The sequence below is a fragment of the Myotis daubentonii genome, chromosome 14, assembly GCF_963259705.1.
Source record: "Myotis daubentonii chromosome 14, mMyoDau2.1, whole genome shotgun sequence".
In the NCBI taxonomy this organism is placed as follows: domain Eukaryota; kingdom Metazoa; phylum Chordata; class Mammalia; order Chiroptera; family Vespertilionidae; genus Myotis; species Myotis daubentonii.
The window spans coordinates 35,237,895-35,382,073 of NC_081853.1; the positions used below are offsets into that span (position 1 = coordinate 35,237,895).

A 144,179-nucleotide genomic window follows, 5' to 3' on the forward strand; every position below is an offset into this window, starting at 1 on the left:
TACCTGGGTTGCGGGCATATCCCCAGTAGGAGATGTGCAGGAGGCAGCTGATCGATGTTTCTCTCTCATCGATGTTTCTAACTCTCTATCTCTCTCCCTTCCTCTCTGTAAAAACTCAATAAAATATATTTTTAAAAAAAGAGTTGAATGTGATTATGTTTGGAGAGCCTGAATTCAGGAGGTAAGGGACAAGAAAATTATGTTCTTTGTAGTTAGTTACCTTAGTAGAACCGATTGACTATTTAATCTAGATTAGGAGTGGTAGGATATTGACAGATGGCAATTTAAAATAGAATAGTTTCATATATACATAACACATAGACACAGACAACAGTTTGGTGATAGCCAGAGGAAAAAGAGGGGTGGCTAGGCGGAAGTGGGCAAAGGGGGAGAAAATGGGGATGGAAGACTTTGCTTGGGGCGTTGGGCACACAATGCAGTGTGCAAATGATGATTTATTGAGTTGTACACTTAAACCTGTCTGGTTTTGCAAACCAATGTCACCCCAATAAATTCAATTTTTTAAAATTAATAAACAATTTTTAAAAAATAAAATAAAATAGGTTTATCTACATTTCACTGTATTTAACAACTATTCTTTATCAATTGTGGTTTGGGATATTTTTCTTGCAGTTTTTTTTTCTGCTTTTCTTTTGTTATAGAGAAAAAAACCTAAGGTTGGTTTATCTCAATGCTGCTCATTTTAACTAGAAGTCTCCTACCATCTCCTTTTGCATAAATTATCTTATAAATTGTGATTAATTTGCAGTGAAGCATTCCTGTCTTGCTACTTTGGCTTTATTCTGTGTATATCAATGGTGGAGAAATTCTTAAAATCCAACCACTCTTTTGTTATCCTGAATCCAACTTGAATTCCAAAACCAAATTGTGACTCACATAACTCTTGCCATTCCCCTCAAGCCTTAATTTATAGCAAGTGGTTTCTGATTTTGTGTGTGTGTGTGTGTGGTTTTCCTTAGAATAGTACATCCTCGTATTATTTGGGGCAGGAATGGGGAGAGGCTGAGAAGACAGCATGCTTTGCTCCTTTCCTACAACTTGTTATATATGTAGTTACAGTTACAGGGATGCTTATATGTTATTAAAATACACAGGCACATTGCCCTGACTGGTTTGGCTCAGTGGATAGAGCATCAGCCTGCGGACTCAAGGGTCCTGGGTTCGATTCCGGTCAAGGGCATGTACCTTGGTTGCGGGCACATCCCCAGTGGGGAGTGTGCAGGAGGCGGCTGGTCGATGTTTCTCTCTCATCAATGTTTCTAACTCTCTATCCCTCTCCCTTCCTCTCTGTAAAAAATCAATAAAATATATTTTAAAAATACACAGGCATTATTTCAAAATAAAAGCTACCCTCTTATAAGTGTCAGCTGGAGAGTAGAATTCTAACAGGAAATCCAGACTGAGAAGGGGCTATCAAAGTAGCATGCGGGAGACTCTCATTTTAGGTTCTTAGAGATCAAAGGAGAGGGTTCCTAATGTTAGATTATGGATGACACCCACCAGGTGAAGGGGACCAGACAGTGAGGAAGCCCCCAGCACTCTGTGGCAAGTGTGCCAATATCACAAAACAAGAAAAGGACCCTCCTGTTCTGGTGGTTTAATGGGTGAGATGTGACCAAGGAATTGTTGGGATGATGGTTCAAGACCCCAAGAAAGAACCAGTCTGAAAAAAAAGCAAATAATCCACAAAAAGAAACCGACATAAAGTTAGAAATATGGAGCTTAGTCATGTTTGAATCTCTGGTTCCAGAAACACAACTGTACCCATTTCCTTCAAAGAGATACATGAACCCATTAATTCGTCTTATTGCTTTTACCGATTGTTTTGAGTTTTACTTCTGACAACTATATCCAAGAGTCTTGATGAGGGACCTGTCTACACTTGAACTAGAGATTTTAGAGGAGGAGCTTTGAATGCCTAGGTATCAGTTAGGGTTTTGTTTGGTGGCCGTTTCCAGAAATCCTAATAAACAATAGCTCAAACAAGGATTTTCTCTCACGTGACAAGAAGTCCAGGATAAGCAGTCTAGGGCAGGTAGGTCTAAGGTCTGTACCATCAAGAATCCAGGCATTTTCCAATTTTCCAACTTTTTCCATCCTTAGCAATGGCTTCAGCATCATGTGCACATATTCTAGGTGAAAAGAATAAGGAAGCTGAAAGGCAGCACCAACAGGCTCCCACGTCCTTCTCATTGGCCATAACTGAGTTGCATGGTCTCTCTGGCTACATAGGAGTGTGGTGAATTGAGCTGTCAGATTGTCAGATGGCATAGTAGAGTAGGGTTGACAAGGCTGAAACCTAAAGAGACAATGTGGTAGTGGTCAGTGTGCTTCCACAGCCTACTTCCTGCGGCCAGCCAGCAGGCCCCTATTGACTCTCCCACACCGCAGTGGTGGTGCAGCGACAAGGGAAGAAGAAGGGGAGGTGGGGAACCACGTGGTGACGGGGTACCCATGGCGGCATCCAGCGTTGGTTCCTTCCACGCCCAGCCTGGCAACCATTGCCTCCTCTCCCGACCCTGCCCGTGCCTTTGGGCCCCGGGCTGGACAGGGAACCAGGTGTAGGTGGCAGTGGACGCGGACCCTTTCCAGGGGGGCCGAGGGCCGGCTCCCTCCTCAGGGCCAGTGGCCAACCTCCCACACCCCATCCCTCCCCCCGGCCAGCAGGCTCTGATCGGCCCTGATTGCCAGTCAGGCCTAGGGACCCCACCCATGCACAAATTCGTGCACCGGGCCTCTAGTGTGTGTGTGTATATATATATATATATATATAATAGAATATTACTTAGCCTTAAAAAGATGAATATCCTGCCATTTTCAACAGCATTGATGAAACTAGAGGATGTGAGGACATTGCACTAGGGAGATAAGCCTTATGTGGAAAGAAAAAATACTGCATGATCTCACTTATATGTGATATCTGAAAATAACAAATACTTGAAAACATAGATTAGAACAGTGGTTACCAGGGGCAGGGAGGTGGGAGAAATGGGTAGATGTTGCTCAAAGCATACAAAGTTGCAATTATGTAGGATGAATAAATATGGAGATATATAAGGTACAGCATGATGACTATAGTTAATAATACTATACTGTATACTGAAAATTGGCTAAGAGGGTAGATTTCAGGTGCTCTCACCACACACCAAAAAATGGAAACTATGTGAGTAAATGAGAACATAGGACTTTATTTTTCATTTTTATTCACTGATATATCCCAAGCTAATAGAAGAACTCTCACCTATATATTGGCACTCAGTAAGTGTTCAGTAAATATTTTTGAATGAGTAAATATTACTTCCTCTCTCTAAGCCCCTATCTGGTTCTAAGAGTTAAAACTAAGGTATTTCTGAAAAACCAGGAGATTCAAATAAGACTAAACATTCTCACTTCACCCTTTAGTTCCCCCTTAAGAAATCTAGTCCAGGACCCAATCTGGGTTTTTTTTTTTTCCTTTTCCTAATGGAAGAAATTCTGTGCAATTACTACTTTGATGAATCATGCTTTTAAAATATGTCCGCTCATAAATGCATAATGAAGAATTTGTTGCCACCTCCAAAGAAGACTTACATACAATATGTTTTACTTTCCTGAATCAAGAGTCATATGAAGATAACAGCAGGCTCATGTCCTGGATTTGTGTTTCTAAGGAATTGCTGGATTACTATAATGCACACACACAAAAAAACTGCATAAAACGTAAACGTACACTTTAATGAATGCATATAAAGTAAATACCTGTGAAAATACAACTCTGATAGAAGAGGAAAATGTTATCAGCATCCATGTTCTGCTTCCCAGTCCCTTTACATAAGGATTACAGGCTGGGGATCCCAGAAAGCACTCTCGGAAACAGAGATTAGCATGTAGGACACTTATAAGGGAGTGCACTTAAGGTCAACATCTGTGGAAGGGGAGGGAAGGAAGTCCAATTAAGCAAAGAGAGAAGGTCCCGCGAAGGTCTCAGCTAACCACATGGGCAGCTCTGGATCGGGATCCTTTATGAGTTGTCCCAGATTGAGGGGTTGGGCCTTTATAACTCAGTATCTTCCAGTCACTGGAAACATCTGCCCATGGAAGGATGTGAATTTTTCTTCATCTCCAATGAAGGCTGACCTCTGAGGGTCATCTTCCAGCAACATCATGGCAGCTGGAGGGATAAGTTCTACATTCCGAAGGGGGAGGGGCAACTCGTCACAGTCTCCACCACATTGCCATCTTGACTTCAATGGTAACTGCATCTTTTTTTTTTCTTTCTAGTTTTACCACATAACGGATAACAATATGATTCATTTTTGCCTGTTCTTGAAACTTAGATCAATCGAATCCTATTATAGCTGTATTTCTGTCTGTCTCTTTCTCTCAAAAATATCTTTAAGATTCGGCGATATTGCTGAATCTTAATTAGCATTAGCTTCATTCACTCAGTTCCATTGTTCTACACCTTGATTTAATGTACCACAACACATTCACCCATTTCACTATTAATTCACCCACTTCACTATTAATGGGCATGTGTTGCTCATGACTTAGGGGTTTTAAAAACACTGCTGTGAGCATGGCTCATGAATGCATGTGCATCCTGGTGATCATGCACATGAGATCCCAGGGCACATGGCTAGAAGTGAAAATGCTGGTTCAGGGCATTTGTATTTTCCATTTTAATAGAAACTTCTAAGATGCTTGCTAATATTCACTCCCAGGAGCTACATTTGAGAGTCCCCATTGCTCTCTATTTGTATCACCAGGGGTAGCGGTGCAATAAAGACCCCGAAATTTCAGTGATTTGCAACGAAGGGTTATTTCTCAATCAGAACTCATGTTCATCACAGTAAGCGGCTTCCTGGTCATGGCAGGATCCGGGCTGATGGAGCAAGCTCTCTCTGAAACATTGCTGTCAGAGCTTTTTGTTTCTCCAGATGTGTATTCATGCCATCTACAAATAGGGGTTATATACATCTTCCTTTCCAATTCTTCTGCTTCTGGAGGTGTTCCCTAACCTAACTGCATTGGTGGTTTATATATTTCGAGGTTATATTATTAGATGCATACAAATATATAATTTGTCTTTTTATCATTCAGAAGCAACCCTAGGCCAGCAACTGACCAACAGATTGGCAACTGACTCTGGACACATGAGCCAGCCCAGCCACAACTTTGGTCAAATAATAATCACCTCCAAACTCAGTGTTTTAAAACAGCCATTTGTTTAGTTCATTATTCTCTGGGTCAGCAGTCTGTTTGGGGCTCAGCTGAGCGGTTCTATGGTCCTAGCTGGCTTGCTTCTTTTAGCTGCTGAAGATTAGGGTTAAGCTAAAGAAGGAACCATTTAGTTTGCATGCAGGATTTAGAGAGAATATAGGTGGGCAAGAGATGTTTCTCTCATGTCCAGTCTTCTCCACAAAAAAACAAGAGCAAAAATAAACTGAGACCCAGAAGAAATGAAGCAACTTGAGTAAGGTCACTGGGGAAGTGAAGGAAGGAACAGATGCTGAATTCAGGTGTCCAAGGCTTGGTGTTTCCTGTAACACCATACTTCCAACAGTGAGTCCCCAGCTGTATTATACAAGAGAGAAACCCTGGGAAAGTATTCAGCCAGCCTGAACTCCACTTAGGAGAACTCAGGACAAATCCTTTGATTGACTTATCTGTACACTTCGATAGTGACTAGCAACCAAATTCTGAGCCTAACAATCCTAAACCCTCCAATTTCCTAGAATCAATGAAACCCACTATCTATTTAAAAGTACAAAGCAATCAATTCACACAATAATTGAAACCCTTAAACTTTGCAGAGTGAACCAAGCAGATGCTAAATCAGTTCCAAATACATTTTAATTCTAATTTTAGGCTACCAACTGATTTGTTGCATGAGGTTTGCCAAAGGTGTTTATGTCACTTGACATTACTGTGTTTTAATTCCTTCATCAGAAAAACTAGAGCAGTGCATGGTAAAAACTAATGAGATAACAGATCTAAGGGAGGAATTAAAAACACACAAATGTTTTCCACTTGGCTGATACCCTGGTGTCTGGAACAAATGCAGAGCATCTACAAAGCAAATTTTTCTAGAGCAACAGATATAGTAGGGAAAAAATGTCAGCCATTTGGGGGGGGGGTGTGTATTAAGTCTTTGAAAACAGGTAGAGAATTTTAAAAAAATCAGAACCAAAAGGAAATGTGCCAGGCCTTATGAAGGGCATGCAATTGTAAGGTACAAAGACTCACAGTCGAAGGAGACTAAGGGGCAATTGGTGTAAACAGTATGATGGGAAAAGTGCAAAAAGTGAAGTGTGTATAAGGCAGTCAATAAGCAATAGTAATCAATTCTCTCCTGAAAGGGGACAGAGAAGTTTTCACAAAGGCAATGAGAGCTGAGTTAGATTTTGACACACACGATGGATCAGATAGATAGCAGGTGCCTATGAAATGTTTTTCAAACAAATGAATTGAAAAGGTGTTACCCACAGAAGTATCACCAAGGGCAACAGCACAAATGGATAGAATGTGGAATTTCCAGAAAACTACAAGGATGTATTTAGTATGCTCCAGTGAAAATTTGCAAGGACAGAACGACACTATTGGTACGGCTAGAGATGGATGCAAAGATCAGATGTCTGAGGCCTTGTATGCCCTACGAATGCTTTTGAGTTTGTCCTAATGGATTCAGGAAGCTATGGATGTTTGGAAACAACGCAGAAGGGCATTCGAGGTAGAGGCGCTGCAGTAGACAGGGCGGTATGCTCCTCAGATCTGTGCCCCCCTCCATGAAGGACTTATTGACCCAGCTGCCAGGAGCACTGTTGATAGACAGCCTTCAGCTGGGCCCATTCAGCTGGAGAGCTGCCTTACCCAAGAACAAGTCTTCCCAGGGCAGCCCACTTCCAACAGCCAGGAGGCAGGGGATGCAGACCCAGCCATCTTGGCCCATCCAGGGCCACTTTAACAAGCCCTTTTCTTTCCAAAGCTCCCTGTGGGGTTGGCCAAAGCTGTCTTTAGGGTTGTCCTGCAACACAATTCAACTTTTCTTTCAGGCCACTCCTGTTTCCTCCCAGACCTAAGGCCAGACCTAAGGCCTAACCACCACCCAGGAGACAGAGGGGTTAGCAGGGGGAGGGAAGCATCTGAGACAGATAGTAAGGTCAAGCTCGTTTACAATCAGACAGGAAATTCCTTTCTTCTGTCTCAGCGCATCCTCCTCCTTCTCCTCTAGTGACAGCTCATGTTTTGGAACCAACGGAGTAGAGCAAAAGGAGCCCTAGAGTTGAGATCAAAAGGAGTTCAAGTCCAGTTTCTCTAAAGCTCTGGGTCAAGCCACTTCACTTCTCTGAGAACTGGAAGAGCAATGGGAAAAACTGGGAAGAACAAGGCCATCATCCAAGATTTAGGGGGAGTAGGCAAATATATAAGATAAGGTGGGACAGTGCTTTATGAACTGTGTTACAGGAGTGGGGGTGAATGCTATCTAAGAACAACAGGTAATGGTTTCTGTCCCTTGGTCAGATTGTCTGTGTACCTGAGGATTTTTTAAGTCAACTTTCTGCCCGGGTCAGAGTTGAAAGGTTATAGTGCCACCTTGTCTTTGCCTTTGTGTTCCCAACTCCTGGGCAAGGGAAGGGCAGGGTGGGTGGGAAAAAGAAGTGGAAAATAGATCACAGCTGAAATCATATACTATCCTCAGGATAGATGAGCTTGGCCCCTATATGCCCAAGCAGCTGAGGTTATTCCTAAAAACAATATGCATACACACACCCACATGATAAGCAGCTCTGCCAATGGTGGAACATCTGCCATTTCATTCCCAGCATGAAAACACTTTAGCCAAAATTTGCTGCAATGTAGTGTGTTAAGGAAGAGAAAAAAATAATATTCCAAGCATTAGAAAAAAACCTGGATTATACCACAATAATTACCTTTGGGAGAAAAGATTATAAGTGAGCTTTAGTTCTTCCATGTGCATTTCTGCAAATTAATTTAAATTACAAACTTGCTGCCATGAATACATAGTTATTCCTATTTACTTTTAGCTAAAAGTAGCTATCATAAGATAAAATGAAAATTTTAATATTTCCTTTATTTTCTATAAATCTGCCTTCCCATTCTATCTGCAGCATCCCTGGGCTTGAGAGGAGGAATAAAAGGAATCCTAGAAATAACTTTCATTATTCAACAGAAACTTTCCAGAGAGCAAACTCTACTCTGGGTTCCTGGGGGTAACCACCAGCTGCTTGAAATCTGTTAGAGACTGAATGTTTGTGTCCCCCAAAATTCATAACTGGAAGCCCTAACCTCCAATGTAAATGAATTGGGAGATATGACCTTTAGGTTGTAATTAAGGTTAAATGAGGTCATAAGGAAGGGGCCCTAATCCTATAGGATTAGTGTCTTTATAAGAAGAGACACCAGAGAACCCTCTCTGTACTCACTCTCTCTCTCTCCCTCTCTACCTCCCTTCCTCCTGCCTCTTTCTCTCATTCTCACTCTCCCTTCCTTTCTTTTTTTCTCTCTCCACAGAGGAAAGGTTATTTGAAGACGACATAACAAGAAGACAACTGAGTGTAAGCCAGGAAGAGAGTTCTCATCAGAAAGCAAGTCAGCTGGCACCTTGATCTTGGTTTCTCAGTCTCCAGAGCTGTGAGAAATAAATATCTGTTGTTTAAGCCCCCCAGCCTGTGGCATTTTGTTATGGCAACCCAAGCAGACTAATACATGATCCTCCAGAGGCCCTGTGCCAGGCACCTCAGTACCCAGCATCTCTAGAATTCCATGCAGTGCCTAGTTCTGCCCTGAAGCTGGGCCCAAGTCAGTGGCCTGGAGAACTGAGCTATAAGCCATATTGAAAAATGTTTCATTCAGGGTGAACCTAGACCCTTCATATTTGCATTGACAATGTCAGTCTTAATTGTTAAGTTACCAAGTTTAAAAGGGCAAGAATCATTGTAATTAATAACAAAGGATCAGTCCCATGGCAAAGTCACTTCTGTTTCCTCTCCAACAAGTGCTATGTCACAAAGAAAACACATACACCAATGAAACAGAACAGAGAACCCAGAAATCGACCTAAGCCATTATGCTCAATTAATATTTGACAAAGGAGGCACAAGCATACAATGGAATCAAGACTATCTCTTCAATAAACGGTGTTGGGAAAATTGGACAGATACATGCAAAAAAATGAAACTAGACCACCAACTAATACCATACTCAAAATGGATAAAGGACTTAAACATAAGACAGGAAACCATAAAAATCTTAGAAGAATCAATAGGCAGCAAATTATCAGACACATGTCATAGCAATACCTTTACCAATACAGCTCCTAGGGTAATGGAAACCAAGGAGAAAATAAACAAATGGAACTACCTCAAAATAAAAAGCTTCTGCACAGCTAAAGAAACCATCAACAAAACAAAAAGAAAGCCCACTGCATGGGAGAACATATTTGCCAATGTTATATCCAATAAGGGCTAAATCTCCAAAACTTATAGGGAACTCATACATCTTAACAAAAGAAAGATAAACAATCCAATCAAAAAATGGGCAAAGGGCCTAAATAAACACTTTTTGAATGAGGACATACAGAAGGCCGAGAGAGATATGAAAACATGCTCAAAGTCACTAACCATCTGAGAGATGCAAATCAAAACGACAATGAGATATCATCTCACACCTGTCAGAATGGCTATCATCAACAAATTAACAAATGACAAGTGCTGGAGAGGATGCGGAGAAAAGGGAACACTCGTGCACTGCTGGTGGGACTGCAGACTGGTGCAGCCACTGTGGGAAGCAGTATGGAGTTTCCTCAAAAAATTAACAATGGAACTCCCATTTGACCCAGGGATCCCACTTTTAGAAATATATCCCAAGAAATTGGAAACACCAATCAGAAAGAACATATGCACCCCTATGTTCATAGCAGCACAATTTACCATAGCTAAGATTTGGAAACAGCCTAAGTGCTCATCAGCAGATGAGTGGATTAAAAAACAGTGGTACATCTATACGATGGAATACTATGCTCCTATAAAAAAGAGGGAACTTTTACCATTTGCAACAGCATAGATGGATCTGTAGAGCATTATGCTAAGTGAAATAGCCAGTCGGAGGAAGATAAATATCACATGATCTCACTCATTTGTGGAATATAATGAACAACATAAACTGATGAATAAAAATAGATCTAGAGACAAAGAAGCATTGAACAGACAATAAAACTTCAGAGGGAAGGCAGGGGGCTGGGGTGGGGGGCAGAGGTAAGAGATCAACCAAAGGACTTGTATGCATGCATAGAAGCATAACTAAAGGACACAGACACTAGGGGAGTGAGGGCATGTGCTGGGGGGCGGGGAAGAGGGTGCGTGGCCGGGGAGAGGTCAATGGGGAAAAAAGGAGACATATGTAATACTATATGTAATATTTTAAACAATAAAGAATTTAAAAAATAAATACAAATGAAATGTACTACAAAGCTAAAAAAAAAAAAAAAAGAATAGCACAGATTGCAGTGAGCAGGCATCACACGTTGTGTCACACCAAATGATTTCATCGAGATTGCCTTTATTTTCACACTAGTCGGGATGAAATTTCACATTAGATGTGTCTTTTTCCAAACCTCTGCTTTGACTAATACTTCCAGCTTTTCACGTAGTAAAAAAGAAATCAAGTTTCAACTCACTTCCAAATTAGTTTTTACTGACTGCATACATTGATTTCTCTTTTGCTGCATAGCCAAAAAAATTAATGTTATGCCAGGTTCAAATTTCTTTACCATTCAGTTCTACATCATTTAAATAACTTTCAGGAAAGTTTCAGCTACTTTTTGTAACTACTAGCATGCAGTCCTCCTCAAATCGCAAATCATTTTTCCCAAGTTCTCCGCCGGCAGGAAAAAGTTCAGTGGGTTAATAATCGACCTGAGATTGCAGAGAGGGCTTCATCACTTAGGAGCTGCGGCACTGTCTCAGGGAGGCAATCTCGATTTCATCCGCGATTAAAACAGAGGCCACAGTGATGAGGCTCTGCCTGAGTCTACAGCGGTGTTGGGACACACCGAACCTCACATTCTTCCTTGGTTTCAAACCGGTTGGCATTGCCCCCACAGCCGCCATACCAGAACTGCTGGCAAGCCCGCTTGTCCTTGTTATAGTACCATTTCAGGATGTAATCCTGGCACTCGCCTTCCCCTGGATCCATCAAACAGGGACCTGCCACAAAACAAATGCAGGGGGTTAAATTTCCTGTATGAGCATGACAGGAAGGGAGCGATGGTTTGGTGTCACAGGCCTGAAAATGAATTCTAGCCTCACGATCTACTGGCTGTGTATACTTGACAAGGAACAATCTTTCTGAGCCTCAATTTCCTAGACCATATAAACAATATTTTTTTAAATAAAAACTTCTTTACAAGTTTGTTGTAAGGTGTCGCATAACATATATGAAAGGTGTAATACAATTTCAGCTATTATTTTGCACAGTACCTAACACATGTCAGATACATCCGACAATGCATAAATGAGTGAGTGGATGAATGAATAAATAAATCTTTCTGAAACTGAGAATTTCTTACTTGTTTATTATACTTATTTACCTCGTTATTCAAACCGTCTCAATCGCTTCCTACTCTCAAAGCCTTCTAATAGCCTAAGCAAATACAGTTTATTTATTATTTATTGTATCTTGACACTTACCCAAGAAGTTAATATTAAAAGAAAAACATGATGTTCCTGGAAAATGAAGAAACCATTGGGAATCAATAGTGACAACCGAGCAAAATCTGGGATACAGTGGATTCTAAATCAGACATTAATTTTTCCAGGTATTTTCGTTTCAGGTTAGCTCCACAGCACAAAATAGTGGTATCCTCCAGTTTCCCTGGGCCTTCCAATGGCTCTTGAATAAGGAAGATATCTTGCTTCAGAAAGCAAGAGTTAAAATTTGTGGTCTGTTCCTGGGAAGCTGCCTACGCACCCCCATTAGTGTAATCAGCACAGACTAGTTCTCTTGAAGGAGTGACCAGATGCGCTGGACCCAAGGGAATGAGATGCACTCTTAGTGGGATAACGAATGGTCCTACGCCTTGAACAGGCACATTGGAATTGGCCAGCTGCATGGCTCTAACTTGGGGCGGAAGGACGGGGGAGAAAACAAGCAGTGAGGGCCCAGAAGGAGCCAGAACAAATGCTCCTCCAAAAATATTATCGGAGTCAGCAGGAAAACAGTCCAGTGGTGAACTTTTGACTGTACTCTCTGGGTCCAACAGATAGATTTAGGGCTCCGCAGTTAGCGGACACTAATTTCTACCATTACAAACTGACTCCGAACTGACAGGCAAGGACTTGTTTAAATAGATCCTTACTTTGCCCTGGATGGGTGGCTCAGTTCATTAGAATGTCAAGCCATACACCAGGTCTCAGGTTCGATTCCTGGTCAGGGCACACAACTAGGTTGTGGGTTTGATCCCAGTCGGAGGGCACATGGGAGGTAACTGATCGATGTTTCTCTTCTCTCTCTCTCTCTCTCTCTCTCTCTCTCTCTCTCTCTCTCTCTTTCTCTCCCCCTCTCTCTCTCTCTCAATAAATAAATAAATAAATAAATAAATAAATAAATAAATAAATAAATAAATCTATCATTGCTTTTCCTAGTGACACTTTGTGGCTTTTGGCTTTAGAAGCCCCATCCTTGCATTTACTGGCAAGACAACCAGGGGCTGCTTCTCCTAGATGATTTCTCTAGAGCAGCGCTCTACAATGACCCTCCACAATGAGGGAAATATTCTATGTCTGCACTAATACAGTACTCACTGCTTGTGTGGCTATTGGGTATTTGAAATATGGCTGTTGCATCCGAGGAACTGAATTTTCAGTTTCATTTAATTTCAAATAATTCTCTATTTAAATAGCTCATGTAGCTAGTCGTTGGTCAGCACAGCTATAGGAAAGTCAATCCTCAATGCTTTAAACTACTTATCCCCAAGGTATTCTGTGCAACCTAAGGGAGCCTCCGAGTCTTAAGTTTCCTTTCGTCAGTATGTTATGGCACTGGGGGGCAAACAAGTTTTCTCCCGAGCAATTATTGCTATACCCCAATTTTACATTTGCATTGTTTTTACCAAGTGTGTTAACTTTTGCCTTTCTTAGAAGAATTCTGCAGCAGCAATCAGTTTTACTCAAACAAGTCCATGAATCCAGGAATGAAGAAAAGGGGAAGAGAAAGGAGGGCACTGGATAGGTATGAGGAACAGCTACGATGACACTGCAATACGCCCGGGCTGGTTCTCTCTACTGATACATATGTCTCATGATGTAGCCCTTCTTAGAGGAGAAAGCCAAAAAATAGATCTGTGTGCTTTGGAGATAGCACTGAAACTGAAAATTATACCGAGATCGGCCTGGCTTCTATGACAATTCTTTACAAGTACGTGCAATGAAAGCTGCAGGTACCGTGGAAGAATTTAGCTTAAGATACAGGTGCACAAAGGAGGCCATGGAAATTTAAGACTACATGCAGGCCAGAAAGGACTCTAAGTATTAGTGAAACTTGACCTGAGTATTAAAAGATGAGTGCATGTAACTCAGGCAGATACTGTGAAGAGGCTGCAAATGGACAGATGAGCATGAGCAAAGGCATGGAGACCTTGACTGAAGAACAGGGGATCGGGGCAACTGCAAATAGTGCAAAAGGTATCTGTAGGGAAGTGGCAACCAGTAGGCCTTAGAGGACACTGCAAGGTCTAAGTCACAGAGGCCTGTGTGCCTTATCCAGGCATCTGAACACTATTTTATAAACCAGGGGAACGTCCAGCCCATGAAATCATTTGGTCTGGCCCTGTCCAGGCATTAGGGGTGAGATAATGAAATGTTTCACCGAATATAGCAGGCTGATACTTGAGTTGCTATGTTTGTGTGACCCATGAGTGATGTTATAAATATCCAAATGGCCTTGGCAGAAAAAAGGTTCCCCACCCCCATAATATAAACCATTGGGAAATAAAGAAGACAAAAGACAGGCTCAGGTTTCCATTTTAGAAAACTTAATTTGGTGTTCAGACTGGAATAGGAAGGAGGACAAACTGGAAGAAATGGGACTCGTTAGACAGCATTGCAATTACACTCAAGGAGTTAAAAGGGAAGATTGTGGGAAAGCGGATGGGTCTGAGAGATGCTGAGGAGGAAGTCACACGAAGATGTGGTCCCCAGTTGGAGGCAGGGGGAGAGGAGAGGAGAAAATTAGTGATGTTTGGGTTTTAGCTTTCCATTCCTGGGTCAGTGGAGGTTCATTCCAAAATAAGAATAAAGGTAAAAAAAGGTTTGAATAGGAAAGATGAGTCCCATTTGTTTAATTGAGTTTGTCTGAGATGACTGTGGGCATGTGCAATGGTGCCATCTGGAGGGCAGTTGGTTCACTGAGCTGGTCTGCAGCTCAGGAGAGAGTCAAAGATGGAAGGTACGGATTTGAAGTCAGCAGTACAGAGGGGCGAGTGGAAGTCCTGCTGGGCAAGCTTGTCCCTGTAGGACGTATAGAGTCCTTGGAAGATTGAGAAAGGACCTTGGGGAAGGCGTTGCAGGTTTACCATCAAATTCGTGACGCCCAAACTTCAGGGCCCCTCATTTGCATCAAATATTCACTTTTGAATTAAATTTTAATAATTTTATATGCTTTTCTTAAAGAGGGCCCCTAAATTGTATAAATTTCAGGTTCCATCAAACCTGGTTCTCTCTGTGGGGCTAGAGCTGGAAAGAGGAGCCCAGACGGACTTGTCAGAAGTAGAACAAGAGGAGAATATCTCTGGGGCCAAGAGAGGAGAGTGTTTGAAGAAGAAGGTTACAGCCAGCCATGGCCCCATCCCAAAGAGCGCAAGTCAAGAGCCCTTTGGGTTTTCTGTCAGTGGGAACAGCTGATGACAAGGGACAGCTCTTCTCTCTGACTGAAGGGCAGGAAAACACGGGAAGTTGCACCTGGCACTTTTCTTTCTTTTGAAAGCAAAAATATATGGGCATCAGATAGAGAAAGAGACATGCGGGAAGGAACTGGGAGAGGTGGTGAAGGTTTAGAGTATCCTTGGAATGCAATGAGAGAGGGACTGGCCACAGCCAAGTTACAGAATGGGTACAAAATTTGGGGGACCCTCAGGCCTTAGTTTTTGTCTGTGAATAGAATTGGATTGGATGACTGACATCTGCTGTCCTCCATCTCTTTCACCTTGACTTTGTAGGAAAGGCCCCCTTGGAGCAGTGGTTCGCACTCGTGGTTGCTCAGTGGAATTGCTGCGTAGCTCCCCCCCCCTCCCCCGCCCCGCGAGTCGGATTGAATTGGTCTGGGGTGCGGTCTAGGCTTTGAGAATTTTTAGAGATTCCTATTTTACAGCCAAGACCAAAAATAACTGCCTTCGTGAAGTACCTGATAATATTATATACTGAAAACAGAATGATCAACGGGATAACTTTTCACCTAAGGAGATAAAATGTGTTGCTGGGTGCCAGGAGCCAGTCCATCCTTGCTGTTTCAAGGGTCCTGGCATATATGGCATACTGTTCTTAAAATGTGTACTCACCTTCTTGGCACTATGTGTTTTAACCAAGGTCTCCTCTCTGAGAAAGGTTGTTTCCCCAGGTAGGGATTTTCCCCTGAAGTTAGGGAGGGAATAAAACCCCTCAACTAAGTGCCAGGCGGGTAATTAATCACTTTAACTATGAACAATCATGCTTAAGCTACATAATCTTTACTCCCTGGAATGGAGATAAGACATGCCCTAACCTTTGTAATAGAGATTGATAGGATTGAATCAACTGGTATAAATACAGATGTAACAAGACAGAAAGAGACAGAACTTAGAAGACAGAACTTAGAAGACAGAACCTACACAGAAAGTTCTCTAGAGACAGAAGAACTTCGCTGGAGAGAACATGGCAAAAGATCCTGGACAGAAACTGGCCTCAGAACCTAGAGACAGAACCTAGCGAGAGAACATGGCAAAAGATCCTGGACTGAACCTGACTACAGAAATTGGCAAGAGAACCTGACTAGAAGCTGGTGACTGAACCTGGCTGGAGAACCAGGACAGAACCTGGCTGGAGAACCTAGCAAGAGAACATGGACGCAGAACCTCTCTGGAGATCCAGACCAGAACTTGGCTGGAGATCCTAGCTGGAGATCCTGGCTAGACTGCTGATCAACTGAACACTGTCTTCGTGTCCTTTCTTCTTCACCGACTCCGTCTACACCTTTGGGAACCCCTGGACCTGCTGGGGTTGGATCCCGGCAGCTGGGAGTGACCACTCCTCTGTCCGTTGGTTTTGTTATTTCCTTTGAACATCTGTTTACTTTGGAACCTAAGCGGTAGGACATATCAGCATCTTAATACCTACCTTGGCTTGCAGGCTTGTTATGTGGCAAACACATAAATTAACAAGTTTTATTCCTCAAAACAACCCTGTGGGATAGGTATTCACACAATCCCCACTTTACAGATCATAAAACTGAGCCACAGAGATGTGGCCACTTAGCTAGCAGCACCAGAGAGAGACCCATCTAGGCACATTCAAAACCTGGGCAATTATCTCTCATTTAATCTAGACTGACCACGCCACTCACTAGAAATTCTTACAGCCATCTTTTCCCCTACATTTTAAAAACTTGAGAGTCAAATCCTCCCAAATCTCTTTCTAATGTGTCACTGTTTTGCTCACTTTGTTGAGCCCATGTAAGAGGTCACATGGTATCTGCATTATTACCTGCTCTAATCCTAAATCATCGCTAGTTGTTTTAGATGAACCCAAAGTTTCCAGAAACTTAGTCGGCACCTATGTGGCCACTCATAGATGCAGGAGGCTTCTATAAGCCAATGCATTTTCCTTCAAGGTCAGGAGCATGTTTGGCGCTTCTGCAATAGATCATGGCTTCTTCACAATGACATACAGACATGTCATAGGGTATGCTCCCATCAAACCCCCTGAAATAGCTTCTGTTCAGCTCCCTGTTTATACTCAAGTGAAAGTTAGTCCTTGTATATGTTCTTAAACTAATTTCTTTAGCTGCATACATGAATTTGTGTATTTGGAAGGAAAGTATATAAAAGCCAAAATTTGCAAGCTAACACACACAGTACACAGGATTTTTTTTTTTAAGATAAAGATTTTTAAAAGTAAACTCGACCTAAGGAGTAAGGAATAGTTTGTTTGTTTGTTTTTACCAGAAGTAGTGTCTGAATTTATTTCTCTTCCATTTTTCTTTTGTTTTGCAGACATTTCTTGTTCTTTTTCTTCAGTGGCATAGCCATTCTTTTCATAATTTTCAAGTGCTTCTTGCTGAGTTACAGATGTCATCGTTGCTGTTCTGTTCTCCTCCAGAAAAAAATCTGTTGCTTCAAGTGCTTCCAAATCATCAGCAAAGCCAGATATGCCACGCTGGCGATTGGGCAGCCTACATACAAACAACCCATGTCAAACCGTGCAACCAGACCGTGAGAACTGAGATGTTCATTTTCCAATTGATACTGCTGCGCTCAATAAAGCTTTGGGTTTGAGCATTTCCTCATGACTTTGTTAGCACATTAGTTACCTTCTTAGGTTTGCAGAGGCATTTGGACAAAAGTAGCAACAATATGTTTAGCATTATTAACTTTACCTCTGGGACAATTAGAAGATGGGGATGGGTGGAATGGAAAATTTTAATTTTTGCTTTTATACACTTATGTGTTCTTTCAATGTTTTATATCGGTCCTGTATTACTCTTAAGGAAAGAAAAGACACACCATATCAGGGTTGTCAAACATGGGAGCATCCTCGCTCCAGTAGCTTGGGTCAGGTCAAGGACTGACACTGCCTGTGACCTTTCTCTAGGGAGTTGTCTCCTGCAAGGGACAGAGCTATGGGACAACCTCAGCTCTAATCCTCAGCCTACCTCTTAATAAGTGACTGCCTCCGAGTGTCCCCTCGGCTGGGGCCCCCACATTCTTCAATGAGCTCTGGGGGTGGGTACTGGTTTGTTCCACCTAAAAATAAAATTTCAAAATAAAGTCAAGTCAAATAAAGCATAAAATAATATAAAACTTGAAAATAAACTAAACATAAAGTAAAATAAAGCATAAAAACAAAAATATTATCCATTAACACAAAAACTTAAAAGACAAAATAAAAATCAAATAAAGCATAAAATATAGTAAAATATACAATAAAGCAAAATAAAAAGCAAAACAAAATAAAAATTAAATGAAACAAACGTAAAAACAAAAATCTACTGACATAAAATAAAAAAGATATAAAATAAATTCAAGCAAAGAATAACACAAATACAAAAATAAAATTTAAAGAAATGAAAACAAAATGCACAGTCATATGAATAATGTAAAATCACAACATAAAAGAAGCCTAACATAATAAAACATAACATAATAAAAAAAATCAAAACATATAGTGCAACCTGACATACTAAAACATAAAAAATAAAAAAATGAAATTAAAACCGACTAGAAAAGTGATTCATTCAGCCTTCGTCTCCCTCAAAGAATCACTAAGCCATCAGCCATATATTGCAAATCTCTCTTCCATCTCCTACAATAATAAGAAATCAGAAATTCAGAGTGCTTCACTGACCTTTCTGGGGTTACACAGCTCCCTAGTGGCAAAAGTAGGACTAGAACCTAGTCATTGATCTTTGTACCTCTCCAACTGGAGAGGCACAATGCTGTGTCAGCACTTCTAAGCTGTCCATCAGACTCCCTTTGATTCCTTCACTGAGGGGCAGATGTCCCCCAAGACTCCCAGCAGGAGATCACACCCTCTTATAAACTGAGAAATTCCTGTCTCCCAGCAAGAAGGCCTCACAGGACACATTGAAGCACCCCATACATGACCTGATTGGGATTAACAGTGGTGGACAGAGCCCAAGACAAACTCCTGGAAATGTGACCAGATAAATACCCACCCCCAAATCCCAACCATCTCCATTATCATGCTAGGAATACAGCTTGGGTACTGGCTGCCCAGGAGTTTGGTTCAACTAGTTTGGTTCTGATTGGAGGTGAGGACACTAAGACAGGAGATGGGGAGGAATTCCTGCCCAGGTGCACTGTCAGTGTGCCCCTCAACCTTCCCTGTTGGCTCCATCCACCCAACCTGAGCAAGTCCCAGAAAAATAAATGTCATATACTCTTGTTACTCAAAGCGTGGTCCACGGCCTACCGGCATCAGCATCATTTGGGAGCTTGTTAAAAGTGCAGAATCCCAGCCCCAGCTCAGACCTACTGGATCAGAATCTACATTTGACAAGATTCCCCAGGAGATGCACGTGATGTGAAAATCTGAGAAGCACTATTATGCACCACTGGATTCTGGGAAATAGTAATAGCAACAACTATGCCTTATAATTGTACAGCACTGGTGCTTTCGAACCTCCTCCATGCACATATTTGAATGTAGGCTTCACAGATCAGAAAGAGACTGTAATTTTCATTTTGGTAAATGAGAAAATCGAGAGGTGGGGGGGGACACTTGAAGCCTCCCAACCACCAGCTGAGAGGTTCCAGGCAAAAAAAAAAAACCAACATTAGGCTGGGCACCGTGTCAGGGCAATGGCAGCTCAGGGTTTTCAGGAAACGGGGTGCTCCTCTAGGGTCTCCCCAGAGGTTGTGAGGCTGCATGCAGCTCAGCAAGGCTGAAGGCTCAGTGGGCACCTGCTTGCCCAATGCCAGGCTGTGCAAGTAGTCCTCCCCATCCCGGCCCACCCAGGCACCCCCTGTGCTCAGAGATTGCTCACTTTGGAGGAGGTTCAGGAAGGCCCATGTGAAGCGCCTGGCGTAGGCCACCTCTGGGTCTGAGATCCCCTGCAGGCGCAGCAGGTGCTGCTCAGAGGGGGCGCTGGCCACTCCAGCCAGCTCAGCCAGCTCACGGGTTCCCACGCCAGGACCCACGGCCAGCACAAACAGAGTGATGCCCTTGCACTTGGCCTCCAGGGACAGAGTCCTCAGCTTCTCCCGGTCCCAGCTGCTAGTCTCACTGGCCACGATGGCGAAGAGAACCTGTGCCCTCCTGGGCAGCGGGGCTGCCAGGAGCACCTTCTCTAGTGTCCACTCCAGGGCATGGCCCAGGGCCGGGGCTCCCTGCAGGGGGTGGCCCATGGCCTCCCGGATGAGCCTCTGCATCTGTGCCCGGTGGCCAGAGGAGGTCAGGGGGAAAGCCTCCAGCACAGGGGGCCGTCCTGCTCCCGGCCGGAAGCCTGGAGTCGTGTGCGTCACCAGAGCCACGCGAGCCCCGTGGAGGGACACGTCTGGCTGCGCAGCCACCTCCAGGTTGTCGAGAGTGGTGTCCACTAGACGCAACGCGGCTTGGTATACATCGGCACCAACGCTGTGGGAGCTGTCCACCACGAAGGCCACGTCCACGTCCACCGCCAGGGGTTCAGGGGTGCCCGGCCTGCACTCGGGGGCTGGTCGGCAGTTGTCTGGAAAGGAAGGGCAGGAGAGGCCAGAGTTACCATGCATCCCTTTCCTTTCCATGCAAACACACTTCCAGACGCTTGGTAAGAACAGGTGCTGCTAAATGCTATTTGTATTGACAAGAGCCACAGATGGGCGCTGTACCTAAATTCCCATTTTTCAGAAGAAAGAATTGAGACGATGATTCCACATTTAATATTTTTAACTACTGGGCCATATGGCTTCTTCATTTTTAGGTTCATAGACATCTTCCTGGTTCAGTCCAGGTCCTACCTCTGACCTTGGGCAAATTACTCAGCCTTCCTACTGCCTCAGTTTCCGCATCTGTCAGATAGGGACAGTGATGATAATAATAGTACCTACCTTGTGAGGTTTAAATTTTTTAAATGATTCAATATACATGTAACTGCTCAGAACAATGCCTGATACAGGAAAAACTCAAGTTTAATAAATACCAGCTAAGTCTACGCTTCTACAGGAGAGGAAACTGAAGTCCAGAGAGACAATATGTCAAATGAGATGATGGATGTGAAAGCAGTTTATCAGCTGTTACATACTCTGCCAATGGCAATGACTGCATTTGACTTGACCAAGCTCTCAGGACCACATCTCTCATGGCAGTGTTACATCTTAATGTGGATCAAGAAAAGGAAACAATTAAATCCCCTTCTGATTTCAGCGATAGGACTCTAGCCCTGGGTGACGTGGGGATGGATGAGAACCCTCCACACATAGGCGTGCATGGGTTTCAGCACAAAATTTTCTCTGGCACAGGCTAGTGTGACATGTGGGATAGAGTGATGGAGGCTGAAGATAGAGACATTGAATGACCTGCCAATATCCCACTGGTGGTCAATGGCAAATCCAGGCCTAAACCCAGGACTCTTGACTCTTAGTTCCATGGTCTGCCCTTCACACTAAGGTGCCACTAAAGAAGGAACACAGGCCAGCCATCTACAGGAACCTGGCAGGACAGGTGAGTAAGCAGAGCAGGCCAGGGGTAAGACAATAGGGAGGGGAAGGAGAGATGAGGCATTAGCAGGCACTTGCCCCATTTAAAGCGGATAGGCAGCCCTGACCGGTTTGGCTCAGTGGATAGAGCGTCAGCCTTGGACTCAAGGGTCCCAGGTTCGATTCCGGTCAAGGGCATGTACCTTGGTTGTGGGCACATCCCCAGTGGGGGATGTGCAGGAGGCAGCTGATCGATGTTTCTCTCTCATTGATTTTTCTAACTATCCCGCTCCCTTCCTCTCTGTAAAAAATTAATAAAATATATTTTTTTAAAAATAAAGTAGATAGGCACAACTCAGCTCTGGCTGACTGTGGCCACATGGGAACCCAACATCTGTGACTCTCCAGACTATTCTGACTTCCTAAGAAAAACTGTTAATCCAGAATTACCAGGAAATTCCCAGATTCTAAAACTCTGCACATACCAAGAAAATAGACATCTGCAGAACAGATCTGGCCTGTGGCCACCAATTAATTCATCCTATTCTCTGCACATCAGTCCAATCAGAAATGCTGCCCGTGCTTACCATAGCAGAGGACGCAGCGGGCCAAGTGCTCCACGTCCTGCTGGCTCTTAGTCTCCCAGATGAATAGGTGAAATCTGTTGGTTTCATCCATCTAATCCAAACACACACACAAGTTTGTCATTTACTGAATTAAGTTTAGGCCATGTTTTTTTCCAATTCAGATGAGAAAAATATTAATATGGTATTTTTAAAATAATATAATTATAATTTAAATAATATATTTATACATGTTTAAATAATATTATATATATGAATATATATTAATATAGGCATATATAGACATTATATTCATATATATATTGGCATTACCTATTACAATTATTAATAGTCATTTAATTATCTGGTTCTAACCTGGAGGTTGGACTGTCATTGTGGACACAAGAGCTGTGGGGTCTTCAGGCTCCTGATGTGTATAACCTCAATTAGTGTAATGTTGCGTTGGAATGAGGGTCAGGGAGTTGAGGGTTCGATCCTTTATAAATTCCATAAATCTTTAGTGATTGTCCACAGTCTGCAGGATGCAGTGTGGTGAGAGCTATAAACACGAACAGCGCCTCTCTTTAAGGAGGCAGTTATATAAGTCATATACCATTAGATTGGAAAGAGGCAGTTACCTAAGCGAGGCCTTTCCAGCGTATTCCTGGTATTCAGAGTTGAGACATATCAAAGCCAGAAGGCAGGAATGAGGAGGAATCAGGGAAGGTTTTGCAGGGATGGCAAATCTGTTTATCTCCTTCACTTAACCTTTCCAGTTAGGATTAGTCAATAACAGATATCGAGGTTTCAAAGTAAAATATTAAATAATAGCAACAATAAATCCAACAAGGTCCATGTGACAAGTGGTTAGATAATTAGCAAACCCACTCCCTCTTCTTCCTAGGGCCACAGCTCCACTACATTTCCCACCCTCCCCTGCAGTTCAGTGGGACCATAGGATCGGGGTCTAACCAATGGCCTGTAGGTGAAAGTGACCTATGCCATTTCTAGTGCATGCACTATCCCCCACTGCTCCCGTGGGCCGCATGGAGAAGATCCAGAAGAAGGCTTTGAGGCCAATGGGTATGATGAGGGCCTCTGATGAGGAGCCCAGGTCCTAAAATGGCTGAAGCAACACCCCCCAACCGCCCCTCACACATAGCCAGAGTCCTGCGTGCACTTGTGCTAGATGGCAAAAATAATACTTGATTGTATTAAGCCACTGAGCCTTAGGCATGAATCGTTTCACAGTCAACCTGCCCTGACTTTTTGCAGAATTTTCACCTCATGATGAAATTAAAAATGCTTTCAGACTGTTTCTCTCAGGAATTGAGGTGTGGTTTGTGAAGAGGTGGATAAATAGGCCTCGTCGTGTCCAATCTCTGTCTGTCTGTCAAATCATATAGGAGAGGGCCCCACTGAAGGTCAGTTTCTCCTCCTTCATCCTTGTGGCCCAGACCAAGCAAGCTCGAGACCCTCGTCCAGTAGCAAGGTGCCAGGCATATGAAGATGTCGTGCTGGCCCTCAGAAAGTCAGATAAGCAAGGCTGGCTTTGAAAAAGAACTTTCTGTAGCATATGCTCCACACAGAGCTCTTTACGCTTTCTGCTTAGGGCTACAGCATATCCCAAACATTCGAGTGCAACCCTTGTGGGGAAAGAAATATAAAGAGTTGAACTTCTGTTTATGCTAATGTAACGCAAAAAAAGAAAGAAGAAAACCCAAACATGGGAACTTTCCTAAGTCTCCTAGAAGGAAGGCGAGATGCATCCTCTCTTGTTCTTCACATGACAAAGGCAACCTAAATTATGCTTTTTCCTGACTTAGAAATTCAAACCAGCCAAGACTAATTAAACAGCTACTACACAAAAGTGTTAACAAGCCATATGGAGATTTTAAAAAAAAAAAAATGACACACAGCCACGCCTTCAAAGAGCTTAAGTGGAAAGATCGACAAACCATTTTCAAGAAAAGGGTCCAATAATATGTTTTAGGAACACAGAAAGGGGAGACTAATTTCAAGGGAAAAGGATAGAGAGACCCTGATGAACATAACAGCATCTGGCACTTCTGAAAGAATGAGTAGGATATTGACCAGGCAAAGAAGCAGGGAAAAGCATTACAGTATGGAGGAACAGCATATACAACGGTCCGGAGGTAGGCAGGTAATCTAGAGGATTCTTCTCAAGGCTCCCACGTCCCAGAGGTTAGAAAACACCCACCTCCAATGCGCAGCCACACAGCACATCTGAAAGCGCATCTGCCAGATGGAGGGGGCTAACATGAAGTCCGAGTGCAGAGTTGCCAACATTCAACATTCATTCAGATCCGCTCCACCAAACCAAATGGATCTAATTAATCACCAGGGATTAGAGAAAACAGTGTAGGCACGCATATCACACATGGCTAGCTTTCCTGGAAATCACATGAGGCAATTTGGAAGGCTTGAAATCAGGATCCCCGGCAGGGCTCCAAGAGATATGAGAAGACTAGATAACCCTAGGAGCATCGATTTTTACCCCAAGAGTTCTGGGGAAATGCTAAGTTAGGATACGTTGTCTTCAAATCACAGGAAACACGGGTGAAGTGTGTTCGAAAAATGTAGAATTTATGTGAATTTTAAGGTAGCATGAAGAACTTCAAAACAAGTTCAAATAGTTCCCAAGTGTGTACAAAGGAGTGATTCATAAAAAAAAAGTTTATGTGGCACAAATGGATTTTGTGCCCTGAACCCAGGTACTAGTCTTTGATCTACTGGAATTGGCTATGTGACCTTGGACAAGCCTCTGGCCTCAGTTTCCTCAGCAACAGAGATTTAGGATAGGACTCGGTGCTGCTATGTTTTCTTCCTGTTCCAACAATTACTGTTTTCTGTACGTGTCTCAAGTTCAGGACACTGTGTTACCTTATACTCTTGAGCAGCTAAGAGAATGCACTTGTGCATCTGTTTTTCTGTTTGTTGGAAAATGACCAAATTCAAATGAACTGGAATAGTTTAAAAGCTTGCATCTTTGTGAAAACTTTCCTGCCCGGCCAGGGTGTTTCAGTGGTTGAGCATCAGCCTATGAACCAGGAGGCCACGGTTTGATTCCCGTCAGGGCACATGCTGGGTGGTGGACTCCATCTCCAGTGTGGGGCATGCAGGAGGCAGCCTATCAATGATTCTCTCTCATCATTGATGTTTCTATCTCTCTCTCTCCCTCTCCCTTCCTCTCTGAAATCAATAAAAGTATATTTAAAAAAAAAACACAAAACTTTTCTTAGGAAGAATAATTTTATGATCACGTTTAAATTTTTCCTGTTCCTGCAAAAATAAAATTGTGGGAACAAGTATTCAAAAACACAATGGAAGTCCATAGGGAAACTATGATTCAGTATAGATTCATTTGTATTTAGTTGTTATTCATTAACATTTAATTACTTGGGCTTTGAACTTGCCAGCATGGTCCTCGTCACTGATAAGGAAGTAGACAAGATAATTCCTGAGAAACTTCAAACAGAGAGACAGTGTTAGGAGGGAATCCCAGAGTGAGGAGAGAAAACAGCCTCTAAATGTCTTCTGCAAACTCCCATCAGCACCAGAAAAGGAAGTCTCAAAACTTAAGTACCTCAAATACAAACCAACTGATCTGCTCAAGGTTCAAAGCTTTGCTAAAGTTTGAATCAGCACCTTTGGTAATTCTCTCAACCAACTTTATTCCTGAACTACAGGCCCAGTGCATCAATTCATGCACCGGTGGGATCCCTCGGCCTGGCCTGCAGGGATCGGGCTGAAACCAACTCTCCAACACCCCCTGAGGGGTCCTGGATTGTGAGAGGGCACAGGCCAGGCCAAGGGACCCCACCAGTGCATGATCAGGGCTGGGAAGGGACCACAGGAGGGCTCCAGAGTATGTCCAGCCCCTCTAGCCCAGTGCCGATCAGGGCCAATAGGGCCATCTTGCCCAGTCCTGATCGGCCAGACCCCAGCAGCAAACTAACTTACTGGAGCATCTGTACCCTGGTGGTCAGTGCACATCATAGCGACTGGTTGAACGGTCGAATGGTCGGACACTTAGCATATTAGGCTTTTATTATATAGAATATCCAGTTGTGCTCTATAGGGACAAGTTGTATGCTAAAGACAGGAGTATAAGGGGTTTGAGAAGATGAAGCACATGGATTTACATTAGCACCCTCTTTTATTTTAATAAACAGAAAGACATTTCCTGAAAGGATATAGGCAACCCTCAAACCTGAGCCCTCACTATTAAAACTTCTCCATAGGCCCTGAGTTAGAGAGACCCACAGGGTCTCAGCTGTTGTATTCAGCTGCCAGAGGCCATGGGACAATGTTCATTCCTGGGAGTGAGTAAGGGGGTACTTTTGGCTTAGACAGAAGGGAGGAGAGGGATAGAAAGAAAGTGCTGGGGAGGAGAATTTGGCAGAGGAAGAGCTAACTGGACCCTAAGGAGGGAGAGTTAGAAAAAAATCTGGCATCCAGTTGAGGTAAGGGCTCAGGGAACAAGGAGGGAAAACTGAAAAAATGAGGGAAGGACACAGAAGAGAACAGTCATGTAACCTGTGACTGACCCTGGAGCTTGAGTCCAGTTTGGGCTCCTGCCACTTGGCGTGGTCCCACCAAGACTGCCATGAGGCCTTCCTGGACTCCCCAGCAAATATTAGGGGTCAGCATTGGATTGAGGTTGCTGGATAGCGGGGTGGGACTAGGGAACCAGACATATGGGAAAGCCAATGCCAGGACTATGTAGTTTAGAACAAGTCGTTTCACCTCTGACCTTCCCTTACCTCCTCTGGAAATGTAGACTAGCATTATTAACTTGTAGGATGACTGAGATCATACCAACATTCCTCAAACTTAAACATTTATGCAAACCATCTGGGGATCTTAGTAAAAACACAGACGGGGCCTATTTGATTAGATTGGGGGTAGAGCTTGAGATTTGGCATTTCTCACACACCTGGGTGATGCTAGTGTGACTGGTCCCAGGATGACATTTTGAGTGGTGAGAGGTTAAGATGGCAAGACATGAAAAGCATGTAGCATGGTAGTTGGAACTCCATAGGCATTCACCAAATAAAAGCTATCCAATTTAACAGTTACTGGGCCAAGGCGCCCTCTTAAGGACCTTGAGAAGATGGTAATAATAATGGCTTACACTGAGTATGCACATAGAATGTGTCAGATGTCCCTGTAGTACTATCCTATCTAATAAAGAGCTAATATGCTAATTAGACCAAACAGCAGAATGACTGTCTGGACGAAGCCGAGGCTGTGAGGACTGAGGTAGCCAGGGCTGTGAGGGCCAAGCCCCTTGCACGAATTTTGTGCATCGGGCCTCTAGTCTCTTACAATTCCCACAACAAACCTGTGAGCTTATCCCTATTTTATGGGTGAATAAATTGAGGTTCCAGTGCTAAGTAACATGTCCAAACAACTTCGGAGACAAAGCCCTAGTTTGAAGCTTCATTGCCTAATTTGCTCCTCAGTTGCTGATCCTGGCTTTAGGGGAGTAACAATCCAACAGAAAACAGCAGTCCCCAAGGCCTCAGCAAGGACCTGTCTGGACAACCCAGTATTTTCTTTAAAAAAAAAAAAAGAAAAGAAAAAAATATGTATATATATCAACTTTTATGAATTCTGAAATTATACCAAGATTTTTTAAAAACCCAGATTCTCTTTGGCCTTCCTCTTAACATAGGGGAAAGCAAAAGTAGGTTTGCAGTTGTAATACAAATAAATAATACAATAACTAATAAATAATAATACAAGAATAAACTCTGTTGCCCTGAACACTGTGGCTCAGGTGATTGAGCATCATCATGTGCACTGAAAGGTTGCTGGCTTGATTCCCCATCTGGGCACAGGCCTGGGTTGGGAGCTCGATCCCTAGTAGGGCAGTGGTCGACAACCTTTTGGACCTCACGGACCACCAGTTGGTGACCACTGCAGTAGGGGATATGTAGGAGGCAGCCAATTGATATTATGCTTTCATGTCAATTTTCTCTCTCTTGCTCTCACTCTCTCTTTCTCTCTAAAATCAATTTTTTAAAAAATATTTTTTTAAAAAAGAATGATTGTGTATACTCACAACTTAGATAAATCTACTTTTGCCCACCCCTGTATTTTCATCTTCTAAAGTTCATTTTACTTTTTATCTTCATGATAGTCAGAAATCCAAATCCATTCTTTAGGGTTTGTTTTTTTTTAAGAACAATACACAAATAGAAATAGGGCCAGTTCATAGATCTATCTCATAGTATTGTTGTAAAGATAAAATAAATTAATGCATGGAAAGAACTTTGAACTTCTAAACTCTCTTCCTATTTTTGACTTCCTAATTAAAACCTCATTGCTAATGGGAATTCCAAACCTTGAGCAAGTTAACGTCTCTTAGTTTCATCATTTAAAACATGAGCCCATATTAATAGTTATCTCACTGGAATTAAGTGAATCAATAAGTGGGAAGATCTTAGAACGGAGCCTGGCTCAATAAACATGAGCTATTTTCTTAAGTATTGTTTCAAGGGAACATATGCTATATTTTTTATAAAGAAAAATTAAATTTGAAATCTGGCACACAAATTGCATTTTTCCTGTAATCCCCTGGTTTTTAACTTTTAAAAAATTGGGTGAATGAAGTCATGTTTTGAGACCCTTGAACACTTCTTGACAATGGGATTAGGCTCAAATAGTCCAAATGCTGTAATATTCTTTTATCCAGGGCTGAGAGGACTCAATGGATGGTTTAAAGAATCTTTTCAATATACCCACAGCCTCCAAGCATGTTTAAATGGACTGAGACGTTAGGGCATCTGTTTATATAATTGTTTCAAATTGAATAACCATCATTTTGCCAGAAGCATCTAGGTGTTGTTCTGAAAAATAAAATAATATAGAGGTGAAAGACAAAGTCTCCACAGATAGTCAAGGAAAGCCCTAGGCAGATCATTCAGAAGAAAAGTCACAGGAAATTCACACTCTCCTAACTGGACTCCCCTACAAATAGAGCCCAGGATAAGGGAGGTTAATGTTGCAATATGCCCAGTTGTAAAGAAATGAAGATTTTTCTAAAAGGCCCTGAAAGGCGGTTCTCGTTTTCACAGTTTATCTCCTTGCTATTATCACCAGAAATGAGGTCATTTATTACATTTGAGCTGGCAAGCACCATTTAACATCATTTCTAAATTGTTAAATTTAAGGAACAGAGTGGTGTCCCAGCATCCTGGGGCAAGAATATGTCCAAGATGGAGAGGAGAGCAGATAGAAGTGACAGGAATGAGGCCCATGAATATGTAAGCAGGCAAGTTCTTCTCACAAGCCACTATATCCTGTTACTCGGAACCTAAAGCAACAAAGAGGGCAAGAACCTCTTGGGGAAGGATCGTCTCTACATCAGATCCAAGTACTGTCTGCTCTCAGACAGCAGCACTGATGAGCATTTGAGGGATGTAACTTTACCCTACATATCACTCTCCGATCATTAGGGAAATGCCTTCCAGAAAATAGATAGTTACACCTGGCAAGAAGCCTAGATAATGTCTAGTTGTGACCCTCTCCATTTTAGAGCTGAGCAAAATGAAACTCAGAAAGTTGAAGTGACTTTTCCAAAGTCACCTCATTATTGATGAAAGAGTCAAAGACAAAACCTACATCTCTAATGTAAACCATTATTTGTTTATACTCTGCCTTTATTACTCCTTTCAGGAGGTCATTGAGAGTTGCCTCCATCCCCACTAACCCATCCCTGTCCAGGCAGCCTGCTAGGCCAGCGGTTCTCAACCTGTGGGTCTCGACCCCTTTGGCAGTCGAATGACCCTTTCACAGGGGTCACCTAAGACCATCCTGCGTATCAGATATTTACATTACCATTCATAACAGTAGCAACATTACGGTTATGAAGTGGCAACGAAAATAATTTTATGGTTGGACCACAACATGAGGAACTGTATTTAAAGGGCCAGAAGGTTGAGAACCACTGTGCTAGGCAAAAAGGACGTACCCTGAACAAGGAATGCACCCTCTGCATTTTAACTTTGTTTCTCAAAGCCCAAAATATCTGTCCATCCTTTCCATCAGTTTTCAAGCTGTCACAATTTTATCTATTGATTCTTAGAAGTATATTCACAGCTGTGTCAACAAAATCTCTCACCTACTGCTGCTATTGCACACTCAACCTCCAAAGAAAATGAAGTAGTCTAGCCCAGCCAAACTCATTAGCTATTAGGTCGAATGATATGACATTTCCATTTTTTCCAGTCAAAAACAATTGAATATTGGCAATGTCACATGGCTCAACCTGACACTCATAAGCCTCTGGGAGGCTCTTAAGTAGAGAATAGCAACTTAGATCCAAGATGGTGAGTGGAGTAGGTGGATGTTACACTCAGTTCCTCCCAGGACCAAACTGGAATTACAATTAAAATATAGAGCAATCAACCTGAATAACCAACTGAAGACTAGCTGAAAATAAGTCTTATAAGCAAGGATTTACAGAAGAAGCCTCAGTGAGACTGGTAGGAAGGGTATGTGAAAGGGCTGCCCGCCCCACGCCTCCCGCCCACCACCGCCCGCCCCCCCCTCTGGGCAGCAGCTGAGATTTCAGAGGGCTATAAAAACTGTGAAGGTTTGCCCTGAGAAGTGTAAGGTCTCATCCCCAAGTTGGACTCCCCAGCCAATAGCACATATATGGGGGTGTAAACATATAAAAACCCAACCAGCTCTTCACTTAAAATCAGTCCACATTATCTGCTTTCCTCTATGGATATGTATTTTCTAGACCCAAGTGAGAAAAGAAAATTATATCCTGTGGACCCCCACAAAACAACTTAGAACTGTGGTTTAACATAAGCTCTAAAGGCAGACATCAGTCTGCCACCAACTAGATACTTGACTTTCAGTGACAGACTTAACGTCTCCAAGCCTCAGTTTTCTTATTTCTGAAATGGAGATATACAATAAACCTAACTTACAGAGTTTGGGGAATAATTAAATAATTTATGAGGTACATAGCACAAAGTATGTGCTCAAGAATGGCCAGCCAGCACTAATAGCAGAGTCCATAATGAATACACCCTCCATGCATACACATCAATTTCTGGGAAATTCTTCCCTTGAACAGCTCTCATTCCTCCTGTGGTCCTTGATGGAGAGGTAAGGACCTGTACTAACTGACCCAGTTCCCCTGCCCCCCGAGGGGTTCCCCCACATACCACCAGGGCATCCGGGAGGTTGTGCTCCTCTGTGAAGGTGATGACTGCAGGGGTGATGTCGAGCGCACCGAGCTCCAGCGTGGCCGTGCTGACGGACTCCGCATCATAGGCCCAGCCCGCCTGGAAGAACACAGCCACTTTCCTCGTGAGAAGGCCCGAGCGCACACGTTTGAATCCATGCCTTGCCACAAACCTCATGGCGGCCCCAAGGTTCCTGCTGCCCGATGACCTTTCCCGGCGGATTTTCCTGACTGCCTGGAGGAGGGCGGGCTTCCCCCTGTAGTCCGAGAAGCGAATCAGGTAATCTATTTTGTCGTTGTATGAAACGATGGCCACTCGCGCACCCTTTGGGCAGTTACTCTCACTTATTTCCATCTTCATCAACAGAGATAATAAAATGTCTCTCATCCTCTCAAAATCCAAGTCGGAGATGTCATTTGACATGTCCAAGGCAAAGACCACTTCGGTCGGGAACACTGGGCACTTGGAAACACCTTGACACATGGAAACACGGATTTAAGATTTTCGGCAATGCCTCTAACAAGTGAAGATTTGAGTGAATAAGAAGAAAAAAAAATATTATTTACCTGCTGAACACGCTGGAAGGGAAATTATTTTGGAGAGAAAAGAGGACATTGTTAGTTCACATGAGTAGTGGTAGGTTTTCCATGTGAGTGCTTCTGCCTAGTGGTTAGAGCATGGGCCCCGCAGACTGAAGGGTCTTGGGTTCGATTCTGGTCAAGGTCATGTAGCTCAGGTTAAATGCTTGATCCCCAGCCCTGGTCGGGTGTGTGCGGGAGACAACCAATCAATTGGTCTCTTTCACATCGATGTTTCTCTCTGTCTTTCCTCCTCCCTCTCTTCCCCTCTCTCTAAAGATCAATGGAAAAAAATATCCTCAGGTGAAGATTAAAAACAACAACAAAAGAACAAAGCTTCTCTTTGCCTGCTTTGTGATAAGAAACACCAAGATGCAGTCATGCAGGAGTGCAATTACCACTGCATTTCATGGGCTACCATACCATACAGTGGAATCATACTGAGATGATACGCATTTTGACCATTTCATTTCTAAGGCCACACTGAGGAAGATTAGTTATCCAAGTGGGGACCGAGCTAAATATATTTATTTATAGGAGCCTTTCATGATGGACAATGGTGCCTCCCAACCTCAGTCAAATCCACAGTGACTTATGTCCCCAATCCATGATTCATCCTCTTTTCACACCACTGGCTCCTTTTGAGCCTTTTTCAAACAACTTACGGCAGTTTCCTCGTATGACATCGATGATTTCACAAGGCTGTTAGAAAGATGGAGAGAGAGAAAAAAGGAAAAAGCATTTAATTTGAAGTATATTCCTCCTGGTGACTTAGAAATGTCATGTGGATATCATCAGTCCCTATCTGAAGCTTTTTAAGCTGCCACAGAAAACCTGAAAATTGTTACAGCAATTAAAACCATCCAGCAGGTATATTTCTGGATCCGGTGGGTATTTTAAAGCACTTATAAAATATTTTACATACAGATAATGCCTATATTATTAGAGATAGATAGATAAGAGTAATTCTCTTTTCTTTTTTTATCTGCCTCACAAAGCAAAGGACTCAAATCTGATTTTGAAAAAGTATAAACCCAGGAATCCCAGCACAGAAGGCAAAGAAATGCCTTCAATTTTTGGCTCTCTATATTAACAAATCCTGGCACACTTCTTTAGAATGACTGCCAAGACAGGTACTCCTAACACCTCCCCTAGAATTGTGCTTCATTCCTTTGATCCCCTCCTCTCTGTCCTGTTCTTCCTCAGCCCCTTCACTTCCTGCTCCTCAGTTGTCCCCACTTCCTCCCTCCACCCACCAATAGTATGTTTGTACTTGGAACATAAAAAAAAAAAATCATAACTTTTGAGATTGTTTCCAGGTGTTCCATGAGACACAAAGCCCAGGGCTGTGCTGTATGTTGGCTTATAAATACTTTATAAGCAATTTTTGAACTTCACAAAAAGGCATATTGTAGGGGCGTGGCCTCAATCTTTCCTTTCATGTCAACTGGTATTACTCAAAAACATCCAGATCCCCTCCAGGATTCAAAATATTATTCTACTCTTTTTATTTGATTTGGTAAAGTCTATAAACTTAAAGTACTAACAGAATTCATAAGAGGCAAAACTAAAGAATCTTTATAGATTTCTGTTTTGTCAAAGTGGAAAGCTCTGTGTTCTGAAAAGAATGCAGTTTAGAATTAAAATATTCACTTACCATCACTGCCAAGCCTCTGGGGCCCTTGATGCCCTGGAAAGAACAGAAACAGATTTAAGATGCAAAATTCTGAGGTCCGGTACATTTTTATCCTGAGGTGGCAGAGGTTCTTATAAAGTTCACCAGGGTCAATGGACCACTTCTGCCCTTCACTCTTGGCCCTGAAGTTCTGCCTGACCCATTAAAAAAGGAGGTCAGAGTGCCTAGGAGGTATGTCCCAGACCTTGGAGTCCAGGATGCCCAGGTACATGGTACATAACTTTTAGAAGATCAAGTCATTTTGAGACAAAGCCACAGTTTAGGATATAATTCAGGGGAAAAAAGGCCCTTCAAGATTTCAGGGCCATTCCTAACAGTTCTAAAGTAGAACCCAGTCCTCCCCTACCCTTCCTCCTCCAGCCACCCACTACCACCTTGCCTTTGCCTAAGAACTTAACAAATCTTCCCTGGACCCTTCAGAATGAGAGCTGCCTTATTTAGACTCTACAAGGTAGTAATAATGTGTGAGCTTGAGCAGGTCACTAAAATCTCAACCTTTGTATTTATATTTTCATCTGCATAATGGGCATGGGTGATCCTTCTAAGATATTTTTTAAAATATATTTTTATTGATTTCAGAGAGGAAGGGAGAGGGAAAGAGAGAAACATCAATGATGACAGAGTATCACCGATCAGCTGCCTTCTGCACACCCCCTACTGGGGATCGAGCCAGCAACCCAAGCATGTACCCTTGACCGGAATCAAACCTAGGACTGGAAGGTCCATAGTCCAGTGCTCTATCCACTGAGCCAAACCAGCTAGGGCTAAGATTTTTTTTATTCTGTGACTTCGTTGTACCTTCACAGAAGTGAAACCACTAGGTTCAACCTATGGCTGACTCACTCTAGGATGAGCCATGGGGCAAAATGGCAATAGCCCCAAGTCTTTCCTTTCATACCAAATGACCTTCCGTGGAATTAGAAAAATATTTGTGGGCTTGCAACATTGTCAGTTCAGTTAAGAGTACATAAATGTCTCTTCTGTTAGGATTTCCTTCTAGTTTTGGCATAAATGTTGTTGCTCATCTTATTGACACTGATAAACTCATTATCCAGTGAATATTATGTATGGGTTTATGTATTATGACAGATTCACACATCTCCAGCCTCTCTAATATCTTCCCCATCTTCCAAGTGAAACATTTATGTTGAATCAATAAACTCTGTAAGGACTTGAAGCGAATGTAAAGCAAATTTGGCCCATTCCCTAATAGATCCTCTGGTGTGTCCCAAATGTTCATTTTTTTTTTAGAGATGCCTCTTATCAAATCTTTATTCATTTTTACACAAGGTTGACAATAAGAGAAAAGAGAAGAGTCCATGTTACCCGTGGTCCTGGAGGGCCTTGGTCACCTGGAGTTCCAACAAATCCTGGAAAGCCAGCATTACCCTAAAAATGACCAACCAGAGGAATAAGCTTCCCACCTTGAATATAACTCTATTACAGCCGTCACTTTGAGATATCAAGTTGTCATTATACCTAAGGTACAACGAGTCTACTATAGACCCATTAGTTTATGCACTGTGATCAGTGGAGTGAGACACAGAAACCAGAAAGAGGAGGGATCTCTATGGAAACCATCTAAATCCACCCCCTCCACACACACACACACACACACACACACACACACACACACACACACACACCCCTAATTCCAGTCAACATGTACATATTTCCAAACAGCCTTAAAGGATGTCGTATTCAGTTGAGCCTCCAGGTCACATAATTAAAAGATGCATCGAGTATGCATTGAAGGTGTGGGATCAAGAGAAAGAAAAAGCTCTTCTACCCCCTTCTGGTCTTCAATGTATGAGAAAAGGTGTATGCTAATCATGGATTCGCTGCTTATTTTACAGGTATTTGAACTGACATAGCATTACTTGCATATAATTGATGTTTTATCTTTTTAAAATTAGAAACCAGAGAGCTAGGTTTAGCTGAGCAAAATTAGCCAGTAGCAAGCCAAGTTAGGCATACATCAAATTTGTCTTTATGTCCTTGCCAGTGTATAAAAATACCAGTTATTGAGTTCCTAAAAATATATACATCCCCTTTCCTTTCCTCTTTTCTTACACTGAACACTGGTCCATGTCCTCTTCCCACAAGGCCTTGCTCTCTAATGTCTATCAGCTAAACACAACCAAGGTCTTAGGTATCCACAGGGTTTCTCTTTCCAAAAAGAGATGCTAGTGATTCTGGCTCTTCAAGCTTGAATCTTCAGTCCCTGAAGGAATAGATTTTTAATGGTAGACTCTATAAAGCACAGTGAAAATACAGCTCAAAGTCCACCAAAATGGCAGCCACATTCATGAGAGTGTAGTCCTAAAAAAGCTAAGAGAAGGCTAAGGTTTGGAAGAATCTCAAAGAAACAGCAACATTTGCTCTGCAGCTAAAACAATACCATTCCCAAAGGATAGCTAGGTATATCAATGACAGACGTGCCTCCAAACTAATTTTTTAAAGGTTGATATTGCATAACGGAAACGCCAACTTGGATTTTTCTGTTATGGTTGGGGAGCTGCATTTGCATTCAGAAGGTAAACAAGAGTGGGATCCAGTGGGGAGTGAGCCCAAGGAGGGTGTGCAACGTGCCTGCCTGAGGATGACCTGGGTTTCCTTCTAAGAAGCCCAATAAACCAATGGAAATATGCTCCTCTGAGTAGAGTGTCATGATATAGGCCTTTCTAGATCTTGGGAAATTCCTTTGATTCTTACCCTCTTCCCTCTGATTCCCTTTGCCCCCTTCTCTCCTCGATGGCCTGGGTCACCATCTTCTCCCTTGATAGAATCAAAAGCAAAACCTTGAGTGTAAAGAAAAATAAGCACAAACAAATGACACATGCTGCATACCAGCTGCCAGTCCCGGGAAGCTATCTTCTTACTTGTGTGCCAGGATAGCCAGGAAATCCAGGTTGACCCTAGGGTCAGAAATGAGAAACGGTCTTGTTTAAGTCATGTTGTTATATCTTTCTTTGAAATTCTTTGGGGTGGGGGGGGGGAGAAATAATAACTTTTTGAGGGAAAAGACCCAAACAGGAACCAGAGAAAACAACTTTATCAAACATTATCTTGAGCTAATCTCAAGTGGCCATGTTTTATTCCTACAATTCATTGTGAAACAACTCGCACATGATTTTTACAAATCCCTCACCTTCCTTGATACAGGTGTAATAAAACTGCCTTCTTAAGCATTTTAACCTATCAGTTTAAGTAACCAGAGGCCCCATCCCGTGGAAAACGAGGGAAGGAGCATCAAACTGACTGCTGGGAAGCAGATCCTCATTGTCAGATCAAAGGCACACCACAAAGCAATTATTCATTCAACAAACGTTTATTTAGCACTTACTGTGTGCCAGGCACTTCCTTAAGCACTGGGAATTCAGCAGTGAACAGAACAAACACCCCTGCTATCATGGAACTTACCCACTAGTGAGGAAGAGAGGTATAATACATCGGGAAGAGATAAATGCTATTCCAGAAAGGCGATTAAGGGACAAAGAATGACATGGGTAAATGGGGGGAACGGGGACACTATTTTATATATGGTGGTCAGACAAAGCCTTTCAGTAAAGATGGCATTAGGGCAAAGACCAGCTTATGCCAGCTTGAGGAAGCAAGCCAAGCAAATATCTGGGAGAAGAGCATTTCAGGCAGAGGGAAGAACATTTAAAAAAAAACAAAAAAAAAAAACCCTGACGCAAGCCCAGCCAGTGTGGTTCAGTGATTGAGCATCAGCCCATGAACCAAGAGGTCCCTGGTTCGATTCCTGGTCAGGGCACATGCCCGAGTTCTGGCCTCAATTCCCAGTAGGGGGCGTGTAGGAGGCAGCCAATGGATATCTTTCTCTCATGGATGTTTCTCTCTATATATCCTTCTCCCTTCCTCTCTCTCTAAGAATCAATAAAAAACATATTTTTTAAAAACCCTGAGGTAAGAGTGTGCCATGCTTGAGGAACACTGAAGCAGGATGGGGTTGGGGTGAGGGAGGAGGAGGAAATGAGGTCAGAGAGTTCACAGAGGGGCTAGACTGTGTAGTCTTGTAGGGACCAGTGGGATTAACTCTGAATGATATCAGGAGCCACAGCTTGGCTTTGAGTAACAGAGTGGCATGATCTGACTATGTGTTTTAAAGGAGGCTCTGGCTGTTGCATGAAGAACTAACTAGGTGAGGCAAGGGTGGGAGCAGAGAGGCCAGTTAGGTGCCTACTGCTGTAATCCAGGTGGGAAATCATGCTGGCTTGGCCCAGAGGGTGGCAGTGGTTGGGATGCAAAGTGATGAAATGCTGGATGTATTTTGAAAGTAGACTCACCATTATTTGTTGATGGATTAATGGTAGGGGGTTAGAGAAAGACACTTATTAAAGATACTGCAAGTGTCTGTCTTGAGTAACTAGCAGGACGGAGTCTCCCCTCCTGAGACAGGGAAGGTTGGAGGAGGAGCAGGCTGTCAGCCAAATCAGTTTTGACTCCCTGGATGTTTGATGATATTAAAGGATTATGGTTGATTCTTAGATGTGGTTATTATCTTTTTAACGAATATTTCAGAAATGCAACTTGAAATATTTATGTATGAAATATATGATATCTGGGATTTGCTTCTAAAAAATGGTGAGATGATAAGTGGGTGGGAGTAGAAATAAAACAAAGCAAAATTGGTGAAGGGCATTGCACTGTTTGAGCTAAGTGATGGATCCATGGGAGGAGGCATTATTATATGTCTTTCCACTTGTATATATGTTTGAATATTTTCATACTAAAAGGTTCACAAACAAAAGAAGAAGAGAAATATTGCTTTGGAACATGCCACTTTTAAGGTGCCTATTAGATAGACAAGTGGAAACATTTGGAGTTTGTTTAGGAGATTGATCCAAGGTGAAGAAATAAACTGGAGATCACAGATTAGATGGCACTTGATGCCATGGGACTGGATAAACTCACCTAAGGAGTGAGTAAAGGGGAGAAAAATGTAAGGAGATTCAATAGTTAGAGCTCAGGAACATTTTCAGAAGATCTGGCAAAGGAGACTGAGAAAGAACAGCCAGTGAAAACCAGGAAAGTGGGTGTTCTGGCAGATGAGACAGGAAAGGTTTCAAGAACAAGCAAGCCCAGGATCATCTTCGTCAAGTGCTGCTGAGACATGGAATATGATGAGGGCAGAGAACTGACCACTGGACTTAGCACCATGGGTTTTACCTCAACCAAAGCATGTAGTTGGGTGGGGAAAGCCAAGGGATGAAGCCTCAATTGTCATTAGTTAGCAAACCAGAGGAAAGAAAGCGGAGCTTCTAACCCCGGCACTGCTGACATTTGAGACCTAAGGGTTCTTTGTTGTGAGGAGCTGTCCTGTGGATTGTATATAGGACGAAAAATAGTATCTCTGGTCTCTACTTACGATAGCATCCCTTCCCCCAGTTTTGACAACCAAAATACCTTCAGACATTGCCAAATGCCCCCTGGAGGGTAAAATCAGCTGCAGTGGAACCATGGGTATAGACCTACTCCTTCAAAGAGTTACCAGAGAGAAATGGGGCTAAGAAAGTATATATTTAAATCAGGGGTTTGGTTTGGGTGTTTTTTTACATAAGAGATATTCCCACCTCTGTTTATGCTGGGAATGATCTATGGAAAGAAGCAGGTATGATGCAGATCACTCAGAGAGAGGAGCGTGAACAGACAAGGAAAATGTAGCCTGCTGGCCAAGCAGCAGTAAGGACCACTTAAAGTGAGACCACCATGACTTGCCAGGAAAAACTCATGCAAATGTGGAGTGAATCTGTGTGTTCCACAATGTTACGTGTATCACCATAAGCAGAGGCTAGCATTTGTGCTCAGCTCAGAGGTGGTATGTGGCTCAAAACATGCACATTTGAATTCTGCCCAAATTCCCTGCTATGCGAACTCTCCCCTGGAGAAGAAAGACTTAATTTGCCAGGATGGGGCTCCAAAGAACTAGTCTCTATGCTCAGCTCTGTCTCTAACCAGCTATGTGACCACAGGCAAGTTACTGCACTTCCCTGAGTCTCAATTTTCTTATCTGTAAATTAACAAGGCTAAAGGAGATGATCCCTGAGGTCCCACACTGTTCATCATTCCACAGATCTATACTAACGGATCACTGTGTTTGAGGCATTTTCCTGCTCAATAAAATGGCAGTGGTGCTATCTAGCAGCCACAAGGGAAACAAGAGAGTTGTAGACAAGCCAGCCCAGAATCCTGACATTGTTAAGTAGCTGAGCATCGCTGAACATCCCAGTGACTTATTTCGTGCAGCCGTAATTATAACTTGCAAGCTAAAGAACCAAGAATAACTGTGGCTAATGACATTTGATTTACTTAACAAGATTCATGTGACTTCCATGCATCAAAACCTCTCTCTGTAACTCATTTCACTACATGTTAAAACACCAGCTTCTTATGGGAGTAGAAATATGTAAATATACTTATTGAGCACCTACTCTGTGCCAGCCTCTGTTCCAGGAATACAAAAATGAGGAAGATGCAGTTCTGCTATCAGGTTCACAAACTGGGAGGTAGACAAATATGCAGGAACAAATTACATGGAAAGGGGCTACTGTAGAAATATGAACAATGTGCTTTGGGAACACAGAATATGGGACAACAAATTCTGCCTTCCACAAGAAGTTGATATCTGAGTTGGTTTTAGAAAGTGAGTAAAAATTGGCCAAAGGAGGGAGATGGAGAAGGACATCCCCAAATAGAGGCAAGAGTGTGTGCAAAGGTAAGGAGCTTGGAAAGAACCTGGCATGCCCAGAGCTGGGGTAGGAATATCTGGTGTGGGTAGAAAGAAGATGAGGTGAGGAGTTTGATTTTTAAATAAGGGAGTGACAAAACCAGCTTTTCTTTTTTAAGGAGGAAACTCTGGCAGCTACAACATATCGTAAACAATACGTAGAAACCATTCCTGTCATGCCACTTGAGTAATAACTCTTATTCTAGTAAAATAAAAGCTATAGTCTTTAGTTCAAAATACTCTGTAAGGTAACTCTCACCTTTTTTCCTTTTCTTCCCGGATGTCCATATCCATCGGGACCAAATAGACCCTAAGAAAATGACACAAGATGATGTAGTCACCCAGATCAACACTTGGTTGATAATATTATCTGCACCCTTGGAAAAATCAGCAGTGCAAGGAGGTGGGGAAGGCAGAAGGGGCTTGATGGAGGTTTATCCCAGCCTCATGGGATATACACTAGACTACCTTCTAAGGATAAGGATGGAATAGGGTTTAAAGTTTTTAAAGACCATTATGTAAATAAATGTGTTGTATTTTCTTTCATTTTTAACCCCCTCTTCAGCAAGACGATACCATGGGTGTAAGAAACCCAATCACGATACAAAGTCGTCCTGGAGCAAACTTGCTTTCCTTGTAGGATAAAGGAACAATGGGAGAAGTTCCAGAATTGGTAAATTTCTAGGGATAAAGACAGACTTTGTGGGGAAAGATGTGGATAGAAGCCATGTAGTTTAGTGAATACGTTTATACACTGAAAACCCAGACAGGCCTGAATTTTTATTCCATTTCCAACACTGGTTGTATGAGTAGCCTTAGGCAAGTTACTCAACCTCTTCAAGCTTCAGTTTCCTTATATGTTAAATGGGGATAATAATATAATCTATCTAGTATGGTTGGGAGATTGAGTGAGATCGTGCATGGAAAATCCTTAGCATGATGCCAGGCACAGAGCAAGTACTTGGTAAGTGGTCCTTATTCTACTGCTGATGGTGGCGGTAATAGTGATTATGGTGGCCAGGGAGTAGTAATGGTTGTGATGGTTATGATGGTGGCAGTGATATTGGTCAGGGTAATGGTGGTGGTGGTGGTAGAGGTGATGGTGGTAGAGGTAGTGCCGATGATAATAATTATGAAAATATTGATAATACTATAGAATCTTAGCATCTTTACATATAGACAGTGAGCTTTCTATAATAAAGAGTGAATGCAGAAACTTTCAGGCACCTTGTACTGAATAGACAAATATTGCACCTGAATCAAGTACATTAACTGAGAAGAACAATTTTTTATTTTAAGCCATTCTTATAGCTAAGAAGGAAAGTTTGAAATCTTATTAAAATAAGATAAAAAAGATTGCCAAAAATGAATGGCAATGAGGAAAGAATGCGGATGAGGTTCATTTGCTGTTACTCCATGCAGAGCATTCAGTATCTGTAACCCCAGAGACCAAAACTGTGTATTGTGGTTTCCAACACCTCCCAACATCCCTGAAATGACACCTTCAAGAAAGACATTACTCCCCAGCTTTGTTTGTCCCAAAAAAAAGGTCAATAGAAACAAGCTTTGCTATTATTTTAAATCAGAATGTTTTAATAAAGTCAAACAGTGTTAACTTCATCATCTGAACTGAGTGTAGATGCCTTACATTTCACTTGACAATAATCTTGTTCAGTTGTGTGTTTTTTTCCTTGCCTCATTTAAGTTTAAGCTTCTGAGACCTGCTTTTATTTTCTCGCCTTGCCAACAAATGCAATTGTAGTGCTGGGTGTAAAACAGACACAGGTTCTGCCTACTGTTGATGAGAGAAATCTCAGAAATATGAGTTTCAGGAAAGACACATTGCTCTCATAAAGCCTATCCCAATAAGACGCAGAATTGAAAATAGTCATAAAATAACTAACGATCTTATATTCAGTGCAATGACTAAGGTGAAAATGCATAGCCCTGTCTTTGGAAGTGTTATCTGTTGAAGTAAACCTTTTACAGTCTTTGGTCTTCAAAGATTATGTCTATGCTCTGGATAATCAAATTCATGTCCTTAAAAGTTTGCACCTCTCCATGGGTGCATGGAACAGAATAACAGATCTCAGTGGGGAAGTGGGTGGAGAGAACATGCAACGTATGCATATATACATAACCAATGGACACAGACAATAGTGGGGGGAAGGCCAAGGTTGGGGAGGGAGATGGATGGAGGGTGCCAAAAGAGGGAAAATGGGGGGACTTCTGTAATACTGATAATAAAAATATAATTTTTAAAATCTTTATTGTTGAAAGTATTCCATATGTCTCCTTTTTCCCCCCCAATGATCCCTTCTAGTCCACCCTGGCCCCACCAAGCCTTCATCATCCTATTGTCTGTATCCATGGGTTATACTTTGGTTGATCTCTTCTCACCTACATACCCACCCCTGCCTTTCCTCTGAAATTTAACAGTCTAAGTTTGCACCTCTGATTGGCTGTCTTATTTGTTTCCCTGAAAAAAAAATGTTTCATTGAGCATCTCTGTATTTCTAAACGGCTCAAATGCTTGTAAAACATCCTTGTCAAACATAAGAGGCTAACTGGCGCTTTCCTCTTCTGTGAAAAGACAAAATAAACCCCAAATCATCTTTGGATTCTTTACATATATGAAAAATTTAAGAGGCTTTGACTCTATATTCACACTAGCTCTGGTGATGATGTTATATTTGTTACCCCAAACATTCATGATGAATATTAGAATTTTATGTGAAATACAAACAAATAAGAAATAAGAAATTCAATCAAGAGTCCAAAACAGAGAAACTAGACTTACGGGTTGTCCTCTTGGTCCTTGCTGACCCCGTGGGCCTCTTTCTCCTGCATCACCATGCTCTCCCTTATATAAAGAAGGACAAAGATGACATTAATTTTCTCCTATGAGTTTGTACAATTTTATATAGTTTTCCTTAGAAACTTTACAGTCACACTTTTTAAGTCCCACTGGCATCATTCTACAGTCTAAGGTAAATATCTTCCTCTAGACTTTTGTTAAATATTTAAAAACTAAAAATATAATTAAAAATTTGGTATTATGGAAAATTTGAAAAACCAGATATGCAGTCCCAGTTACAAAATTTTATATTGCTATGGCTTTTTCTAGGTGTGAATATGTGAATCTGCATTTATGGTGAATGCATATACTTATCTATCTATTGATATGTCCTTGTCTACTGATCCAAGGGACCATCTATTCATCTTTCTCTGTGTCTGCCTATATGTCTTTCCTTCTCTGTATCCATCTATCCAACTAAAAGGTACTGGACAGTCACTATCATCACCAACCACATCAGAAACACATGTTGGAAATGATCACATAAGGAGAGATTCATATAGGAAAACCCTAGTTGTAATCCAGGAAGAATATATTCTCTAGCATTTACCTTCATTCCTCTTGGTCCAGCTTTTCCTTTTGAACCATTTGGCCCTGGAGGTCCAGGATTCCCCTGTAACAAGACCATGACCAAAATCACCTAAAGGGCCACAAAGTTAAATATCTGACTCTCTTGTTATTATTGAAATGGTTTGGAAGCGGTAATATGCTCATGGATATCTTTAATGCAATTAATTTTATCCTCCAACATAGAAAATGCATAATATACACATTTTACCTTAGTTGGGGGATGGGATGGGGAAGTGAGATGTTCTGTGCAAGAGGCCATGTCTACCACATACCAAGAATTGAAGGAACTACCTGGCTATTTGAGGGGAAAACACCGTTTGATTAAGAGGTCAGGAAGACAAATGCTGGGACTTTTACACTTCCCAAATAGAAAATATTATCAAATGAAAATAATGCAATCAGTTATGGGGCTGGAATTTTCCCAACCAAGAAAGAGAATGAGGACAAAACTAGGGCGTAGGCCCTCCTGGATCTGCTATCTTAAATCTCTGGATACTCTTATCCCTGACATAAATTAGGCTGCTCAGGTTTAAGGTATCTCAAAAGCTTCCTTCCTTAGGAAGCCACTCCATTCATCTGCCCCAATCTGGTCTGACCCTTCTATGAAACACCGGGATATTGTATGGGTTGTAGAACAGGTACTAAGAGACATAAGTTAGAGGCCAGTTCAGCCTCTTACCACCCAGATGACAAGTAATTTAATCCCTTTGAGCCTCAGTTTCCTCATCTATAAAATTGGGATAGTAATGCTTCTTTATATGCTTTTGAGGAGTAAATTAGACACTCATTCCCCTTTTATACTGTTGTTGTTGTTGTTGTTGCACCATAGGCAAGTACGAGCTGATGTTACACACCCCTGAGGTTCAAACCCAATCTCATTGATCACTATATTCCCACTATATACTTAGAGTAGAAGGGGGCATATACCTGATGAGCAATGTCTACTGCATCAAATTAGCTCATTTCTAGACATTTCTGCTGCCCACCGATCCCAGAAAGAAACAGTGTGGCTTTATGTTATTCGTCTAGGAACACTCAGGTGTATGAACTGAGCAGCTGTGTTGCAACTTTTTGTTTTCCAAACCTACCCGAGTACCCGGTAAGCCCTTTTGTCCAAAAGCTCCCGGTGGTGCTTGCCTTCCTCTTGGCCCCTAGTCCAAAGATAAAATTAAAATTCAACCAGTTTTTACAGAGCTACGCCATTTTTTCCCATGTAACCACAAAATCATCTTGGATGCTGATGGAAGCACAAATTAAGGTGTCCTGGCCCATCACTATCTCATTTATTACATTTTAATCAAGCAGCACTTGTACTCTGGAGCACCCCCCGGTACACTTACTCCAAACTAATTCCAACTGAAGCAAAGAATTCACATCTGTATTTTTAACCACCTCTCCAGTTGAATCTGATGAGTACTAAAGTTTGAGAACATTGTTTTTATATTTCAATTCGCCCAACTAATTTTAAATCTTAAGAGGGGAATAAGAAAAACTGTAAGGATGGTGATCTCCTTTGAAAACTCAACCTTTTCCTTATATATCCACAAGGGCTAAACAAGAAATTGTATTCTGACTTTACCAAGAACCAAAAGTACACGTAAGTGACTTAATCTCACTGGGCACATTGCTGGAGAGCTGCTCGTTTCCTCCCCAATCTATTTTACTTTACTGATTTCTGACACTTTAATTTTTTCCAGCTTTTCTGAGAAATGCTTTCCTATTAGAAGCATTGATCATGGCTTCTATCCTCCTGCGTGAAGTATCGGATCACCTCTGTGGGTATTGAATCATACCCACATGCCAGTGGGAAGTAAGAATTAAGGAGAGGTTTTATCGATTATCCGGCTCATGGTTCACCACACAACCTGCTCCCCTTGCACTCAGCAGTATAATACAGTGAATATAAAGGAGAAGGCCAGGAAACAACAGTAGCAGGAGGTCCACATTTGAAATGAGCCAGTGATCAAAAAAAAAAAAAAAGGCAAAAATACATCTCTCAGTTGTTTCCCCCACTGTTCAGACACTATTTTCTATCAAATACAATCTGTAATTACACATTGATTACCCACTTCTTCCTTTAGTATCTTTGTCAAGTGGAAAAATGGCAGAAACCTTCTCAAATTATCTTCTGACACTCGTAGGATCTTTTAAAGTTAATGAGAATGATTCAATGTGCTAGTAAAATTTGATGTGTTTAAGTTCTTCCATTTGAGGATACTTTGAAACAATTTGACCTTTAAAAAGAAAGATGTAGAGGGTATTCCCGAAGTGTTTACAGAATGAGGAATTTGGGTTAAATTTAGAAGACTCCCAAAAAACTGATGAGAAGTTTAAATTTATAGTTATCACAGAATAGTTTACCAAAAAACCCTCATGGACTGAACTTGAGGGCAAGATCCTTGCCTTAATGGTCTGAATGTCCCAGGCCAATTAGCAAAATGCCCTGTGTATAATATATACTTCATAAATATGTTGCTGATTTTTTTCTGCCACGATGAATACAAATTTAATGAATTAAATATGATTAGAGTAATCTGAACAGGCAGTAATTAAGAGGAGAGAGTTATATCTATACTTCCGGAGTCTGAATCCCATCTTCACCACTTACTAGCTGTGTGAGATTGGCCAATTTACCTAACTTCTCTGTCCCCCTCCAATTCTCCCCTGTAAAATGGGGATAATCAACCCCCACTGAAGGATTTATTGAGTAAACACAAGAGTGTAGAGCCATATCTAGGACATAAGCATTAGAAACAAGTTCACTGATACCTGTGAGCCTGGATACCCAGGTTCTCCTTGGTAACCACCTTCACCAGATTCTCCACGCAGACCCTGTCAGAATGAATAAGACTTAGTGAGTTCCCGGGGCATCTTTAGTGTTCCTGTTGAAGGCAGCCTCCCCTGCAAGAAGTCACCCGAAAATCACAAGAAAAAGACAATCTGTGCTCAGTCCTCTTAGGATGTGGAATCGGAGAGAAACAGGGCGGGAGTTCCGCTTATGCTGGGAAAATGTAAGGCCAGATCCTTGCTTTTTCCCAGGCTTTGCACATCTCCTTCCAATGACTCAGCTAGTGTTGGAAGCAAAAATGCTTTGTTTAAATTACTCGCATTCCCATTTAACGTAATAACTGGTTACTAAGAAGCCCATCCATTCCTTTTAAGGAATGTGGGCTAAATGCTGACTTGTGTGAAGGACCCTTATGCCATGTGAGGAAACTCAGAATGTTGAACCCAACAATGAGAGTGACATTCTGGAACGAAAGCCCATAAAGCACATAGAAAACTAGCAAAAAGCTGGATTTAAAAACCTGAGCATTAACCTAGTTCTCTAGGCAAACGGTGAGCTGTTGAAATGACTCATCTGATAGCTGATTTAATTTCTCCTTCAAATTAATATTTTCAGCTCTACAGAGAAGATACATTTTCCAAGATTGAGGATAATGCCCTCAATGTGAATTATTCTGCCTTTTTTTCCCTCATGTTGACTAGGCTATTGGTTGGTTAATCATAGATTTGCAAAGAGAAAAAATCTTCAACTCAGAATTAATCAATAGGTGGATCAATTACTTATGCTTCTGAAGTTTTTAAAACTATTCAGATAAATGAGAAGCACTTCTATTAATCATTACTATTTTATTTCTCTACACTTCAAGAGTTTATTTATAGACTTATAAATATGAACCAAGTTTTAAAAGGCATGTAGCAAGAAATTTTGAAACAGGTCATGAAATGTTGCCTAATTTGCACGTTACATTAGTGACATTCATAATGCAACACTTCTAAAACAATGTGACTCTATATAGCAAAGCTCAGACTCTTTTATTATAATCCCATGCCTATATATTTATATTAGGAAATCATTTCAGCAAAGCAAAAGCAAGAACAAAACAAAAAACCTAAAATCCAGTTTTTCTTTATATCACTGACATGATATATAACAAGACAGAAATCACCTGATAGCCTAGTAAATCATTGTTCAGAGTAAGATATAATATATTAAAATGAAAATAGAAAGATTTGGAAACACAGAAAAGCAGAATATAAAATAGTATGTACATTATAATAGCCCCCTTATTATTTATGCAAATAAAGAAAACACAAATATGAAAATAATTGCAGGAGTGTGGTAAGTTTTTACAACATTTAAAAAATTAATGATATTTTTAATTTTATCATACTTAACAAATTAAGGTTTTCCCTTATTGCCAAAATATAACCTTTTCCATAAATAAAATCTCATTTAGAATTCCATTTTATTAGGCAACTTGCAAAAGCCAGAATGTCTACTTTCATAGTCAGTAATAAGCTATATTTTCCCAAAGCCCAGGGAATGCTGTAATTTAGAGTTCAATGCTTCTATAAGCTATGTTCTTCCAATAGTATTGGCTGATCTTAAGCAAGTTATAGTCTCAAAAACTTAAATGAGTGTACTTGACCAATGCTCCAATAATGGTTATCTAGCAAACTATTGACATGTTGAATAAACATATTAACCCTGGAGTTTACAAGTATCTCTCTCTCTTTCTTTCTTTTTTTTTAATCAAAGCTTCCATAGGAAAAAGAGCAAACAATATTCATAAAGATTATAATGTATTAAAGGGAGCAGCTTCTTATTAGAGACAGCAGTTCGCACACATTTTTCTCTGCTTCCAAAGTGAGAGGTTGCTGTTCAAAAATGTCCCAAAATGAAAACAGTACAGAGGCCCAGAGAGCAATCAGTCCTGATGAAAGCAGGAGGACAGACGACCCAGGAAGAAGCAATCCAAGAAAAAGAAACCTCCTGTGTTGGAATATATTGGGAGGTTGTCCGTTTTGTGAAAGAGCTTTATGATGAACTAGTAAAATGCTCATAGAACACAAAGCAAATGTGGGAGAAAGGGTGACTTGGGGAAACACAAGTTATATCGCTGTAAATATTGACCTGGTCATTATATGAACAATGACTGAATTGATCAAAATTAGAGAAAATAAGTTTATTGCAAGGCTAAGTTGGGAGAAAGTGTATAAAGAAGGAGATAGACCGGTTAAGAAAAATCTTTATCCTCCACAGTAGGAAATCAAACAAAATAAAACAGAAACAGATTCTTAGATATAGAGAACAAACTGATGGTTGCCAGAGGGATGGAGGGTAGGAAGATGGTGGAAAAGGTGATATGGGATTTAAAAAAGAAAGAGAAGCCAATACTTAACTATCAGAGAAAAATGAAATAGCTCTTCCTACTGCACTGCTTAAAACTCAAGAAAATTGCCTTATAGAACTAATCTTGTATCAAGCAAGGTTTACCACATAAAAGTGGAGGCAAAACCCTTCAGTAGGTTCCATCAACAAGAAATTAGAGGTTCACAATACATTATAACCTAAAGGGCATCCTGAACAAGAATCCGCCATACAATGAACACCCAATGTATTTATTTTACAACAAATTTATCATAATAGTACATTTATTTAAGTTCAGAGAACTAGAGAAAGGGGGTTAGAAAAACAAAATTTTCTTTACTCTTGAGTATAAAAAGCTTCAAGAGCTTAGAGAAGTCTTGGTCAGGGGCTAGCTATGAAAACACGATAAAATATATACCACAAATGAACCCATAGTAAGAGCCTGAAGGGGAACATATTCTGATTCAGGAACAAACTGTGTAAATCAAGGTCTAAATTCCAGTCAACAAAGAGGAAAAAATGAAAGAAAGAAATCAATCAATAGGAAAACATCCAAAACTGAAAACCAAGAAATAGCAAAGTAAACACATCATTTAGAAAAAAGAAGGCAATAATACTGGAAGAAAAAATCCAAAGATATGAAAGTGAGTGTTTCTGAAGATCTGGGAGTCAGGAACAAGGGGGAAGAATGGGCAGAGAAATGGTTTTCACTATAAGCTTGAGAGTGCAAGTTGACCTTAAAGTTAGCCACAGGCTTGGCTCTGATTTAAATTAAATAAAAAAGAAAGACATAAGAGATGGAGTGATGTAGAAAATCAAAAATAAGCAAGACCCAACTGAGTAGAGGATCCATTGTGCAGGGATTTAGGTAAACTACACATAGCATCATAAAAGAATTAAATAATTCAAGAGTAGGAAATTCATGCCTCAAGCCATTAAATTTTCTCCAAAATATAGCTTAGTCTATTATAGTCTCTTTCTGGCTTTTTGGCAATAAAAACAATGAGATAAAATTATATTTCAAGACATTATTTATTTTGTAAGTGTTAAGATTTCACTAATAGCACAAAGGTTATCTAAGAATGTATTTCAAATCCTAAACATTGTTTAAAAGAAATAATGCTTTAGTTGGTGTCAACAAAACTTGTTTGGATTTTTGAGACTTGGGATTTCTCAATATCCATGCTTTTTCAACATTCTTGGTTTACAGACATATGAGTCCCATTACCTATGTCCTTACACTACAGACACACATATTCTCCTCTCTTTCTCTCTCTCTCATTCACCCATTCCAGGCTCACAGGTGACATAAGTCAATTTCTGACTTCTCCATCCTTAAATCATGAGAATACTAGAAAAAAAAATGCCAGCATAGTATGACAAGACTATGTTAGAGGTAAATCTACACAATAACCTTAACTCTTATTTCCAAGAGCATTCTGATCTTTGGTTTTGAATCCTGTCTCCACCAACTATTAGCTGTGTGGCCTCTGACATATTACTTTGCTAAACCTACATATTATTTCCTCTCTTATCCATAAAAAGTAAGCAATAATGCTTATAACTCCCAGGGCTTTAGAAAGGTTTACATGAGGTAATATAAATAAAGGTCTAAAACAGTGACTGGTGCTAGATAAATGCTTAGTAAAATACAATTTCCACAGATATCCCCTCGTCCCACCCTCAGATCACATCGTTTCCCCTTTGGAAATAGTAAAACTCAATCTTTTCCCTTGAGTTCGTGACTATGAGATCCCCTTATACATTCATAGGAAGTCTTCTTTAAATGGAAAAATCATTTCAGAGGTAAAAGCTATTCTCTAAGGTATGAGCTTCTTTTCGATCTAACTGAAATATTATAGCAAGCTAGAGAGGGAGCAGAGAGGAACCATATAAACTTTCCTGTCTCCATAGAAAAGGTCCCCATGGAACTTTCCTGAGATCCTCATGCAGCCTCAGACAGCCCAACCAGCACTCCCCTTGAGCTCAGGCAGAACTACTTAACATGCCATAGATATGGAACAAGAAGCAATTCTTCCAGAAAGCACTGACCTTCAATCCTGGCAGGCCTTGTCTTCCTCTTGACCCCTAAGAATAGAAGACAAATGAAGACCTTAGAGAAGAAAAGAGTCAATTTTCACCCCAGCCACCTGCTCTCTTCCACAGAAGCAGGTGAAGCACATCCCATGAGCAGTTATACCTACCTGAGGACCAACGTTTCCGGTTTCCCCCTGAGGCCCATCATAACCAGAACTTCCCTGAAAAGTAAAAGGTAAAGGGAAGATTAGTTTAGATACCTGTATACTTTTTCACTTATTCTCTAGACATGGGCTGTGCAATATGGAAGCCAGTAGCCACGTGTGGCTATTGTTTAAATTTAACTTAAATTTTAGTTCCTCAGTTACACTAGGCACATTTCACGTGTTCAGTAACTCCAGGTGACTAGTGGCTACCATACTGGACAGCACAACTATATATATGATCTCAGAAAGTTCTACTGGTCAACACTCCTTTAGAATGCTGTCTTCATTCTGATGTTTTAAAATATTCATGTTGTAGGCATCTTTCCCCAAAGATTGTTCATTTGACAACTCCTCAGGGTCCACCGTGTTGAGACAGTAGTCATGCATATTCTCCAGCAAGCCATGCTTAATATTTGAAAAATACTAGCACTTCCCTTTCTACCTGCATCCTATAGGGTACAGAGTGGCAGACAGAAACAGAAGGTAGAAGGGAGTCTCTGCATAGGAGGAGTGATCAATATATACAGATGATGATGGAGGGAGAGGTTACACACAGTTGCAATGTGGAAACTGTCCAGTGCTCTCAACTTCTTTAAGGTCAGCAGTGGGAAAATGTGTGGTGTCCAGAGAAAGAATGAGTTCATCTTTCAAGAAAAATGGAAACCATATGATCCCAAATAGGGATATCTTAGACTATTATTCAGTGAAGTCGCATGCTAACTCAATATGAATACATAAATTGGGAAGGAATGTGAAATGTAGAAACAAAAACATTTTGTGCAGAGTGTTCTTCCAACTGTCATTTAAAATAAATTCTGAAATAATTTATACTTCAATGTGAAGGAAGTGTTAATTATGGTAGAAATGTTGACCAAAAAAATTATGGTAGAAATGATTATTGAAATAGCATGCAACAATTAAAATTATCTTTATCAAAAGTTCATAAAGTAGAAAATTGTGCTATAATGTTCTTTTCAAATATGCTAAATTCTGTGAAAGAATAATTTATCCCAAATATAAAGAAAGATAAAATGATGATTCCTCATTTTCTTACATTACACTAGAACATTTTTAAATAAGCCCATGAGATCCTCATCTGACTTTCTCAGGGAGACCAACTCTGCCATCAAAAAAGTTAGGAAATATCAGAAAGAGATTATTTTCTTGGTAACTGGAACTATTGTTTGTTTTCTACATTTTATTTTTCTGTATCCCAAAGTATCTGTTGTGTTATTTTGCAGATTTTTCGTATTTCCTACAACTTTTGAGATATCACACTATGTTAGTACATTTTGATATTATTATACTTAAAATCCTTTTTTTCTTAAAATATTAATGTTTATTGCATGTAATATTATTATATGTAAGATCGTTTTTCTTGACTAATTGGTGTTTATTGCATGTAACATTATTATATTTAAAATCATTTTTCTTGAGATAAAAAATACAATGGGAATTTTTAAAATTAAGTAATTCATATCATGGAGAAGGTTTTAGATATAGCACTCTCACAATTGGTCTAGATATAATAAAGGTTCTTTCTTAAAATGTTTACCATTTTCTCATTTCAATAGTAAACAGGTTTTTTGTTTGTTTGTTTTGCAGCCAACATAATGAAGGATTATTTGGGCTGATGCAGGAACCATTGGATAAAAGAATTTGGGAAACAAAAAATGTACAGTCTCAGATTATTATTGCTCAGATTATTCAATCATTCAAAAGAGGAGAGTATGTTCACAATAGATTAATCTGGTGAACACCATCATAATCGAGTGACCAAATTAATGTATCAGTAATGGGACTGACAGTGTCCCTCCTGGTGAGAAGGGAACAGCATTTCTTAATCTCCTGCCAAAAATGTTTAACCTGAATCTAGTCAGAAGGAAATAAACAAATCCTAATCAAGAGATGTTTAGCAAAATAACTGCTCTGGAATGTCAACGTCATGTAAACAAACAAATAACTCGACAACAGTTGTAATTAAAGGAGACAAGAGAGGCAAGACACTACATCCTTAATTGGAACCCAGAACAACAACAATAAAAATAACCATAGAAGGCACTATTGGTACAAGTATGGAAATCTGAATAAGGTCTATAAAATGGAAATAACTTTGCATCAATATTAAATTTCTTGAGTGTGATGATTGATTGCATTGTGCCTAAATAGGAGAATGTCTTTGTTTTTGAAGAATATTTATTGAATATGTAAAAGCAAAATAAATGTCATGATACCTTCAATTAATCCTCAAATGGCTCAGCAAAATATGTATATATAACAATTGGTGTTCATTGTACTATTATACTTGCAACTACAACTTTTTCTGTAGATTTAAATTTTTTCAAAATAAAAGTTGGGGTAAAAATTATGCAGGCTCAGCATAGAATCTTTCAACAATTCAGATAATAAGAAAAAGAAATTAATAATCTCTGGGTGTTTATCCCTCCAGAAAAATAGATACAGATATATTCAACCAATTAGGATTCTTGTTGAATACAGAGTTTTATAATCTGTTTTTTTTCCACTTAATATTACATCATGAATGTTTTACTTGTTATGAAATAGTCTTCTAAATTATTTTTCATGGCTTAATAATATTCTATCATGTGGATTTGCCATTGTTTACATAAAATATCTCTTATCATTGGACATTTAAGCATGATAGTGATTAAAAATCACTACGTTGATGATCTATGGAGCTAAATCTTTATATTGATTCATGATTAACTTCTGGATGAACTTCTAGAACTGGAAATACTGGATCAAAGTGTTACCATAGACAGTCAGAGCACCAGGGAGTCTCCCCCATTGGCCAAGCTGGCAGCAGAGAGAGGTTCTTACACCCAGCATGTCAAAAGCTAGAAATATGAATGGATAGGGCCTAAGCATGACAAAAGCTAGCAAGATAATTGGATAGAAAAAAATGCCCTCCCCTCCCTCTCCCTATAAGAACCTTGGGCTTGAGCAGGAAGAGGGATGATCTTTGAGACAAGGGTGATGCAATTGGTCTTTCAGACGTGAGTTCACTGTTCTCTCAGGTCCTGTGGCTCCTACATAAAACCCGCTTCCTTTTGCACCAGCACCTGCCTCAGGAATTTGGCTTTCGTTGAGGCAGGCAGCCAAACCTCCATTTTTTGCTTGGTTATGAAAGGACATACACATCTTAAGCCCTGGCAGACATAGTTGGTGGCTACATAACACTCTCTCCCCTTTCTTCCTTGCTAAGAAAATCTCAGTTTTGTTTAGGGCAATAACATGCCCAGCTCCGAGGGATGAATTATGACATGTCTGAGCCAATCATGGCAATTTCCTTTGTCAGAGACTTGCTTTCTCTGGCTTTCTTAAAACAGGCAAGTGCAGATGGGGAGCAAGGACCCAGTCAATGAACTAAAGGAGCTAAAAAGAGAATATTGCTGGGAGTGCCCTGGTGAAAGGAAAGCCCCTTTCCCTCTGGCATTGGATGTAAAGGTGAAGGCAAAATTCTTGGGCTGCCAAGGCCACGGGCCACCCTGAGGATGGCACTGTGGAAAGAAAGGGCCTGAGTCCCTGATGACAACACTGGGTTTTGATGGCATCGCTGAGGTCGTGTACCAAACCTAAAATCACTTTTCCCTGGGTGATCAAACATGCCTATTAGCTAAACACTGCCAGTCCGGTTTTCTGTCACTTGCATATTCAAAAACATAAGCAAAAATCAGCAGTTCTAGCTGAGGTGTGTTACACCTAATTGCTTCCCAAAAAGGTTCTATTGTCAAGTCTTCTGATTGCCTCCCCAAAAGGTTCCATTGTCACTTCTGATTGCCTCCCAAAAAGATTCTATTGTCAAGTCTTCTGCACCAGCTAGTATCCTTTTCCATGTGTACCAGTTTTTATTCTCCCCAGAAGTGCTAAAGCATGACCGTTTTTTGTGGGGGGGGCTTTTGTTTTTATTATTCCTTCCCCAATACTAGATTTCTCAATTTGGTTTGAAAGACTGCTTCATCAGGGTACCGTCTCCATTGGACTCAAATAGTAGTGAAAGAGTGCCCCCTAGAGACCCCTTCTTTAAGCTCATCAGGGGGGGAAGAAACCATGGCAAACACAAACGCAAAATAACATGGCACTGCTTCAGAGAGATACAATTTTTGTTTGCACGCACAATTCAGAGATCTGAAGTTCAAGGCTAACCCTTAGGGCCTCTGAAAGCTGTGAGCATGAGGCTCCTCCCATGGCTATCTAGACTGAGTTCCTTCCCAGTTGTAAAACCATGAGCAAATCATGGAATCAAATTTCAATTGACCTTTCTTCTCATGATAACCGCTAATAGATGGAAAGTTTGAAACGGCTTCTCTAATCAGACCACCTTGCAGTTGATGAAACTGAGGCCCAGATGATTTAAGGATTTCTGCTATTCTCTTTGCTCCAGTCCCACAGCTGAATAGGTTATTAATATTGAGTGGATATTCCCAGGGCTCTCTAATCTCAACTCACCAAAGAAAACATTCTCAGTGAGGTTTGTCCAAAATAACTAATTAACAACAGAATGAGAAAATCTTGCAGCAAATCTGACAGTTTTCTCACATGGTAATAACCTTGTTACCAACTGGATTTCCTTCAGGACCTGGACCTGTATAAAATGCATGTGAGCTGAAACCGGTTTGGCTCAGTGGATAGAGCGTCGGCCTGCGGACTGAAAGGTCCCAGGTTCGATTCCGGTCAAGGGCGTGTGCCTGGGTTGCGGGCACATCCCCGGTGGGGGATGTGCAGGAGGCGGCTGGTCGATGTTTCTCTCTCATCTATGTTTCTGACTCTCTATCTCTCTCCCTTCCTCTCTGTAGAAAATCAATAAAAATATATTTTTTAAAAAAATGCATGTGAACTAGCCACAATCCAGGAAAGAGAACTGATGTCCTAAGGTTTTGTCAAAGGATACAAATTGGAGCTGAAAGCAAACAGAGGTTGCTCTGCAGTTGTAAACGTGCTGGTATGCAGACCTCATTCCTGGAAACTGGGAATGATGAGATGTGAGGTCTGAGACACTTGGGTTATTTTAGTCATTTTTCAGTCATGCATTTTAATGTCTGGCACATAAAAATCTAAAAATGGCTTCTGACAAGTTAGCGTCTGTCGAGTTAACGAGTCTTTATCCTTCGGTGATGTCTTCTGTCACAACGCTGCTAGTCATTGGAACTAAACAAAGGGCCTATCTTTAAAAAAAATCTAGTACTCAATTCACATCCATCAACACTGGCAGAGATGGAAAGCAAGCCAGCAGTGTAATGACCTTGAGCATCTTTTAAATCAAGACATCGTTATAAAAGTGGAGGATTTTAAAACTGGGACGATCTCGGGGATCACTGAGTCCGATGCTTTCATTTTGGATATGAAGAAACCAAGGACAAAAGAAGTAAAGCGATATGTATTACTAGTGTAGTGGAAGATAAGATTTCTACACACACACACACACACACACACACACACACACACACACCTATGAGACAAGGATGCAAGGACAAGGATATTAGTGGGGATTAACATTCAGAGCTTCTGTCTCTGACAATGGAGTTCCACAGGTTTGCTCTCTGAGTTTTTATGTTGATCCAACCTGAATGCCAAGTCTTCTGCACCAGCTAGTATCCTTTTCCATGTGCACCAGTATCCCCAAGCAAACAGAGACTTACCTGATGTCCACGCCTTCCTTTTTCTCCCTTAGGGCCATGGATGTAACTATCAAGACCGGGATCCCCCTGAGAAAACAAAAGATTGCTTGCCTCAAATGGATAGGAAAGATGGGGAAAATATTACAGGAAGCATGATCTTTTATAAAAAGAAGAAAGACCTTTTTATTTTTATTTTTATTTAAATTCCTTACTGTTTAAAGTATTACATGTAGTATTATATATGTCTCCTTTTTCCCCATTGACCTCTCCCTGGCCGTTCCCACCCACACCCCCCAGCACATGTTGTCACCCTCCTACTGTCTGTGTCCATGGGTTATGCTTGTATGCATGCATACAAGTCCTTTGGTTGATCTCTTCCCTCTGAGGTTGGACAGTCTGTTCAAAGTAGACCCTTTTAATTTTCTAGCCCTGCTCAATAATCCCAAATATGCAATGCAATTAAAATTCCAAACTCTTTAAGAACCCAAAAAGTTCTATAAGATGGAACTCAAATCTCTCTCTCTTTTTTTCTTTTTTTTACAACACCAACATGGCCTGAATGATGACTCATTTGTGGATAATTAATTGCTCTCTGCCTTTGTGCTGGAGCAAACAGTTTACAAATCCTGGGATTAAAGCAGCAGAAATCCCTCAACCACCACTCACAGATTCTCCCCTTAACCCAGGCTCTCCATGCTCTCCAGGCTGGCCAGGCGGTCCTGTCAAGCCCTTAAATCACAAAGAAAAAAAATGTGTCACTTTTTAAATCATCTATCACCTAAAGGAAAGGAAAGGGGGAAATGAGAGTCAAATTAAAAGAGCAATTGAGTGCTTGAACTTGAAGGCATTCACTACTGAAGAGGTGAGGTTGAGACACAGAAAAGAACATCCTTTTATCAGAAATCTGTGATGTGCTTGACACTAAGTGTGCATTAGCTCATTTAACCTTCACAGCTCACAAATTGAGGCTTAGGGAAGTGGAACCCGGTCTCCCTACTACCAAAGCCCTCGATCTTTCCACTCCTCTGTGATGCTCCCACAAAGAAACACATGTAAGAAAAACAAGAAGGCCGCCCTGACCGGTTTGGCTCAGTGGATAGAGCGTCAGCCTGCGGACTGAAAGGTCCCAGGTTTGATTCTGGTCGAGGGCATGTACCTTGGTTACAGGCACATCCCCAGTAGGAGGTGTGCAGGAGGCGGCTGATCGATGTTTCTCTCTCATCGATGTTTTGATTTTATAAAAAATCAATAAAATATTAAAAAAAAAAAAAACAAGAAGGCTTTCTCCATCACAAACATGGGCAGCATTAGCAGAGCAAGATCTCGTGGGGAAAAGAAAAAAAAAAGAAAGAAAGAAAACATGAGAAAAGAGAGGAAAATATTTCCAGAGCGCCTAACTGCTGTAGACAGGGGACCAGAGAGACAAAGCAACTTGCCTTAAGACTATGACATGATAAGCAAATTATTATGTCTCTCAAACCTGCCATTAGTGGTACCATATCTGTGTAGTAGTTCCCCCAGAGCTGCAGAACCTTCTCAGATGTTGTTACACGCCTGGTTCTGGAGTGCATATACCACACCCTGAAAATAATGAAATGGGACCCTTCTCTGAAAATCTGGCTCTCAGACACCTAAGGAATGGAAGGTTCTCTGGGGTCCTACGAAAGCTACCTCATAATGACCTGAGACCCCTCCTTCCCTCTTTCCTGGCCTGATACAAGAAAAGGAAGTTAGTTAATTCTAGTAAATTCTTATTCTGCTGCTTAATTTCCTAGGTGGGCAGATTTCTTTGACTTCTCTAAGACAATTTTCTCACTTGTTAAACAGACCTACCCATCTTATAGGGTGGTTACAGAGATTAAATGGAATGATAAGTTAAAATGCCAAGTACAGAGCCATATGGTTCATGTGGTTCCTATTATGATTTATACAACTTCTAGTTCTTCCTTTTTCTGACCCAGACTCTGGCTTCCGGAGTGATCTTCCAAGCCTAGAAGAATTTAAACATTCTTCCCTGCCTAGAAACTTTTAATAGCATCTGATTATGCCGTAGCCAGAAAACAAAACCCCTAAACATGGCATGGCATTGACTCCAGACATTCCTCCACTCTTTATGCTTTTTACTTCACCTTCCACTCCTGTTAAATTAGAATCCTTGTTTGTCCAAACCCACTCTGAGTTCTTCTAACACCAAGCCTTTCCTTTTTCTTCATCTGAAATACACTGGGTGTCTCTCTCACAAAGGTCTTGGGTTAAAAAAGTGTCTTGAGCCTGGCTGGTGGCTCAGTGGTTAAGCATCGACCTATAAACCAGAAGGCCACTGTTCGATTCCGGGTCAGGGCATATGCCTGGGGTTGCTGGCTTAATCCCTGATTGTGAAGGAGGCAGCCGATCAATGATTCTCTCTTATCATTGATGTTTCTCTCTCTCTCCCTCTCCCTTCCTCTCTGAAATCAATTAAAAAAAATTTATTTTTTTAAATCGATTTCCTGTGTGTCCTGGAATGCCAGAGTCCTCTCCACCCTTCAGCACTATTCTCAAATGCCACAGCCCTAAGTATGGAAGGTTGGTCTCTTGCCCCCTTTTTCTCCCCCTAATCATCTGGTTGTTACTCATCCTTTAAATTTCATTCCATCTTTACTAGCTCAAAGAAGCCTTCCTGACTACACAGCCTGGATCAGATCCCCCTGTCATTATCTCTCCTTCATGCATTTATCTCCCCAGTAATCTTACATCTATTTCTATGATTATTTCATTACCTACCTCTCCCCCATAGAGGCCAATTCTGAGATACAGAATGCTCCCCATTCTACAGTCATGCCTAAATTACAATAGATGCTCAAATCTTGATCATTGATTAGATGAAGAAACACCACTCTATTTTAGATTCCTCTCCAAGTCACTGTGCTCCTATTCATTCTCTATTTGCACCATTCTTGCAGCCTTTATTTTATCCTATCTTGCATTGTAGTTCCTCCTACAAATATCTTATCTCCTGTACCAGTTAATAAGCTGTTTGTTGGTCGTAATCATGACTTACTTACCTCTGAACTCTAATTTGTGTCTAGCAAAATGCCCTACAGGTAGAACACACTTGAAGTTTATTGAATTTCATTATATTCAATGAAAAATAAAGGCTTTCCAGTCTTGAAGAAAATGTGGTGTCCTCCACCTTCTCCAAAATCTGATTGACAAACTGCAGGTTGGAAATTAAACCTCAATAAAGAGCCAGTTCTTGTGAGTTCCTATTTCATTTATCAGGAAATCAATCCACACCTTTCAGTAAAGTCTGATTCCATGTGGGGTACCAAAAAACATAAGTAAATAAGTGTCATCCCCCTTATCCAATTCAATCAAGCAACAGAAGCTGCTTTTAGTACCATGTTGATGTGGATCCTTCAGGCTGTATTCTATAATTAATTAGTAATGTCTGCCATGGGCATTGGAAGGGAGAGTTTAGTACATACGCCTTCTCTTACATAGAAATACAAATATCAGCATGAGGCAGTGTATAGTCACTGTTAAGCAGATAGTATAAATAATGTACATTGGAAGAATATAGAGAAGGGGGAGGTCTCTGACTAACATGGTCAATGAGGCCATCATGAGAAGGAATGGCAGGAGCTGGAAGTTGAAGAAAAAGTGGTCATCAGATAAGCACTGAGGATGGAGGCAGAGAAAAGACGTTGCAGGATGCGGTACCTAGCATGAGCCAAGACACAGAGGTGGGATGCATACGAAACTTCAGGGGACAATGAGTAGTATAATTTGACTGGGAAGGATTCCTCTCTTTTTATTATTTTTCAATTACAATTAACATATAATATTATATTGGTTTTAGGTGTACAACATAATGATTACATATTTATGTAACTTACAAAGTGATCACCCTGACAAGTCTAGTGTCCACCTGACACTATAGAGTTGTTACAATATTATTGACTATATTCCCTACACTGTTCTTTACATCTCTGCGACTATTTTATGACTGTCAATTTGTACTTCTTAATCCTAAGAAGGACATTTCTTTACCAAGATTATTTCTTTACCAAGACACTTCTTTACCAAGTGAAGAATGTTGTTGAAAGGCCTTGGATATAAGACCAAATCATTGTCAACAGGGAAACATAAAAGCTAGTGAGAGCGGAAATGACAATTACGGTTCTGACACCAAAAAAAAAAAAAAAAACTAAGTAAGTTGGTTTACATTACTCATTTCACTAACAGCAGATTCAGGCCTTAAGTTATAGGTTCCAAAGAGTCATCTAATACTTTATTGCCCTCTAGCTTCCTACCTAGTAGTTAAGGACTAGATGATTCTTTCCCAAAACTTAAAAATAAACTGTCAAGGTCAGTTTAACCAGTAGAAACTTGAGACAAAATATCCTCATACTTTACCCGATTTCCCCGATTCCCTTTTTCTCCAGATAATCCTGGGATTCCACGATTACCCTAAATAAATAAATATACAAAGAACCTTTGTTATATTGGTCACATCAGAAATGTGTTTCACATAGTTTCACATTCTAGCCAATGGCAGAAAGTTTATTTACCATTCTATTTCTGAATATGGGACAGACTGGAAGCCCTGAACAATCCTGACCCTTGGAAAAGCAATCTAAAATTACAGGAAACTTACATACATTAATGAGCTGATTTAGAAAAAAAGAGAGGGAGAAAGAGAGAAATCCTTAGAGTTCAGAACAAAGAGAAAGCAGGAATCAACAGAAGTAATAGCCATTGGCTGGCGTAAGGACTTCTGATCACTGTGTGAGTGTGAAAAACCACAAGCTGATCATTTTTTTAAAGTGGTCCTAGGAGGTGGTGCCACCAAAGACATGGCAGAAGCAAGCCACCTTCAGCTCAGGCCTTAATAACTCCTCAGAGATAAATTAAACATTCAATTAAAATCGAGTTTACATCAAAAGTCACAACATACATGTAAGAGACACCAGGACAGGGGAACTAGCAGAAACAACAGACAACAAAATCAGACTACAATGACTACAGGTATCGGACTCATCATATACAAAATATAAAATAAGTAGATTTAATAAATTAAATAAGAAAAGAATGTTTTTTTTAAAAAGATAACTAGCAACTATTTAAAAAAAACAAGCAGATCTGAAAAAGAATAAAATAGAACTTTTTGAAGTGAAAATTTGAATAATTGAGATTAAAAATCTAATTGACAGGTGAAAAGGTATATTAAACAAAGTGACATAAGGATTAGTGAATTAGAAACTAAAGAAATTACTCAGAATGTAGCACAGAAAGACAAAGAAATAGGAACTATGAAGGAGAGGTTAAGAGACATTGAGTATAGAATGAGAAAGTCTCACAAATTTTTAATTAGACTTCCATAAAGAGATAATAGAGAAAATTTAAAAGATAAAAATTTTTAAATGATTATTTGCTAAGGATTTTCTAGAAGGCACAAATGCTCAGAGTCAAAAGCCTAATAAGTCCCAAGCAGATAAATAAAAAGACACCCACACCTGCACATCATTTTGAAACTGCAGGACACTAGGAACAAAGGGGAAATATTAAAGCAGCCTGATATATATATCTTTTTTAAGATTGCTGACCAAGGAACAATTAGTTTGATGGATAACGTCTTAAGAGCAATAACGAAAGACAGAGAAACACAAGCCAGAAACTATGAAATTACATTTCAAAGTGCTGGGGGGAAACATGTTTACCCAAGAACTGTCCTTCAAGAAAAAAAAAAAGATAGAGAGATTTGCAGAAAAAGACAAAGGAGTTTATGAACTTCATTAAAGGAAATTCTTTAAAAGTCCCACCGTAGACAAAAGAAACATGGCCTTTTCATGTTCTTTTGAAGGCATCAATAATAGTAGTAAAATATGAGGGTTAAGCTAGATAAGCATTGACTAAATAACACAATAATTAAAGTGTCTAGTTAGTAGAATTTCACAAAAATATGGAAATAAAAAACTGGGCAATAACATGTAATACAGGAGGCAGCTAGTTAGAGCTATGTTTCTAAGGTCCTTCTATTCTGAAGATAAGGGCAAATATATAAATTAACTTTAGACATTCATTGTTGAACATACATGTTAAAGGTTTCTAGACTGCCCGGACGGTGTGGCTCAGTGGGTTGAGCATCGTTCTATGCATCAAGAGGTCGCTGGTTTGATTCCCAGACAGGGCACATGCCCGGGTTGTGGGCTCAATCCCCTATGTGGGGCATGCAGGAGGCAACCGATCAGTGATTCTCTCTCATCACTGATGTTTCTATCTCTCTCCCTCTTCCTTCCTCTCTCTCTAAAATCAATAAAAACACATTTAAAAAAAAAAAATGTCTAGCCCTGACCAGCTTGGCTCAGTGGATAGAGCGTCAGCCTGCGGACTGAAGGGTCCCAGGTGCAATTCCAGCCAAGGGCATATACCTTGGTTGCGGGCACATCCCCAGTAGCTGCCTCTCTCTCATTGATGTTTCTAACTCTCTATTCCTCCCCCTTCTTCTCTGTAAAAAAAATCAATAAAATATTTTTTTAAAGTTTTTTTCTAGACTAATTGTGAAATGTATGAATAGAGGGTACAAATGCAAACTCATAGAGGGAGGAACATAGAATGAGAAACCTTCTGTACCTGTTCTCCATCCAAGCCATCAACACCTTCCTCACCAGGGTTGCCCTGTGGAGCAAAGGATGAGAAGGTTAGAGACGAGAGGACCAGGTGTACATGGTTATTGCTTTGATGTTCATTTCCATACTAATTTTTTTTTCAGTTAGAAGAATCTAGACCTTCCCAGTTTTTCCATACTGCATTCAATCATTATAAAGCAATGATTATTTTCTTTCTGAAATAGTCATTGGTGTTATATACTATTTTTTTCCTAGTAGTTTCAGGGGCCAAAGTAAAAGATAGAAGGAAAACAATTCAAATTGTGAATGGATTGAAGGACTTCCATTTAAACTTTTGTGCTGGACAAAGTAACTCTTTCAGAAGACTGAATGAAACATTTCCCATTGGTTATCTGCATGTTAAAGATGGCCCTTTTGTCATTGACTTTTGTTAATTTAAAAATACCAGCAAATATGCCTCAATTAATCTGCAAATGGAAACCTGGATGATCTTACATTAAGAAGGAACTAAATGGGAGTGTATCCATATGTGTGCATTTGGGGAGTCTTACAATTAAGAAGGCCCTTGAGAAAAGAAACGAAAACCTGAACTAGATAAGAATAAAAACTGGCAATTGCATAGTGACATCTGATCAAGTATGCAATCACTTTCACATTATGGGCCCTTCAGTTTGCCAACTATTTCAAAATGATAGTTAACATGTTTATTTTAAAATATCTTCTGAAAAAAATTCAGAGTTTTGCACGCAGGCTACATTGCATTATACACGAGTGAAATATTTGATTTGCTCCTACTGTCCCCATGAGGAAATCAACTTTCAGGCTTTTTTATTTTTAACCAAAGTACAGCCAAGTACGATCAGGGGGTGGGGCCAGCTGGCCAACCTCCATGTGCCCTCCCCCAACCCAGCTGATAGGGGCGGGTTGGCCGGACCCCACCCATGCGGGCACCAGGCCTCTAGTTTCTTAATAAATGAATGAGAAAATGGATACTTTGCTCCTGAATCTGAGTGTAAAGTTATTCCCTTATTGTGCCAGTTCACTTCTTACTAGCCCTGTCGTAATGTCCCTCTTCCATTTGACACCCATCTTGACCAATCCCTCCAACCACACCTTGAATTCAGGACCAACTCTTTCAGATCATCATGTGATAAATATGGTGGCTCAATTATTATAGAGTTAGCAGGGCTTGAAGTGAAAATATATATAAACACACACACACACACACACACACACACACACACACACACACACATATCACTACCTTAAACCTGAAATATATGTCTTACAAATAGCCATTCATTAGCTTGGCTCTGAATAACATCTGACACATCCCCTCACCTAAAAGTTTTAAGCCCTACATCACTCAAGCAAAGGAAAAGCAACTGGACATATTAACTTTAATGACTCAGTATTTTATTTCCCAAAGAAATTGCTCTCCAGTGTAAGAAGAGGGAAGAAAGTCACCTACCTTCTCTCCTGGAAATCCTCGTGCTCCCTAGAGTTAAGAAGAAATAAAAAGAATTGAGCTTGAATTTCATTTTTTAAAACACTGTTTCATTTAGGAAACTGTATGTTCCCTGGTTTCAAAAAAGTGCAATTATTAGATCAAAAGGAAGATTTCTTTTCCAGCGACTGGAATGGACATCACAGTGCTCTGATTACTGCCACTTTCTTGTGCTTGGGACTTGGAAGAAAATTGCACCTTACAACTCCTCACATAGTGGGGGTGAGCAGGCAACAGCAGTGACCTATTTCTTATGATTACAACAATCGTTTTTCAAACAAAAATGACAATACACTGACTAACACACATGAGAGGGCTTCTAGGAACAACAGAACAAATTAACGGAAAGAGTAACTTGTTAAAAAACACAGAACATGGTCAATGTGGTCAGAAAAACTCTCTACAGGACTCTGGGATGGTAGAAACTTTTTTTCTGTCCTTATTACAGGAGATTCCCTAAACCTGGAAGGCTACAAGACATTGAATGCAGCCGCTCACAAAGAGTGCCCCACCAATTACCCTTTAGCACTGAAAATTTCAGTGTTCGTAAGTCCACCTTCCAACAGCCTGTACTGTGACTCTTTGCCTGGGTTCTTTTCTAGTGCCAGAGCCCGTATACACACTGAACCTAAGTGCCGGGCATGACCACCCTCCGGGAGCAGCCCTCACCCAACACCTGATAGGATTTGGTGTACGAATACCCCCGCTCCCTCACCCCTTGAGTGGGATAACGACGTTCGGTGTTGGCTGCCAGCGTTCCTCAGCAGGATTAAGCTCTGTCTACCCTTGGTGATAATCTAATCAACAGGCCACCTTCTCACCCTGTCTAGCTTCTCCACTGCCTGCTAGTGTTTACCGAGATCACCTCCCAGGAAACTATTTGCACTTGATTCCTTTTCTCAGGCTCAACTTCTGGGAAACCCTCTATCTCAAGAGGAGCCCTTGTGATACCCCTTGAGTGGGTATCCACAGTTCGAGGTCACACTTACCTTCAGTCCTCTCATACCCGGGCATCCTTCCTCACCTCGGGGTCCAGGAAAACCTTGGGGCCCTCGTGCTCCCTGTGAAATGAAGTTGCACGTGGAGACAGTCAAGCGCCCAACTACTTCAAACCAGCAATAATGACCATAAGAATGACTAAAATACGACACAGTCCTTACAATTACTCCTACATCCTCAGAGACCTGACTGGTCACCAGCGAGGCAATCGGAATGTTCATCCATCAACAATCCACATCGGTAACCCCAAATCATACAAATCCAAATTATCTATAATTTTGATTAATTCAGTCAAGCCACATGGGCAAAACGTCAGCCTTCAAACAAAACGTCAGCCTTCAAACAAAACGTTTCCTCCAGGCAGCTAAAACTAGGTGGTTTCCTTGTAGTCCCATGAAGAATAAACCACTATTTCACTCTTTGTCTTCTGGGTGAAATCCTGCCCATTCCTAAAGTATGGATCACTTGTCACCTCCTCTTCTAAGAAGCCTTTTCTCTTATGTTGTGTGTTACTGTTTTTGTGTTATATTATTTCCTGCCATGTTGTGAGCTTCTTGGTGACAGGGACAATGTTTCATTTATTTATCTCTGGGTTTCCAACCCTAAGCACATTGTCGAACTGTGTCAGGCACACAGTAGACATCCAATCAGGATTTGAAGAATTACTTCCTGAATTTTAGTCATGACTATAACCTTTGATCTAGGTATTAGATAGGAAGGAAATGGTAGATGCCATGCCTTTTGCCAAACTGATCAAATATAAATTAGAATGTATTGCATACCCCATGAGCTTGCATCAGACTATACTTACAAACATGGCTACAGCATTAATAGTAACAGGTTACCTGCAATTTACTCGGGATCAACAACTACTATTACATGTATGATTACTAGACATAGGCCACATTTTCAGTTATCACAAATTCACTCATTAAAACAACGAAATGACCATACTTCCTCATCAAATACCTTGAGACTATATAGACGCACAATTTGTCCACCTGACATTTGTTATGATACCTGGTTATCTTTACATAGATATTTTAAATCCGCTTTATTTTTTAAACCCACTTTTAAATAGCATAGATGAGAAAAACTTTCATAACTCAAGTGCAATTGTTACTAATATTTGACCCATTTTACCATATTCTGTCACAGAAAAAAATGAGATTTAGTGCTCACATGTGCACCTTCTTCACCAGGATGACCAGGTAATCCACCAGGCCCCTTCTCTCCCTGAGAGGAAAAGAAATCAAAATAAATAACTCTTCATTTCTCAAATCTACATGAAATAAAAAGTGTTACTAGTAGATAACCTTGTCTCACTGAGTTGACATTTTATCGAGAATCTACTAAATGTTGAACACAATGCACAGAGACACATAGAAACAAGTGTTCCTGGTGGATTTCACAGTGAAAACTTGCATACCTATTTGTCTTAATTTTTGGCACATCAACCTATTTTTGTTTTTCTAAAACACCTTTTTAAGCCATTCTATTGTGAAAATCCAAAACAAAACTAGTTTCTATTTAAATGTGTAAGGAAAACTGCTATCCTTAAAGAGGGCTTTGACCTTGTTTTACAAAACACCAGTAAGCAAAGGTGTTACCAACCAAATTACTTATTTCTGTAGAACTCAGCCATTTAGTCTCTCTTATTATTTTTAACTTCTTCTTAGAGACCTAAAAACACAAACCATTTATTCTCAAGAGAGTTCGGCTTGCCATTTTAAAGCCAGACTTGTTTATTTAGTCTGAAAAGTGGTAATAAGTCTATTTGTGATCAACAAAGACATGACAGTCAACACAACCAACCACTGAATTTTATCAAAAAAAGGAGCAGAGAAGTCAAAAATTCAAAGCACTCTGATCTTTGACCTCTGAGGCATCGTCCTTAAGTTGCATTAAAAAAAAATGTCAAGAGGTTCCCAAGCTAGATTTCCTCATTCTCCAGTCTGATGTTTCACAACAACCTGAGGAGGGAAATAATCTAGTGCTAAGGCATCACTGCGATTTGTTTTTCAAAAAATAAGTGCACACTTTTATAGTATTCTGAATTGAGATTGATCCCCAAGGTCATTAAGAGCTCATTCCAATAACCTCATGGAAAGCCTTAGAAAGAGAGTGTGTAAAAAGATGGACAAAGCCAAGGGGTTCGATTCAACCTTACATGTGGATGTGTGACCTTACCCAATCATGAAGCGATAGTCCCTGTGAGAACAGAACCTTGTGCCCCTGATGCTTGAGGACCATTTCTAATGAGATATTCTCCCTCAAAAGTGTGTAGTAAATTTCTTATTACTTAACTCAGAGAAAGATGCAAATTAACCACTAGCAAACCAGTGATGGCACCCTTCCTCAGAGTTTAATGCCGTAGCCTAGGAGGTCAGATAGGAGGGAAAGGGCTCTGACGACTGTAAAGAAAGCAGGTGATGGGCAAGTGAAAATTTTGGAGACAAGCAGAAACTTCTCAAAAATTTTGGAGACAAGCAGAAACTTCTCAAAAATTTTGGAGACAAGCAGTGAGAGAATCTATAAAAGTATTTGTCACATAAATGTGAGGAGGCAGCATAATAGAGTGGGAAGAATGTGAGTCAGGCAGACAGGGACTTAAATTAGAAAATCCCTCTTCATAACTGAGACATTGGGAAACTGATGTTCCCTCTCTGAGCCTCAATTTCAAACCCATTAAGTAACATTTACCTCCAAAGTTTATTAAGAGAGTAGAATTAGTAAAACTGTATTAAAGACATAACACGGAGCCTGGTATGTAGTCATCTACGTACAGTCATCTACCTGAAATGACATCTCCCCCCCCCCCACCCCCCGCCTCCACACCCAGCAAATTCTCACCTTCCTCCCAGGGCTCCCATGATCACCTCTGGGCCCATCTTCTCCAAAACACTTTGCATACATATTGCAGCATGTTCTTTCTAAAATTGTGTCCTGAAAGACAGAACCCATATCACACATGATTTTTTTAAATCTATTAACCTACACACTAAAGAGACAAAGTTCCCTCAGGGTTCGTAAGACCCTGTGGATGGTATTTTTAAAAAATACTTACAAGTTGCTTCAGTAAGATGCGCGGGAGGGATGGCAGTGTGATGCTCAGAGGTTGATTATATGCGAATCCTCTGCCAAATTCTAGCTCCTGAAGCTCTTCCAACTTATGTACACCTTCCAGGCCAATAACGAGGAGTCCAGAGAATCCTTCGAGATACCGGCAGGTGGGCGACTTACTTGCATGTCTTTTGAACGGTCTGCCTCTTGTCTCGGCCCCCGATATTCATCCATCACCCCACCATTCCCAGTTTTGTTAAAATCAAAACTAACTCATGGCATTCCTCCTCGAAGAATTGGTCTGATACTTTCAATCTCACCAGCTGGAAGTTAAGCAGTTAGGTGGCACCACAAGGACTCTCATCATTCCCTTCGGGTCCCTACCTTTTATTTCAGAGGGTTTCCACTTATAATTGTGTTAGCTTACATCCTTTTAAACCGATTCCTGATGTAGATTTGTGGTTTACTCTTAGAAACTGTGGTGTCATGGGAACTATTCACAAATATTCTGGTTCCTCTCCTTAAGGCCACATGACATGATTTTATTTCTTTGGGAAAGTTATCAACTCTCATTGAGCCTCAGTTCCTTACCTGTGAAAATATCATCTATCTCTTGAAAGTTAGAATCTTCCATACGGCTTGCTCTGACCAACTAAATGTGTACAGAAGTGATATATGTCGCTCGCTGGGAGAAATGTTAAGCATAGGGAGCAATTTCCCTCATTTCCTTTCTCCTGCCACAGGAATAAACCCTACCTTCAGCCTGGGTACTTGAGTGAAGAGCATGCCAGGTATATGAGTGGGCATGAGGCATCAAATGAATACATTCTTGCTACTGCAAGCCACTGAGATCTGGAAGTTGCTTGGTATTGCAGCATAACCTGGCCTATCCTACTGAATCCGTCACTAACACGTCATCTGGATTTGTCCACATAACAGAGAACACATGAACAAGGACACTTCGAATTTGGCTAGAAATCACTGTTTCTAGAATTTCAGACCAAATATTAGTGTTAATATTTTGAACAGTAAATTCACACGCACATCAGCTTTTGGGTATTGCGAAAATAAATAAATAAATAAACAAACAAACAAACAAATAAATAAAGCAAGCTGCTTCACAATCTTGCGGCTAAAAGTTGTCACACATACGCTTCATCATTCCTGAAAATACATTCCTGGAAATGGAATTGCTGCTTCAGCACATAGACCACGTTTGCAGTCTTTTGTCACAGACTCCCAAATCTCTGCCAGAAAAGTTACAACAATTTAAACTTCCAGTAGCGATCCATTTGGTAAATTTAGCTGGAAGCAAATTATCATAAAACATATTTCAACGTGTTGTTAACCAAGGGAAAACTTCCTCCCCAGAACACGATGAACCTACTCTACTAAGGAGGGAGAAGGACAAAGGGAGCTTGAACACGTCATGCTGCTGGCTGTGCACTCTGAGCTGCTTCGGAGCCTCTACATAGCACAGGCTGGGGATGGCCAGAGCAACCAGGCGCAGCTGTACAGAAGGCACTGCCCAAGGACACGCAGCGGAGGGAGCTAGTGGGCGCTGAAATGCAACCAGCACACCACTCACCGAGCCAGGAGCCCAGGCACAGGATGGCACCCACCCAGAGCACTGGGCATCTTTTTCTAATTTCACAAAGATGCCACACCAACCAGGAGCAGCCCTTGGAGATGGAGAAGGAGAAAGAATTAGGCAGCAAACAAGGAGGCAGGGCAGTGGAAAGAGCGAGGCCCAGATTTAAGCTGATTCCAGAGTTCAGGGAAAAGAGACATATAGGCCCCTACAAAAGCCTAAAGGAGCTAACAGCACCCACTCACCATGGAGTAGGAGTTGCACCTTCACCCCTCTCCCCACCCTCAAAAGCAGATGCCAGGCTGGGAACCAGTCAGTCCTGGCTAAGAGAGGCCCTGGGTCAGTGTCGGGATGTGGGCCACAGGGTCTCTCAGCCCTGAACAGCCCCCTGATTCATACGAAGAGGGAGACTGGGTATCAGCCTGAGCTCCTGTCACCTGGGTTAACAGCCTGTAGGCTTAATAGAGTCCAGTGCCATCTGGAAATCTGGGTCTCTCAGCCCCTGTGAGAGGAATGAGGTCCGTGCAGGGCAACCCTGTGCACTTACCTTTGCCTCGGAGAAGCGCAGATGTTTTCTTCAGTCTCTCTAAATCATCATCCAGGCCATCTGTGAACACTAACAGGACCTGTTGTTTGGGGGCAGGGGTGAGGGCAGGATGGGAGAAGTTGGGAGGGAAAGGAAAGTGGGGAGGGAATGAAGACGGATGCTATAAGTTGCACATTTTTTTTAATGCAAGGATAAGTTTAGCTTTTCTGGTTGTATCCAGCCTTTCGCCCTCTTCCCTTTTACCTATTCATTATTCATTTTATTACGCATTCATATTTACTTCAACTTCCCACCCCCCAGTTCCCTATCCCCCCCCAAAAAAAATAATTTAGACCAGCTTAACGTGTTCACTTAAAAATACCTTCCAAAAATTATCTTACAATACTCATCTTTATCAATGTAAAAATACCAAAAGTATTATTGCATTTTCTACAATTAAAATGTGTTATCTTTACTCACAGAAAATTTTAATTTTAAAAAGTAAATTATACTAGTCAAGAAATTCATTGGATGCATGACTGAAAGGGGGGAAAAATCAATGTTTGGGGTTTTTCAATCCTCACTTAAGAATATTTTTTCCATTGATTTTTAAAGAGAGTGAAAGGAAGGGGCAGGGGAGATAGAGAAAGAGAAACATCGATGTGAGAGAGACACATCCATTGGTTGTCTCCCACACACACCCCAACTGGGCCCAGGACAAACTACAACCCAGATACCTGCCCTTGACCAGGAATCAAACCCAAAACCCTTTGGTGTGGGGGCCAATGCTCTACCACTGAGCCACACCAGTCCGGGCAAATAATGTAACTTTTAAAACTTGAAGATGTCATTTCTTTTTTTTTTTAATTTAAATTCTTTATTGTTTAAAGTATTACGTAAGTCTCCTTTTTCCCCCATTGGAGATGTCATTTCTTAATAAATGTCACACAAGATCTTGCAATCTCTGTGGACCTTTGTGTTTCTAAAGTTTTGGGACAGTAAGACAGGACGAGGTGGGCTGCACTAGAGAGCTATCAGCTATCACTACAGACAGCTCCAGGTGCTGAGTGGAAAACTAATGGGCCCTACTCTACATGGCTATCAGTGACCATAAGGAGCTCATAGTCATTGGAATGGAACATTCCTTGGATCACTAAACTGTGGACATCTTGAGGGCAGGGACTTTATCCTTTCATCTCTGCTGGCATTATTCAACATAGAGCCTCTTGGGCTTAGTAAACACTTGTTGACTAAACGAACGTACATTTCTTGTTGGTCTTTACTGGGTAGGACTATGGTTTTCCTCTCTGTAGGATCTCCAGTGAAGCACAGTTTACTTGGCCTCAGTCACAAAAGCCTTATCCCCCTGACCCTGCCTGATGGTTCCATAACATGAGTTCTCAGCATTTATTACCTTCACTTTAGCAAAAGAGAGGTGGATCGCATTATCTCCCAGGGACTGCAAAAAATCCACATCCATGCGGTTGCTCTTGGCAGCCTGATGAACCAAGAACTTCTGAATGATTTCATCACTATACTTCTCAAAGCCTGAGTCGAAGATAAGCTGGCCATTTGAGCCAGGAACCAAGTAGCGAAACATTGTGTTGATCTGACTACAGCTGATGTTAGGAAGCAAGGCCAACTGTTGCATCAGCTCTGGCAGTAACCCTTGAAGCTTCTTCTGATCTTGCCTTGTGGGAGTGGAGATATCAATTGCTACAGACAAATCTAGGTTGCATTCTTTGAAAATGAAGGAGAAAAAAATCAAATTAGTCACCTATAAATGCATGACCAGGCCCAACCAAAACTGCCCTGAAAAGAAGAACCCCAGACTACCCATAGAAATATAAGTTAAATAATGGTTATTGTTTAATTTAGGGGATGGTTTGTTACACAGCAAAAGCTAACAGATACAACATATACTGTTTCATACCTCTGTGCCTCTGCAAATCCTATTCCCTCTACCTTGCCGGGAGCCGGTCCATCCTTGCTGTTTCAAGGGACCTGGCATATATGGCATACTGTTCTTAATATGTTTGCTCACCTTCTTGGCACTATGTGTTTTAACCTAGGTCTCTGAGAAAGGTTGTTTCCCCAGGTAGGGATTTTCCCCTGAAGTTAGGGAGGGAATGAAACCTCTTAACTAAGTGCCAGGCGGGTAATTAATCACTTTAACTATGAATAATCATGCTTAAACTACAAAATCTTTACTCCCTGGAATGGAGATAAGAAACGCCCTAACCTTTGGAATAGAGATTGATAGGATTGGAATCAACTGGTATAAATACAGATGTAACAAGACAGAACTTAGAAGACAGAACCTACACACAGAACCTAGACACAGAACCTAGACAAAGAACCTAGACACAGGAACCTAGAGACAGAACCTAGACACAGAACCTAGACAGAACCTAGAGACAGAAGAACTTCACTGGAGAGAACATGGCAAAAGATCCTGGACAGAAACTGGCCACAGAACCTAGAGACAGAACCTAGCGAGAGAACCTGGCTGAAGAACCTAGAGACAGAACCTGGCTACAGAACCTGGCTGAAGAACCAGGAGAACCTGGCTGGAGAACCTAGCAACAGAACATGGACACAGAACCTGGCTGGAGATCCTGAACAGAACTTCACTGGAGATCCAGACCAGAACTTGGCTGGAGAGCCTGGCTAGAGATCCTGGCTAGGCTGCTGATCAACTGAATGCTGTCTCTGTGTCATTCCTTCTTCGCCGACTCCGTCCACACCTTTGGGGACCCCTGGACCTGCTGGGGCAGGACCCCAGCACTACCTGAAATGTTCTTTCCCATCCCCTCAACCCCAGTCTGGTTAACTCATACATATCTTTCAAGTAGCAGTTTAAGGAACCCCTTCCCTAAAGCTCTTTCTCACTCATGTCCCCAGTTCCTCAGGGTGTATTATCAAATCCCTATGATTTACTGTACTTAATCTTCTCTACCACCAAACAAGGATTCCTTGATAGTAGGACTATGTCATCTTACTTTCCAGGACCTAATACAGATAGATGCTCATTAAATATTTGACAAGTGAATGAGGAAGAAAAAATAAATGAGCCTTGTGTCTCTTTCAGCATAAGCTATACTATTTCCTTTCCCCCTGGAAGTTTTCTTCTTCATTCACCACCCATGCATAGACCTTGTTTCAGGGGAGCATATTAGAAAAGATCAGGACTGACAATCTCTCCCAATTTTCTGTTACTTCTGCCTGAAAACTTTTAAGCCCTCCTGGAAAGGTGTAGCGAGAATGTGAAGGTCTATTGACCTTTCAGTCTATACCCACCCACTCACAGGTAAACAAGACCATGCACAAAATTCTACGGAAGAGACAAAAGTTGATGGTCACAGATGTAGCTGGATTAGAATCTGAATAAATTACTTAAAATGTAACTTACTGGCCATAAGAAGGCCCACTATTATTAATTACTTCTGGACAACAAACATAACTTGGGACTGTCCAGGGCAAACCAGGACAGTGGACATTTTCTCCTTAGACCAGCACATATTGGAGTATTTGGCTCAGAATCAATGAAAACAAAACTTCACATTTGGGGAGGGGAGGACACAGTTATGAGGAAAATAAATATTGGATCCATCACCAGCAAAAAGGGTTATAAACAGTGGCTTAAAGTTTCTCAGGGACCTGAGATCCAGGGGTGAGCCAGGAGTTTTCTATCACCTAAATACCATACTCCCAGCTAGCTAGCCAAATATGTTTCTGGAGTTGCCAAGATAGAAACTGTCTTCCTCCCTTCCTTTCATATAAAACATCTTGGTTTTATTTTTATTTATTTTTAATCCTCACCAAAGGTATGCTTATTGATTTTAGAGAGAATGGAAGGGAAGGAGGAAGAGAGAGAGAGAGAGAGAGAGAGAGAGAGAGAGAGAGAGAGAGAGAGAGAAACACAGATATTAGAAACATCAATCGGTTGTCTACCAGAGGTGCCTCAACAGGGAATCAAACCCACAACCTAGATATGTGGGGAGTCAAACCCACAATGCTGTATGGAACAACACACCAACCAACTGAGCCACTCGCCCAGGGCTTGTTTTGATTTTTAAATCTCTAATTGAAATTCACCAGAAAGAGTTTCCACAGATGTTAATCCTATTTCTATATCAAATCTGACTTCACAAAAAAGGAAGTTCCTTTTTGTGGTATGGTATATTATTCCAATGTTTCTAATTTACATTTCCCCAGGGACATTTTCAGCTGGCATGATTCGGTAATGCAAGGAGTATTTTCTTTCCCTGCCAATGGAAAGGGTATTAACTTTGCCAAATAACTGCTAAGGTCTTTATGATTCAGCGTTATGATTCTAGAATTCTAGAATTAATTAGGTTTCAGCTATTATTAAAATATCTAGCTAATTTTATCAAAAAAGTCAAAAGACGAAGCTGAAGATAAATATAAATCCTAATTTACTGCATTGTACAAAATGAACTGAAAAGAGAAGATGGAATCCTATATCTATTTTTCTCTCCCAGATAATACCCAGGTGCATATAAACACAAAAATTGGACTTTAATTTCTGAAGAATCTGAACTGCTTAATGCAGGACATCTCATAACCCATCCTTATTTAAAACATGTTATACATGCACTCTTCTCAATTGATTTCTGAGTTCACCAAGGACACTGCAAAGTAGTGATATTCTTTAGACAATAAAAACAAAAATATTAATTTAATACTCTAGAAAATTGGCTCCAGCTTTTGACACCAACTGTTGGGAAGTCAAATCCTGCCTCCATTATGTCCCATCTATTTCTTAACCTCTCTTGTTTTTCTCATGATGATTCTGGAAACTGGGTATCAGAACAAATAACATATGTTTCAAATAGGGTTGATGTAGCAATATTGGACTTATGGGTTCCATTATATATTCTTCTATGTGATTCCATACTACACTATACTCCCCATACCACACTATACATTACTATGCCATATTACTCCATTACATGACATTCTATGCTATTCTGTGTATGCTACTATTGTTAGAGTAGGTAGCAAGATATTAATAAAGGAGAGGAGCAAATGGAATTAGACATTATTAAGTATAATCAACTAGGGAGCATAAGCCTATTTAACCAGGGAGCTACAGCTTTACACTCTCTAACCTAGGGGAGAGCAGCGCTGCCCTGCAAGGGGATTAACAGCCCTCCCTCTCCCCATGCAGGGAGCAGCCTGCCCTCTGGTACCAGACTGTCTGATTGTTGCAGGGGGTAGGGGATGGGGGAAGAGCAGGGGGAGATAAGCACATGCACAAAAGAGGTCAAAATGGCCCAGGGGGAGGTGCTTCTATGAGGCATGTGCAATAGGAGCTAAGATGGCGATCACAGAGGCCTGTCAGTCTAGCCTGGGAAATTAATAGATTGGTTAGGAGGTGAACCCATCAGAAACCCATGAAAGCTTGGGAAATTGATTGGTTAGTTTGAAAGGAGCTCCTGATCCTTCCCAAACCCAAAATAATATAATCCCAGCTAACAAAGCTCGCTCTCTCTCTCTCTCTCTCTCTCTCTCTCTCTCTCTCTCTCTCTCTCTCCTTCTCCCTTTCCCTCCCTTTCTTCCTCCCTTCCTTCTTTCCTCCCAGTAACACACACTTGCCCTGTTTATTCAAGCATCATCTCTGTAGCAATCAACTGCGTCTACCAGCCACCTGGGCAGACCACACAGGCCATTGTTTTGGCCTCGGTGAAGACAAGATTGGACTTTTTCCATAATGTGATGGAGGAGATAGGACACTGGAAACCCAGGGGCTGCCTTCTATTTCCACCCGAATAAATCTTACCATGCCACAACCTCCTGTACATGTGTCTGTGGAATACTCTCCTTGTACTTTCTGCCAGCAGCACTAGCATGACCCTCACAATGACGGTTTAGTCAATGACAGACCACATATATATCTGTGGTCCCAGAGAATTGTAATGGAGCCGAAAATTCCTATTGCATAGTGATGTTGCAGCCATGATAAGGTCATAGTGTAATGTATTACTGTTTTGTGCTGGTCTCAGTCTATGGATAGTAATGCAATCGCTAGAAATTCCTGGGGGTACTTACCTGGGCCTCAATCATCTTCCCACAGACATCTCCTATTTCTAAACCAATTTTATAACTGGACCAACACTTTGGTTCTTATAACCCTTCAGCAAGTTGCCCTTCAGCAATAACTATTGGGAGACTTTAAAGAAAAGAAGAGTTTATTACTTAGAGGCCCTGGGATGTGCAAGGCACACCAGAGGGAACACAGCAAGATCACAGGTAGAGAGGGAGAGAGAGAATGCAGACGTCTGGGGTTCTGCTTTTATTTGGGGTCAAGGGTGAGGGAGGAGGGGCTAAGGTTTTGCACCTCACTCTTTATAGGTTACCTTATTTTTATTTTTTAAAATATGTTTATATTGATTTCAGAGAGGAAGGGAAAGGGAGAGAGATAGAAACATCAATGATGAGAGAGATTCATTGATTGGCTGCCTCCTGCATGCCCCACACTGGGGACTGAGCAAGACTGGCCAGGCTGCCCTCTTATGTTTTAAATTAACTTATAAAGTGTGGTGTCATTTTTAATTTGTAGGACAGTTATTTTTAAAAACTGCCATCCCACCTGGCCGGCTTGGCTCAGTGGTTGAGCGTCAACCTATGAACCAGGAGGTTATGGTTCAATTCCAGGGCTCGGTCCCCAGTGTGGGGCATGCAGGAGGCAGCCAATCAATGATTCTCTCTCATCATTAATGTTCCTCTCTCTCTCCCTCTCTCTTCCTCTCTGAAATCAATAAAAATATATTTAAAAAATAAGAGGGTGAATTTTAAGCACAAGAAAAGAAAAAAAAAAGTCGCTGAAATGGTCAGTTATAAAAGTCAACCAACATCTCTAAAACAAAGGAACCTCAGTTGGGAGGTGGGGGGAATGGTTCTTTATCTAGAGAGGCAAGCAATGTGTTTATTCCAGATAGCATTTGAAGCAGATGCCTCTTTGAAATGGATGCCTTGGCAGTGGAAGCTTAAATCAGGCACTTGCATTACAAAAAGAAAGGCCAATGGTCAGAGCTTACCCTGAAATTACTCACTTGTTTGTGGTGAGACTGGTGTAAACAAACCTCCCGTGCTACCAGTCCTATAAAGTATAGTACCTACCTTAGAAGGATATGCCATCTAGGGTGCTGGCACTCGATGATGTCCACAGAAACATGACATCACTTAAGGATGCTTTTCTCAGAAGCTATCCTCATTGTACAAGTTGGTAGTTACAGAATAGTCATGGGGATGGAAAGTTCAGCATAGGGAATATAGTCAATAATGTTCTAATAACTAGGTATGGTGTCAGATGGGTATGAGATTTATCAGGACGATCACTTAGTAGGTTATATAATGTCTAATCACTGGGGTGTACACCTGAAACTGATATAATAATGTATGTCAACTACATTTGAAAAATATAAAATGATTTTTTTAAAAGGTACCCTCATTAAGTGACACATGGCTGTATATTATACTATACTAGAGGCCCGGTGCACAAAAATTTGTGCACTCGGGGGGGGGAGGGGGGGTCCCTCAGCCCGGCCTGTGCCCTCTCGCAGTCTGGGACCCCTCAGGAGATAACGCCCTGCTGGCTTAGGCCTGCTCCCGGGTGGCAGAGGACAGGCCTCATCTCTAGGTGCAGCCCCTGGTCAGGCTCAGAGCAGGACCAATTGGGGAGTTGGGCGCCGCCCCCTGTCATACACAGAGCAGGGCGGATTGGGAGGTTGCGATGCCACCCTCAGTCACGCTCAGGGTAGGGCCAATTAGAGGGTTGGGGCACCACCCCCTGTCACACTCAAGGCAGGGTCGATGGGAAGGTTGCGGCGCCACCCTGTCAAGCACAGAGCAGGGCCAATCAGGGGGTTGGGGTGCTGCCCCCTGTCACGCACAGAGCAGGGCCCATCAGGGGGTTGGGGAGCTCCCCCCTGTCACTCACAGAGTAGGGCCGATAGGGGAGTTGGGGCACCGCCCCCTGTCACACACAGAGCAGGGCAGATCAGGGGGTTGGGGCGCTGCCCTCTATCACCCACAGAGCAGGGCCGATCAGAGGGTTGGGGCACCGCCACTGTCACGCTCAGGGCAGGGCCGATGGGGAGGTTATGGCTCTACCCCATCACACACAGAGCAGGGCCCGTGGGGTGGGGGGGTGGGGGCGCCACACCCTGTCACACACAGAGCCGCAGGGCGATCAGGGGGTTGGGAAGCTCCCCCCTATCAGGCACAGAGCAGGGCCAATCAGGGGGTTGGGGCGCCTTCCCCTGTCACGAACAGAGCAGGGCCGATAGGGAGGTTGTGGCCCTGCCCCCTGTCACACACAGAGCCACAGGGCGATCAGGGGGTTCGGGCGCTGCCCCCTGTCACGCTAATCCCGGTGCCAGGAGGCCTCGTGGCTCCGCTGATCCCGGTGCTGGGAGGCATATTACCCTTTTACTATATAGGATAGAGGCCGGGTGCATGGGTGGGGCTGGCTGGTTTGCCCTGAAGGGTGTCCTGGATCAGGGTGGGGGTCCCCACTGGGGTGCCTGGCCAGTCTGGGTGAGGGCTGTTTTCAGGCTGGGACTGAAGCTCCCAACTGCTCCTTTTTTTCTTTTTTCTTTTTTTATTCTGGGCCAGCTTTAGCTCTGAGGCTCCAGCTCTTAGGCATCCGCTGCTGAAAGCAGTTATCTGGTTTGTTTAGGTTCTATAATCGAAACTCTGTATCAATTCCAGCTCTGAGATCCCGGCTCGCTGAAAGCAGGTTTCTGGGGTTTTGTTTAGCTTCTATATTTGTTACAATGTTTTTTAAACTGCAGGCTCAGAGGCCGGCAAGGCAGGCGGGGAACGTTGGTTTCCTCCGTCACTGAAGCAAGCAAGCCTCATGTTAGTTCCAAGCTGCCTGGCTGCCGGCCGCCATCTTGGCTGGCAGTTAATTTGCATATCTCGCTGATTAGCCAATGGGAAGGGTAGCGGTCATACGCCAATTACCATGTTTCTCTTTTATTAGATAGGATAATGCTCTTCTATATTATACTATGCTTCTTTATGCCATATGATACTAGCCTCCTGCTCAAAGTATGATTTGATTTGAGAACCTACAGGATCAGCATCACCTGGGAGCTTGTTAGTAATAGAGAATCTCGCCCAAAACTACTCAATCATAATCTGCATTTTAATAAGATCTCCAGCTGGTTCAAGTTTGAGAGGCCCTGTTATGCTCTACTCTACCACATATACCAAAAGGCAATACAGAACAGTATTTAGTACACGAACTCTAGAACCACACTTCCTCGAGTTCAAATCTCAGCTTTGTCATTTACTTGGGCCAAATAACCTGATTTTTCTGTGTCTTGGTTTCCTCATCTGTAAAAGTATCTAGGATGTCAGTATCTATTCAACAGCGTTATGTGAAGATTTAGTGTTTTAATATATGGGAGTCCTTGGAACAGCAGCTGGCACAAAAATAAAGCGCCATCTAAAGGTTAGCTATCCTGATTACAATGTGGTTTGCTGTAGGCTCTCACTCCCTGTGGGAAGGAGGTACAGTCATCCCTGAAGACATTCTCTGGGTCAGTCACCCAATAAAGGCCAAGTCTTGAGATAAGATCAGAAAGACAGACTCAGACTGTTGGGAAGAGGAACCCTTGTCTCTGGACCTTGCTGTTTTGATAAAAGCTTGAGGAGATAAAATGGGATTGAGAATGACCTCAACCCCATGGAAGCAGATTAGCAACAGAGTAGAGAGACCCCTGTACAGAGACACATAGAAAAGAGTGTGTTCTATTTCAATATGAACAACTAACTGATAGTATCCTCTGAGTCTATTTCCCTTTCGATATGCCCAAATCATCAGTAACCTGTATGTACGTGTTCCAGTCTGGTTTCATCTATCTACAAGGAATATGGGGAAGAGGTGTGAGGACTTTCTAGAGAGACAGTTTTGAGAAAGTTCAGGCCTTTGGAGACCAGAGGGCAGGAAGCCAGGGGATGATTTTTAAAAAAAAATCCCCAGGGGAAGGTGAACCACAGCGTTAGGAGTTCGGTCCTCTTGTTCTCCCCACAGGGTGATCTTCCCTGCCTCCCCCAGCTAGAAGGATCAGTTTTACTTTATTAAGAGAGCCAACAGGGTCCCTGACACCTATGATGGGTTCATAGATCAAAGAACAAACCCTCTGTCACTCACCTTCTGGAATGCAGACCTGATAAAAAATTTCCTTCTCCAGATTCTGCAGGGACTCAAAATTTTCTCCATGGTACACTTTGCCAGGGTCATTAGTCATCTCCAAAAGCTGAGAGCGTCTGGCTTCCCCCACTCCAATGGCAAAAATAATTATGTTTTTGTCCCTGATGGCCTTGGCTGGTATGGCTACATTGTCCTGGGAGACCCCATCAGTGATCACAATCAAATACTGATGAACACCGGGCCTCCCTCCTCTGGAACTGTCAAAAAAAATCAGCGTGAAATTCAAGGCTTTCCCAGTGCGGGTGCCATCGTTCATCTGCTGAACATCTGCGATGGCTCTGTTAATGTCCATCTTCAAGGAGTATTGGTTGAGCCTGAATTCTTCTTGGGGGGTTGAGCTGAACTGCAAAAGACCGATCTGAATTTCATCAGCCCCGATATTAGATAGATTCACCATCCTCTTCATGAATCCCTTCATCTTTTCAAAGTCTTTGGGGGAGATGGATTCTGAACCATCTATCAGAAAGATAATGTCAGCTTTCTTGTTCTTACAGGCTGGAGGGGGAAAGGAGCAGAACAGAACATTCACTCAGAGACTGAAACCAATTAATTACCCGTCCTCAGAGACAGTCTGAGGTGGCATATGTACAACATGAAAATATTTTTAAAGGGGGTGAAAGAGGAAGTCAATGAAATAAATTTTCTATGAAACATAAAAATATTTTAAAGGGGGTAAAAGAGGAAGTCAATAAAATAAATTTTCTATGATCTAGCACAGACCAGTCTTAAAATAGACACAGCTGTACGATAAAAACATAAAATTTGACCGTCCTGGTTCATTCTAGGTCATGGTCACTCTGTGTCTAATACTCCCTAATGGACCAGTGAATCCACACTTCAAGAATGAAGCCTATTCACATAGACTAGACACATATATTTAGAGAGAGAGACTAAAGAAAAAAGTCTTACTCTCTGAGGAGCAGATGTCTTGGACCACTTCTTGTTGGATGGCCTTCAGTGAATCAAACTCATGCACGAAAAACATCTTGTCTTTCGCTATCTCCTTAAGCTCAGTGGTGTTAGCGTCTCGGACCCCAATCGCATAAATGATGACTTTGTCTCTCCTCAATGCCTCTGCCGCCTCAGCCACTGGGTCCGCAGACTGACCGTCAGTGATGACTATGAGATACCAAGGCACGTCTCGGCGAGCAGTGTCTGCAAAGACCTGAGCCATGACACTCAAGGCCTGACCTGTCATGGTGCCGCCTCCCCACTGCTGGATGCCATCGATGGCTGCCTTCAGTCTGGCCACACTGGGGTACTGGCTGAGGATAAACTGACTGTTAATTCCATCTGAGTACTGAACGACTCCAAACCGTACTCTGTCCGGCCCGATATGGAACATCTTTATCACCTCATTCATAAACACCTTCATTTCAAGAAAATCATCTGGTTTGATGCTGCCAGACCCATCGATAAGGAAGTAAATATCTGCCTTCTGGACGTGCACACAGCCTAGGCAAGAAGAAGAAGAAGCAACCATTAGAACAGGGGTGAGATGGCATGTCATCCCCAGCAGAACTGAGCCCCAGGTGCCTACAGCGGTAACCTGCTCACTGACTCAGCCGGGATTGGCTGCCTCCCCTTCCTCTCTCTCATCTCCACTCCCCTACCAGTGTGCTTCCAGGATAAGCCACTTGCAACCAGATCCTTTTCCCAGAGTCTGTTTCTGGTGAACCCCACTTGACATTTCTCAAATGGGGAAGTTGAGAACAGGCTAAAAGTAAAATATCAGAGCATATTTGAAGCTGTGAATTGTCTCAGTTATTCAATATTCCTGCTTCCCATCCAAGTCACACTTTTTAAATATATGGACACTTTCTGGAATGTAATGTCATGTAATTACTTCAAATGAATTTAAAACTTTCTGGTTTAGATCCTGTCTCCACCACTTACTAGCAGGTTTACCACTTTGCATGTCAATTCCCTAACCTGTCGAACAAGAATCTTAACACCTGCTCGGTGAGTTTATTGTGAGGATTAACTACGATTATGGAAACATAGCTGAGCTGAGTATTAAAAAGTCATGGTTAAGATCACCCAGGGCTTTATTTCTGTCACCTAGCAGATGCCTCATAAAGAATGAGATGTAATTTTCTCCTCACTCCTTTCAGTAAGGGTGACCCAGCTTTGTGTTATTAATGTCTGGATTCCCTTGACCCAGGGAAGAATCAATAGCCTTTTCAAGTTTTCTGGCTGAAAGGGAAGTGGTCTGAGGCAGGAGTTGGGCTCCGCTGCTCATGCCTTCATTTGGGAGGACCCTGGCCCAGCCAATATGAGACATACTTACACTAACAACAAAACAAAAAATTCTTATTTATCTGAGTGAACTTCAAATTTAACTGGGCATCCCCACCCTACAGGGGCAGGCATTGGAAGGGGGCGTGACTTAGAAGGGTCGGAGAGGAGGGATCTGCCCCTACCATGTTTGTCAAATGCTTGGAGAATGAAAATTATGAAAAAAAGAAGTCAGACACTCAGACCCTGCTGGAACCCAGCCCCCACTGGTGACAGGTAGATAGCTAGCCCGAGTCTGAGAAAAGGGCCACTGTGCAGGAAGGGGCATCTTTAGAGCCAGCCCCTGCGGCAGTGGCTCACAGAGGCTTCACTGCAGCCCAGGGCCCTAAGAGCCCTGAATACTGCCTGGCACTACACATTCTTGTGAATCTTGGCAGAGGGAGGTTTGGGAGTGGTGAGGGGGGAGAAATATTTCTTACAGTCTGGCTGCTATAAGCATCCACATCTATGACATACACAAAGTGCTGAGCAGAGTGGCTGACACATAACAGATGACCAATAAATGGTAGATATTAGGAACATTATGATCAGCCAGGACACAATTCTGGTAAAAATGTCCCAACTTCTATTTACCTCTAAGTTACCCCCAATCCTCAGCTCCTCTAAAATTGAGCTGATTTTCCTGATTCTCTTTAGCTGCTGTGCAGTCTGGGAAGTAAATCAACCCTCAAGTCTTTATACTTTTTGTACAACAGAAGGAGAGAGAGGGAGACTTCTCTCCTTCCCTATGGAATAGAGGCAAGGGATGCACAAGGAAGTGAAATTCATAGTTAATGATTTTGTTCCTTATTCCCAGGACAGAGAAAGGGACTAAATATACAGGCCAAAGAAAAAGATGGGAATTTGCTTATTTTAAATCTCTAGACCTTAGTACAAGTAATCGAAAAAATTGCTTTAAAAAAAAAAAAAAAGAACAGCTCAGTCATTTTCCCCTAAAGATATCATCACAACGTTGCATTTTTAAGTTAATTATCTACATTTCAAGTTGTTATCTTCTTTCCATCATTCTGATTGGAAGCTAAGAAATACGACCATGGGTGGACAAAAATAGACAAGTAGACAGACAAACAAAACGATATTTATAGCAGCCAGTAAGTAGGAAATTTGGGATTTAAAATTCAGGTAACTTGCCTAGCCAGTGTTGCTCAGTGGTTGAGCATCAACCCATGAACCAGAAGGTCACAGTTCGATTCCCCATCAGGGTACATGCCCCCGTTGCGAGCTCGATCCCCAGTGGAGGACGTACAGGAGGCAGCCGATCAATGGTTCTCTCTCGTTATTGATGCTATCTCTCTCTCCCTTTCCCTTCCTCTCTGAAATCAATTAATTTTTTTTTTAATTCAGGCAATTTGACCCCAAGGTGCACATACTTCACTGCTATGTTTTTTCTGGTGGTTGTGTTTTTTTTAACTGCATATACAATAGGAGGTCTCCTAACTAACCTCCTCCTACATGACTCCCCAGATAATTGACATTCTCCCTTCCCTCTGCAACACATGAGCGATAGTCCCACATGCTCTGAGTGCCTTCCGCCTGGAAGCTCCCAGTTGAACACTACACAGTTCTGCTCTGCTTAGTGGAAGAATAAGCCTACTAAGAGCAATATGGGTTTGTCCCTGCCCTGTTTATGGCAGTTTTGTTATTATAATTACACAACAAATCAAATATTGTGCAATCAGTAGAATATGAGTATGAATAAAAGGTTTATTGCAACTATGAAAACCAGGTTTACTGCTTAGAAAGCCAATAAAGGCCAGTTGTTATCAAAGAAATTGTTGATATACTAGATAGCACCATAAAAGATTGGATTTCTGAGATCATAAAAATCAATAAGTATTTCTGTGCTCAGATTGCTTCAAAGATAGCTAAGTTATCTTCCCACTTTAAAGAAAATGGAAACTATAGAAAATACACTATTGGGTGATTGATGAAGAAATATTCAGAATTCCAATCAGTAGGGTTCATATTCAAAGAAGCGATGGCCCTACACGAAAGTTTGGAAAATTGATTTTCTTTTCTTTTTTAACTTATAAGTTTTAAATTTCAAAAATGTCTGTATCCTTTTATAAATAATTTCCTGCTTTATGTGACTTAAGATTTGGTCAATCCATACTCAATTCCCTATGGCTTCCACTGTAAATATACATATAGTTTCATCTAACTGTTAAAATGGATGAGGGGTAAGATAGAAAGAGGGAGGGATGTTCACTATTTACTTCACATTCTTCTGCACTGTTAGGAATGAAGATGGAATCATTTTAACTTTATAAGTTTTGTCTTTCAGTATTTTAATAAATTGACTCCAAAATCTTTTCTTGAATGGGGTGAGGGGTTGGGGTGAGGGATAGGAGAGGAAATGAGTGGATGCATAGAGCAAGCAGAATATATGTGTGTGTGTGTGTGTGTGTGTGTGTGTGTGTGTGTGTGTATTTGGAGCCCAGCCTGTGATTCAAAATCACACGGCACTGCCCACCCACCTGCAGCCCTGCCTTGACACCCAAACCTGTCCACACAGAGCTCCAGTGCACTTCAAGCCCCGCCCTCAGTCACCTCTGGCTGGTTCCGCCTTCTCTGGGCACCTCCCCACTTCCACCCTGTCTCCGGAGCAATGCCCCAGCTAATATGCTAATGATCTGGTCATTACCCGTTACGGCGTATCAACCATTAGCATATTAGCTCTTTATTAGTATAGATAAAATTTGGAAAAGGTCCTCCTACCTTCTTGCACGGCATAGCCCATCCCAGTAACGGAAACTCTTCCGCCCACCGTCTGAGGGCAGAGCTTGTTTTTAATCTTGCTTCCCACAATGGAGAGTTGCAAAAAGGATTCCAGAGGGATGGCGTGCTTCCAAGGGGGATATGATGCTATCTTCTCCAGGTCCTCACTCTTGGAGGCAAGCTGGGTGCCCACAGCATAGACGGTAACCCCTGCCCTGCGCAGGAGAGAAGCCGGTCTGGACACATTGTCTTGGGAGAAGCCTTCCGTGATGACCACAGCTATCTGCTGCACACCTTGCTTGGACCGGCTGCCCTTCTCCGGAATGAAAACCTCATTCCTTAGGAAATCCAAAGCAGCACCAGTCTTGGTCCTTCCTCTCTGCCCCCGGGAGGTTAATTTGTCCAAATGTTCCAAGATTTTGGCTGGAGTCTGAAATGTATCCAGTGAAAACTCAAGTCGTGGCTTCTCACCGTAAAAGACCAAGCCAATTCTCACATCGGGAAAAACGCTTAGAGAGAGGACGGTGGTCTTTAAGAAATTGACAACTTGTTGGAAATTAGATTGCCGATCCCTGCTAAATTCCTCAATGAGGAATACTAAGTCAGCAGGGATAGCAGTGGGACATGCTATAGACAAAAACAAAAACAAAAAGAAGGGTTTTAGGCACGAGAACAGAATAAGAAAGACAGCATTCATTTTGTATATACAAGTCATGCTATATTTTATATACCATCATATTTATATACTTATTTTTATATACTGTAATATTTAGTACTAAAATCATAATAATATGTATTATTCTAACTTATACTGATACATTTTAGAATTTAGTGGAAGGCTTTATGACCATCATTTGGTATGATGGTCAAAGAACATTACAGGGTTCATACCTATCCCCAAATTTTTCACATGAAAGAGTATTCACAATATTTGTAAATTTCGTAAATATCTCTGCATCTACAAGAAAGTGCTTTAAGGTCATGTTTTGATTCATTGAGTCCATTAGAAGCATCTGAGTCTTGCTTGGCTAGTTTTTTCATCATTTTTCGAGTTTCAGAAAACCCTGGGTCAAATTCTCTTTTATAGGCCTGAAACCTCCTGGTTTGTCTCTGTCCTGGTAAAAGATGGAAATAGTAAATTGTGACTGTTAACAGATACAGCTTCCTCTATAAATTTCATGTTATTTCAACATGAAATACCCCAAGTTCCCATCAAAAATCTTTGTCCAAAAATTGGGCTTAATGGCTATTTTATTTTGCTATAAAAGTATCTTCCCTTTAATCTGCCTTAAATGGGGTACTGGCGTTAGGATTGCATTAAACTCCCTTCTAAGAGAAGTCCAAACCTCTTTCACAATTTAAGGCAGTGTTTACTGTAAAAAAAATAAATAAATAAAAATAAACAAACAACAACGATTTAAAAAAAAACAAAACCCAACACTGTGTCCACATACCAAAAAGGCGCAAATATGCTCGGATGTCAGAAAAAATAAAAATCCCCCTAGCAGAGAGCTAAAACCATATACACAGGAGGCTGAAACCAGTGTGTAGACAGCTGCATATGATGAAACAAAATTGGGAGAAGAGCTTATGGGGTCAACAGAATAATCTTTTGATTATCTTTGGTTTCTTGGTATCCTAAAATTTCCCCTTTGGTCCTTTTTTACAAAGAACCAAAAATCAATCCTAGATTTTAAAAAAGGATGTTGCCCCCGATTTTGCCAAATCTAAAACAGCTTCTGAGGAAACCCAAGCATCTTTGACTCATCCCGTCCTTCACCTGCTGGTACCAAGTGCTATTATTCTCCTTTCAGGTTGTCATGAGGATGAGTCCCCTTTCCTCATTATCAGAGCCACCACTGGCCAGACCAGGCTCCCTCTCTATTTGGACAGGTGACAGCTCAGCCTTAAAGTCCTTCTGAGTAAGAGGTGTCATGTGCAATTCAGCCTGCACACTAAAGGATTTCTTAAAGACCATTTTAGTCCTGTCATTTGTCCTGCTTAAAAGCCTACTGCTACTTTCCAGTGCCTTTGGGACCCCATAATCAGGGTCCACCCTACCTAATCTAATCTCATCCCTAGCGCCCTCTAAATCCCCCCATCCCAATTGGCTCCATTTTTTTCACCTTCTTCCGCATTCATCCAGCCCATTCCCACTTCCACACCCTTTTTCATGTTCTTCCCCTCACCAAGAGTACCCTCCTCCCTTCTCCTTGTATATTAAAATCACACCCATTATTGAGGGACCAACACAATTCCTCCAGGTTCTCCACCACACCCTCCTTTGTTCTATTCCTACTTCACAGAGTGTCCATAGGTACTTGTCAGTTCTTTATTAGCTCTATTTGGATCTTCCTCTTCTCGTCTCACATACGTTTGTCTTTTCTGCCTATAAAATTCCAAGGACCCTCAGGTTTGAGATGTGGAGAGGTCTAGGCCAGCCGTGGGCAAACTATGGCCCGCGGGCCGGATTCGGCCCGTTCGGCTGTTCTATCCGGCCCGCGGAGCCGAAAGAGCGGAGGGTTCTCTTGCTCTCCCCTCCGCTCCTTCACCAGCAGCAGTGTTAACATGTATTAGTTCACACAAACACTCCATCCATGCTTTTGTTCCGGCCCTCCGGTCCAGTTTAAGAACCCATTGTGGCCCTCGAGTCAAAAAGTTTGCCCACCCCTGGTCTAGGCAGAGCTATGATAATTCAGAGAAAGTGGGGATTGATTGCTTCTAGTTGTGGGGATACACTAGAAGCCACACCAAGCTTTTAGTTGTGGGGGTGCTCCACAAAGAAGGTAACTTAAGAACTGAAAGATGACGTGTTCCAGGCTGACGGTACAGTGTATTCAGGGCAGAGACAGAGGTGAGAAAACATGAGACATACACAGCAAACGGTGGGTAGTTCAGCTTGGCTAGTGGTTAGAATGTATAAAAGATAAGTCTCAGTGGTCCTCAACCAACAGTGGTACCCATTCCCAGACAACATTTGGAAATATATAGTGGTATTTGGGATTGTCATAAGATTCACGGGTGCTACTGGCAGGAACCAGGGATGTTAAACCTCTAACAAGCCTGGCCAGTGTTGCTCAGTGGTTGTGCCTCGACCTATGAACCAGGAGGATGCGGTTCAATTCCCAGTCAGAGTACATGCCTGATTGCAGGCTCTATCCCCAGTGAGGGGCGTGCAGCGGGCAGCTAATCAATGATTCTTTCTCATCATTGATGTTTCTATCTCTCTCCCCCTCTCCTGTGCTCTCTCTGGAATCAATAAAAACATATTTTTTAAAACAAATAAAACTTCTAGCAATGCAAAGGACAGTCCTACATTATGAATTGTCCCACCCAAAATGCCTATAGCATCTCCCTTAAGCATTTTGAATGCCAACCTAAGAAAGGATTGTATTTAATCTCTGGTGAGAAGCCTGAATGCTCCTTCTGGAAAAGGGTTATAGTACAGAAATATTTACTCCCTACATCTCATGTCCATGGTGGAAATATACTTTTTCTCTCCATGGATGATGACATGGCCATGTGACTTATTTTGGCCAATGGAATGTTAGCAGATGATGAAGCCGAGGTCTCAAAAGTGCTTATGCAATTGCATTTTCTCTCTTGAACCTTTAAAGTTATCATGGGAAGAAGATGCCTAGAATAGCCTAATGATCGAGGGAGGAAGATGGGAGAAAGCCATGGAGCAGAGTCAAACGGAGACCAGCCAACTCTCATTCCCAAATCCCAAATCTGTGAATAAGCCAAGGCAAGATTAGCAAAGCCATTTAATTGAACTCAAAGACCTGACCCCTGGCAGATCTGTGAAAATAAATAATTCTTTTCAGTCACTGCCTTTTTGGATGACTTGTTATGCAGCATCATTTTGACTACAGTTAACTAATACAAGGTTTGTGCCTGATGCCGCTCCAAGCCCTCTCCTCTTTCCCATCTACCAGTGCCTGTTTCCCGGTGCTGAGGAATCCAGAGTATCCCCCATCTCTGCCCTTTCCCCCAGACTTTCCTGTTATGCTGAGACTTCCCAGTAGCTCACATACCTAGAGACCAAACCTTACCTACTGTAGTGTCCTTCTCGGCCTCTGTTACTGTAGTCTCCTTCTCGGCCTCTGTCCTGACCTCGGACCGCCCAATCCCTTGGATCACCATATTCACGTCTTGTATCACCTGTCTGACTCCATCTTGACTTTGCATCTCATAGACAAGGGGTGGGGTCCCCATCCCCTCCAGTTCTCTTCTGTCAAAGTCCTGTACACCCACAGACATGACTTTCACACCTTTCTCCCTCAGTGTCTGTGCGGCATCCCAGACCTCATCCTCCGATTTGCCTGAGGTAATGACCACTGCATACTGGGGGACGCCCTGGAGAAAGCGGCTCCCCGCTGCCTCCTGGAAGAATGTCTGATGGAGGTATCGCAGAGCTTTGCCTGTCCTCCTGGAGCCTCCCCGGACGACAAAGTGTTCATGGATGTGAGCAGTCACCTCATCCTGGCTCTGGTAGGTATTGAGCAAAAACTCAGTGTGGCCTTGACTACCATACTGAGCCAGCCCAATCTGGTACTTGTTCCTGCCAACATCTAGCATTTTAACCACTTTGGAGATGAAATTGCGCATCCACTGGAAACTGGCCTGTGAAGTGTTCTGTGAGGTGTCGGCAAGAAAGACCACATCTGCATAGGCCTGGGTGAATTCTGGAAAAGGAGAGAGAAAGGGGGAGGGAAAGACACCGAAGAGAAAGTCAATCAAATCAAGATACCATGGAAATGGAATACAAGGGTGATTTTGTGAGGGAGGGGTACGTAAGAGGAAGAAGTACTCTATATATGTAACACTGTACATATTGTACTTCCACCTCCTCCACGTGACACTGCCTCGAGGCCCTCTCCCTCTGATACTCCTGCTGCCTGTGTTGTCTGCTCCATTAGATTAAAGTACCTTTCAATGTTTCTTTTTCCACCAATGGAGGAGACAAGGGAAGTTAACACATACTGAGCAGTTACTTAGTGCCAGAGATTTTTATGTACTTTATCTGACTTAATCCTCATAAACCATCCTGCTGATAGTTTATGTTGTTCAGATGAGAGAACTAAAGTGAAGTTTAACTGCTTGTCCATGCTCACATAACTAGAAAGTAGCAAAGACTGTATTAAAAAAAAAAAACATGTCTTCTGGCCTGGCCGGTGTAGCTCAGTGGTTGGGCATCAACCCATGCACCAATAAGTCCCTAGTTTGATTCCAGGTCAGGGCACATGCCCAGGTTTCGGTTGTGGGCTTGAACTCCAGTGGGGAACATGCAGGAAGCAGCCGATCGATTTTTTTTTTCTCTCTCTCTCTCTCTCCCTCCCTCTCTCTCTCTAAACATCAATTTTAAAAGAAAACATTTTTTTAAAAAAAATTTTAAACATATCTTCTGGACTTCCAAATCCATGCTATGTCCTCTTATCAACATGACAGGGTGTTCTTCACTACACATGAGAACTTCATTCATCCTTCACTCCCCAGCTCAGAGGTTCATTCAGGAAATGTCCCCAGGTTCTCCAGGGATGGCGGACAGCTCCTACACTGTGCTCAGTGCATCGCAGCTCGTGTTGTACTTAGGCATCCTGATTGGAATGTTGGGTTCGACACAGCTTCTTACCTTTTTTTGTACCCTCCGCTGCTGAGCACAGCGACTGAAGAATGCCTCCCGAGACATCCTGCAGGATGTTGAAGTTTTCCGTGTTAAAGAGGAACTTCTCAAATGGCTCACTGGCCATTTTTTGCAACTCCTGGACATCCTGCACGTTGATGCCTACCACATACATAACAACACCGTCTTCTTTCAACCTGTCAGCTGCTTCCTGGACTTCGTCATTGGACTCCCCGTCTGTCACCAGGATAACTATCTGAGGAACCGTGTCCTTGGCCCGGCTGCCAGCTGCCTCAGTCAGATAGTTGGTCCTGATAAACTCCAGGGCGGCCCCTGTGTTGGTGGCTCCTGTCCGGTAGGGCAGATTCTGGATATGCTCCAGGACCACACTCTTCTGAGGGTACTGGTTCAGCCGAAAGGCTGGGTAGATGTTGTCATTATACTGAGCGAGGCCCACTCGGACCTGGTCACTGCTGATGTCAAGTCCCAAGACGACAGAGTGAAGGAAGTTCTTTACTTTCTGGAAGTTCTGGGGTCCGATGCTGGTTGAGCTGTCTACTAGAAAGACAATATCCGCCCGGACCGCGTCTCCGCAAGCTGCAACAGAGAGGACAGAAGGGATGGGGTCTGTGGACCTTCACTCGAAATGCTTAGAACCCATGGAGCCAAATGGGATACAGAAAGGGAGAGCAATGCCAAGCCACCTGTGCTCAATGGTCCTCAGACACCGCACATGACGCTGTGCTCAGAAGACCAACAACATCCCCTGTGCCTTTCCTTCCCTCCACTCCGCCATCTTCTGGGGCTTCTGGCATGCTCTGCTGATGCCTCCGACCTTGAAATCCACTTGGACAATCCTTAACTCTCATTAAGAGGAAAAACGCTTCTATAAATGTAGCAGCATGCTGAGAAGGGGGCTGTACTCTCTCCAGGGGGAATAAATTTCATTTCTAGGAATTTGCTGGCACCAACAGGTCAGAAAGCTGGAATGTATCCCAGGTTCTAGGATACATTGCATTGTCGCTCTACCACTTAGCAGCCCTGTGGCCTGTTATCACTTACCTCTATGACACTCAATTCTCTCTCTACAGCACTGAAATATTTCCACCAGCCCTCACAATCTCATGGGATTGTTTTGAGGATGAAATAAGATAACCTACTGTAGCAGAGAAGATCAGTGTTCTGCCCGGGTCCTTTCAGATCCCTTTTTACTATTTCTATACCCTGCTCTTTGAAGGATCTTTCAGCTACTGGAGTGGCTTTGCCTACAAAGTCTAGCTCCTTGCCTTGGGTCAAGACAAGCCTGAGTTCTCCTGTAGGATCAGGCTAAAACTACTCTCTGTGGAACTTTTGCCTAAGATCATACCCTTCCTTTCTTTCCTCTGCTTCTCTGTCCTACATCCTTACCAACCTGCTTTGGGAGCTCTTCCATAACAAATAATGTGCATTCGAGTCCTTGCCTGAGGCTCTGTTCCCAATGAACACAATCTCAGACACCTTTCTATTGAAATGGATCTGCTCTGAAAGACTTGGGATCAAGTCCTAGCTCTGCCACCAGTAATGTTACCTTGGCTTCAGTTTCCTCACATGAAAAATGCAAATAATAGCCCTGACCGGTTTGGCTCGTTGGATAGAGCATCGGCCTGAGGACTGAGGGGTCCCGGGTTCGATTCCAGCCAAGGGCATTACGTTGGTGGCTGGCACATCCCTAGTAGGAGGTGTGCAGGAGGCAGCTGATTGATGTTTCTCTCCCATCGATGATTCTAACTCTCTATCCCTCTCCCTTCCTCTCTGTAAAAAATCAATAAAATATATTTTTTAAAATGCAAATAATAATACTAACTGCCTTATGTAACTATGTAAAATCAAATACTAATTGCCCTGTATTATGTATCTATGTGCCAGTCAGATGGGCAATGCAAAAAAGTTTTGAAAACTACATAGTGCCAAGCAGACTAGTTATTACTATGTATGTAAAACCTCTTCATACACCTGGAAGTACTATGCAAAAGTAAGATATACAACGTGGCTGTCCAAGAGCAATATTACTACCACCTACCTGTGGCATCAAATGGTTCAAAAGTTTTAGCACTTCCTCCAATTCACCCACCCTTTCTAAAAATATCAAAATAAAGAATAAGTAATGAAGGCTCTATCCTCTGGTGGATTTTGAGGGAATCCACAAGCGATCCGCTCTTTCTCTGTTCAAAGTTCTGTGCTTTCGTACAGAGTTTAGCGATTAATTTATAACGAATGTTTACCAGTTTATGCCCCATCAGCACCAATAGAAGTTCAAAGTTGATGACAAGTATATCACCACAGGTAATGACTCTAATGCATATGGGCATCTCTGATGGACTAAGCACTATGATAAGCACTTTACCTGCATAACTTTAATTATTTCAACAACTCTCTGAGGCAGATACTACCACCCTAGAAAGAAAATTTACAGATTCAGAGAGATAAAGTAACATGTTCAAGATGACACATTTAGAAAGTGGAGAATTGGGGTTGGAACCCATATCTTTCTTTCCCCTAAATTCATTCTCTTAACCAGTACATTACAACACACTCACAGCAAAACAAGCCAGCTTCCTGGCAGTGAAATAAGCCAGCCTCCTTGGGAGGGAAGGGGGTGGGGGGCCTATGCCCCTCTCCCTTCTCTGCCCCCCATCCAGGCACTATGGGTAAATTAACCTAGGAATAACAACACCAAAGAAACAAATATTTCTTTCATCAAAAATGGACTTATACTACATGTCTATATAGAACCAGCATAAAGCCCACAGAATGTAAAAAAAAAAAAGGGGAATTGATAAGTTTAAGTCCATGATTGGAGAAGAGCATAGAGTGCAGATGATTTAGCAACATTTTAATATTAAAAGCAAATATGCACAAATATGGAAAATCAGGACCGTGCACGGGATGACTAAGAGATAAAGCCTTGAGTTCTGTGACTTAGAGATCAGAAATAAGAAGGGAAAGGCCTTTGTACCTGGAGAGACGCGGTCAACAGGTTGAGCTGCCTTTACCAGAGTGTCACAGAGATCCTTCAGCAGCTTGGGGGTGAGGCCGCCCAGAGCGGAGAAGTTGGGGAGGAAAGAGGCAAACTTCTCCGCCGGACTGCTGGCAATCTCCCTGAGCGCGGCCACAGCTGCCCCTCGGCCGCCGATGGCATAAAGCAGGATGCCTGCCCCCCTGAATGCCTCCGCAGGCTCCCGCACAGGGTCCTCGGAGGGGCGGCTGCTGAGCACCACGGCGACCTGAGGCACGCCCTCCCTTGCCCGGCTCCCGGCGACTTCCTGGAAGTGGTGATCTATAAGGAACTGCAGGGCCAGGCCCAGCTTGGTGCCCCCAGGGCGCCCAGGTTTTAACTGAAACTTCCGAATGTGTCTCAACACCTCGCTTTTGTGGTGGTACGTGGAGAGCAGGAACTCGGAATGGGGTGCATCGCTGTACTGGGCCAGCCCCACGCGGATGGTCTCTCTGCTGACATTGAAGCCATTCACCATGGTGTTCAAGAAGTTCCGCACGTGGCGGGTATTTTGGGGGTTGATGCTTGCGTCTACTAGAAACACGACATCTCCCACAGAGGCCTGGCTGCAGACTGGCGAAGAGAGTCAAGTTAAGATAAAAAACATTACCAAACTGGCAGCTACTGGCTGTAAATGCATCTCTCCCAAGTTACTGCCTTTACAACCCACGGATCAGCCTGCACGGCTCTTTGGTGAGAACTAATATGCATGCGGCCTAAGCGCATGATCATCTTTGCTTTCTCATGGCCATCATCTACCCTGTTCACCTGCCACCCTCCGTTCCATTCTAACAGACATTGGACCCTGCAATTAGATCCTTAACCATGGCCTTCCATTCATCCCATAAACTTAATATAGGAAAACGGGGAAATAAAAGAAGTAAACAAATGGGACTACATCAAACTACGTAGTTTTTGCACAGCACAAGAAACCATCAACAAAATGAAAAGACAGCCTGCTGAATGGGATAAGATAATCACCAATGACACATCTAATAAGGGGTTAATATCCAATAATACATAAGGAACTCATACAACTTAACACCAAGAAACAAACATTCCAATTGAAAAATGGGCAAAGGACCTGAATAGACACTTCTCTAAAGAGGACATACAGATGGCCAATAGACATATGAAAAGGTGGTCAGGGTCACTAATCAACAGGGAAATGCAAATTAAACACATGATGAAATATCACCTCACAACTGTCAGAATGGCTACTGTCAATAAATCAACAAGCAACAACTGTTGGTGGGATTGTAAATTGGTGCAATCCCAGTATGCCAGTTTCTTAAAAAATTAAAAATAGAACTGCTGTTATGACCCAGCAATTCCACTTCTGGGTATTTATCCAGAGAAATCTAAAATACTAATTCAAAAAGGTATATGCACACCTATGCTCATTGCAGCATTATTTTTAAAAGCATGGACAAATGAATAAAGAAGATGTGGTACATATACTCAAGGACTCTTACTCAGCCATAAAAAATATGAAATCTTACCATTTGCAACATGGATGGACCTAGAGGGTAGTATGCTAAGTAAGACCAAAAAAGACAAATACCATGTAATTTCACTTATGTATGGAGTTAAAAAAATAAATAAATAAATAAATAAACTCATACATACAGAGGAGAAACTGATGATTGCCAGATGGAAGGGGGTTTGAGGAGGGGGAAACTTTCCATGCTCCCACTTCCCCCTGGCAACTTTCTTTTTCTTCTTTCTTTCATCCTTTTTTTCTTTGATTTCTGGTAAATTCCCATAGAATCGTGGGTTTTTTATCTTAGTTTGTAACATAACATTCATTAGTGTACTTATTTAATTAATGGCAATCTCACCAACTAGACTGAGCTCCGTGGGAACGGACACCATATCTTTTGTTTGTCCACCTCTCAGGTGTCTAGCATAGAGAAATCACCCAAAAAATACTTGAAGAAGGGAATATTTGGGGAAACGAAAGGGAGTGACAGAAAGAGGGGAGGAGAAGACATACTGAACATTAATGAAACCAACTAAGGAATCGGAAAATTTTAGAGCTGGAAATATTTCCATGAGACTATGCAGTGCAATACTGTAGCCACTGGGCACATGTGCCTATTGAGCACTTGAAATGTAGCTAGTACAACTAAGAAAGAAAATTTTAAATTTTATTATCAACTTTTAATTTATTTTCATTTAAATAGTCATGTGTCTAGCAGGCACTGAACGGAATAGTGCAAGTATAGAATTTATCCATCTCCCAGATAAGGAAAATAAGACCTAGAAAGGCAAAGGAACCCATGAAAATCCATTCAAAGAGCCAGCATTGGAAAGCCTGGACTGCCATAAGGAAGATTAAATTAAAAGTCCACATTACAGAAAGGCAAAGACCACATGAGAGTTTAGACAGAGAAGGCTGGGAAGGTTGCTGAACTCAGAAACTTTAAATTTATTTATTACTTCTAGAGTCTGAATACCACCGCCTCTTGGAATTTTGCCTAATCCTGGTCATACAGCCAAGGGAAATCATGACTATTGAGAAGGCAGGTGTCATTTGAGAAGGTATTTGAAACATGAAAAGACTGACTCACAGTTTCTGTTTACAAGTGAGGGGAGTCAGAGCTGAAGGGGAAATTTAGAGAGCCTTGTGTCCTTTTTCTAACAAATAACAGTCTGCGTAACTATACATGAATATTAAAACTCAATATTGTCTCAGTGGGGCTTCAGACTACTGAAGCATTCTTCTCTTGATGAGACTTTCATCTTGAGAAGTTCCAACAATCTGTTAAAATGACTGCAAAAGAATTCAGAGGTGTCCCTAGCATTTGGTGAAGTTCTCCATCTTGTGATGACAATTACCCCTGGGAATAGCTCTGCCAAAGGAGACAAAGCAAAATACAGAATCAATAGAGTAGGCTCATGTTTATAAAAGCTTTTCAGAGCCTGGTAATTCATTCAAAAGTATAGTATTTTTAATATCTATTTTTTTGTCATTTGAAATTAAGCTCTGAAGAAAAAGGGGGGGGGGGGGCATTGTTCATTAAAAGTTTCCAGATTCTAAGTTCTTTTTAAAGAACCAATTCCCTTTTATTAATTATGAAGGTCCTGAAATATTTTCTTTTAAGATTGTCACTACCACTGTGTTCCTGGCAAGGTCATCGTGTTGGCTTAAGAATCTGCTGTATTACCAATTCTCTGTGAGTTGATGAAGCCAAAGCTAGCTGCAAGAAAGATGGTCACCCAGAACATCTTCCAAGTCTCCATTCTAGATATTTCCTAGAGAGAAAAAGAAACCTCATAATTAACATTGTCTTCATACACTTAAAATGGATGCATCGTACTGTATGTTAATTATATGTCAATAAAGTTGATATTCTTTTTTTAATTTTTTTATTTTTTAAGTTGATTTTTTTTAAAGCCCAACTGTCTATCCCTAGATGAAAGTTTTATAAAAATAAAGAAGGACATTTACACAGTGGAACACTACTCAGCCATTTAAAAAGAAAAAAAAAGGAAATCTTACCTTTTGCAACAGCATGGATGGACCTGGAGATTTTTATGCTAAGTGAAATAAGCCAATCAGAAAAAGATAAATACCACATGATCTCACTTATATGTGGACTCTAATGAACAAAATAAACTGACGAACAAAATAGGTCCAGAGGAATGGGTACATGGAACAGTCTGACAGCTGTCAGAGGGGAGCGGGCTGCAGGACCAGATAAAGAAGATGAATATATAGTCGGTGGAGGTGGGCAAGAAGGGGGTGGGGATGGGGATGGGAAGAGCCTCTGCTTGGAGTGATGGGTGCATGATGAAGCGTGCAGATGATGTTTTATTGATTTGTATACTTGAAAACTGTATGATTTTGCAAACCAATGTCTCCCCACTAAATTCAATTAAAAGAAAAGACAAAAATATAAAAATAAAGGAAATATTGTCACACTGTTTCTTGCTGACCCAACTCAGTAAGAATCTTGTAAACACTGAGTGTATATCTCAGACTTACTTCCCCGTTAAAAGTTGTCCAGATATGACTATAAAAGGAGAAAGCATATAGGGCCTGGGTAGAACTTGTTTCCCACAGTGAATTTATTTGCTAGAACATAAACATTTCTGGATGATTTTGCTGGTATTTTTATACAAGCACTGGATGACCTGATAAACATTTGTGGCATGAAGAAATATTCAAATCTCTCAGGAGCACATCTGCCTGATAAAATCAGGCTAGCCTCAAAATACTTCACATGTTCCCAGAAGGAGCAGAACATCAGACTTCCCTCTCCTAAACTTGGAGCCAGTTCCAAAGGCCCCATAGAAACCATCCACTCCCAATTCCATGTCTATTTTTTTGATTCTAAGAAAGTGTATGGTTTACAAATGAGAACAACATGGCAATTGAATGAGCTGTTCCAACTAGAATAGGGAACACCTCATCTTTATCTTCGTAGCCAGGCAACCCCACAGCCATCTTCAGCAAAGTGCAGGAACAAAAGTAAGTAATCTTGGCCCTAATTGGTTTGGCTCAAAGGATAGAGTGTTGGCCTGCGGACTTAGGGATCTCAGGTTCGATTCCAGTCAAGAGCATGTACCTTGGTTGCAGGCACATCCCCAGTAGGGGGTGTGCAGGAGGCAGCAAATTGATGGTTCTCTCTCATTGATGTTTCTAATTCTCTATCCCTCTCCCTTCCTCTCTGTAAAAAATCAATAAAATATATATATTTTTTTAAAGAAAGTAATCTTGGAGATAGACTGCCCAGGTTTCTGTCCGAGATCCACTACTTAATCGTTAATCTTGAGCAAGTTGCTTTGCATCTGTGCCTCAGTTTTCCCATTTGTAAAATGAGGGCAATAATAGCATCTACCTCAGAATCTTGTCATTGGGATTGAGTTCGTTATTGTAAAACACTTTACTCCTGCCTGGATATAGAGCACCCTGTGTTTGTTTTAAATAGAAAACATCTTCTTAAAAACCCACTATGTAAAATTTAAAAAAAAAGTATTCCCCTTAATTTGAAACCCAGAATCTAAGAAATAGAGGAGCACTGATACTTTGCATTGCGTATTAATAAAGTACTTTGTTTTGATTCATGTTTTTATTTAATTCGTGTGGTTTTCACTTTTAATTGATTGCTGTTTGTAAACTACTATGCTAATATCTCCATGTTCCTCATCTCGAATCTGGGAATGGCCAGCAGAGCAAATCTTACTCTGCTCATTTCATTGATGGAAATGAAGAAATCAGATCCCAAAAGGTAAGTAACATACTAGAGCTACATAGCCATTCACTGTCAGCTGCTGTCCCAGGGAACCTGACTATAGGTCCAGGGTGCATGCCTGGACCTCAAAACATCTCCTTCAAACTCTTCAATGGAAATCTGTTAAGTCCAGACTGTCATTAACTTCCCTGTGTCCACTTCATGTAAAATGAAGACCTGTGAGCAATTTACCCTGGGGTAAGAGTATGAGCTCAAGACCTAAGTTCCTTTATCCACCAACTAGGTCTTCGAAGAGCAGTTTTATGTCTAAAACTCTGTAGTTGGTGCTCCAGAGAATGGAATTACAAACTCTGTGTTTACAGAACTGAACAACCTACTTGGGGAGAGAAATTTTACATACCAGAAATGATAAGAAATTCAGTAAACTTTAAGGATCATTCTTTAAACATATCAAAGAATTTAAGCAAGAATTTCAGTATCTAAATCACTTTTAAATCTTGGGCCTTTTAAGCAGAATATTGTATGAAAATGATATCATGATGCTCAGAAATAGCAGCCACCCACCCAACATTTGAGATCCTCTTTTCAGAATGTGTACGTGTAGTCACCCTGTTTCCCTGAAGACACATTTCTACTGTGCAGGCTTAATTTACTCCTTAAGGGTGACTCACAGATACACATCTATTTTTTTCCATGCCAACAGAAAATACCGGGAGAAGTCACGACTTCAGAGGGAGCCCACAGGCCTTGATTCTGTTTCAGCTTGACCATTTGTTCCATGTGGATTTCAGCAAGCCAGTTTACCTCTCAAGGTTTATGTGATGATTCAGAGAGCTTGATGCTGATTTGAGACGCCTACTCTATCATCCACTATATTACAATCATTCCCCAAGGAATTGGTCCAGTGATTTTCCAAAACATATGTGATATAATTGGATTTCTCTGTCCCTCAGTTTCTACATCAACTTCCCATTAATGCCTCCTCAAGGAGGCATATAAGTAATTTGAGCAAAGATACTTTAAGAGTATAAATATCCTATTCCCCAGTGAATTTTCATCTAAATGCAAGTAAATGGCCCCAGCTGGTTTTGCTCAGTGGACAGTGTCTACAGACTGACAGGTCCCAGGTTCGATTCCAGTCAAGGGCACATGCCCAGGTTGCAGGCTCTATCCCCAGTAGGAAGTGCGCAAAAGGCAGCAAATCAATGATTCTCTCTCATCATTGATGTTTCTATCTCTCTCTCCCTCTCCCTTTCTCTATGAAGTCAATAAAAATATAAATAAATAAATAAATAAATAAATAAATAAATAAATAAATAAATAAATGCAAGTAAATGGATGCATGAATCTTAAAGAACAGACAGTTCTAATGGATTAAGGACAGTATGGGAGGAAAGAGCTTGAGAGTTTGACAGTGCCAGAAAGAATCATCCAAAATAAAATCATACATTTTGATTATGACTATTACTACAATAAAATCCTATCTGTCAACCTTTTTGAGTACTCACTGTCTTTAATATAATTTATTTAATTTTAAGTTTATGTAATATAATTTTAAACTGTCTGTATTTAACAACTGGTTTGCAGAGTTACTGTCAGCTTTCACAGGCCAGTAAACAGGCTCCACACACCACTGTATACTTCATCTGTTTTAAGTCTTGGGTTAATAAAGTTAGATGAAATAAAAAATTAGAGTATCTACATTTTAATATTTCATTATGACCTAGTTATTCGTATAAGGCAATATGTCATAAAAAATGAAAATTCTTTTTAGTTAGTTGTAAATAAAGCACCAGAGCTGTTTATGGAAATCTAGTGGGAAAGTCAAACGTTTATAAACATTTTACAGCTGTTCATATGTGTGTGCTATATCAACAAAGAGAAAAAGGTCTGTATGTTAAGGACTTACTATCTATATTATATATACTATTCCATGAAGATGTTTATATTGAATTTAAGCTGCTAAAGGGGGTTTGCAGTTGAACATGCAGGGCCCATTGTGGAGGCAAAAAACAAAGCCATTAAATGAAGTGCAATTAGGTAGAGATAGCATCAGATAACAATTCTTTCTGGAAATAATTCTCATAGGTTTGGGGCAGAGAAAGACTTCTCTCAAAGTTTGCTGTTTAAACATTTAACTCATTAGGACAATTTATTTTTTTAAGATTAATTTGTTCAATTAAAATAATTACTTTGTACCCACCATAGTAATAATTGATTCAGGAAAGCGTCATTAAGTGATGCTAAAACAGTATTTTAACACAATCTCAAAGTATCCCCTCACAAATAACTTATAAAGAGAACAAAAAAGTATCTGCAATGGATAAACATGGTGGACACGACTTAACCAAGTGACCAAAATTAATATCCTATATAATAAAGAGGTAATATGCAAATTAACCCTCACACCCTCATAAGATGGCTGCCTATGACCAGGCCAGCAGGGGGGCTAGTGAGGGACGGCCAAACGACTGAACAACAGGCTGCGTGGGGCGACTAGGCCGGCAGGGGGGTTAGTGAGCGATGACCAGGCCAGCAGGGGGACAGTTGGGGGCGACCAGGCCAGCGGGGGGGGGGGGGCAGTTAGAGGCAACTAGTCTGGCAGAGGGGCATAGTAGGGGGCAACCAGGCTGGCGGGGGGGCACTTGAGGGGGCAACCAGGCTGGCAGGGGGGCACTTGAGGGTGATTAGGCTGGTAGGGGGACAATGAGGGGAAACTTGGGAGGGGGGAATTGTGGGTGACCAGGCTGGTGGGGGGGGAGGGCAGTTAAGGGCAACCAGGCTGGCAGGGGTGGCAGTAAGGGGTGACCAGGCCAGTGGGGGGTGGGGGCAGTTAGGACCGACCAGGCCAGCAGGGAAGGGGCAGTTGGGGGTGACCTGGACAGCAGTGGGGGGCAGTTAGGGGTGACCAGGCCAGCAGGGGGGGCAGTTAGGGGTGATCAGGTTGTCATGTAGAGGCAGTGAGGGGTGATCAGGCCAGCAGGGGGGCAGTTAGAGGTGACCAGGCAGGCAGGCAGGTGAGCGATTAGGAACCAGCAGTCCAGGATTGTGAGAGGGATGTCCGACTGCCGGTTTAGGTCCGATCACTGGGATCAGGCCTAAACCGGCAGTCGACATCCCCCGAGGGGTCCTGGACTGGAGAGGGTGCAGGCTGGGCTGAGGGGACCCCGCCCCCATGCATAAATTCCATGCACTGTGCCTCTAGTCTATATATTAAAAAGGCTAATATGCAAAGTATCCCCTTAGGAGTTCAACTGGGAGACTGGGAGTTCAATCGCTCGCTATGACATGTGCTGACCACCAGGGGGTGGCACAGAATGAAGGAAGGCCCCAGCAGGCAGCTGGAAGACCCTGATGTCCAGCCAGGCCTAGGGACCCTGCCCATACACAAACTTTGTGCACCAGGCCTCTAGTCAACAATAATAGGATAAACCAACATCAAGTACCTCCTGATATTACACATGAGAAAACTCAACATCACTTACTTACTAGTATATGGTAGCCCTCCTCAAGATCCATGACCTAAATCTAATAATGAGGAAACCATCATATAAATGAAAAAAACTTGGGGGCAGTCTTAAAAAGCAACTGGCATTTGCCTCTCAAAAATAGTATTATCATGAAAGACAAAGAAGAGCTGAAGAACAAACTGAGATGAAAAAAGTCTAAAGAGATACTAAAGCTGCCCTGGCTGGTGTTGGTCAATGGTTAGAGCATAGGACCAAAGGGTCTCAGGTTCAATTTCTGATCAAGGGAACACACCTAAGTTACCAATTCACTCCGTGGCCCAGGTCTGGACATGTGCAGTAGGCAACCAGTCAATGTGGCTCTCTCACCTCTCTCTCTCTCTCTCTTTTTCTCTCTCTCTCTCTCTATCTATCTATCTCTATCTCCCTTCCTCCCTCCCTCCCTCCATCCTATCCCCTTTTTCCCTTCCACTATCTCTGAAAAAGCAATGGAAAAAATATCCCCAGGTGAGAATTAACCAAAAGATCAATTTAATTTAAAATTTTTAAAAAAGAGATATGACAGCTAAAGGCAATATATGATCTTGGATTGCAAAAAAAAATTGCTATAAAGGACATTAAGTGAGACAATAGGTAAAATTTTAATGTGGACTGAATATTACGGTAATAATTCTATTTCAATGTCCAATTTCCTGATTTTGATCATTGTGTTGTAGTCATATAAGAAAATGTCCCGTTATTAAGAAATACACACAATATATTATGAAGCAAAGGGTCTTAAGATCAGGAATTTACTCCCAAATATTCAGTAGATTATAATAATTCTGGGGGGGATGGGGGCATGAGATACTCTTACAACTTTTTCATTGATTTGCCACCACCCCAGCATTGCATGAGTTGGTCTTGCTAGGGTAATGGGAATAAGTCCCCTGTCTTTCTGTGGCATTTCATTCAGGAAGGATACCTACCATCAGATCAGGCCTCTCTCCAAAGGCCCTGGGTAGGTCAGGGCACTCTGCCACTCCTTACTTCCTATCACCAGGAAACACAGACAGAGCAGTGAATAAGGGCAAGAACGGCCCTCTGCAAGTATCTAGTCTAGTGTCACATACATGGTTTTTATTTCTTTTGTGTCCTTTAAGAAGAAGGTTGCTCCAGACACTGGCTGCTAGAAATAACAGATTAAAGAAGTAGTTCTTTTTCTAAGAGGACTTGGAACTCTACTGGAGAGACAGAGATGGATAAATTGCAACATTGTGAGGTGAGCAAAATACTGCAGAAATTTATACAAGGTGCTGAGGAGCACAGTGGGTGAGCACCTCCCTTCCCTTGGGTGAAGGCTTCAGAGCAGACGTCACTAGAATTGAGACTTGAAGGATGAAAAGAAAATAGCAAGTGAACAAGCATGTGCAAAAACACAGGACACGTTTTAGACACCCAAATGGAGCTCATCCAAGGTCTAGGCTAGGGAGTTACGGTTTTGGAGTGCTGGGACTTGGGTAAGCCTTTCTGGAGCAAATGCGCTGTACAAGCTCTTAAGACATGATAAGTTTTATGGAGACCTTTTTTTCAAATACCTGAAGTGAGAAGGTGGGACAGAAGAGAGGACCTGGGCAAAGTTTCTCAGTCTTCAACCATAAACCACCTTAACTCCATTTAATTAAATTAGCAGTGCTTTATATACCAGCCTCCTTCAGCATTTCTGTTCTCTCTCTGTGGACCCCTTAACCATAAAAGTAAAGATTCCATCTCTAATGTTCTATGATGGTGGTTCTCAAGCTTGATCATTGCGTCAGAATCACCTAGAGGACCAGTTAAAAACCATCTTCCTGGACCCCACTTCCGGAGTTCCTGTACAGTAGGTCTGGGATGGGGCATGAGAATCTGCATGCTGAGCTGGTCCCAGGGACCACACTTTGAAAACCATTCTTCCATGCATTTAGTATGCAATGGTTTCTGCCCAGGCAGATGTCTGCTCCACTGATCTTCAACAGCATCTCGGGCTCCCCATGGAGAAAATCAAGTGTCTATTATTAACTCGGTGGAGAAAAGAACGAGATGATCAATTCAAAAACCTCCTCTTTATGATTAAATGACCGAGAGATAAGCAGAAGTTGCAATATATTTGGATGAAAGGCCCAATGCAAATATGCAAAATTAATTTAACACATTTTTTATTTAATTTCTAACTATACTTTGAAATCTGAAGCTATGTTCTCTATCTATCTATCTATCTCTCTATCTCGTATTTTAAGCACCGTAGATTTGGCTTTCCTACAAGACAGACTCACAGCGTACCACATCTGGGCAACAGGAAACCCCAGGAGCCAAACAATTGGGGGACATAAACAGATTTTTTTTTGTATACAACACGTTAAAAACCACACAGCATGTCTGACAGTTAAAACAAACTAAAGGTTAGCCTTAACCTTTTGCATAAATATTAACATTTGCTTTCTGTGCCCATTCACAAATCTTATGACTGCTTGGATCATACATATACAACTTTTTGCAAAATATTTGAGGGAGGCTGTGTCAAACATTTCAATGACAATTAATGTGTCATTAGGCGCCAAAAGAAAAGTATAACAAGATGCAGAGTCCTGGAGCATTCCTCCCGGGAGGGGTAAAGATGACAATGCCACAGCTCAGCAAAGCAGTGAGTGGGTGCTGATGGCATGATGCTCCCATCAGCTATGGTAATTACAAGATCCACACACAGTTAATTTGTGAGGTGCTTAAAATTTTGAAACTGAACAAAACCTCAGCTGTTGGGCATTTTTTTTAACTATTCTAGGCCCTCTTCATATCCTGATTCATCTCGTTTCCTGTAACTCCTGGTTCATACATCAGTGATGTCATTTGCCATATTGCATTGTCATTTCCTGCCTAATTGTTTATCTCCCTCACTGGGCTGTGAACACATAGAGGGTGGAGACTTGGTCTGAGAAATCATTGTAGTGCTGGCTACATTGGAGCCAACTAATGAACATTTTCTTTTATGAACATTATATACATGGGTAAGCAAACGGCTGAATGATTTAATCCAATAAAAAATATTTACTCAGACTCAACTTATGTGTGGCTTATAAACTCCACCACCACAGCATTTCATGAGTTGGGTCTTGCCAGGGAATTGGGAATAACTACCCTGTCTTTCTGAAACATTTCATTGGGGAAGGATGCCTACATTCCACTAGCAGATCAGTGCATCTCTCCAACGGCCATGGGTAGGTCAGGGCATTCTGTCACTCCTTACTTCCTGCCACCAGGAAACATAGAAGGAGTAGGTCGAGATAGTGAATAAGGGTAAGTTGGCCCTCTGCATGATCTAGTCTGGTGTCACACACATGGTCCTTTATTTCTATGTCCTTTAAGAAGGTTGCCCCAGACACTGGAGAGAGAGTGTAGTGTGGAACAGTAAAATATGCACAGAAGCTGACTGTGAATTTTCTGGTTCAAGTGTCGCCCCTGCCACATCCTTATTATGTGACTTCTTGGAAGTCTCTTAAACTCTCTAAGCCTCAGGTCTGGCCGCATGAAATAGAGGCAATGATGCCTTGCCATCACCACTTGGCAGGATGGCATGAGCTAATGGGGGAGGAAGGACTTTGTAAAAAAGCTACAAAACATGAGAGGTTACCATGACTTCTGTCAAGTGATAATCTATGGAACAAAGTCCCCAAAATTCCATCCTTTCTCATTGACAGAACCAAGCTTCAGCAGTTTTTATTCCAAGAGAAATGCTTTGCTTGAATCAAAGGGCTGAGATGACATTTTTGCTTCCTTATGTCTAGGCTATAACCACGCTGTGATGAAAGCGAGATTTTGGGTTGTAACAGAAATTTCATAGCAGTGAGAGAAGACTCCCTAAATCAAAGGACTAGGGTACCTGGTGTGACACCAAGCTGGCGGCAGTGTGGTCACTTGGATGACACACGCTCTTTGAAGCTAGCTGCCTATGTTCTTTGAGCTGAATCTTTTTTAAAATATATATATATATTATTGATTTTTTACAGAGAAGAAGGGAGAGGGATAGAGAGCCAGAAACACCGATGAGTGAGATCGATCAGCTGCCTCCTGCATGCCCCCCAGTGGGGGTGTGCCTGCAACCAAGGTACATGCCCCTGACCGGAATCGAACCCGGGACCCCTGAGTCCGCAGGCCGACGCTCTATCCACTGAGCTAAACCGGTTCAGCTTGAGCTGAATCTTTTACTTTGGTCTCCAGGACTTCAGCTTAAAATAACAAAGTGCCATTGAACTATTATTCTCTGCATCATTTTTTTTATCTTAAATAGTGCATAAGAAATTTATAAAAATATATTGAAAAAGTACCCATTAAATGCATCAGCTGGCCCTCAGAAAGATAGATATTCCTTTATAGATTGTAAGATGCATTGATTAGGCTAACTTTCTGAAGGTTACAAAATTATAACATAGTGTATTTTTGCCAAATTCACTTAGACTTTGCAGATTCACCATATGTCACTTATTCCTTCCTTCTATCTAAAAGGATGAACTCCACTCCTTGGCCCCAACACATGTGCACATGTGCACACACACCCACACATACACACACACCTGGCAGGCTCCTTTGAAAACCCAGCTCAGATGTTACCTCCCGAACCCAAGCCTGATGGCAAATCGCTTCCTGTTCTGTTCTTTCTCTGAACCTTGTGCACTTATTTCAATGAATAACCAGTCTTTGTTAAGACTGTGTCTTCATCCCTTATATATGCTCAGCACCTAGAACAGTTCCCTTCTTTGCTCTTTAAAAAAAAAACAACCAAAAAAAAAACTCCCTTCTTTCATTTCTCTCAATTCATGTCAAGTGCAACCTTTGCATAGCACAACCCAAATCCATAAACTCCTCTCTCACATACACCTCCTACATTTTTAACCTGCCAGGAAATCCTGTTGGCTCTCCATTAAAGCTGTGTATCCAGAAACTGATCCTCTCCCACAACCTGTATTGAGCCACCATCTCCTCTATTGCTTCTAACCTTTCTCCCTTAAGTCTAGTCTCAATATATATTCAGGGAAATACTTTTAAAACCTAAGTCACCTCTGCTCAGAGCCTTTTAGTGACTCCCTGCTTTGCTCAGAGTAAAAAGACAAAGATTACAAGGCCCTGTGTGATCTGGCCCACAGCTTCTCTCTGACTCATCTCTCACTCGTACTCATTAAACTCTGATCACGTTGGCCTACTGGATGTTCTTCAAGTAGCCAGTTACAGTCCCTGTTAGGGTCTTTGCATATGCTGTTTCCTCTGCCTCTAACACTCTTTCCCACATATCCCCATATATGCATGGTGAATTCCCTCACCTCCCTCAAGTCTTTGCTTCAATATCATCTTCACGGTTAATCCACCCTAGCCATTCTACTTAAAATTCTACCCACCCTTGTTCTCCCAGTACACCCAACCCCCCTTACTCTGCTCTGCTTTTCCTCTTTTCTCATAGTTCTTATTGCCTCCTAACATGCTATATAATATTCATCATGATTTTTATTATCTGTTGTTACAATCCCACCTTTAGCTAGAAGCACTATGAGAAATCTTTTTGTTTCCATGATGTATCCCCAGGGTATGGCACATAGTAGGTGCTCGACAAATATCTGTTGCTTAAATTCATTTGCTCAAAATGACTTCCACCTGGGCCAGTGTGGCTCAGTGGTTAAGAATGTCAACCTGCACATACCGAAGGGTCATGGGTTCTATTTCCACTCAAGGGCATGTACCTGCGTTGCAGGTTTGACCCCCGGTCCCAGTTGGGGCCATGCGAGAGGCAACCATTTCTCTCTCTCTCTCTCTCTCTCTCTCTCTCTCTCTCTCTCTCTCTCTCTCTCTCTCTCTCTCCCTTCCCCCTCTAAGAATCAATGGGAGGGGGAAAGGGGAATAAATGACTTCCTGTTCTTAAGATAGAATGTCCTATACAAAGATTTAGAGACACTCTTGGAAAGATTGGTGCCCTATGCCATTACTTTTTGGTAAATGAAGGACTCAAGGCCAATTGGGTTTACTTTTACATTTTAATTACAGTTATATTTTTATTCATCTGTATTAAAAATATAATCACAGCAACAGTATAAATCTAAACATTTGGCAAGTTTGTAGAATGGGTAAAACCAGATCATGGGCATAGTATTGGAAGGAGGTACTTGGTTTAAGGCAGGGGTGGGCAAACTTTTTGACTCGAGGGCCACAATGGGTTCTTAAACTGGACCGGAGGGCGGGAACAAAAGCATGGATGGAGTGTTTGTGTGAACTAATATAAATTCAAAGTGAACATCATTACATGAAAGGGTACGGTCTTTTTTTTTTTTTAGTTTTATTCATTTCAAACGGGCCAGATCCGGCCCGCGGGCCGTAATTTGCCCACGGCGGGTGTAAGGTCTCTGAGGAATCTCAGATGAAGCCCAGCTGTGACTGTAACCCACGCCCAAGGGGGTGCAGGGGAGAGATACGATCAGAAGGATGACTCTTCTAAAACTCACTGCCACAAAAATTCACTTAGAATCTAAGTCTTAGATAGTGAGTAGCTCAAATATAAGACACAAGATTAGAGTGGAATGTTTGACCAAAACAATTTTCTGTATGATCTTCTTAAAGGAGTTATCATGTTTTCAGATTCAGAATATTTCAGGCCAAAACATCAGGGAGAAAACATCTATCATTTCACTTCCTAGTGACTCTGTAACACATCATATTTTTTGTTTCTGAAAAAATATAAACATGGCTTTAGTACTTTTATTCAGTGTCAAGATAAACACATCCCTTGATCTTTCAAAGCCCATTCCTATGAGTCAGAAACTACCAGCAGAACTATGTGATGGCAGACTACTTTCAAAAGCCTGTGGGTTACCCACTCAAGGACTGAAATTTTAAAAAGGACCCTTCTATATTTGGTATTCCCTGATCCCATTTCTTTATTTCTGAAGATCAATACAAAAAAGACAAAAAGGTGATAGATTTTTCTCTTATAGATCCTGTGGAATAATTTTCAGCCAAAATTTTTTCCCTTTCACCCCACTGAAGTCATCCTTAATAGTCATCACCATCCCTATGTTTGTTCAGTGAATTTAAGTGTAGAAACATCAGCCCCAGTTATTCAGAAATTACATACAAAAATCTAAAACTGATCAATTTCATCTTAACTTTTCTTGCAGATCTTTACAAAATAATCATTTCCTTGAGTCTAGCAAATTATGCGCATGCTGAAGTACTTAGGGAGAAGTGTACTGATGTATATAATTTACTTTAAAATGCATAAAATAATAAGATGGATTAAAGTGAATAGAGGGGTAGATATGTGAAAACAATTATATTAAAAATGTTAACAGTGAATCTAAGTGTTGAGTGTTCTCTGAATTCTTTAAATTTTGTTGTATTCTTTAAATTTTTCATTAAAAATGGAAATAATCATTTAACTTAATTATTAAAATTATGTCTGGTTGTCAAATGGAAAGGAAAATAATGGTAGTCAAATTGTATGAATCCTGGCAAACTAAAGGGATGAAAACTTTTATTTCTAACTCATAATTGCCCCTATTGGCCCTGAGAATGCTCTAAGAGGGAGAGTCATTTTTAGCTAAGTTTTATCTCTCTACCAAGTCTGTCCACTCATTAAATCTCTAGTACAGCGGTTCTCAACCTGTGGGCCGCGACCCCTTTGGGGGGTTGAACGACCCTTTCACAGGGGTTGCCTAAGACCATCGGAAAACACATATATAATTACATATTGTTTTTGTGATTAATCACTATGCTTTAATTATGTTCAATTTGTAACGATGAAATTGGGGGTCACCACAACACGAGGAACTGTATTAAAGGGTCATGGCATTAGGAAGGTTGAGAACCACTGCTCTAGTGTTTTCTTCTTCCTTAGACCTCCCATTCTAACACTAATCTTCATTCTTTTTTTTCTTTTTTTTTTTAAATATATTTTATTGATTTTTCACAGAGAGGAAGGGAGAGAGATAGAGAGTTAGAAACATCGATGAGAGAGAAACATCGATCAGCTGCCTCCTGCACATCCCCCACCGGGAATGTGCCCGCAACCCAGGTACATGCCCTTGACCGGAATCGAACCTGGGACCTCTCAGTCCGCAGGCCAACGCTCTATCCACTGAGCCAAACCGGTTTCAGCTAATCTTCATTCTTAAAGTCTCCCAACGATTTGCATCAGTGAAATAATTCATGTGACATGTGTGAGTCCCCTAAGTCAGTTTCACCTTTCCACACAGAAGATAAATTCTGGAAGCAATCTCATGATATCTTACATCTTCCTGCCCAATAAAAGTCCAGAGAATTGCAGGTCTCTTTTTGTCCTAGCTTTAGAGCTTCCTCTTCCTCTGTATATCTAACATAGTCTTTGGGTTTGCTTGTTTTCTCTGCGTCTTTCTCCCTGTCTCAACGGTTCTCCATCTCTTTGCTATTCAACGTCTTTCTTTCGGTCTTTATCTCTTTCTCCTCTATCTGTCTATATCAGTGATGGCAAACCTTTTGAGCTCGGCGTGTCAGCATTTTGAAAAACCCTAACTTAACTCTGGTGCCATGTCACATATAGAAATTTGTTGATATTTGCAACCATAGTAAAACAAAGACTTATATTTTTGATATTTATTTTATATATTTAAATGCCACTTAACAAAGAAAAAATCAACAAAAAAAATGAGTTTGCGTGTCACCTCTGACACGCGTGTCATAAGTCCGCCATCACTGGTCTATATGTGTCTGTCTCTATCTCTGCCTAGAAATGAAAAATAACAGTGTATTTGCAAAAATAAATGGAAACAAACTAGAGTTCCCAAATAAAAACTATCCCTGGGAGAAGGCATTTCTTCCTACCTGGAAAAGCCTTGCAAGCTGGTCCTTTCAATTTCTCCTTCTTGTCTTCATCCCTTAAGAAGCTGTTCCAGCCTGGAGTACAGGAAGGCTCAAGGATACACATCAGCTTGTCCAGTGTTTAATACTCTCCCAGGGGGAAGTGGGCGGGGGGCGGGGGGGCAGAGGGGAGGAGCAAGGACTGTGTTTATGGTGAGTAACACATTGCTTGTGCTTAGGCATGCTTTGTTGCCATTAAATAAAAATGGTCCTTCACTCTGTGAACACTGACCTTGAAAATGAACTAAAAAACTTACCAGGGAGAGCATTCTCAAAATAATAATAATAATTTAAACTAGCCTTTTTCAAATTTAATTAAGATTTACTGGAATTAAAGTTGACCCTAACTATCCCTACTTTAATAATTTATTCTCCACCTAACGTCTCTAGACTATAAGCTCATTGAGAGCAGGGACTGGGTACCATTCGGCTTAGTGTCACTCATATCTCCTGGCTATCCCCTAGCAAAGAGTCTTGCACATATTAGGTCTCAAAACATCATGTATAATGGATGTTTGGATGGATGCGTAGAGGGACGGATGGAGGGAAGGATAAATTAATACACTGAACAATGGCAGACACTCCTTACACTGATAACCTTTACCAGGCAGAGTAAAGCTCAAGTGTCTGTATCCTCCTGGGATGCTCTAAACTAGCTCACACCAACCAGGTTCGGGATCAGGATAGAGTCAAAGGAAATATATAAGTAATTACATGTGCGAATATAGGAGTTAGGGTAAGAGTTAAACTGCTATAACAAGAGACCTCACAATAATATGGCTTAAAGAACAATTTAGTCCAAGTGCGGTATTCCAAGTCAGCAAGAGGCTTTCCTCACACAGTCATTCAGGGACCCAGGCTAATGTTCAATGTGTCATCTGAGGTTTCCGCAAGTACTACCAGGGTAGCCAGTGGGAAGGGAGAAGGAGCTAAACCTAGAGACTTTCTCCTCAGTCAGCAAAGCAGAAGTTGCTCACATTCCTTCCACCACATTCCATTGGTCAGATCTTAGTCTGGGAAGACTAAGCAGCAGGGAAGACTTAAGATTTGATTTCCACGCAGGCAGCCATGTGCCCAGCTCAACTCTATTATCAAAGAAGGAGGAGAAGGAGGATAGATGGGGAGGAGGGGGTGGTCAATTACCATCTCCACCACATTCTGTATACAGTGTCTCAAAATCTGAAGGCCCGTTCTTGGGATGGAGTGTTGTTTAGTTTCTGGCCTGAGTGTTTGAGAAAATGGAGTCACATAAAGTTTCCTGAAATAAGCTGCCATTAGAAAGACAGTATGTCACTAGCAAAGTTAAATTCAAGCTTCTCTGTGTTTTTCCAAGATTGTTAACTTGGGCATAAAACGTAGAGAGCATCCTACATAGAGGATAACTTCCGAAATGATAGGTTACTTCGCTCTTTATCAATTGTCCCTTCATTATTCACGATGTGGGGATAACAGCAGAGTTTTGTTCTACTCAGAAATAGTCACTTCACATAGAGCTGAGGCAGCAAGTGCTCACCAAATGTTCTGATTCCCTCGAGAAAATAATCAAGTTATCACATGTAAAATTATTCAGCAACAAGTGTTCAGCTCAGATATTTAGTGCCAACCAGTGTTTTCAGTCTTCTATTCCCTCCTTCTGCTCAGAAAGCCAAGTTCTCCCTGTGACTCACCCACTCAACAGCCTCCCCCTCCTCTAGTCTCCTTGTCATTCCCCAAGGCAGTAGCTTAGAACCTACGATGGCTTTAGGCCAGCGGTTCTCAACCTGTGGGCCGCGACCCCTTTGGGGGTCGAACAACCCTTTCACAGGAGTCGCCTATGACCATCGGAAAACACATATATAATTACATATTGTTTTGTGATTAATCACTATGCTTTAATTATGTTCAATTTGTAACAATGAAATTGGGGGTCACCACAACATGAGGAACTGTATTAAAGGGTCACAGCATTAGGAAAGTTGAGAACCACTGCTTTAAGCTCATGGTGTTGAACTCTAACACTGACCCTAGGTAGGTAGTAAGGTCCTTATTTCTCCTGTTACCTCAGAGCATTCACCACTTTCCTCTACTCTGGGTCTTCTCCTTGACCTTCAAGCCATCTTCCCACTCCTCCTTGTGCACTATTCCCCTACAGGGGAGACGTTTGCTATCTTAATTTGGGTTCCCTAAAAAGCAGAACCTCAGACAAGGACTTGGGTGTAGGCGATATTTTCAGAAAGCAATCCAGGGAAGCAAGAGAGGAAATATAGAAAGTAAGACCTAAAGGAATGAAAATCAAAAAGTGTGCCTTAATGAGTGTGTTACCTCTGCAGGCCACTGGGGTTCAAGCCCACCAGGTACCCTCAGAGAAACGAATAATGACCCTCAAAAACGTCCTATTGGAAAACATTTGGGATTTGGACACCAGATGCCACTCCTCAGTGAGTGAGGATTGCCCCTAAAGGAAAGGAAGGATTAAATCCTCGACACTTCCAGGCTGCCCTGTGAGCAACCTTAGCAATGAGAAAGCCTCATGAAGAGAAGCTCAACTCTGTGGTGGGAGGCTGTGCTCAGGAACTATACACCGGAGGCGGGTGAGCTCAGAGCTGTGCTGGGCAGATCTTCCAAATGCAAACTCCTCACCTTAAAACCTCCGATTCTTCCCTTCGCTGACTATTCTTGCCATGAGTGGGACCGAATTCCTCAGATCAGAGCTTACAGTTCCTTCCTCTTTGCTTTCGCAAACGTTTATGCCAAAATCCACTATGGCCCTTATCCTGGAGTTCTGGGTTTGTCTCCTTCCATGATATTTCCCTCACTAAATTGTGAGCTGCTCCAGGATAGAAATTGTATCTCCTTTGCACATAGTAGAAGCTCAACAAATATTTTCAAGGTGAATAAATGGCATATAATTGCCACAGTGACATACCTAAACTCCCAAAGACCTTTTCCAACTTATCCTTGTAACTGCCATAGCATTTCCACCTTAACTCACTCCGTTATGCTTGACTACGAAAGTCATGCTCCTATTTCAAGAGGCCTTAATCAAGAGTATGTGTATACAGGGTAGTTTACAGTTGTTCTTATGGAAAATAATACAATAATTCATTTTTTTAAAAACCAAGAATAAACTGTAAACCTGCCTTTTGCCCCACCATGTATGATGAGTGGAGGGGAAAGAATTTCTCCTGCAAAACTGGGGTAGAGGGGGGGGAATATTTTTGTTAATTAATGAAAGAACATGAGAAAACGTGTTCTCTAAAAACACAGACTGTCAAAAAACTTTGCTGTTTGCAACCACATTTCGTGAGAATGAACACCTCATTCTTGCCTGAAGGATCTAAGTCATTTTAACAGAAAAACAGCCTCAATCTCCAACATAGGTGCAGGGCTTCAGATAAGGATTTTACACACAACATTCCACATTTATCCTCACTTTTTAGTTTCCAAGGAAACTGGATCCTGAGTTTTCTCATCTCAGCCCAGGCCTGATGTTGACTCCTTCATACACAGCCTTGCTTTGCTTTGAGCAAGCACAGCATTGCTTTGTTGAAATTTTACCAAAACCCCACCCATTCCCCCAATACTATATACCAAGTTTGTGTCTTCCTTTGTCTGGTAAGGCGCCCCATCATCCCTCTGGTGTGTGGTCCCCTGCTCAGTACATTAACCCAACTTTATTGGATGGCAAATGTGTCCTATGTGGTCTTTATCACCTCTAGCCTATCTGTTTGCAGCACAGATTAAATTATCAAGGTTGCTAGTCACGGCCATGAAAAGCACTTAGAGAGACACTGAGCAGGTAAACCTCAGTCAGGAGATAAGTCACAATTTTTTAAAAAGACCTAGGGGCTTTGGGGGTATAGTGGACTTTTGAGAAGGACAAGTTTATGTCATCAACCTGAACCTAGAGTAGAAGGGGAAAGGGGAGCAACCATGACTTGGTGAAACAGTCACTTTCCTTTTTGCCTACCTGGAATGGTAGCCACCCTCCTAATGGGAAAATTCCATTTCCCCCCTCAGCTCCAGTGGGAGGGAGCTGCAGGCCCCACACCATGATTGATCCAAGAGTCAGCATGTGACCCAAGCCTGGCCAATCAAAATCTTCCCTTGGATTTTTCCCCCTACCATCATCTCTGGTTATGAAGTTATGAAGCTTTAAAGATACAATGTTGAATTTGCCTGTTGCTATGGTTTCCGCTTTGTAAAACCTTCCTGCCAGATCCCAAAACACAGAGGAAAGCAGAGATGAAATCCTGAGGATAGTCAAATACCTGCCCTTCCTGTGTGTGTGTGTGTGTGTGTGTGTGTGTGTGTGTGTGTGTATCAGTACATTACCTTATTTGCTTAAGCTAACTCAATTTGAATTTTGGTCACTTGTAACTCAGGATCATCACTATGACTTTTGAGAAGACACAATTTAAAACTTTTTCCAGGGTCCTATAGTCTACTTTCGTACTTGAGCCTGCACTTCTTTTTGTCAGACAATGAACACCATATAATTCAACATCTTTCCTATTTTCTTTTGCTACCAGGAACCCTAGAGCCAAATACAACATCCAGCTACAATGTTTATATATTCAGAGAATTTAGCCCTAGAGGATCTTATGGATCATCTTGTCAAACCTCATTTTATCAACAAAACTTGAGGTTCATCCCTAGCCAGTTTGGCTCAGTGGATAGAGCAGGGGTCCTCAAACTTTTTAAACAGGGGCCAGTTCACTGTCCCTCAGGCTGTTGGAGGGCCAGACTATAGTTTTAAAAAAACTATGAACAAATTCCTATGCACACTGCACATATCTTATTTTGAAGTAAAAAAACAAAATGGGAACAAATACAGTATTTGTATTTGCATGTGGTCCGCGGGCCGTAGTTTGAGGACCCCTGGGATAGAGCATCAGCATGGAGACTGCAGGGTCCCGGGTTAGATTACGGTCAAGGACACATGCCCAGGTTTGGGGCTCAGTCCCCAGTAGGAGGCGTGCAAGAGGTAGATAGATGATCAATGATTCTCTCTCATCATTGATTTTCTATATCTCTCTCCCTCTCCCTTTCTCTCTGAAATCAATAAATACTTTTTTAAAAAAAACTTGAGGTTCAAAAAGGACACATCGTTCTTTTATTTGAAAACTGCCTCAAATAAAAGTGTCTCCATTTTCATCCTCACTGACGATGCAGATGGCAGAAAATGAAAAGATGATTCCAGGAAAGCAGGGATGAACAGGAGCATAGATAATGGGATTTAACCAAGGAATTAATACTATTCAGACCCTGCAAAAGTCCTAAAGTTTACACAAAAGATGGAGTTCACAGTACTTTCTGAAAAGGAAAGAATTATTGAGGAACTAGGTATGAGAAATTTGAGGCTGGCAAGAGAAGACTTGGTGCTAAACTCGGGAATTCCTAAATCATGGCTATAGTTATAGTGCTTTTAAAAATTCAAGACATTTCCTTATACCTAATGGAATGAATTAGGCAATCCCAGCCACAAATTTGTTACTCAATGTATTCCATCAGATCTGTATAAAAACCAGGCTGTGGCAGAATCTCAGACATAAGCCACCCCTCACATGCCCTTGTTAGGTCAGATACAGTAAGAGGGGAAATGATGCAATAAATGTAATACTATGTCCGTAATAGTATCTTTGTGGAGAATTTGGGAGATTAGATGCTAGCAGCCATGAATAAGAAGGATAATTTTGACAATTCCAATATGAGACCCCATCAGAAGAATGTGTGCTTATCAGTGGACAAACTAGCTTCCATTGGTAATAGCCTCACCCCGTTCTAAAATTTGTATTGATCTGAAAGCAAGTCTTGTTCCCCATCCCCCATAAACACGGAGACATAAAGGACTTCCTCATTTTGGCTCAGAGAGGAAGGCATCAAAGATTTTAAACTACCCTCCTCCATCCTCATACCCAAGCTGGATCCTTGAAGAGATGAAGAGACCCAGTTATCACCAGCGAAGGCTGGCTGAGTACTCACAGTGGGAGCGGCACTTTGCTGTGTTCTTGGAATCCAAGGCTAATCCACAAAGTTAAGCTCTTTGGAGAGACAAGATTTCTACATCCATGACAGAAAGCAGACGAGAAGAGATTGAGAAACCAAACATAAACAAAAAAATAGTTAACCTTTGTACAGTCAAAGCCTGGGCTTTACGCTCATCCACAGCATAGCATCATTTTCAGAAACTGTACCCGGAATATCCAGTAATTCTGCCACACAGCTTCCACAGGCTGCTGGAAAACAGGTCTAAAGCTACAGTGGAAGAAAGAATTTGCTTTGTGTCGTTATCTGCTGAAATCACATACTTAACATTTACTTGGCTAGAACTTGTACTAGGAGGAATAACATTACTTCCTCCAAAAAAGATGCTTGATTTGCATACAATGACAAATTAATTACAACAAGGTCAAGAGTTCATAGTCAGGGGATCAATGATCCCATGGTTGGCCATTAATTCCACCTCCAGGGACAAATTCAGTTTACAACTTTAAGTGATAAACACTGCTCTTCATAATAAATATTCTAACAAATGTAGTTCCTTATAACACAAACTAATGGTCTCAAAATGACTTGTGGGTAATCTTTTCAGATTTATATTAAGTAAACTTTCAGCTATTACAGGAAAACTGCCTCTCTGCCTTTCTAGAAAACTTAGCTCGAAAATCAACATTATGATGACAAGATATGGGTTAAAAATCAGTTAAACCCCAGCGTTTTTGTTGTTTTGTTTTCTTTTCTTTTTTGCAACTGGTGTATAAATATTTTCTCATCTCCCTAATCTATGTAAAGCAGTGCTTTGCCTTCTCAACAGCATTTGCGTTGACAACTTGCTATTCTGTCACACTTACTGCTATGAAATTATTAAAATTAATTTTAATCAAGGCTGATTCAAAGCTATTGTGGCTTATCATTTAATTCCTATACCAGCCAGAGAGAGCACAGTGAATTTTTCCATATCCTGGATGGGATGTGGCTGGGAAATTCTTTAAAACACTTTCCCACAGTATGGCATGGGGGTTTTAGTTTTCAACTATGTCCTAGAAGTGGACTGCCCTGTGCTGAATGGTCAAGAAGCATTTAATCAAAAGGCCATGCACCAGAGATGGCTAAGGCCAATGCTTCAGCTAACTTTATCTCCAACCAACATCAGGAGTTTTGTTAATTAGCACAATGACCATTTATGGAAATAGAACTTTTTGGTGAAACCTGTGATGTTTTTAAATACATGGATTTGCCAAAAATACTAGAGACACTCTTATCTTTTTACAACCAGGGTCTACGAGTTTTAAAAGCCTCCTGCACTTTGGGAATGTCTCTTGAGGCTTGATTTTCAAAGGTTCTGTGTCCAACTGCTGATCTAGTAGGATTCTTGGCCCCCTCACTCACCTCGGTGGTGAGGCAAGCTCACCCCTAAACATTGCCACAATGGCCTCTGGAGAGCGCCTTTCCTTTTTATTTTAAATAGTGTTTGACATATTTACTCTTTTTTTTTTATTTTAGTAGTTGATTTTACAGAGAGGAAGAGAAAGGGATAGAGTTAGAAACATCGATGAGAGAGAAACATTTATCAGCTGCCTCCTGCACACTCCCTACTGGGGGTTGAGCCTGCAATCAAGGTACATGCCTTTGACCAGAATCAAACCCGGGACCCTTCAGTCCATGGACCAACACTCTATCCACTGAACCAACCAGTTAGGGCAAGTGCTATCAAAGACAAAGAAGTAGCCTTTCTTGATCTTGCCACATAGGTGGTCTGTAAACTAATTCTAACCCTAACCCTACCCTGCCTGTTTGTGCCTGCTTAAATATAAATGTCTAGCTGGATAAATTCCGTTTTAAATTTGCTATCTTCTAACATAATAGCTGATGGACACTACAGATATTAACCAAAAACTAAAATAAAATAAAAACAAAGAGCCTAGTAACTATGAAAAAACCACATCAATTTAGGTCAGGGTGTAATATTGAGACATCTCCCTCTATTTTATTGATTCATTTGTTTCTCTTTAGTTATAACAGGAATTCAAATAGCTTCTGTAAGAAGACACGTCAAATAACAAGCACAGGCCGAAACCGGTTTGGCTCAGTGGATAGAGCGTCGGCCTGCGGACTGGGGGGTCCCAGGTTCGATTCCGGTCAAGGGCATGTACCTGGGTGGGAGATGTGCAGGAGGCAGCTGATCGATATTTCTCTCTCATCAATGTTTCTAACTCTCTATCTCTCTCTCCCTTCCTCTCTGTGAAAAATCAATAAAATATATTTTGAGGGAAAAAAAAAATAACAAGCACAGAACAAAAGAGAAAGTCCAAGTGACATAAAGACAGGAAAAGAGAAAAATAAACAGAAACGTGCTGGCTGAGGAAAGGAAGAGCAATTGAGTGTAGATCTTAGCTTTGAACTTCCTCTTAGGGCAAGAAGTATGAGTGGTCCAAAATGGTGCCTTAAAACAACGCTGGTCTCCCCCAGGGTGCCACACACAAACAGAACACCTGACAACCTTGTCGCCTTTGTGACCTTCATCCTGCACTGCTCACCTTACCTGGTCTAGAACTCGCTCGCTCTCTCAGTCTGCAGCTGGGGCACATCCCCGAGGTTTGCTCCTAATGAATTTAACTCTTATCCCTTTGACTGGCTTCCCATTTACTGCCTCAGCTTACTCCTCAGACCTAAAAATGCTCAGTGTGCTTTGTAAAAGCATCATTTGAAGGGAATCATAGTTCTCCTATGAAGAGATAATAAGCACATTCAAAGTTTAATTCAACTCATTAATGCGGGAACTAGCAGAGAGACAAAGCCAGTTCCATGAGGAAATGAGAAATGTGGTTTATCAGGTCAGTGGAAAAGGACATGCTGAAATAAGGGTGCTAAGTCAGATTCAGTGCTGAGTAATGTCCTACAGGGGAGAAGAAAAAAAAAAAAAAAAGCCCCTTACAGGGGTTCTCAACCTGTGGGTCATGACCCCTTTGGCGGTCGAACAATCCTTTCACAGGGGTCATCTAAAACCATCCTGCATATCAGATATTTACATTATGATTCATAACAGTAGCAACATTACAGTTATGAAGTAGCAACGAAAATAATTTTATGGTTGGGTCACAACATGAGGAACTGTATTTAAAGGGCCAGAAGGTTCAGAACCACTGGTTTAACACAACTTAATCTCTCACTTTTCAGAGCTGTAAACAAATGGAATCTAATTGTGAATGGCAGGTCAAACAAAGTTATATTCCCAGAGGCTCAGTTAACCCGGAGGCAGGCTTATTAGAAAATGCTCTAGCAGGTTATTAAAATGTCGGGCAATCATCTTTTTACTTTACTCCCAAATTTCAGATAATTTTCCTGAACACTTTCTTTTCTCCTAATCAGTGCCCTGACTTTCCCTCTAACTGCACTTCTATGAATAAACCTCAAAAACAACTCCCCCCCCCCCCCATCTTACCCTCCACCCACACACATCATTGCCACCCCTTGCAGCTGGGGCATATCTACAAGGTTTGCTCTGACCGTTCTGATGGGCCTTATATATTTTCTAACTTCTCTGGTCAACAATAGGATGCCAGTTCATGGGTGAAGCAAAAATTTTCCCGACCATGCAGACCAAAGGATGCCAAACGTTAGTACTCCTAAAATCCTCTGGGGAATTCTGATTCCATAAACGTGGAGTGGGGTTCAAGTGTTTTGAACAATCATCTTCAAGTGATTCTTGCCTTTCCACCTGCTAGTCCCTAAGTTCTCCCACCTCGGCTTCCTTACACTCGTGATTCATTTCACATGGAAAATTGCAATAGGATAAGTGATTTATCAACATATAACTACATGCCAACAGTCTGTCCTTCCCCACCTCCCACCCTGCTAGGAGGGATCAGCACTACGATACCTTTGACCCCCTCCTCCAATCAAAATCCTTTGTCTCATCACAACTGAGGATCCAGCTGGGTGTTCACAGGAAGAGGTGACAGCGGCCGTTACTTGAGCGGAGAAGGCAGGCAGAAATGTCCTGAGACTGTTGTCGGCGGCGGGAACACCCCCAGGTGTCTGGCAGATGGGGTCAGACCGAACCTGGGTTCAGCAACCTCTGTACTTGGGTTCTGGCTAGAAAAGAATTCAGAGCCAAGACCCAAACTGTAAGAGAACATGTATTTGGTAAATCACAGAGGTAGAAGTAATTCTTAATAGAAATGGGCCTGGAAACGAAGTAACGGAGGTAAAGGAAGGGCCCTTGGAGCTTGGGAGTGAGGAAGCTAAAGGTACCCTGCATGGGGCAGGGAGATGGGGGCAAGGGAAAGGCACTTACGTGCTCACTGGAAGAGGGTGCACCAGGTCCTCATCCTACGGGTTTTAAGGGAGGAGATTTTAGGGGCGGTCCCAGGGAAAGATCTTAATAGAATATTCAGCAGTTTCCCAGGTGTGTCCTTTCAGGTTGTGGCCTCCACTGATTGATTGGCAGGGGCCAGGGCAGGGGGTCATTATCCAAAGCAGCTGGTCCTGATGTCAGCCGTGGCTGGTTTTGTTGCTTATCTGGGCCTGGAGCTGAAATATAACTGAGGCCTAGATGTTATCGCTGGAAGGGAAAGGTCAGGGGGTCCAAACCTCAAGACCAGTGTTATGCTAGAGGAGGAAACGTCACCCTGAGGGCCAGGTACATCCTACAAATGTCGTTGCTAGGCACCTGAGGCTTTCCATCCTGGTGACCTTATGTATCTGGCCCATCATCCTTGCTCTGCTCATGTCTGTAGAACTGCCTACCACAGACTATACCCTTGATTGGTGTTTGGGGTCTCCACACTGGACAGAGCCTGAGCCCTGAGTGCCCACTGAGCCGCCATAGATGGGGGCCGGTAGGGGGAGGGGGTTTTGAAGAGAGTAAATCTTGAGCACAATACAGTCCTGTGCTCCTCTTGTTTGCCGTGAGCCAGCAGGAGGAACCAGCCCTGAGGGTGGCCACCAATATGGAACCAGGAAGCCACAGGTGGGCGCACATTGGACTCCCAACCCCCTCCTTTCTCCAAGCTGAGGATTCTTATTTGCTCTTGTGGAGAAGAGAAGAGAACCTCAATAATGTCTGTAGTTGAATTTCCTACTAAGGATTTTTGAAAGAGGTCCTCCAATTGAGAGAAAAAAGTACAGCCGAAACGGGTTTGGCTCAGTGGATAGAGCGTCGGCCTGCGGACTGAAAGGTCCCAGGTTCGATTCCGGTCAAGGGCATGTACCTTGGTTGCGGGCACATCCCCAGTAGGGAGTGTGCAGGAGGCAGCTGGTCGATGTTTCTCTCTCATCGATGTTTCTAACTCTCTATCTCTCTCCTTTCCTCTCTGTAAAAACTCAATAAAATATATTTAAAAAAAAAAAAAGAAAAAAGTACAGAGAGGAAATTTAGCGTAGTCGTTGAGAGAAGGGACTCTGGGGCCAGACAGTTCCGGGTTTAAATTCAGGCCATGCCTCTTATTAGCTGTGTGACGTTGGGCCAATTACTTCATCTATCTGTATCTCAGTTTCCTCATTTCTAAAATGAAAATAGACAATATGAAGTCTCGATTTCATATGGTCGCTGAGAAGTTTAGTGGCTCAAGTTGGTTAGAGTATCGTCTGCATATGCCAAAGCTGTTGTTTCACTCTCCAGTCCGGGCACATACAAGAATCAACCAATCAATGCATAAATAAGTGGAACAGCAAATCGATATTTCTCTCTCTCCCTAAAAATATTTTTTTAATTTTTAAAGAAAGTTAACAGGCAAAGCATTAGACCTATGCCTGGCACATAGTACGTGCGACATAGGTGGTTTCTAGTAATAATCTAAAGCTCAAATGCTGTGGACTAAAAGCCACACCTGACCCATGACAGGCACACTGATGACTCTGTCCTCAAGAACAATGTTACCCACGGCAAAAGCATTTCCCTTCTGACTGTCCCTTTGTTCTTCAGCAGAAAGTGGAATGCCTAAGATTAAAGCTTGTTTCTATAAAGCTGCTGGGAGGGGGTGGGGGGTGGGGTGTAGGTAGAGAGATTTGAACCAAGTATGCAGAAATTTGACTTAAGACCTGCGGAATGAAATACTAGTATAAATATATATCATTCCTCTCGATATACAGCTGTTTTGTTTTACCTATTTCACAAATTATCTGTGCAGTTTAATTTATTTTTTAACCTTTTACATTGCAAAAACAAATACATGTTCCAGGGTATGAGTAGAAAATTTTAAAATATACATAAGACTGCCCTGGCCGGTTTGGCTCAGTGGATGGAGCGTTGGCCTGTGGACTGAGGGGTCCCGGGTTCGATTCCGGTCAGGGGCATGTGCCTTGGTTGTGGGCGCGTCCCCAGTGGGGAGTGTGCAGGAGGCAGCTGAATTGATGTTTCTAACTATCCCTCTACTTTCCTCTCCGTAGAAAAATCAATAAAATACATTTTATATATATATATATACACACACACTAGGGGCCCGGTGCACGAAATTCGTGCACTGGGTGTGTGTGTGTGGGGGGGGGAATGTCCCTCAGCCCAGCCTGCCCCCTCTCACATACAGGGAGCCCTCAGGCATTGACCCCCATCACCCTCCAATCGCAGGATCGGCCCCTTGCCCAGGCCTGACGCTTCCGCCAGAGGTGTCAGGCTTGGACAGGGGACCCCCATCTCCCCCCATCACTGGCTCTGGCCCCCGCCCAGGAATCATGCCTGGGCAGGGGACCCCCATCTCCCTCTGATCGCTTGCTCCACCCCCCGCCCAAGCCTGACGCCTCTGACCCAGGCTTCAGGCCTGGGCAAGGGGACCATCATATCCCCCCAATCCCCGGCTCCGACCCCCACCCAGGCCTGATGCCTCGGCCAGAGGAGTTGACCCTCATCACCCTCCGATCACCAATCACCGGATCGGCCCCTTGACCAGGCCTGAGGCCTCTGGCAGAGGTGTCAGGCCTGGGCAGGGGACCCCCAGCTCCCCGTGGTTGCAGGCTCCGCCCCTGCCCAGGCCTAACGCCTCTGGCCTAGGCGTCCGGCCCGGGCAGCAGGGACCCACAGCTGCAACGGCCCCGCGATCGTGGGCTTCGCTTTAGGCCCAGGCAAGGGACCCCTAGCTCCCGGGACTGCCAGCTTCAACCGTGCCCAGCTCCCATCGCTGGCTCCACCCCTACTTCCTGCTATCACTGGCCAGGGCGGAAAAGGCACCTGATTCTCCGATCATGGCTGGGGGGCAGGGCAAAGGCTCTTAGCTCCCCCCTGGGTTTCTGATCACTGTCAGTGGCAGGGGGCTTCTTCCTGCTTTCCCTTTCGCCTCCCTGCATTGTGCCTACATATGCAAATTAACCGCCATCTTGTTGGCAGTTAACTGCCAATCTTAGTTGGCAGTTAACTGCCAATCTTAGTTGGCAGTTAATTTGCATATAGCCCTGATTAGCCAATGAAAAGGGTATCACCGTACGCCAATTACCATTTTTCTCTTTTATTAGATAGGATATATACATAAGACTAAAGGGAAAAAGAAACATCACCCGTAACCATAACCCACCACCCAGGAATAACCTCAAGGGTCCCTTTCAAGAAGGAGAGTGTACCTCGCCTTGCTCTTTGACGGCTGTTTCCCCTCTTAGTTTGTTGGGAGTGGTGTGGGATGAGCAGGATGCCTCTGAGAGAAAGAAAACACTCCTGTCCAGTGAGCAAAGATGAAGCCACATGTTGACCACGTACCACCAGCAGCTGAGCTCATCTCTCTGGCCTGCATGGGGCAAGCCACGGGCAGGGTTTTCTTAGCAGGTCTTTTTTGAATCCAAAAAATAAAAGCTGAATTTCAGCAGATCTTAGCCTCTGACCCCAGCTTCTGAACACAAATGCTAGAGATATCCATCCCTGTGTAAAGATCATTCAAAAGATGGAATGAATGAGCTCTCAGCCAGAGGAAAGAAAAGATTCCGTTTCCCCATCTATCTGATCACAGCTTGGACCAGAATTCAGGCTGTTGAGCACATTTAAAGCACAAGGACCCTGATCCAGCCACCCTCCTGGCTAAGGGGTGCACCCCGGGGCTTCACGGTCCCTGAGCACTTTCTTTTATCCTAATCTGGTGAGAGGCAGGTCTCTTAGTTAAAGCAGAGCCTTCAACCCAGTGACTTTGTTCAGCAAATGAACAAAGAATCTTCTCTTTCATTTCCTAGAGACCAAGGATTCTCAAACTTGAGTGGGCATCAGAATTGCCTTTTAAAACACAGGCCTTCAGAGTCAGAAGGTAGAGCCAGGTGATTTACATTCCTAACAAGTTCCTATGTGAGGCTGATTCTTTGGATCCAGGGGCTGCTCTTCCAGAATATCATGTCTACAGCGGGGAGAGCAGAGATAAGATAAGAGTGATGTGGAGAAAAACAGAGCAGGGCAATGGTATGGGGTGGGGGAGGGTTACTATTTCCAGAGGGGTCAGAGAAGATTTCTCTGAGAAGGTAGCATTTGAGGAAAGACCTGAAGGAAATTAATGAGCAAGTCAGGTTTCTGAAGGGAGAGAGTCCAAGGCAAGTAACCACAAGTGACCTTGGGAGCTCAGAGCTGTTGCTAGGCAAGACACCTTGGTGTCAATCATGCCAGGAGCACAGCATGGTAAGTGCAGCCTATGCTGGATTTCAGCTCTCTCTGCCCCCTTAGCTGGAGAGCACAATCCATCCAACAGATTGTAGTGGCCCTGGGAGGGCTCAAGAACTAGCAAAAAGGTCTAAGTGGCTGGAGCCCAGAGAGTGAGGTGAAGAGTAATAGATGCGGTTAATATGGAGGGTCTTGTAAGTTATAGTAAGGACTCTGGCTTTTATCCTGGATCAAATGGAAGCCATCGGAGGGCTCTGAGCAGGCAAGGGTCATGATGCAACTTAGACTCACTCTGCCTACAAGGTGGAAATATACTGATGGAGGGAAAAGGTGGAAGCAGGGCAACCACTGAGGAGGCTATGACTATTCACTTTCTAGAAGTATTATTGCAGGGAGTGGCTTCCAGTAATGAGCCTGGCAGTGCCGAGCCCTGAGGGACATTCAGCCTCACAGGGCAGCAGTTGTAAGAAAGTCTTCTGCATCCTATCTCAGCTGAGTACTGTGTATCACTATTATGCATGTGTCCTATGTTATATTATTGAACGGATCAAGAATCCATGAGCTAAGTATCATCAATGCAGATAAAGGACCTGAGACTCAGAGGGTGTGAAATATCTTTTCCAAGTTCTCACACCAAGCTCTCTCAGACCCCAAAGAAAGGCCCATGTGTCCTTGTACTGCCTCCTAAATATAGCTAAAGTGTTGCCGTTAAATAATGAATACCTTTTTAAAATTTAGGTTAGGCCCTCGCTGGTTTGGTTCAATGGCTAGAGCGTCAGCCTGTAGACTGAAGCGTCCCAGGTTCAATTCCCAGTCAGGGCACATGCCTGGGTTGCGGGCTCGATCCCCAGTAGGGGGTGTGCAGGAGGCAGCCAATGAATGATTCTCTCTCATCATTAATGTTTCTGTCTCTCTCCCCCTCTCCCTTCCTCTCTAAAATCAATAAAATATATTTAAAAAATAAAATTTAGGTTAGTGCTGACTCAAGATTGGCCCTATAATAACGTCATTCTTACTCATTTTCTCCCACGCTGTCTTGGGCTGGAGAGGACTGGAGTTGAACCAGTGAGCCAGACACTACATCTACTTCTGGTAAAACTCTGGAGCCCTCATCAGCAAGAGTTACTGGGGAGGCTGAAGATAAAGTTTAAGATCCAATGTGGAAAAATGTCTGTGTTACTATTGCTGCCTAACAAATGGCCCCCATGCCTCAGTGCTTACTAGTAAAGCAACCATTTTATTTGGCTCACAATTCTGTGCGTCAGGAATTCGGGAAGGGCTTGGCTGGCAGTCTTCCCTCTTGGGGTCTCGGATACCGTGGCAGTCACGTGTCAGCTGGGGCTGTGGTCATCTGAGGGTTCCACTGTCCTGGGCATGCCTCCCTCCCTCGCATGGTCAACAGTTAGTCCTTTCTGTGACTGGGAATTCAGCTGGGCTGTCTGTGGATCAGAGTGCCTGCACGTGGCCTCTCCAACTTGGTGACCTCAGGGTGATGGGGCTCCTCTCAGAGTGGTTGCTTTCCATTGCGTGAGCGTCCAGGAGAACCAGGTGGAAGCTGCATGGCCTTTTATGACATAGCCCAGTGGTTCTCAACCTTCCTAAGGCGGCGACCCTTTAATACAGCTCCTCATGTTGTGGTGACCCCCAACCATAAAATTATTTTCGTTGTTACTTCATAACTGTAATTTTGCTACTGTTATGAATCATAATGTAAATATCTGATATGCTATATGTGTTTTCCGATGGTTGCGACCCACAGGTTGAGAACCGCTGAATAGCCTACTATGCCATCACTTCTGCCACAACTACTCGTCAAAGCAGTCACAGCCCACCCAGATTCAGAGGGAGGGGACATAGGCCACCCCCCGCCCCCACCTCTCAATGGGAGGGGCATGAAAGAATTTATAGATTTGTAAAACTTCCCCACAGATGTCACCTGACAGTGTTCAAAAAACACCTGCCTACCTCACGTCCTTTGCTGGTGGGAAGATAAACTGGCATAAGCCTCACAGAAACTAATTTGAAAATATTTATCAAAATTATAAATGCATGTAGTCTTCGACTCAGCAACTCCACTGCTGGGAATTTATCTTACAAACACGGCAACTCAAACCATTACAAGTCATCGCCAATATTTTAGGAGTGTTAAAGATGCGGGGCCAGAATTTCCACTAAAAAAAAAAAAGATGGGGAATTTTCTCCATTTAAGGATACCACAAAATTATTAAGTATATTAGATAATCCTATCATTATTTGGCCTTCAATGTGCCCAGCACGCTACCTGCTTTACATCCATTATTTCTAATCCAGTACAACTCTCTAAGGTTAATTATTTCTATTTCTCTGGAGGTTTGGAGTGATGTGACTTGCCCAAGGCCACACAGCTGGGTAAGCCAGGAACCTAAAATTCCAATCCAGTTCTGCCTGACTCCACATCCTGATCTCCAGCTCACAGAAGGATAACTCAGTCCTTAACATTACGTGCTTTTATTTGAGAATCTCTAGTCTCTCTGCATTTTCAAACCACTGCACAATATACTAGTAAGAGAATATTTCATTACAAGTTGTTTCCTGTCAGAAGTAACACATAAAGATGATTCCACACAATTCTTTGAAGGAGAAAGACTATGAGATTAATGTTTGTGCTGAACATCTCCTTAGAGATGGAAATTGTCCTTGCAGTGTGTAAGTAGAACAAATGTTGGTTTGCATATCTTGTTGTGAAATTCATGGAAATTGAATCTCAGCACAATTTCCCCTCATCTCTACTCTTGCCTACATTGTGCAAGGACAGCTGGATGATTTTCATAAGAATAGAGGTTAATACAGATCAGTAATCACCTTTTATTGTCCAAAATACGGAGTAGACATAGATAATAAGCAAAAATTTTGCCTCAGTAAATTAGCCAACATCCTTGCCACCCCCTGATTCCTCACATACATCATTAAGAGGGAGCCATCCTCCATGACTGGTGTGACTCAGTTGGATGGAGCATCCCCCCTACACCAAACAGCTTGCAGGTTTGATTCCTGGTCAGGGCATGTACCTAGGTTGTGGGTTTGATCCCTAGTCAGGGTGCATAGGGAAGGCAACCGATCTCTCTCTCTCTCTATTTCTCTCTCTCTTTCTCAAAACAAACAGCCAGGCCACAGTGGCTCAGTGGTTGAGCATCAACTTATGAACCAGGAGGTCACGGTTCGATGTTGCAGGTTCGAGGCAGCCAATCAGTGATTCTCTCTCATCATTGATGTTTCTCTCTCGCCCCCCCCCCGCACTCCCTTCCTCTCTGAAATCAATGAAAATAAATTCAAAAAAAGAAAACATATGAAGCATCACTCTTTCCCAACTTTTTTTCTTTCTGCTTCACTGAGTCCAATCCCTGACAGGTCTGCATAAACCAAATCCACTCCCTTCCTCGTGGTTTTTGTGTGCTATTCCTCTCCACTTATGTCCTCTTCACTCTCCTCCACCTTTCCTGATTCTACCCATCCTTCTGGAGATCCATCTCCTCCAAGAACTTCCTGTAGTGCTGAAGGCCTGGGGAGGAAGGGGAGGGGGGCTGGAGGAAGTCAATGGGAGGAAAGGGGGACATATGTAATACTTTCAACAATAAAGAATTATTTTTTTTAAAAAAAGAACCTTCCTGTAGAACCCCAGCTCACATGCCTCTCGCTTCCCCAATGCCCTATGTTATTTAGGACATTCGGGATCCAACTTAACACTCAGCTTGCTATGATCCTGTAAACTCTCTAGTCCAGTGGCCCACCATCGGTGTGCATAGGAGTCACCTGGAAGGTTTTGAACAGATTGCTGAGCTTCATTCCCAGGGTTTTAAATTCAGGGATAGGGCCCCCAACTTTGCATTTCTAACAAGTTTATAGGTGGTACTGCTGTGCTGCTGGTCTGTGGACTACAGCATGAGGACAACTGGTGTAGAAGAAAGAGCGCGGTGCTTGCTAGCTCTTGAACCTGGGCAAGTTACCTGACTTTCTGTGCCTCTGGTTCTTCGTCTGCAGTAAATTTGCTTCAAAGGACTCTTGTAAATGTTAGGTCGGAGAGAGCCCAGGATCGGATACATGCAGACATGTGACGAGATAATGGACTCCCCCTGGCATTTCTAACAGATCAGCATGCCAGACACAGATACTGGCTTCTCCACGACCCCCACACAGATACTGACTCCTTCCTGAATACCTTGCTGATCCCCTGCAGCTGAAACTTCCTCAGCTGAATACCTCAGCTCATGTCCCCACCCCTCACCCAACTGCAGTATAAAAAAAGCACCCCCTCCCTGTTGGCGTGAATCCACGTGCCCTGTCCTTGGGGGTACGAGGGTCTCCCGGGGACGCAGAATAAACTTTCCTTCCTTCCTTCCTTTTCTGATCAACCCTCTTTATTTCCTTTGCCGCCTCCTGAGCCACCTAACCTAACAGTAAAGAACTAAAATAATGTACTTCAAATGTTTAGTACATTTAAAGATCCAGAGACAGAGAAGCATCCATCAGACCATCAAACCTCAGAGGAAGGCAGGGGAGGGAGGGGGGAAGGGGGAGAGATCAACCAAAGGACTTGTATGCATGCATATAAGCATAACCAATGGACACAGACCAGGGGGGTGAAGGCATGATTGGCGGGGGGGCGGGGGGGGGGGCCAGGCAATGGGGGAATAAGGACACACATGTAATATCTTAATCAATAAAGAAAATAAATTTTTAAAAAAATAATAAATTAACTAATAAATAAAAGAATGAAGAAAATAATAATGATTTAAAAAAAATGTTTAGTACAGTTCCTGGAGTATAGTAAGAGCTCAAGATATGGTAGGCATTATGGGGGGAGTGGAGGAGGGGGAGACAAAACTTCCCGGGGTTACCTATATAACAAAGCTCTGGGCTCTAGGCTTGTTGGTAGGGCTGCTGCGTCCCCTGCACAGGCCTAAAAGGGAGCTACGTGAAACTTTACTTATTCACTTATTTACTAGTAAGTCTTTATCTGGAAGGGACAATGAGGAAAACACACACCCCCAAAATGCTATAAGCCCACTGAGCGGTTTATAAGACCCCTCTCAATCCTAAACACCTGTGATTGATTCAATTTTTAATTCAAAACAACTGTTTTCCTGTTGAGTGTTTCCTTCCCACGTCCTGCATGGATCAGGGTTCAGGAACTGGAAGCAGAGCCGCACACAAATGAAAATGAAAAGAGGAGAGATAATTGGAAATATTGGGGGACCAGGCGGGCAAGTCCAACTCAAGGGGAAGGACTTCCACCCGTGCTCAGGCCTCACCAAGCTTTTATTGATCTGGGATGTACCCATAGCTTAGCCCTTAGGCAGGCGACCCCTGGCAACAAGCAGACTAGCCCATCAGCAAGGATTTACATAATAATAAGTGGGGAAGTTGCTTCAGCTACCACTGTCTGGACAAACAGAGGTGGCGCCTAGCTCCGACCTTGGCTAGGGCTTCAAAGGCACCCAGCCTTCAGAGGGGTTCTCTGTCTATGCTTATCAGATAGCGAAGGCAATAAATAGTTTCCCACATTTTCCAACTGCTTGGTCTGTAGAAATATTATTTTTACTTTATTATAAATTATAGCAATTGTGACCAAAAGCAAAATATCGTTTTTTAAATTTTTTATTTATTTGAGAGAGAGAGGGAGGAAGAAAGAGAGAGAGAGATGCCAATTTGTTGTTGTGCTTATTTATACATTGATTGGTTGATTCTTGTATGTGCCCTGACCAGGAATCAAACCCACAACTTTGGCATGGATGATGCTCTTAACCGACTGAGCTACTCTGCCAGGGCCAAGAAGCAAAATATCTCATAGTTTATCCCAAATTGTATTACCTTGGTTCTTCAGTAGGAAAAAGAAACCAAAAAGAAAACAAAGTTGAATCTTAAGAAATTCTTAGGGAATGATTTCTAATTACAAAACCAGTTCTGACTACCTTTGTTGGCAAGGATATCTGAAAAGAGTGCCTAGTGTGCGGGAGCCTGGACTGGGGTGGGGGGGTGAGGGTGGGGGGGTGACTCCTTTGCAGCCTAACCCAACCAGGGGAAAGGGACACGGGTGCATTGGCGTCCAGCTGGGTATGCCCCCGTGACCCCTGACTTCCCGCATGAAGGGAACTACAGACCCTCCATCCTCTGGTTCCACAGAGCCAGTGCCTGGCCGACACACTGGCTACAGTCTCAGGCCTGGACTTTTCCTGGAACCTTCTGAGAACCAGGACATAGAGCATGGAGCCGACAGAGCAGAGCCAGGAAGTCCATTACGTATGTCCTCCAAAACCCTCCCCCCACTGTTTCCCTGCCAGTTCCAGGCCAAGGTCTCACACCTCTTTAAACTCAGCATCTCATATGCAGGGGTGCGTAGGGGAGGCAACTGTTTCTTGGAACATGGTAGGTGCTCAAGAAATGCTGATTTGCTTAATTAAGACATTAAACAAGGTAAGTATTGAAAGGTGTTTTTATCTGTTATGACACTGGTGCAACATATGATGTTTCTCCATGGTAAGTTGTAGAAACAATTTTCATCATGAGAAATCGGTGGGCAACAAATTTGCGTGGTGGTAGGTGGTGTTTTTCCCCACACCTGTATCAGTCAGGGTTTGATCAGAAAAGCAGAACCACTAGGAGGAATCTAAATGATAAAGGCTTCATTGACGAGATTTGAACTGACACAATCGTGAGTGTTATGCCCAGATTTCAAGATCCCCAAGGAAACCACACCAGGGAACCTGCCAGTCCGATGCAAAAGCAGAGGGTCCTTTATTGAGCTAGCTAACTCGACTCCCCCTCCTGGCCTATGCAGCGACCGGAAGCAGAGTGTCCCCACCATGGGAAAAACAGGGTTTTAATAGGGGGTGGAGTGAGGGGAGGGGAGCTGACTGTGGGCCCTGCCAATTGGCCAGGCGCCAGTGGGGTCTTCTTACACAGGATGTGGTCATCTCTATGGCGCATACGTCCCTTGATTGTCATTGGTTAGTTTAAAGAAATCCCAGGCATGGCCAGCAGGGGCCTAGGCTTCCGGGAAGAAGGTACTCTCCTGACCACATGGCGGCTGCCCCAACATGGAGGGTACGGGGCAAGATGGAGGGCATAGCCCTCGCCCTTTCAGTGAGAGCTGGTTAAACAGTTTATGTAGAGCTGTTGTTTCCACATCTAGTGTTGGGCACTGAGTCAGCATGGCTGGTTGGCAGAAGTCAAGAGACCTGTGAAGTGAGAGAGCAGGACAGGCTGGGATGTTCGAGGAAAGCACAGGATGGATGGGACCATGTCAGTATCTCATCGCTTCCCATCTGGTGATGCGGGTGACCTGCACCTGCAGGCGAGGGCACCCTTTGCCACAAAAATAAATACACGCCTCACCCAGAATTTGGAGAAGCCCTAAAGGAGATTGGGCAGAAGCGGAAGAGTTGTGGGCCCATTGCTGCCCCACACCAAAGAGATAAGCCAGCAATGAGCTGCCACAGTGACCAGTGCCCCACTGGAACCTTCCCAGCCTTAAGACAACATCGTTACTGATGCACTTCTGTCTTCCAAGTTTCACACAAAGGGTCTCATGAGGCCCACGCTAGACAAAAACTGTGCAGGGGAGGGAACTCTGGGAAATGTGGTTCCAACTTAGAAGAGTCGGAACTACAAGTCCACCAGGACCAGGGTAGCTAAAACTCACCAGCTGTGCAGCTGGAAATCAGTTCGCCTGAGGGTAAGCTGCCCTGCTCCAGCTCAGAGAGGGTCTAAGCCAGCCGTGGGCAAACTACGGCCCGTGGGCCAGATCCGGCCAGTTTGAAATGAATAAAACTAAAAAAAAAAAAAAAAAAAAGACCGTACCCTTTTATGTAATGATGTTTACTTTGAATTTATATTAGTTCACACAAACACTCCATCCATGCTTTTGTTCCGGCCCTCCGGTCCAGTTTAAGAACCCATTGTGGCCCTCGAGTCAAAAAGTTTGCCCACCCCTGGAGCATAAAAATCAGGTGGACAAGCTGCCAATCAACCTACTAAGGAGAAGAGGAGCAAATTCCAAGCTGCAACCTTGTACATTTTTGCACATATAATTCATTTCAGCGGGTGTGGGTGCCAATTAGACAAGCAAGACGACTCAGGACAGGTACCTGATGAGCTAACCCAGCAGAGCAAGACAAGGGATATAATCTAGCGTCGGAAATTAGACGGCATACAATCCCCTGGTGTGTGGGTAAAAATGCAGATTCCCCGGTGCCCTGGTTTGGGGGAAATTCCAGGAATCTGTGTTTCAACAAGCACCTAAAGAGATTCTCATACCTTGGTTCACACTTTGAGAAAGACTCCTCTAGAGGTCTAGCAAGTCAACTTGCAAAGTCCCAAATCTACCCTGTTTGCAAAAGCCAGTGACAGTAGGTTATTTTAACGGAGGGAACATCAGAGAACATCTTATAGGAAGGCAGCAGTGGGGAATCAAAATCTGCTATTTCTTTTAGCATGATGTTCTAAAGGTTATTGTAGAATTCTATTTTTTGAGGGTTCATAAATGTTACTTACTCTATTAATATAAAACTTGATGGTTGCCAAATTACACCCTCCACCCTGACTTGTCTAACAGCCCACACCTCTGCCACCTCAAAGCAGCGGAGGGTTTGGAACGCCACCTAGTGGTCACGATAAGCACTTGCTAAGCGCAAAGCAAGACGTCCCTCGTACTTGCGGGCGTCAGAATGTGACAACTGAACTCTGGAAACTGCTAATGGTTTAAATTTGGTTTTTCAGTTGAATAGAACTGGAGAATTTCCTGAGTCCTCCCTTGACTGCTTTGCAGAATAGAAAGAACGTGGACTTTGAAATGTGGCAGGCTTGGTTTAAATCTCCGCTCCACCGCCGAAAAGCAATGCCTGAATTTGTGCCTCCCCTCACATCTTAGCTTGCCAGCTTCAGCTGCAGAGTGAGGGCAGCGTGCCTCGGCTTCCCTGAGCATCTCTCGGTGTCTGCCCCGAGGCTTCTGGAGGCAAGGGGATGCTTAGGACAACTGTGGGAACCTATGTCATTCACACATACAAACACACCCCTGCAGTAACCCTAGCCACAGGGATCCAGAGGCCATAACAAATTTTTCACTTTCTCAGGCAGACAATTCTGAGGAAGAGTCTACCTACCCAGTTCCTCAGAAGATTCCAGGGGAAAGTACTAGCAAGGCCCCATTGCCCAAAGTGATGACCAATTCAAGAAAATCCACCTTGCCCTAACCGGTTTGGCTCAGTGGATAGAGCGTCGGCCTGTGGACTGAAAGGTCCCAGGTTCGATTCCGGTCAAGGGCATGTACTTTGGTTGCGGGCACATCCCCAGTGGGGGGGGGGGGGGTTGCAGGAGGCAGCTGATCGATGTTTCTCTCTCACTGATGTTTCTAACTCTCTATCCCTCTCCCCTCCTCTCTGTAAAAAATCAACAAAATATATTTTTTAAAAAAGAAAATCCACCTTGTATTAGTTTTTCCTCCTTTCATTCATGTGCCCTGAGAACATGTGCTAAAATAAACTACCTGTGCTCAAGCCCCTGCCTCATGCTCTGCTTCCTCAGGGAACTCAGGCTAACGTGTAGCCTGAGGCAATTCATTTATTCTCTGTGGGCCTTAGAGTTCTAGGTTGTGGTATGAGATTATTGCAATCTGCAATATCCTCACAGAGATGCTGTGAAAATTAAATGAAATTCTGTATAAAAAGCACTTTCGCAGTGCCTGATCCATAGCAGAATTTCACAGTCTCATAGGTGCTGTGGAATCTTGTTGTTTAATTTGCCTTTCCCTAGTGAGATGCCATGTGGATGGTCTTTTCACATGCTTCTGTGTCATTCACATCTCTTCTTTGGTGAGGTGTCTGTTCAGATCTTTTGGCCGCTTTTTAACTGGGTAGTTCATTTTCCTATCTTTGAGTTTTAAGAGCTCTTTGTATATTTTGGATAACAGCCCTTTCGCAGATACGCCTCTTGCAAAAATTTATCCTGGTCTGTGGCTTGTCTTCTCATTCTCTTTAGATGAATGGAGTTTTATCCCTAATGTTAGTAATAAACTATAAAAACAATAAATAAACTATAAAAATTTACAACTCAGTTTCTTCTTTCATCCAACAAATCCTTTAGTACTCCTCTGTGGCAAGACTTTACCAGGCACTGGGAAAATAATGACAAATAAGATTGCAGGCCTTTCTGTCAAAAAAAACTTCCTGAGTAGTGGGGGCAGACTGAGGCCAAGAGGAAATTACAATGTAAGATAAGCAGTTTCATAACTAGAGAAGGGGAGGAGAGCCTGATCCATTCAGAGACTGGGGGGGGGGGGGGGGGTGTTCAAGGAAGGCTTCCTGAAGGAGGTAGCCTACATTAAAAGAAGCTGGCCAGGTGCCATTGGGAAGAGGTGGTATCAAGCATTTCGGCAGCAGGGACGGCATGGAACAAGTTCTAGAGGGGACAGAATACATGACTTCACAGGATTGGCCACAGCAGTAACACAATGTGCAAGGGGCAGTGGAGGTGTGGAGTTAGACAGACAGGCTGGGGACAGATCGCAGAAGGAGTGTACACCACACTAAGGGGTTGGATCTCAGTTTTTCTACATACATGAGGGTCCCTGGAAACATTCTTTTTCCTGAGAAGATCGCCTTGGAACAAAGCCAGCCGAACCAGATCAATGCTTCATAAAGGGAGAAAATGCCTTATTAGCATCTAGTTTGCTGGAAGATTTTTCCACCAAGAATGTAAAGAGAGAGCGTGAGGTTTGAGGGACTGTAGTGCCACTTCCCACATATCTCTTGGTGATGCGTGTTGACAGCCTCATACATGGGCAGGCATGTGTGTAAGTTCCTGTGTCTGTCTAATGCTTCTTAACAGCCTTCTTTCTTCCCACGCCCCAAGCAGAGAAAGCCAGACCCTCGGTCACTGTGGCCTCCTAGATAAATATCCTGGCTCATAATTTCTAATCTTGTTGTCATAGGATGAGGGAAGCAGTGCTGCTAAGACAAAACCCAACCAGCATTTCTAAGAATGAACCACCTACCAAGGCGATCCTGTGTGCCACTGGCCACCCAAGTGGTCACAGTGACGTCTCTCCTTTGAATCCACCATGTTTAATCCAGTACAGGACTTGCAGTAAACATTCGATAAATGTGTTATGTAGACTGAGCTTAGCACACTAGTAAATGATGTCCAAGTCAGCAGGACTGTATTGTATACTTAAATGTGTGAGTGTTTATAGGTTAACAGAAAACCTCTGTCATTTTAACTTTTCCCACCTGCTTAGAAAGTATTTGCTCAAAGGAACACATTTTTTAAAATACTCTCCTAAATCTTTCCCTGTACCGTTTTCTTCTTTAGATAAATAGGCCAAGATAAAGAGAAAGTAGAAAAGGAGAAACTGAAAAATACAAAGAACTTGAGCTTTCCTGGGACTCCCCTGAGGCCAATATATATACTTTTTCTTTTCTTTCGTAAAGTGACTCTTTAGCACTAAGCAAGCACAAAACCAATTCTCTACAAGGTGAGATATGTCATCCTTTCCTGGAAGGAAGCCTCTGAAATGGTTTTTGAGAAACTAGTTTACTGGAAGATTTCAGCCACCATAAAAAGGAAAAAGAAAAACCAAATATGTTGGTCTTGAAATTTATGAGCCTTGCTCGCCTGTAAGAATTAATGATAATGATAACGTTGGTACATTTGGTTTTGCAAAGATAGCTGCAGCAATATCTCCACCCACATGCTCTTCTACCGTGTCACTCCCCTATCAAGGGGTGGCATCAATGCCCCCCCCCTTTTTAATATATTTGTATTGGTTTCAGAGAAGAAGAGAGAGGGAGAGAGAAATAGAAATAGTAATGATGAGAGAGAATCATTGATCAGCTGCCTCCTACATGCCCCACACTGGGATCGAACACAAAACCCAGGCATGTTGCCCTCACCAGGAATCAAGCCGTGACCTCCTGGTTCATAGATCTATGCTCAACCACCGGGCAATGCCAGTGAAGCAATGTCCCTCCTTTTAACTTTTAACCACACAGTCGTGGGCAAACTACGGCCCACGGGCCGGATCTGGCCCATTTGAAATGAATAAAACTAAAACTAAAAAAAAGACCGTACCCTTTTATGTAATGATGTTTACTTTGAATTTATATTAGTTCACACAAACACTCCATCCATGCTTTTGTTCTGGCCCTCCGGTCCAGTTTAAGAACCCATTGTGGCCCTCGAGTCAAAAAGTTTGCCCACCCCTGCACTAGAAGGTGAGGGAAGCAACACTGTGGTATTTCCAAGGCTAAATCACAGGAGGCTGTGTGGCTTCTGCCTTGTGCTCTGGGCACTCGTCCTTAGAGCCCTAGGCCACCATGCCACAAGTCTGCCCTGAGCCCCCATGCTGTTGGGGAGTCTAACCACATGGACAGACCACGTGTAGGCACGCTTGTAGGTGGCCTTGGTCTTCGAGTCCCCCCAGCCCTGGCACCATACATGTGAGAAAACAAGCTTCTGCTGAGCCCAGCCCCCAGCGGTCAGGCCCCCAGCCTTTGAGTCTCATCTGCTGAGGCCCCAGAAATTGTGTGACATGGACAAGCTGGGCGTGCTGTGCCCTTCGGAATTCCTGACCCACAGAATCCATGGGCACAACAAAACGGTGGTCATTCTGTGCCTCTGACTTCGGGGTGTTTTGTTACCTAGCACACTCAATAGAATAACAGCTTGCACACACTTAAGGGCACATGTGCTAGCACGGCTCTATATGCTATAGCTTCGTCTTCACTGTAATCTCATGAGGTAGGGGCCATTCTTATCTACATTTTACAATGAAGACAATCCATCCAGTGCTGTATGACCAAGGCGAAGCAGAGCAGTGGCAAATGGTGCGTTTGTGCATTCATCTGAGTAGTGGGAAATTTAAGTATTGTCCCCAGACCACATTTCAACCTTTCTATCCTTTGCAAAATGAACGTTTTAGTGTTTTTATGGACACATGCCATTCACAAATATGCCCTCAATTGTACAATGTCTCAGACAACTCCTGGGCACGGCTCCAGACACTCTTGGCCCCATCCGTCTCTTATTACAGCTGCTGCCACCAATTCTTTGTGGCTTTGGACCCAGGGTGCCTCTCCTCAAGCCTGAGCTACATTCCTCATACCTACTGCCCTGGCTTCCCGTTGGCTCCATTCGGGAAACCTACTCAGCAGCCTCACTCGGGCGACCTGAAGTCCCAGAAGAATTAACTCCCTGTAGACCAATGGGAGGGAGAGCTGGTGAAGAAGTTCTTGCCTGTTTTTCTCCACTGAGACAGTCCTGAGACTGTGCAGTTGTGACAGTTTCTTGAGGAGGGGTCCCATGAGATTAAACAAAACCGCCAACTCAATCGCATCTTTGCAAAGGTTCCCCCTTCCTCCCCTGCCTCACAAAACCATTATCCCTCACTCATCCTGCTCCCGGGCTTGCACTCAAAGCATGTGAGCCTGCCTTCCGGGGACCCAGGCTAAGACATTTAAAATTCAAACAGCATTCAGGTGTACTGAGCACTGTAGGAAAGTCCTTCACAAACACTCACAGCACTTTCCCCACACCCTCCTCCCTACCAGGGCTAACCAGTACCAATAGCTTGTATGCAGCCTTCTCGTCTCCTCCAAATGCACATGTGTATAATACATACATACACATATGTATGTTTATATATACAGAAACATATGTATTTTTAATTTGCATGTATTAAATTATACTATTAGCATTATTCTGAGGTTTATTTTATTTTATTTTTACTGAGCAATCTATTTTGGATATCTTCCCAGGGCATTTAAATGTGTCAAAGAATAACTCATACATATAGGTAGTGATTCTGCATGCTATTTCGTTATTTCACATGCAAATCCGTTATTCATATGTTAGTGAGTCAGTTGGTAACAATGAGTGAAGAAAGAAAAGCAAAACAATTTGTAAACACATTTTGCAGGGGGGAAGGAGTCGGGGGTGTTTTAGCTGGCAGCTGGCAGCGGAGCCAGCGTGGGCATTCTGTACTTGAATAGCACGGAAGCAGCACAGTCTCAGTAGTTTATGGATTCTCCATAAAACCCTGAGAGTTTCATGCTGCAGCCTCAGGACAGGCCGCCTCTGTGGAATGTCTGCCAGGATGGGCAATAGCGCCTCCACCTCAGCCAGGTCTGTGACATTTCCCACAGCAGATGGAATTGTCCACTGTTAGGGACTCACTGCTGCTTGGCCACCGTGCCCTCACCCTGCAGGATGGGAGCTCAGACCCGAGTACAGGGAGAGCAGGCCCAAGAGAGGGGTGAGCTTGGGAAGACTCTGGGCAGCACCCACACCCAGCTCAGGAAGCCCCGTGCTGTTGACTTGGTTCCCTTCCCACACACGGCTTCATAATCAGAAGCAGCAAAACAAAGTTTTGAAATCCAGGCTTGCAAGGGGCTCACAAAAGTACCACTGCTCTGGTGGTACTTCCAAGGTCACATCCTCCCTGGTAGATAGGAGGGAGACCTTCAGGCTTCTCCCCTCCTCAGCTTCCTTCGAATTTCAGCCTCTCAGCCTCCACCTGAGTATGGGGCCCCCAAGCCATGCTCTTCCTGCACATTTGTGAAATGTGGGGAAGTTCACGTTGTGTACACACATACATGCACACCACACACACACACACACACACACACACACACACACACACTCACCACTGGCGTCATTCATTCTGAGGAGTGATGTGGAAAGAGCAGGAAAGAAAATAAGCCTGGCCCCGTCAGGACCACCCCTTGCACAGCCCCAGGAAGCACATTTCCCGACATTCCGCAGGGCGGCTTCTGGAACTCGAACATGTCCAAGAATCACCTGGAGGTCTGGTTAAAGGCTGATTGTGATCCGGTAGGTCTGGGTGGGGCCAGCACGTTTGCATTTCTAACAAGCTCTCCGGTGCTGCTGGTCCAGGAACCACACCTTGAGGAGCAAGGTCATACATAACGCACCACGCAGATGTCGAACAACAAAGTTCTTTTCACCTGTTTTTGAACTTCACATACCATGCATCATGCAGTACATACTCCTTTCAGTTAACTTGTTTATGAGATTTATCTGGGATACTGCATGTAGCAGCGGTACCTTGTTTCATTGCTGTATAGTATTCTATATTATGAATATATTATAATTTATTGATCTATTTACTACTGAGGAATAGTTAGCAATTTCTATGTGGTTTTATTATTAATGCAGAGACACTTTGAGAACCACTGCTCTAGAGAACAAAGGAGGCCTGGGAAGTTCAAGGTTTGTCCCCAGCCAAGACTCCTGACCATGACTCTGTGGCTTTCACATTCCAGTGCTCCAGGAGAGAGCACATCGTGCTAAAGATGCCAGGACTGGGTGAGTGAGTCCCTTCCCTGAAGTTCCATCTTTGCTGTGTGGGCCCATGTTCTCGAAGCTTCCTCCCTCCCTTCCTTCCTTTCTCCCTTCCTCCCTTCCTTCCTTCCTTCCTCCCTTCCTTCCTTCCTCCCTCCCTCCCTCCCTCCCTCCCTCCCTCCCTCCTTCCTTCTTTCCTTCTTTCCTTCCTTCCTTCCTCCCTTCCTTCCTTCCTTCCTCCCTCCCTCCCTCCCTCCTTCCTTCTTTCCTTCTTTCCTTCCTTCCTTCCTTCCTTCCTCCCTTCCTTCCTTTCTCCCTTCCTTCCTTCCTTCTTTCCTTCTTCTTCCCTTCCTTCCTTCCTTCCTTCCTCCCTTCCTTCCTTCCTTCCTTCCTTCCTTCCTTCCTTCCTTCCTTCCATCTTAGTCGTTTCTTCTGTGACCCCGCAGGATGCTTTGCTTTGGGCCCTGCAGCGTGTCTGAACACTGCTTTTCCAGGTTAGGCTCCACCATCTCACACGTCTTGTAAGGACACAAAGCTTTCAGGATTCACCTGCCTGCAGGTGGGTGATCCTGAGGTGCACCCACACCCCCTCCAGGCTCCATCCCTGAGGCCTCAGTCCCTGACTTCTTACAGAAACCGCCAACTTCCAGTGACCTCCTTTGCTTCCCTGTATTGGGAAAATGGAATAATTTCCCATGAATTATCTCATGGGAAGAGCAAAAATAACTGTTGGTCCTTCGTTTCTTGGTTATATTGTCTCACTCTGATAAGAGACCAATTTTTCATTTCATTGACAGATTGGGGACATTGGCATTAGAACCTGAGGACAGAAGATTCTAGTGAAAGAGGACACGAGATAAGCTTTATTTCTGAACAGGTATAATAACTTTGGCCCATTTGAAACATTAGGTTCACTTATATAAAATTGCTGTTTTAAAGGTGACAACATAGTTAGTTCCATGGTGTAATGGTTAGCACTCTGGACTCTAAAGGTGACAACAGTCATTTCATATGGTTCAACATAATTATATACATCCTAATTGTTTATAGTAAATATTATATGTATTTAATTACATATCTTAATTTCATATATACTAATATGTACTTAATAGCTACTAATTACATATGTATACCATACTTATATATCCTATATAATAAAGAGCTAATATGCAAATGATTGTCTCACCTCACACCCTCATGACCTCACACCGGGGCAGGGGACCTGAGGCTGAGCCCCCCACCCGGCAGGGCTTGGTGGAGGACCTGAGGCTGCGCCCCCTGCCCTGCAAGGCTTGACGGGAGTGAGGCTGGCCGGATCTGGGTCTCACATGATTTCGAGGTGCACACAGGTGGGCAGGGACTTGATTCTGGGTCCCATGGTGCACCCTAGACTCCGACAGTAGGGAGATTTTCATATACATTTTACTAATTTTCTTTCTTCTCTGACACTTCTATTATAGAGAAAGGGCAAATAGCAATATTAAAATATTTCCTCTAATTAATTCCCTTTTAACGTGCATGAATTTCATGCATCAGGCCACTAGTCTAATTATAAATGTATTTTAACTATATAGACATATATATTCTATTATATATTATAATTCCATGTATTTATATTGTATGTATTCTAGTTATATATGTTAATTACATATCCTAATTATGTATCTTCCAATTTTAAGCATTTTATTATATATGTGTGTTTGTGATTAGATAAAGATACTATACGTAATAGGATATGTGTAAAATTACAACATATTAGAAGTTACGCACACATTCATGGTCAACTGAATTCAAAGTCATACCTGTAAATAAAAATCAGGATATTTTAAAA

General features: G+C 42.4%; 1 protein-coding gene across 1 annotated transcript; it reads right to left on the reverse strand.

Annotated features, from left to right (window-relative positions):
- Positions 1–10,772: 10,772 nt before the first annotated feature.
- LOC132215581 (collagen alpha-4(VI) chain-like) lies at positions 10,773–112,533 on the reverse strand. Its single transcript, XM_059663999.1, has 38 exons — positions 112,435–112,533; positions 98,087–98,174; positions 94,878–95,489; positions 91,892–92,479; positions 90,312–90,944; positions 86,257–86,883; positions 82,150–82,695; positions 81,181–81,735; positions 72,406–72,731; positions 71,013–71,091; positions 68,879–69,024; positions 68,665–68,757; positions 66,994–67,047; positions 65,802–65,873; positions 64,777–64,803; positions 63,310–63,354; positions 61,093–61,146; positions 57,361–57,423; positions 56,716–56,781; positions 51,017–51,070; positions 50,865–50,900; positions 46,424–46,486; positions 44,743–44,805; positions 43,635–43,697; positions 43,028–43,090; positions 40,487–40,537; positions 36,359–36,394; positions 36,192–36,254; positions 34,803–34,865; positions 33,438–33,470; positions 32,446–32,482; positions 31,769–31,780; positions 31,182–31,675; positions 21,994–22,084; positions 19,777–20,460; positions 17,923–18,013; positions 17,213–17,442; positions 10,773–11,228 (listed from the first exon to the last, which is right to left on the reverse strand). The coding sequence occupies exons 2-38, from the start codon at positions 98,160–98,162 to the stop codon at positions 11,053–11,055; spliced, it is 7,065 nt and encodes a 2,354-aa protein (XP_059519982.1). The 5' UTR covers positions 98,163–98,174; positions 112,435–112,533; the 3' UTR covers positions 10,773–11,052.
- Positions 112,534–144,179: the final 31,646 nt, after the last annotated feature.

Excerpts from the sequence above, each read along its gene's own strand:
- LOC132215581 (XM_059663999.1), bottom strand. The coding sequence starts at position 98,162 with ATGGAGACTTGGAAGATGTTCTGGGTGACCATCTTTCTTGCAGCTAGC. Across the intron at positions 92,480-94,877 it reads TGTTGACCGCGTCTCTCCAG|CTTGCGGAGACGCGGTCCGG; the intron begins GTACAAAGGCCT and ends TCTCTGTTGCAG. Across the intron at positions 64,804-65,801 it reads CGGGTATGAGAGGACTGAAG|GGAGCACGAGGATTTCCAGG; the intron begins GTAAGTGTGACC and ends TCTTAACTCTAG.